This window comes from Bubalus kerabau, chromosome 7 (genome assembly GCF_029407905.1).
Source record: "Bubalus kerabau isolate K-KA32 ecotype Philippines breed swamp buffalo chromosome 7, PCC_UOA_SB_1v2, whole genome shotgun sequence".
NCBI lineage: Eukaryota > Metazoa > Chordata > Mammalia > Artiodactyla > Bovidae > Bubalus > Bubalus kerabau.
In genome coordinates, this window is record NC_073630.1 from 22,187,687 (window position 1) to 22,331,865 (window position 144,179).

At 37.8% G+C, this 144,179-nt stretch overlaps 1 long non-coding RNA gene across 1 annotated transcript; it reads right to left on the bottom strand.

The window, feature by feature from the left end:
• Positions 1 to 639: 639 nt before the first annotated feature.
• Positions 640 to 72,010, bottom strand: LOC129657164 (uncharacterized). The gene is made up of 3 exons (XR_008716568.1): positions 71,791 to 72,010; positions 7,709 to 7,846; positions 640 to 1,601 (listed from the first exon to the last, which is right to left on the bottom strand). It is a non-coding gene; the product is annotated as an uncharacterized LOC129657164 (long non-coding RNA).
• Between the last annotated feature and the right edge of the window lie 72,169 nt (positions 72,011 to 144,179).

Sequence of the window (144,179 nt, forward strand, 5' to 3'; positions counted from 1 at the left end):
TTGTTTATTGGTCTCCTGTTCCCACAATTGCCCCTTTGTATTCTCTTTTCAACCAGCAGCTGAATGATACTGTTAGAATTTAAGCCAAACCATAACAATGACTATCCAACTCTCTGAGAGTAAAGCCTAGCTGGTTTATAGTATCCTAAAAGCTTCCCTTGTGGCCCAGCTGGTAAAGAATCTGCCCACAATGTGGGAGACCTGGGTTTGATCCCTGGGTGGGGAAGATCCCCTGGAGAAGGGAAAGGCTACCCACCCTAGTATTCTGGCCTGGAGAATTCCATGGACTGTATAGTCCATGTAGTCGCAAAGAGTCAGACACGACTTAGTGACTAAACCACCACCATTATGAGTTTTGGTTAAAAATAATTATTTTCATCAGTAAAGATTTTCCTGACCACCTTACTTAAAGCTGAAGTTTCCTCCTTTACTCTCAGGATTCCCCAGTTCCTTTCATTATTTCTACCACAGCAGCAATTATCTCCTACGGAATACACATTTTATTTATTTGTTTATTATATGTTTCTTTTATCAGGGATGTTTGTTTTTTATGGATGTTTCCACAGTGACTATAAAAGTGGCCCTTAATAGTCACTTAGATGATAAGAAGAACATCTTCAAATAGTGTAAACTGTACCACTTATAAGAGGGCTTCCTTGCTGGCTCAGTGGTAAAGAATCCACCTGCCAAGGCAGGAGATGTGTTTAATCCCTGAGTCAGGAAGATCCCTGGAGGAAGGGAATGGCAACCCACTCCAGTATTATTGCCTGGAGAATTCCATGCCTGGCGGGTTACAGTACATGGGGCCTCAAAGAGTTGGACACGATTGAATGATTAAACAACAACAACTACTTATAAGATCAGCTTTGCTCTGGTTCACTATCAATATTTGGGAAACAGATATGAGGAACCTTAGGACTCATAAATAAAAAGAGGGAAAAAGAATTCTGAAGAAACTGTGACTATCCAAAGAAGTGAAGTACCCTTGCTTCATTGGTTTTGTGGCTCCATGGGACAGTCCATTGACTCATTTCTCTCCCAGGCCCAGCAGATGTCATTCTAGAATATTTAGAAGCAAATACTTAAGAAAGAGGAAACAATTTTAAAGACTGGTTTATGAGCAATTAGCCAACAGCATTTCCTAAATTCATTAAGGGTCTGACAACACTGTCCATATTTCCAAATCACAATGATATTTCCTGTAAAACACACATCTAGCATTAAAAAGCATTAATAATAATGCTACCAATTTCATTCATATTTTCAACTTTGATTTAAAATAACAGGTTTACTTGCCTCCAGACTAACTTCTCTAAACCTACTCTGGCTTTAGTTAGGCCCTGGATTAATGAGGCCGTTCTAATTTTTCAAACATGGACTAGGATTAGAATTCTCGTAGTATGACCAAAGAAATGGCTTGGGCAAAAGAGATGAAGTAGAACTTTCCTTCTTGCGATTCTGAAGTGAGGAGATGCATGGCACTGAAGACCTTCAGCTCTGGTTGTGTGGCGTCTTAAACTGACCCCGATGGATCTGTGACAATGCACACTGGTGTCCACCGTTTGCTTCCAACCGTCATGGATGCTTTCAGGCTTGCTTCCCTGGGGTGGTGGAAGGAATAATGAGGTAGAAGTGAAAAACAAAACTTCTAGGTAATAAATAGCCTCGGTGAACAATAACATGGATGAATCTACCCAAGACTGTCTCTCAGAGGCTGAAATGAGTCACTTCACATTTAAAGATACTGCAACAACAAATTCAGATGCACAGAGGACTCATTTTCCTAACAATGCTGTCAGGTCCTATGTTTCACTGGAGAAGTCGAATCACAAAAATTAGAAAGCACCTCCTGGTCGGTACCCTAAAGAGGCATACGAAATTGCCCGTTCTATTATTTTCAGAGGAAAAACATCTTACTGCACTGAGCCAAGCAGATGGTGGAAAAGGATACCTTAAGGAATCCAAACCATTAAGGTAGGAGCAGCTTGGAAACCAGACCGAATCCCTGTGACATCAAGAGTTCCTCAGACCTGGAAGACTCCACGAGACATGGCATTTTTTACTCTCCCTGAGAAATCTGATGTTTATAAGGACAGTCTCAGTCTTGGTCTTTTCTGTTAAAAATGAATCAATGACTCAAAATCAAATAGTTTTTTTTAACTAGAAGAATTCTTTACACCCCCTGTCCATCTTTATGGCCAATGACAAAATATATAAGAACTGAAAGTACCAATTATTAATACCTTAAAATTGTTTCTCCTCACAAGAATTATTTTTTGGTTTGGGCTGTGTAGCATGAGCATTGGTCCACTCACATTTTCCTTAGCTGCTTACATGGCCATGTGCATATAATATCCCCCTTTTTTTAAAACTAAACTTATTGCTGCTTTTCATTTCATCCCCTCTGTGCTTCATCAGCCTTTCTGGGTACCATGCAGTGGAGTTCAGAGATCAGCATAAAAAAAATACCTCGGTTAAGAACATCTGAAGAGTTTTGCAAGGCTGTGTAAATATACAGAAACAAACTCACCTATATCAAAAGCGTGAAGAACTCCTGAACAGTAATTCAAGGTCAGTGATTTGCTTTTATCCCTTTCCAGCACTTTGCATAGCTGGCAGCTCTCCATTCTTTGGGGAGTACAGGGAAGACAGAGTCCACAAGACTTCACAGTCTCAGCCAGAATTTCCATAATCACATCAACAGATGGAATAATAATCACCACCAAAGTCACTGCACAATCTTTCTAATGCAAGGAAACTTCCTCCTGCTTCATTTCAAAACCATTTCCACTGGCAATTTAGACACTCGGTATTCTTATTTTCTGGAAATGTTGCCAAGTTAATGTGATTCTAAAATAACTGATGAGTCCAAGCCCTGCATTTGAATTCAATGCTCTGGAGGGAGCCACTGAATGCGTGTAGGGAGCTTGAGCAAAGGCAAGGCTCTCTTCAGTGCTACCTGGAACCCTGTGATGTTCTTGGCCCCTAGAAGCGATGAAGGCAAGGCCAGTCACACTCAACACTATCTCTAGGCCACCTGGGCCCTGTCTCCACAGCTGCAGTTTCAATCAGTTTCAAACTGTGCTTGATGGTGTCCTTCCCCAGCCTCTAGGTAGTACGTTCTCTCTATGGTCTTGATTATCCCAAAGGGAAAAGCCAGTTACATGGACTACATTGTCAAGTATATCATACCAATAAAATTAGATTCACACTTTCTAGAATCTGGTCTGCTATTGTCCTTAATGTTTACTGCTAGACAACAGCTCTGAATCTTCCCAAGAAGTGCCATATGAACAGCCTGACAAATTTAAGTTAATCATTAAAGAAACCTGAAAAGTATGTCTATTGTGTACATTTTAAAATTAGTTGAAATTTAAGGTTTTATTGATACATGCACTGTCTGAGAGCATTTAGAAACAGACATTGGTTTCTCAAAATAATTATTCTAATTATTCATCTATGAGAGAATCTTTTATTAATATAATGTCCAGGTCACATGCATGGACAATCTGAATAATCATGAAAGTATAATACTAATATGAATCTCTCTTCCACTCTTTTTTTTAAATTTTATTTTATTTAACTTTACAATATTGTATTGGTTTTGCCATATATCAAAATGAATCTACCACAGGTATACATGCGTTCCCCATCCTGAACCCTCCTCCCTCCTTCCTCCCCATACCATCCCTCTGGGTCGTCCCAGTGCACCAGCCCCAAGCATCCAGTATCGTGCATCGAACCTGGACTGGCGACTCTTAAGACTTCGTAAAGTGTCACAGGAATTACTACATATGTTTATATTACATAATCTCCTAAAAGGATAATGAAAACAGGGGAGAAAGGATCTATTATTTAAGCAGAAAATTTTGTTGAGATCTACTGATATATGTCAAGCATTATAAAAGACTTTAAGAAGAATACAAAGAATCTTTTTTTCTCTTTGTACATTCTACCTCCTTGAAGTTTATGTCATTTTAGATAGGATCAGCTGTAGTCTAATTGGAAGTCTCTGAAATCTATGTTTATAATAGCAACCTCTCTTCTAAGCTTTACACCAACATTAACAACTATACTAGTTGGCATCTGTTTTTTATAGGGAAGGGGGGTGGTTTAAAGTTGCTAGAAAAAATGCATGATGCCCAGTTAAATTTGTTCCAAACTTACGGGACAAATTCATACTTTAAAAAAAAAAAAAAAGGCTAATTGTTTATCTGAAGTTCAAAGTGAGCTAGGCTTCCTGAACTATAATTTGCTAATTCTGGCAACCCTGGGGTGGAAGCTGGGATCAGTTTTTATTCTTTCATGTTTTGATCTTTGCATTTTCCCATCTCCTATAACTTGGAGCAATAATCAAGCCCTAAGCATTTCCTTGTCTCAAGGATTTTTGCAGGATATACTTTCCTTGTTGAAACTCTATGAAAAGATTATCCATGATGTGTAAAGAGAAGAGGCGAGAGAAAGAAGATGGAGAAGGCAGAAGAGTGACTTGAGGGAGACATTTCCCTTAGATGACAGAGATCAGAGATGGCAGGTCTTGCATTTATAAGGAGCCAGCACAGTGTTCGCGAGCACTTGTCTTAAAAGGATGATAAGGTAAGACGTTGAAGAGGATGATGTAGAAGAAAGGTGTGTCTAGAGGGTAGCACACATGATTGCAAAGTTCCTGGCCCCACTATCCAGTCACATGGGTCAGCAGTGAGTGGCCTAGAAGCAGTGAAAATATTACACCTGCAGGTTCTATGTGCACAAAATGATGGGTGCTTTGATGACAACAAGTGTCAGCTGCTGACACTTGTTTTTTTTTTTTTTTTATGCTTTGGCATCAAATAATATCAAGAATTTTCACACCAGGGGATTATAAGTAAATTTCCTCCTACACACCAGAACTATGGGCACTTAGAGTCTAATGCAATTTGATTTAAAGGGAATAATGAAAATCAGGTATTCCATATTACATTTATGGTATCAAGTTCAGACATTTTTGTGGTAGACACCGATGGCTACTCACCCCAAATCATTTATTTTCCCAAATGTATCCTTGTTGGCAGATTGCCTTCTGCTCTAAGAGCTGAACATACTAGAAATTGCTATCCCAGCTTCCTTATAAACGATGAGTATATGACCCAGTTCAGGCCACTAGGACCTAGAGAGCTTCTTCTCTGATTAAAACAAAACAAATAAGTCATGCAAAAAAACAAAAATAAAAACAAAAACCTATCATAAGGGAAGGGAAAGACGCTCATAGGTACGATGATATCATTGAGTCATTTGTTAGTCAACTCTGTAATGGCCGTGTTTCAGACCCTTTTTGTTTTATGAGACAATAATATTTTTAGACATGTTTAGATGGTTTTTCCATTATTTGCATCTAAAAGAACTCCCAAAGGATACACCACTACTGTTATAGATTGGGTAAATGCAGTTTAGGTGCATAAAGCTTATTAGGGACCAAAAACTAAACAGGAAAGATTAAGCAGCAGAAACAGGCAGAGGAAAAAGTTGAACTGGCAAGGAGCTCCGAAGAAAGTATTACCAGTCACAAGATCGTGCCCAGGTCACAAAGGCCAGAGCTTTACATTCCTGCATCTCTTGGAAACTGGGTGCAAGCTACTCCAGGAGGGATGTAACCTCAAGCAAGGGAGTTCTGTGAAGCTAAGGCAAATCTGATAGTGAAGACAGGTGGATGCTGACTTCCAACCAGGTGCCCTGCTGCTAACCATCAAGCCTTTCCTTGAAGGGTGATCTGGATATCTTCATTTCCTCAACAGCTATATGCACACATCTATATATACGTGTGGCTTCCCTGGTGGCTCAGAGGATAAAGCATCTGCCTGCAATGCAGGAGACCCGGGTTTGATCCCTGGGTTGGGAAGATCCCTGTAGAAGGAAATGCCAAACCACTCCAGTATTCTTGCCTGGAGAATCCCATGGACAGAGGAGGCTGGTGGGCTATAGTCCACGGGGTTGCAAAGAGTCGGACACAACTGAGCGACTTCACACTCACACACACATATATATATGAACACAGAAGTACATACATACATGTATATGTGTATGTGTGTAGATATATATATGTATATGTATATATAAAAACTGTTAAATCAATCTGTATTCTAACACCTCAAATTCAATGTCATCAAAATTAAAGATGACTCTACTCCCATGTCAATAAGCTAGGGCTGACATCTCAAATTGTCTTTAATATATCTTAACTCCCCTCCTCCATCCAGTTAATGCATAAGCCTAATAAGTGGTGTCTTGCTTTGCGCTGTCCCCCCACCATTCTCATTAATGTTAGTGAAATTCAAGTCTCACTGTGCTTCAACTAAGGCTAAAGTCATTTTTTTTTTCTCCAAACCCTTACAGTTCTCCAAAATAATACTACCGACTTGTTTTTCCTAAAGCCAAGTTCTGATCATCTTGTTGCTCCTCATAAAAGCTTTGACAGCTCTCCTTTAACTATCAAATTTTTTAAATTTCTTGTTTTCCATTCCAGTCTTTTTAGGGTCCTCCCTTTAACTTATCATTTAAGAAAAAAACAGTGAGTTGACTAGTGATCCCAACATGATGCATTCTATTTCTAACATTTCTGCCTTTCTTTTATTGATGCCATTTTAGAAATCTTTTCTTTAACCTGCAGTTATGCCTTCTCGAATTTTATCAGAGGGCAACCTGACTCATCAGATCCACTGGGCAGTTTACCACACCGAGACTTACCAGCTGAATGTCAGTCCTAATCTTGGTATATGAAATATTCTGCCTTTTATTATGTTTGTGGGGCTTACAAACAAGCAAATAAGTATCTGCTTAAGGCACCAGAAAAATCAGGACACAGCATATTGAGTTTGCACAGCCCCATGATCTACACATCTGTTCTGCATTTAGGCCAAAAGAGTCCTAGCACCAGCATACACTACTCCTATACCACTATAAATCTGGAGCTCAGCTTAGCAACTTCTTCCTGACACAGGCTTCAAATATATACCATGTGCTTCTCACTTCATGTCTTGAGTTTTCCTGTTATAGACATGAGATGCTGTGGAAACTACTCTTTGCCCACACGCAGATCTCATGGGGCAGACTTGAAGCAATGGAAGAAGACAGGCAAAGCTGTAGACTCAGCACAGACCTGACAAGTTGCACTTCCCTCGCCAAGGCTGATTCAACTCCTGCTTCCGTTGAATGTTCAACCTGCGGGCAGTGTATATCAACATTAGGCCCTCAACAAGGCTTCGTTCCTCAGGGAGGCTGGTTAGCCGCTTGGCGGCAGGTCAACTATCTCCACTTCGGGAGGAGCAGCAGAGCATTCCTACTGAATGTTGACTTCCAGTCCCCATCTGCAGTGTGCCTCACTGCACCATCGTTCAAGTGCTAACAGAATGCCTACTCTGTGAAAACAGTATCCTACACGCCATCTTTGACCAATGTACTAATTCTAAAGTGAAGGACATACAAACATGGGCTCCTGACTATAACATCAACTTACTTATTGGGCTTCCCGGGTGTCTCAGACTGTAAATAATCTCTCTGCAATGCAGGAGACCTGGGTTTGATCCCTGGGTTGGGAAGATCCCCTGAAGGAGGAAATGGCTTCCACTCCAGTATTTTGGCCTGGAGAATTCCATGGACAGAGGAGCTTGGCAGGCTACAGTCCATGGGGTCACAAAGAGTGGGACAAAACTGAGCAATTAATGCTTTCACTTACCTATCATGAACCCCATAATCCAGCAATAGCCAGCCCGATCAAAGGTGGAAAGGTCTTCTGAGGGCTCAGCTGAGGTCCAAGTTGAGGCCAGCACTCTGTGGGGCTGGGGGAGGTTTTCTTTGGGTGCACAATCCTGTACTAAAGGGAGGAGGACAAGGAAACACAATATAGGTTACACTAAATTCAAGATTGCAGGTATCATCTGGCTTCTTTTTAAACAAAGAAAAGAGTTACTTTCCTGGGGGTAGGGTGTGGGGAGGGTAACCAAGCCTGACTTGATTGCTACACAGCAAAGACTGGGAGGAATATTTTGAATGCAGGGAATTAACCATGGTGTCTTTTGGGACTCCTATGTCAAATGTAATTGAGGAAATGTAACAACCACACCCTTATAAGGGCAACTATAGGCTCAAACCTCTTGGGAATGAAGATCTGGATCATCCTACTGGGTTAGCAGTGCAGGTGAGCGAGAGTTAGCTGAGAGCGAGAGAAATCTCACATGGGAGATCGTGAAGGGAGGCGAGGAGTACCACTTCTAGACTGGAACCAATTGTAGCAGTGGTTCTGGAGCCTGCCTTGCCAATCCCTTTTAAGGTTTTCTGGAAAGTTAAAATGTTTGACCACCCTGATGAATCAGACTTGTACTTCTATATGAGGAAGAAATGAGAGGAGTATCTTAGATGAGACAAGGATGTTGTTAGACATGAATGGATCTGAAAAGGAGTTCCTTGTTTATATGACACCCCAGATTCATGTGCTGGCTTTGCCCTAGGGTCAGAGTAGGCCTCAGTAACAGCTTACACGATTCCAGTGTAAGCTGCCAGATTACTTCTGGCCCACTAGCACCTCCACAGACCTATACCCTGTCTTACAGACAGCTCCTAATTACACCTATTTGCTCACATCCAGGGTTGAATGGTTCCTGGCTCCCTCCATGTTTCCCTAATACTACTGTGGCATGAGATGGCTCAGCACCCACTTGGCATCCATACATATGCACACATATGCAAACAGAAGTTGCGTATGCAACCCAGAAGTTTGGGAAGTAGATGCTTCATGGGGAAATATGTATCAGTGGAAGTTGGGACTCAACAGATAGATTTTTCTCCCTTCCTCCTCGACCATCATGGACTATTTGCAATTGCAGTGACTATATATGGTCTCTAAGAAAACATTCTGAATGACAGTGCAATCAGATCACCAGGAAACTGTGGTCTAGTAGGCAATGATGTCTTATATTTGTTCTTCTGCCTCAACTTCTGCACTCCCCAAAAGAGCATGAGTGCAGAAGTGTTTGCTTTTGTCTATAATTTCAAGGGAAGCTGGGCTAGTACACAGGTATATAAAAACAATAAGAATTTTCATTTTAATGATTTCATAGTTGACATATATATACTATATATATAATTATATATGCTGCTACTGCTAAGTCACTTCAGTCGTGTCCGACTCTGTGCGACCCCATAGACAGCAGCCCATCAGGCTCCGCCGTCCCTGGGAGTCTCCAGGCAAGAACACTGGAGTGGGTTGCCATTTCCTTCTCAAACGCATGAGAGTGAAAAGTGAAAATGAAATCGCTCAGTCGTGTCTGACTCTTCGCAACCCCATGAACTGCAGCCTATCAGGCTCCTCCATCCATGGGATTTTCCAGGCAAGAGTACAGGAGTGGGTTGCCATTCCTTTCTCTGACATAATTATATATAAATATATTACATTTATATATAAATTAAAAAGACAATTTAAGAAACTAAGGAGAGAATTATATTATATATATAATGTTTATATATAAATATAACATAATTATATATAAATATGCTATATATATTAACTTATTTTATTTATATATATATATAAAATTCTCTCCTTAGTTTCTTAAATTATCTTTTTAATTTTTGGCCATACTGCCCAGCATGTGGGATGTTAATTCCTAGACCAAGGATAGAACCAATGCCCCCTGCAGTAGGAGCATGGAGACTTAACCACTGGACAGCCATGGGAGTTCCTATATATGGTTTTTAATTGGTGGTGTCATCATAGAAAAAGTGAAATTTATTTGGATTTCCTTCAGTTACTTTGTGCCTTTGTATTTTATTTTGGATAAGATTGGGCCTTATAACTTTTTCATAACTAATGATATGTAATGGTCTTAATCAGACTTCATTATTTCAATTTACTTGGCATCTTCTTAACTAGGCTAATTTGTGAGAAAAGATGTGTATCTTGTTGTCATCTTCTTTGTATCCCTCACTGAGGCTACCTTAATACTGTTAAAATTATAGGTACTTAAAATATATGTCTAAACTCCCCTTCCTCTGGGACGCTCTGAGATAATGAGTCATGGAGCAAAGGAGGAACAAAGAATAAATGAATAAATCTTAGGTAAACATGAGCCTGGGAAACAAAGGCTAGTGCTTATGACCAAATTCCGAGGAACAGGTGCTCACTGGAGCAATCAAAGAAAGTATAGTACTATTCAAAAAAAAAAAAAGTAATCAAAAACAGATAACTAGGGAAATAGAGAATTTGGAAGACGAGACTTAAATATTAAGCAGGTGCAAAAGAAACTAGGGGTGAGGAGTGTTTACTGCCAAAGAGAAGAGGAAGGGACTAATCGCATTTTTAAAATGTACTTCTTGTTTGGCAGTGCCCACTCTTAGTTGCAACATGCAGGATCTAGTTCCCCCATCAGGGAGCAAACCAGTGTCGCCTGCATTGGGAGCTCAAAGCCTTAGGTGTTGAGCCACCAGGAAAGCTCCCTAACCATGTTTTTAAAGAATGGAAGATCCAATTTTCTTTTCTCTGAGAACTTATACTCCCATTGGGAAAAACAAGAAATAAACATGAGAAGTAGTTGAGCGAGGCGGAAGACCAATGAAGTGCACAAATAACTGATTATGTAGAAGCGCTTCTGGATTTCAGAGATGGTAAAACTTAATGACTGTTAAGTGCTGAAAGGAATTTGCACTGAATGATAATTATGCTTCACCTTAGGGAAATAAATACATCTTGGTAGACCCAGATATTCTACTCAGATGAACTTATCTAACAGAAATACATAATTATGTTCATCAAAAACATGTACAAAAATGCTTTTAGAAGGACTACATATAATCACCCTGGAAAAACCATAAATACCATCTCTAGTAGAATGAAAGAATGAAAATTAATTGTGGTATATTCATTCAATGGAATACTGTAAAGCAACTAAATAAACAACAACTATAAGCAATCCAATTACTATGAAGTTCAAAACCAGGCAAAAGTAATCTAGAGTGTCAGTAGTCAGGAAAATGGTTATCCCTGGGGATGGAAGATACTAGTAGGGGATATGAAGAGCACTTTTAGAGGCAGATAATGTTTTTATCAGATAAAGGGGCTATATTCACTTTGTGAAAATGTATCAAGATGTATATTTATCATTTTACTGGCATATCTTATAGATTCAGATTTTCTAATCTATAAAAATCCATATATCACCAACTGTATAAAGATCTTGATCAATTTTGGCATCCCAACAGCTTTCTTATGCCCACCTCAAATTTCCCCCATTAGGTTATCACCAATCTGACTTCTGTCATCATATATGAGTTCAACCTGTTTCTGATTTTCATACAGTAAATAATAAACTACATATTCTTCTGTATCTTGATTCTTTTTCTCCATACCATGTTTGTGAGATTTAATATTATTGTTGTTCACTGCCATTCTCTTGTTGCTAGATATTTTAATTATTATATGCAATTTTAATTATGACAAATAAAGCAGATATATGTATGTGTGTATATATATATTCCTTTTGTGGATATTAAGAACTTTTTTCTTAGCTATATATAAGAAAGTAAACTTTCTGGGTTAAATGGTATATGTATGTACAGGTTAACTATGTATTTGAAACAGTTTTTTTTTAATGGTTGTACCAACTATAGTACTATCACCAGTAATATATATGAGTTCCAGCTGACCACACACTTGCCACTCTGCATGTGATCAGTCTATGTAGTTTTAGCCTTTGGGGTGATTATAAAGATATCACCTTGTGGATTTAATTTGCATTTCCATGATGAATAATCATGTTGAACAATTTTTCATATGCTTATTTGACCAATTAGATACCATACTTTGTGAACTTTTTCCAAGTCTTGTCTATTTTTTAATTTTAGTTGTGTTTTCTTATTTATGTTTTTTTAAAATTTCTAGATGTGACTCCATTGTCAAATAATTCATTGCAGATGTCTTCTGCTCCTGGTCTGCAACTTTGTCTTTTAATCTCTTTAAGGTACCTTTTAAAGACAGAATTTTTGATTTTAATAATGCCAATTTTACCCATAAACAGCTAATACTTTTGTAATCTGTCTAAAACATCTCTCTCAACTCCACGGTCAGGAAGACAGACTCTTCTTCTTTCTTTCGGAGGGTGTTTTCTTCTTTCTTATTGAAGTCTATCATTTATCCCAAATATATATTTTTCCCATACAGTAGAGACAGGGGAACAGAGAACTTCATAGGTCATATTGTTTGGTATCTTTCATTGAAAGTGAAAGTAAAAGTCACTCAGTCGTGTCTGACCCTTTGCGACCCCCATGGACTATAGAGTCCATGGAATTCTCCAGATCAGAATACTGGAGTGGGTAGCCATTCCCTTCTCCAGGGGATCTTCCCAACCCAGAGATCGAACCCAAATCTCCCTCATTGCAGGCAGATTCTTTACCAGCTGAGCCACCATTAGTTTTCAGAAATTTTGACCAAGAAAATTTTCAAACGCTGACTGTCTCATATTCTCTTTCATATCATACATTGGATATTTACTATATTCCATATATTTTTTATACTTTCTGTACAATCTATCATTTATTTCATCTCTGTGGATCAATCTGGATACTATTGGTCTATTTTCTGGTTTACTAATCCTCCTTTCTGCTATGTTTAGTCTGATATTAAATGAATCTGCAATTCAGTATTTAATATTAGGTACAGAATTCCCATTTGTCAATTTTTTTAATGCATTCGAGGTCTCTGCTGAAATTCTACATACTACTCTAAATTTTGAATATATTAACCATAATTATTTTAAATTCCCTGTCTGATAAAGCTAACATCTGTACAGCCCTGTAGTTCATTTATATTGTCTGTTGCTTTTCTCATGATTTTTGCTTACTGTGTTCTTGTGTATTTTTAACACGTTTCATAACATGTTATTTCAAGCCAGAGGATTAAAAATTAAAGAATGTCACAGTGTTGTTGTCTTAATCTAAAAGGGTTAACATTTTCTTTTTCTTTTGGATTTATTTAGATATACTTTTGCTTTGTTTTGGTAGGCAGGCAGAATACCAGCATGTCATCTTAATATCTCTGCTCTTCTTCTTTCTGGATTGTAGCTCCTCAAATCCTGCTTGCTTGTGCTCCATTGCCTTCAGATTGTCACCTTTTATAGTCTAGCCTGCTCTTAGCCATAGATAGATCGTAAATCCAGCACTAGTTATTCTCTTAATTCTAGAGCTAGAAACTCTGTTAACAGATGTTTGGTATTTTCAGGATAAGAAAGGAAACAGTGAAGAGCCTTCTGGAGCAGAATCATAGTCTGAGCATAAGCCCAATGTTAGAATGGGTGCATTTTTTGATGAAGATGTTATCAATTGAAATAGAAAGTTTGTGTTAGGTGGCTGTAAGGAAACAAAAATGCCTGAATGGAACTAGATAATCAAGAATTTATTTCAGAGCTGGTAGGGGGCTATTAAATCTTTTTAAGCAAAGGTGCAAAAGAATGAGTTGGGAAAGTTTAGTCTATCAAAAGAGTCTATTGCCTCTTACAAAAGTAAAAACATCTTGATTTTATGTAAAGGAGATGTCAGAACAGTATAAACCTATATAATCAAAGTGATCTGACTTCTTGAAGAATAAACTTCTAAAGATACTGTTTAAACCACTTTCATGTAGCATGTAGTGTATTTTGATTATCCATTTATCCATCGATGCACACTTGGATTGCTTCCATCTTTGAGCTATTGTGAGTAATGCTACTGTGAACATGAATGTACATATATGTTTGAGTCTCAGTTCAATTTATTTTGTAAAATAATTTTTGATAAGTGACAAGTAGGTTATATCCCCCCCTCAAATTAAACTCACATTGCAATCACTGACATATCTAGGTTTTATTTTCATTTCACTACACTCGCTGATGTTCATCCTTACCATGGCATCCTTATAAAAAATCTAAATGCTGACCATAATAATGTAATATTACTATATGTAGTTACAATGCTACATTTTCTTTCCCTTTTAAACTACTTCATTTTTCTCCTATAGCAATTCTGCTTTGAGTTTTAAATTTTTATTTTATGTACCATTTTTCTATGACTCATGCCTGAAAAATTCCATGGACAGAGGAGCCTTGTGGGCTACAATCCACAGGGTCGCTAAGAGTTGGCCATGACTGAGCAACTGAGCATACTTCCTTTGAAAAAACAACTAATCACTGGCTAAGTGATTAAGAGCATATAGTGTGACTGGAATTTCAGAAACATTCCTGCACTATCATAAAGAATATCCTAGGAAAATGACAATGGATCAGAGAGAGGATGGTCAGGTCTGGGAGACCAGTCTGCTCTGAAAGGGGAGCACAGGTAATCAGTTGCGTTATGGACAGTCAGAAAGTCATTTTCAGGGAACACTGGATTTAGGCAAAGCTCTAAAGATTTAAACCGAGCAAGACATCAGAGAGGTCTTCAGCAGAATGTCATCTACACAAAAGGACATTTGGGCGGGTCCAATAGCACTTGGCCCAAGGAAAATGCTTTGGTCTCTAGAAACACTGGAGAATAAGGCAAGAAACTAGCCCCGTGGAATGGGTACTGGAAAGGAACCCATCAAGAAATTGGGAATGAGAGACCAGAGAGTGATGATTTGTTGTCTGTTTCCCTGTTGTATCATAAGTAAGTCACATGAGTGTAGGAAACAAAGTCTGAGCCAGACAATAGCAAAGCTAATGAAACTTAAATCTTTTTTACTTCCTTTCCTTAAAGCAGTATTGCTTGAAGATTGCAGAAGTAGTCTGTATCTCTAAGGGGCGTTAAAGTGACTTTGCAGTGAATGTTAAAAGACTTCAGAGACAACAATTCAAGCACATATGTTCCATTCCATGATGTTTGTCCAATCAGGTTTTTAAAGCTGTAGAATCCTAAGCTGAGATAGAATTTTTCATGCTCTCTCTTTGAGTTTGGGTCTCTGTGTAGTTGAAAAAAACTCTTAACTCCTATGTGACAAGAACATGCCCCTACTACTTTGTATATGTATTAAGAATATGTTAAGATTTAAGTAACAGCTGTAGTGACATTTTTGTAATATCTATATATTTATTCTCTCTATATTTTTTCTGTATAAAAAGAAAAAACTATGTAATTTATTATTTAACTCATCTATTTTAAAGGCTATGAACAGGTAGGATATTTAGAATTAGAAGCAGGAATTTAGGAGCAAAAAGTGGGAAAGTAAAGAACAGATTCAAGAAGTGGGAATGGATTGAAAACCTAATACGGGATCATTTAGATTTTAAAAATTATTTCATCATAAAAACAAGATTCTCTAAGGCATAAGATCCAGTATTGCTTTTAAATGAGAGAAAAACACAAGACTTGACACAAGTTACCAGGAAATTCTCAGTTGCCATAGGACATGCAATACAAAGGATACACTTAAAAACCAAGAAATTAGAAATGGCAATGCATGTTGACAAAAGAAGACAATTTTAGGTAGTTTAAAAACAATAGCAACCTCTGAGAGTTTGAATTTAGAATTGTGGTTTTATAAGGAATTCACTAGATTCTGTGGTAAAATTATGCTACTGAAGAAATACTTGGAAAACTTGAATGTTTTGCTTCAGTATTTTCTAAAGTTACATCTTATAATTGTCTAAGAAAAATGGGACTCACTTCTATAAGAATAAGCACTCTCTCAGGATCATGAAGTAAAATTTCTTCAGACTGGTAGAAGGCAATAAAGAAACTAGCTGAAGATAGATGGAGAGAAAACATCATAGATATTTGAACAATCTTAGAAGCTGCCTGGCAAAGCTGCTCTTACCTGGGAAAGACTATATTTTAAGCTTTCTACATATTCATATTGCAACTTTTTCCATCTCCTGTAAATTTCAGGGAAGATGTAAGAGAATTAAAAAGCAAAAAGTAATTCTGAAGAGGCCAATTAGCACCTTTACTTTTCTGCTTATATTAGAAATAATTAAGAGGAAATAAAAAGTTATACTGAGAACAATTCCAAGGCCTTTGATATCAAGTTCACAGAAAAGACAAGTTGAAACTTGAGGCAACAAGTTGAATCTTAATGTCCTAGGTAAAATCTTGACCTTAAGGAAAATTTCAGGTTGACTTCATGATACTCTGTTTGAGACTATAATTAAATTTAAAAAAGAAGGAACACAGGTGAAAATTGACATGAAAGATAATCTTGTGCACCCAAACCTCCACTCAAATTCTGTTTCGACATCAAATATAATGTTTCAGTGAACAAAGACTTTCATATATTTATACTGTTTAAGGGGCTTCCCTGGTGGCTCAGTGGTAACAAATCTGCCTGCAAGGCAGGAGCCACAGGAGACGTGGGTTTGATCCCTGGGTCAGGAAGAGCCCCTGGAGGAGGGCATGGCAACCCATTCAAGTATTCTTGCCTGGAGAATCCCATGGACTAAGGAGCCTGGTGGGCTACAGTCCATAGGGACACAAAGAGTTGGACACAACTGAAATGACTGAGTACACAAGCATACATAATACTTAAACTGAGGGGAAAGGCTGATTATTAATGCAATTAACCTCATTCCTAGCAAATCCTAACTATTTAGACTGTAAGGTCACCTTTTATAAAACAGGCCGAATCCCTTAGCTACATGGAGGATAATTAAAAGGCATTAAAACTAAAATTTTAGTTTACTAAATTTCAGGGATAAATGTCTGGAAAAAACAGAATAGCAATAGCATTTGGAAGAGCAATCTTGAATTATCAAATGTGTACAGTATAGAACCTATGATATACAGAAAACTTCTCACTGATTTGCTGGTAATTCTGCAGAGACACCACAGATTGGGAATTGTTCAGCTCTAATTCTTTCTAGCTACCTGTGGGAAACTGGGCGAGTTATTTAAGCATGTAGTCCTCTAATTCCTCATCAATAAAATGGGCTTAATCATACCCACTTGCACAATTTTGTTAGAATTTAATGAAATCACCTTGTAAATACTTACACAGTGAGAGCATAGAAAGTGTTCAGTAAATGGCAATTATTGTCTTACCACCAAGAATCTCATCATGCATCTGCACAAAAGCTTTTTAACAATAATGACACTAATATTTATATAGACTTCACCATTTCAGAAGGAATCTGGTATCTGTTACCTGATGGATTCCCAGATTCAACTCAGCACAGGCAGGATTTCACTGCAACATTTCCACCCCGTGGAGGCAGTCCTCTATCCAGAAACAAGGCTTCTCTAGAATAGTCCATCTCCCTCAAGAAAGATAAAATTCTCATTTTTAATTTGCTCTATCAGTTCAGTCAGTTCAGTTCAGTTGCTCAGTCGTGCCCAACTCTTTGCAACCCCATGAATCGCAGCACGCCAGGCCTCCCTGTCCGTCACCAACTCCCGGAGTTCACTCAGACTCACGTCCATCGAGTCAGTGATGCCATCCAGCCATCTCATCCTCTGTCATCCCATTTTCCTCCTGCCCCCAATCCCTCCCAGCATCAGAGTCTTTTCCAATGAGTCAACTCTTCACATGAGGTGGCCAAAGTACTGGAGCTTCAGCTTTAGCATCATTCCCTCCAAAGAACAACCAGGGCTGATCTCCTTCAGAATGGACTGGTTGGATCTCCTTGCAGTCCAAGGGACTCTCAGGAGTCTTCTCAAACACCACAGTTCAAAAACATCAATTCTTCGGCACTCAGCTTTCTTCACAGTCCAACTCTCACATCCATACATGACCACAGGAAAAAACCATAGCTTTGACTAGATGGACCTTGTTGGCAAAGTAATGTCTCTGCTTTTCAGTATGCTATCTAGATTAGTCATAACTTTTCTCCCAAGGAGTAAGCATCTTTTAATTTCATGGTTGCAGTCACCATCTGCAGTGATTTTAGAGCCCCAAAAAATAAAGTATGACACTGTTTCCACTGTTTCCCCATCTATTTCCCATGAAGTGATGGGACCAGATGCCATAACCCACCCATAAGAAGACTGGATTTTCACTGGTTCAAATGCTGTTCATATATTTTCATACAAGTCATATAGTATTAAAACTAAAATGTGCAAGAACACTTGCTTACAAATACTTCATAGTTATTTATGTTTTCCTGTCAACTTAGGAGTGATTTTTATATGTAACTCTTGATACATGCCCTCAACCTCATTACACAAGGTGAGATGACCCCCACCACACATACACACAATCAACTTTAATGCATTTTGTTTCTTCTTCCTAATCTAATTTCTTCCTTTCCTCAAACTTTTCCAACGTGCCTTCTGAAATTCTCATTTTGAGAGAATTGAGAATTCTCATTTCAGAAGGATTCAGAATACTGTATCCTTTTCATAAAGTATTCTCTGTGGTGCTGCCATATACAATTATGTTAAATTCTACTGAAAATTATTTTTGAAGGCTATCAGTTGGCTGTAGTATTACCACATCCTCATTATTTCTATACAGTTATTTGGTAGTTCTGTCTCTACTTTCATTTTTTATGTTGGAATTTGGCTAATAGTTTTGCTTTTCAGCCCGAACTCTATCAGCATCTGTAGTGCTCACTATGTCCTTTTTCATCCTTAAGGTTTGACATTCACAATTTGGTCATAATTACAGTTTTCATTTTCTTAGCAGTAATTCTACCATTCAGTCAATAGTTTGTAGATCATGACTTTGCTTTTCCAGAGTCATGATCTTTGCTTTTCCAAAGATAGTACCACTCTATAGCATCTGTCTTTTATGTTACATAGAACTTAGAATGTCAACTCCCTAATAGAGATAACACAATTGCCTCAACTTTGATTAGGACAGACCACTGGTATATCAAATTATGGCAGGGGTGAGCATGGTCAGAGTCATGTAGTGAACCTGAAGAGAGTGACTCTGGAAGAAAGACAACTCAAATGCTATCTGCTACAGGGTCACTTCTCTGCTTGAAACTTTTTTACATTTTTCTGTCTGTGGTCTTCAAGAAAAATCAAAATTTCTTAGAATAAAATCTAAGACACTTTGTGATCTCTACAGCCTTGTCACTTTCTCCACTACCTGCCTTTCCTTCTCTGCAACACTAGTTTCTTTTGGACAACTGAACACAATGAGGTTTCTCTTGCTTTGTGGTCTTTCCCTTGTTGATTCTTACTTGGAAGGGACTTTTGATCTCCCTTCTTTGGATTGCAAGTTTCTTCCCTTCCTTCCAATCATAATTCAGGCAGGGTCTTTTGAAAAGTGAAAGTGAAAGTTGCTCAGTCTGTCTGACTCTTTGTGACCCCATGGACTATAGTCCATGGAATTCTCCAGGCCAGCATACTGGAGTGGATAGTCTTTCCCTTTTCCAGGGGATCTTACCAACCCAGGATTGAACCCAGGTCTCCCACGTTGCAGACAGATTCTTTATCATCTGAGCCACAAGGGAAGCCCAAGAATACTGGAGTGGGTAGCCTATCCCTTCTCCAGTGGATCTTCCTGACCCAGGAATTGAACCAGGGTCTCCTCCATTCACAGGTGAATTCTTTACCAATTGAGCTATCAGGGAACCTTGGTGGGGGATCTTTTGAAAGTTTTTAATAAATACCTCTTCCCCTACCTCCTCTCTGGCAGAAGTAACCTGCCCCTGGTACCCTCAGCACTTTATGCAACCTTATATCATATCCCACAATATTATAGCTTCTGATTTCTTTTCTCTCTTGTACTGTATCTTTCTTTCTACTCAAAGAGGTGGGGCTTTTGTTTTTGTAGTTCTCTCTGTAGCATCTGTATCTAGCAAAGTACCCAGTATCTATTATATGCTCAGTAAATGTTTGTTGAAAGGAAGGGAATGGAATGAGTCATGACAGGCTCATCATCAATCAATGGAAATTGCTACTATCTGGTATAATTTTATATGAATTGGAATTAGGAAACTATAATATTAGCATAACAGACAGCTATGTAAATGTGATCCTTCTTAAACTGTTCACAGAGTATATAATAAAAACAACTGCTTTATTTCCTAGCCAAATTCTACTCTGAACTGCCCTTCGAGATTCATGACTTAAATAGCCCAACAGCATAGCTCAGGGAGGAAGAGCCAATAAATCAAATATCTTCTCACTTAATTATTGTCTTTGAAAATGTAAAGATGCCTGTTAGATACCAAAACATACTTAACAAACAGTTGCATTTGTGAATTTTTTAAGAATGTATTCTGTGATTACTAAGGATTGGACCAAGAGTATAAAAAATTACTTCAAACATTATATTAGTATATAACAAAATAAACATGCATGAGCTTTACCTAAGAACTTTTTAGAGAACAAAACTAGGAGTTCCAATATCATGTTCTAAACAAACTTTTAAAAAATTAACATTGACAGATATAAATATATAACAATAGTTTTTAAACCTATCAATGCAGAAGAATTCTTAGAGTTTTGAGAAAAAAAAGGAGTTTTGCAGCAATACCTTTCTCAACTCACTGAATCATCATCCTGTTTACTACCAACCTAAATCCCTGAGCTCCTATTGGGAACCTGGCATGTTTTTCTCTTCCAATCTATTCCAGTTGCATGATATTTCAAGCACTCATTGTTCCTATTTGGAATACAGTTCATGCTCTGTCTCTACGGCTGTGTCATTCTCAGTACTGTCTAGACTGTGACTAGTCTCGCCATGGTCCTTTGAGAACCATCAAAACCATCAATTCAATACCCAGGTTTTAGTTCACTAACATTAAGCTTGTATCAACATCACTCAGAGGGTGACTGATTGCAGCTTTTGATCATTTTATTTCAAGTGGACTTCTCAATTGCTGTTTCGGTCACCTCATTCATCTTCTAAACTAACTGGCACAGTCCATCTGCTATTATTGCTACTATCTTACTTATGTTTTTCTGGTTTTTTTTTTTTTCCTTTAATGTCATGCAAAATGTCATAACCTGAGGGATGTCTGCCAAAGAAAGGACTTAAGAAGCATTAAGAGAATCGCATAATTGCCCAGTGAGATTTGACTTGGCATGTTATGGATGTAGCCATGGGTGCCAACACACAATAACCCATTTATTCTCCAATGCTGACTCACCTGTGAGAAGCCTGCATCATGGGGAGCTGCCCCCATAGGAGTCCTGAGCATTTGCATAACCACACCCTCCTCCAACTGATTGATACCAATACTGACAGTAACCTGGAAAAGGTAAAGCAGATGTTCTACCCAAAGGCAAATAAGGGGGGAGGAGGTGCAGAGCAAGAAGGAAAGAAAATTTCCTCAATTCGGATGTCATGCTAGCCAGGCACCTTGGGTTCTGCTTTGTTATGCTGTCATTTTCACAACCACCAAAACTGGGCAGTGTTTCTGCACTTTCTTCAGTGCTAACAGGTGAGCAAGATTAGTTAAAGGTTCAGCTGTCTTTCAGACTCAGTATGTAGGTAAATAGATAGACAGATAGATAACAAAAACATAAATGAAATGACAGATTTATGTAGCTATATCCATCCCCATTCTTTGAATGGAAAATACTCAAGATAATATACTAAATATTTTCATATTTTTGTGTGTATTTACAAGTAATAATGGCAATTGTTTCACATAAAAATGTTAAGAAGAAGCTACAGTTTTCAGGATTAAAACTCTATTAAAAGATAAAATCTGGTAAGCAGAATTCTATGTTTTTACTGGAGGTATCATTTCACAGATATTGTAGATGGCGAGTTGTGAGTGCTACCGGGATAAGCATAGGAAGTACCTTGGCAATCCCAGGAGAGATGATTCCTGAGGAGAGATTTGGGGTAGGATTCAAGGTAGACGTGGCTTTCTCAGTTGAAACTTGATGGATGGATAACATCTAAATGGAAGAGAATGCCACCTTTCCCCCTTTGTTAGCTATAAGCATTGATGATTCCTTCCAAAGTTCTCCATACTATGTACTTTCTGAGATTATCCTGACTAAATGTGAACAAATATTGAGTACTATTTCCAGCAGAACGTGGAATGTGGCATTGATCTTGTTGCCTTGGGCAAGATTGCTTGGAGTGAGTTATGAGTTCCTGTAAAATTATTAAGCTTTCTGGAGAAGACTTCTCTCAACTCTGTAACCTGATCCTATAACAAGACTTTTGTCTTGATCTCCTATTTTGTAATTCATCTCCACAGACAAATTTTGAATACCTTCCTGAATCCGAATTACCTTGTCTGGGAATCAGATGCTTTATATAATTTTTGTTGCGTTTTTCAACCAGAAGCTGTGCCCCTTTCCTTGAACTCACACTTGTTGGAAGAATTTTACTCCAAATAGATTAGCGACTGTCATAATGCCTAGCTCTGAGCATCACCACTGTAAAGACACTTGTCTATCTTGCAGTAGACAAATAGCTGCTTACAGATGTCCAAATTCTAACCACTGGAATCTTTGAATTTTTTTTTACATAGCAAGGGGGAATTAATGTTGAACATGTAATTAAAGTTTCTAATTATCTAGCCTTGAGATGAGGAGATTATCCCGGATTATCCAGGGAGACTCAGTGTAGTCATGAAGGTCCTTATAAGTGAAAGGAGGAAGACAGTTGGTGTCAGAGTGATGAAACATGAAAAGACTTGACTATTCATTGCTGGTTTTGAAGACAGAATGAAGTCACAAGCCCAGGAATGCAAGTGGCCTCTAAAAGCTGGGGGAGGCAAGGAAATAAATTTCAGCCTAGAGTCTCAGAGGAATGCAGCTGCACTGTCACCTTGACTTTGGCCCAATGAAGACCATTTCAGAATTTTGACCTCAACAGCTAGAAGACAGTATATTTCCATTGTTTTAATTCATCATACATGTTGTTGATTTGCCACAATAGCAACTGGAAAAAAATATACTTCCCTTCCACAGAACAGATCTTAGAATATCAAAGGTGGCTTGCATTGAGTACGAGTTATCATGTCCTTTTGGTTTCCTCAAATTGAGGGAAAATACAGTTTGTGGGTAATACCACAGGCTTTGGAATTCAACAAAGGGCAAAATGCTGTTTCATTAATTACTGGCTGTATGGCTGCTAATAAATGATTTGATTTCTCTGTGCTCATTTTCATTAAGTGTTTAATGAGGATAATACTCTTCTCATCAGGTTGGTTTGAGGACTGATTGAAATAAAGTATGTAAAGTACCTTACTTAGTGCATGGCAAATGTTATGAATTATTCAGTATAACTCCATGCCTTTGGTTCCAAAAGTAAGCTCTCCTGTCAGGTTAGTGTAGCGATATTAAGTTAATATGAGTAGAAAACTAGTTTGAAGCGATGTCAGGAAGTATCTTTCCTCATACACTGCTAAGGACTTGTGATTTAATTTGGTAAGCAAGGAGTGTCATTTAAATTTAAAATGCTTCTTGTCTCAGAAAGAGTACAACCTCTTGATATAAAGAAAACATGAAAAGTCATATTGAAGTCAAAATAAAGACTAAGAGTCAATATTTCAAAGCTGAAATCTGGGAAGAAGACCATCCAAAAGTGATAAAGCAGATGGATATAAACTGGAAGGCACAATCGCTGGGAGACTTGTTATTCTTTCTGATAACATTTGGTTTACTGAAAAGTAGCTTTTCCTACCCCTATCTGTCCCTAGTGTTTAGAAACATGTCAACAACCCAGCAACAATCTTGTAGATGTTGCTTTCTGACCATCTCTTCTTTTGTGTTGCATTCTATTTCCTTACTAATACTTCCTGCCTCTTTGGGGGAAAAAAACCCACTTGTCAAGAAGTAAATGAAGGGTAAACTAGCGGTGCTCCCTTTTAACATGGGAGGTATAAGTCTCCCAATTAAATCACCATAGGTAGTGACAGAAAGAGGATTCACTTTTAGAAGAGCAAATATCATGTACAAAAATGAATCGCAGGTTTTCATGTCTTCACTATTTTAAAGTGTCAGGGAGCTAAGCACTGTGGATAAGAAAAAAAAATTCTAGGCAAATAGAATCACAATTAGAAGAAAATTTGATACTATAATAAGTTTAACTGTCCTGCAAAATGTATATTGAAGCCCTAAACCCCATTACCTCAGAATGTGACCTTATTTGCAACAACCTTAATAGAGTTGTTGTAGATATAATTAGTTAAGTTAATACAAGGTCATATTGAGATAGAGTGGACACCAAATCTAATATGACTTATGTCCTGTTAAGAGGAAAAGAGACATGTACAGCAAAATTAGGTGAAGGAAGCAGTCAGACAAAGAGGTTAATCCAGACTAGGTTCCGTGCATCCTACAGGCAAATTTGGAAGGTAAATGATATGTGTCCCAGCTTATGGCAAAGGGGCTGGCTTTTTGTATACCCAAACAAGATCCTACGCTTTTCTGGGTGAGCCAAAGGTGATCTGAGGAGAAGGGGGCAGCGGTTAGCTATCAGCAGCCAATACTCATAGCACTTGGGAAATCGGTACAAGGTCTAGTAAAGGGAACCTGGGAAGGACACCAAAGGAATCTACTACAATGAATACAAGGATAGAGATTGGAAATTTAACCTAACAATCATTGGCAGTCTTTAGGAAACTACTAGGAAAATTGGGAAGGAAGTAAAAAGCAAAGACAAAGCAATAAAAAGAATCATTTTTATTATTAAAACCTACACAGAACACAGTTTTAAATGGCTAACTAATAGCCAGGACATGGAAGCAACCTAGATGTCCATCAGCAGATGAATGGATAAGAAAGCTATGGTACATATACACAATGGAGTATTATTCAGCCATTAAAAAGAATACATTTGAATCAGTTCTAAGGAGGTGGATGAAACTGGAGCCTATTATACAGAGTGAAGTAAGCCAGAAAGAAAAACACCAATACAGTATACTAACGCATATATATGGAATTTAGAAAGATGGTAACAATAACCCTGTGTACGAGACAGCAAAAGAGACACTGATGTATAGAACAGTCTTATGGACTCTGTGAGAGAGGAAGAGGGTGAGAAGATTTGGGAGAATGGCATTGAAACATGTAAAATATCATGTATGAAACGAGTTGCCAGTCCAGGTTCAATGCACGATACTGGATGCTTGGGGCTGGTGCACTGGGACGACCCAGGGGGATGGAATGGGGAGGTAGGAAGGAGGAGGGTTCAGGATGGGGAACACATGTATACCTGTGGCAGATTCATTTTGATATTTGGCAAAACTAATACAATTATGTAAAGTTTAAAAATAAAATAAAATTAAAAAAAAAATTCCAAACAAACCATTTCAAAATGAAATCCAACTAAAATATTCTAGTTAAATTTTAAATATATAAGACAAATATAATCCACAACTCCTTAGGAAAAGACAAAAGATTCTATTTCCCCACAAATGAATAGAAATCAGACTAATCTTAGAATTCTAAAAATTATCCCTTATCAGAAGACAATTGGAACAACATCTATAGTATCAGAGATTTTTTTTGAAAGAGTGCTCTTATCTAATTAAACAGTTATCTTTTATACACTGTGATATAACAATATCTAACACATTCAAGAGCTTAGAAAATATAACATGTAAATCACATGTATTACTTAGATGTTTTGGGTTGCAAGTAATGTCAACAACTATAGTGAAAAATGCACAGTGGCTTGGAAATTATAATAATAAAGTACCCAGAAGTATGGTAGATCTTAGACTGGATAATTCAGTGCCTCAGTAACATCCAGGACTGAAATCCTTTCCATTTTTTTCTCTGACCATCTTATTTTATTTTCAGTCTAACTTTCATCTTAATAACAGGACTGGTGTACCAGGTAAAAAAGACAAGAGATTATTGCTCCCTATGTAGCTATTATGGGCACAGAATCATTTCCCAGAGTATGCTTACTCACATTTTGTTGACCAGAATTAGGTCATGTTCCACTTTGTACTCTCATCATAAATCGATTATGTGTGAAGGGAACATGATTGCCATTATTTGCTTAAACCAAGAAGGATGGATGTCTATAAAATCATGTCTTAAAAAATAAAAGATAGAGAGGCATAGAAAGGATGCAACTAGGCAACCACCAATATCTGATGGATTATTTTTTTTTAAAGGAAATGTTTTCAGTGTTCCTTTAACTGAACAAGAGATGAATCATTTAAAAATCTCAAAAACTGTAAAGGTGTCAGAAAAACTGAAAGTTCCTTTCCTATTCACTCCGAACCTAAACTAGGTTATTCAGTTTGGTGATACCCTGACAAAAAAATGCTTATTTAGTTGTTGCTGTTTTTTTAGCCTATAATATGCCTGACATTATATTAGGTGCTGGAAACAAAGCAATAAGCAGCAACAAGCTTACTGTTTTGATAGATAATTCAACCTGTTAATGAAGGAGAGATCCTTGTTCTAGGTTATGGGGATGGCTGAATGCAAGGCACTGATGCTGATGAGATGAGATCATCAGCAGCAAATTTTGTAGTAACAGAATCATGCAATGCCCTCTTATTCTTGTGGAAGAATGTAATTGTCTAGTTAGAATAATTCCATGGGCTGTCAGGGAACTGAAGCTCAGCGTCAGGGAAAAGCAGGCACTGTGCTTGGTTGCTGTGAAAAACAAGGCTGTTGGCTGGGGGCAGGGGGTCTTCTGTGCAGGAGCACCATGGAAATGTGAACTTGAGGTTGGGCATCAGAGGCCCTCCCGCTTTCAGGTGGAAGGCAGTTCACAATATTAATGTAGGTCTTATACCTCATTTACTCTCATGTATAAGATTTTCCTGTGCTATAGGTGTCAGACTACAATTGTATGCAGTTATGTCTAGATACCATGTTCTAGTTAAAAACTGGTTTTTTATTTATTTTTCTTGAGATGTTTTGTTTCTCAAATCTGTTGATTAGTGTTGCCCATCACATCTAGAAACTTCTCAGCTGTTATTTTGTTAAGTAGTACTTCTGTCTCTTTCTTTCTCACCTCTCCCAATGGGATTCCAATTCTAGCTAAATTAGGTTTTACTTTTTCAACAATCTATGTCTTCTACTATATCTTTTTGTTTTGTTTGCTTTTTTGTTTGTTTTTTTTTTTTTTTTGGATTCATCACTTTTGCCTCCCTTAATTGCACTCTGAGTCATTTGTCTTAGACTTCCTTGCAATTCACTAATTCCTTCTTCAACTGTGTTTTCCTTCCACAGTTTCCTTAAAACTGTGTTTTAATTACCATGAAAGTCATCCATTGATCTTTTTTATTCAAGTGTAGTTGATTTATAATGCTGTGTTAATTTCTGCTATACAGCGAAGTGATTCAGTTCTATATATATATATATATATATATATATATATACATTAGTTTTTATATTCTTTCTCATTATGATTTATCACAACATATTGAATACAGATGACCATTTTATCTACTACTGTGGACAGGAATCCCTTAGAAGAAATGGAGTAGCCTTCATAGTCAACAAAAGAATCCAAAATGCAGTACTTGGACGCAATCTCAAAAACAACAGAATGATCTCTGTTCATTTCCAAGTGCAACCATTCAATATCATGGTAATCAAAGTCTATGCCCCAACCAGTAACGCTGAAGACGCTGAAGTTGAACGGTTCTGTGAAGACCTACAAGACCTTTTAGAACTAACACCCAAAAAATATGATCTTTTCATTATAGGGGACTGGAATGCAAAAATAGGAAGTCAAGAAACACCTTGAGTAACAGGCAAATTTGGCTTTGGAGTACAGAATGAAGCAGGGCAAAGGCTAATAGCGTTTTGCCAAGAGAATGCACTGGTCATAGCAAATACCCTCTTCCAACAACACAGAGAAGACTCTATTCACGGACATCACCAGATGGCCAACACTGAAATCAGATTGATTGTATTATTTGCAGCAAAAGATGGAGAAGCTCTATACAGTCAGCAAAAACAACAATGGGAGCTGACTGTGGCTCAGATCATGAACTCCTTATTGCCAAATTCAGACTTAATTTGAAGACAGTGGGGAAAATCACTAGACCATTCAGGTATGACCTAAATCAAATCCCTTATGATTATACAGTGGAAGTGAGAAATAGATTTAAGGGACTGGATCTGATAGACAGAGTGCCTGATGAACTATGGACAGAGGTTTGTGACGTGTTCAGGAGACAGGGAACAAGACCATCCCCATGGAAAAGAAATGCAAAAAAGCAAAATGGCTGTATGAGGAGGCATTACAAATAGCTGTGAAAAGAAGAGAAGTGAGAAGCAAAGGAGAAAAGGAAAGATATACCCATTTGAATGCAGAGTTCCAAAGAATAGCAAGGAGAGATAAGAAAGCCTTCCTCAGTGATCAGTGCGAAAAATAGAGAATAATAGAATAGGAAAGACTGGAGATCTCTTCAAGAAAATTAGAGATACCAAGGGAACATTTCATGCAAAGATGGGCTCGATAAAGGACAGAAATGGTATGGACCTAATAGAAGCAGAAGATATTAAGAAGAGGTGGAAAGAATACACAGAACTGTACCAAAAAGATCTTCATGACCCAGATAATCACAACGGTGTGATCACTCACCTAGAGCCAGACATCGTGGAATGTGGAGCCAAGTGGGCCTGAGGAAGCATCACTATGAACAAAGCTAGTGGAGGTGATTGAATTCCAGTTGAGATATTTCAAATCCTGAAAGATGATGCTGTTAAAGTGCTTCACTCAATATGCCAGCAAATTTGGAAAACAGCAGTGGCCACAGGACTGGAAAAGGTCAGTTTTAATCCAATCCCAAAGAAAGGCAATGCCAAAGAATGCTCAAACTAACCACAAAATTGCACTCATCTCACATGCTAGTAAAGTAATGCTCAAAATTCTCCAAGCCAGGCTTCAGCAATACATGCACTGTGAGCTTCCAGATGTTCAAGCTGGTTTTAGAAAAGGCAGAGGAATCAGAGATCAAATTGCCAACATCTGCTGGATCATAGAAAAAGCAAGAGAGTTCCAGAAAAACATCTATTTCTGCTTTATTGACTATGCTAAAGCCTTGACTGTGTGGATCACAATAAACTGTGGAAAATTCTGAAAGAGATGGGAATACCAGACCACCTGACTTGCCTTTGAGAAATCTGTATGCAGATCAGGAAGCAGCAGTTAGAACTGGACATGGAACAACAGACTGGTTCCAAATTGAGAAAGGAGTACGTCGAAGCGGTTTATTGTCACCCTGCTTATTTAACTTATATGCAGAGTACATCATGAGAAATGCTGGGCTGGATGAAGCACAAGCTGGAATCAAGATTGCCGGGAGAAATATCAATAACCTCAGATATGCAGATGACACCACCCTTATGGCAGAAAGTGAAGAGGAACTCAAAAGCCTCTTGATGAAAGTGAAAGAGGAGAGTGAAAAAGTTGGCTTAAAGCTTAACATTCAAAAAACTAATATCATGGCATCTGGTCTCATCACTTCATGGCAATTAGGTGAGGAAATAGTGGAAACAGTGGCTGACTTTATTTTTGGGGGCTCCAAAATCAGTGCAGATGGTGACTGTAGCCATGAAATTAAAAGACGCTTACTCCTTGGAAGGAAAGTTATGACCAACCTAGATAGCATATTCAAAAGCAGAGACATTACTTTGCCAACAAAGGTCCGTCTAGTCAATGCTATGGTTTTTCCTGTGGTCATGTATGGATGTGACAGTTGGACTGTGAAGAAGGCTGAGTGCCGAAGAATTGATGCTTTTGAACTGTGGTGTTGGAGAAGACTCTTGAGAGTCCCTTGGACTGCAAGGAGATCCAACCAGTCCATCCTAAAGTTAATCAGTCCTGAGTGTTTATTGGAAGGAGTGATGTTGAAGCTGAAGCTCCAATATTTTGGCCACCTGATGCAAAGAGCTGACTCATTTGAAAAGACCCTGATGCTGGGGAAGATTGAAGGCAGGAGGAGAAGGGGACGACAGAGGACGAGATGGCTGGATGGCATCACCGACTCAATGGACTTGAATTTGGGTAAACTCCGAGAGCTGGTGATGGACAGGGAGGCCTGGCATGCTACAGTCCACGGGGTCACGAAGAGTCGGACACGACTGAGAGACTGAACGGAACTGAACTGATGAATACAGTTCCCTGTGCTATACAGTAGGGCCTTGTTGTTTAAGTATTCTGTATGTAATATGTAGTTTGCATCTACTAACCTCAGGTATCATCTTTTCAATTCTACAAGTTTTAGTCAATTCTTTTTTCAAACTCACTATGCCACCTTTTATATTTTGTATACGCTGCAGACATTTTCAAGCTCTTTTTTTAAAAAATAAGAAGCATAAATGTTTTGTATTCTGTGTCAGGTAATTTTAATAGCTGAAGTGCTTGTTAACTTATTGTTATTGCCTGGTTTCTTTGGTTCTCACTCACAGCCGATGTCATGTTTCCCCATGTGTTTTATTATCCTTGACAGCAAATTATTTGGGATATTATTTGGAGGAATAATTTGAGGCTGAGGATGATTATATATTCTTCTAGAGAGGATCTTTGTGGCCTTTGCTAGGCCTTTAGGAGGGTACCAACTCAGAACCAACTTTATGTCTGAATTTCATGTTTACAGTCACCAAATGACCCTAGTAACATGGAACACGGGCTAGTTCATTTCAGGTTCACTGTTACTAAGAGGAATAGCCCTACTGGATCTCATCTCAAAGTGGGTGTACAGGGGCAGTTTCAAAATCCTTATCTTAGTGAACCCTGGGCTTTTTACTCTTCTTATTTATTCTCCTAGAACCCTACCAAGCTGCTAAAACTGTAGTTCAGTTTCACAGTTGCTATTTCTAATGTGATAAGTAACCTTCAGAGCAAAACAGATTTGAGTTCTAGGCTTTCCTCTCCAGTTTCTTGCCTTCTCCTAGGTTTTGGCTGAGTAAATTTTCTAGACTTTAGATGGTCAGTCATAACTGTTAGATTAGTTGTAGATACTGTTAGATTTTGTTTGTTTGTACTCAGGGATTTTTTGTTGTTGTTTGCTTTTGCTTTCATTTTGACATTTCCTCTAGCTGGTGTTTTAGCTGTTCCCAGTAGAACTGGGCCCTCTAGTTGTGTCTTGGCTATTTCTCCAGGCATGCATTTTTGGGGCTGCCTCAATGGCTCAGTGGGTAAGTAATCTACCTGCAATACTGGAGACACAGGAGATATGGTTTCAATCCTTGGGTTGGGAAGATATCCTGGAGGAGGAAATGGCAACTCATTCAAGTATTCTTGCCTAAAAAAAAAACAAAAAACACAGACAGAGGAGCCTGTTGGGCTACAGACCCAAAGGTAACAAAGAGTCAGACATGACTGAGCGACTAAGCACCATCCAACATACTCTATAAACAGTATTCACTGGATTCCTAAATTGAAGGATTTGACTGTAATTATTCAGTTCACCATTAGCAAGATGAAATCTCTTTAACACCATAGTTGACAAAGATTTCTCCTATATTTGAAAAAAATTAAATAATTACTAGTTTTACTGTGGTTCAGCCCTTCTCCATGAAGTCCTTTATTTATATACTTAGCATATGGCTTAGGAGATCTATGGACTTCCTTGGTGGCTCAGAGGGTAAACTGTCTGCCTACGGCGCGGGAGACCTGGGTCAATCCCTGGGTCAGGAGGATCCTCTGGAGAAGGAAATGGAAACCCACTCCAGTACTCTTGCCTGGAAAATCCTGTGGACGGAGGAGCGTAGTAGGCTACAGTCCATGGGGTCACAAAGAGTCAGACACGACTGAGCAATTTCACTTTAGGAGATTAAAACAAAAAGGTTCCTTTTTTCTTAAGAATAAAATTTGAGGGGAAAAGTCTTTTATGGCCAATTATATGGCTAAGAAACTCAATATTGATTTTCGGAACCTTTGAAAAATCATACTACACTTTCCAAGTATTTTTTGACCACGTGTTTTGCTATTTAATTGGTGTGGCTAAAATATATCCAGTGGTAGATAATATTTGTCAATAAACCACTACTTGCTTTGTTCTTATCTAGGAACGGTGACTATGTCTATTTAACGCTAGTTAAATCTGTATGATGATCTCAACTATAAAGAAAAAAAAAAGAGTAAAGATTGCTAGGGATACATCAATATCTTACTGGTATTTATCATTTTTCTTTGCAGAGTAGAATTCTTGGTGGATATTCTTCTTTCCTTCTTTGTGGACTTTCAATATTTTTCTAACTTTCCTAACAGGTTGCATTGCTTCTATAAACAATTTTAATATGTAAGCATTGCAAACATTGCGAACAACTCTGTCACCATGATCACCATTATGTAAGCAGAAAATAAAAATCTGGAGAAAAAACTGACAAACATTACTAGTATTTAACTCTGCATGTAAGAATAGTAGTGCATTTAAATATATATATATATATATATATGTTTCCTGATATTGTCTGAAAAGCATTTATTGCTATTTTAGTGGAAAAGAATAACTAACAAAACATAAAGATTTCTGAGTACAATAATTATTCCAACTGTGCTTTAGGAATTTTCTTTTAATTTAAAAGGGCACAGGAAAGAGCTGTCTTGGAGAATTTTTTAAAAAGCTGTGATGATGTTTTAGTTGAGAGATACTGATTAACAAAAACACTAAATGATTGTTTCATTTAAAAGTAAGTTCAGATATAAGAGCCACAGCAAAAATAGCTTAAGCAACACATTACTTAAATCATAAGTAATTAGATTTAAGGAAGAAGAGGCATCAGAATTCTCACTTGGTTTGAGGATAGGATAGCCGTTCTAAAATGTAAGGGATTTGGAAGCTGAAGCGGATTGGGAAGGGTTGTGCTGAACCACACTCTGAATACCTTGCATGCTTTCAATTACCATTTCTAGGTGTGATGAATCTGTTTACTGGACTTCTTTTGCACACAAACGTATTAGTTTTCTATGGGCGCCATTACAAAATACCACAGTCTGGGTGGTTTAAACAACAGAAATTTATTTTCTCATATTCCGGGGGCTAAGAAATCCAAGATCAATGGTTTGGTTCCTCCTGAGGCCTTTCTCCTGGGCTTGCACATGGCCACCTTCTTGCTAGCAAATGTTCTCACACTGTTTTCCCTCTGTGCACAAGCATTCCTGGTATTTTGGGGATTCAGATTTCCTCTTCTAATAAGGATACTAGTCATATTGGAACCCACTCACCCTCATGGCCTCATTTTAATTTAGTTAGCTATTTAAAGGCCCTATCTCTAAATACAGTGACATTCTGAGGTACTGTTCGGGCTTTAACATATGAATTTGGGAAGGATGTAATTCGACCTATAAAAAAGATAAATTACATTCATGCAAAAAGTTATGAATAAATATTGGTATTCCCAGCAGTATTTTGGATATATTTTAGTAAGTTTAATATATTCAAAGAATAAAATGTAAGAGAAATTTTAAGAATAGCTTATTGGAAATTCTCATGAGTTAAACCAAGTTGCAAGAATAGAAAATGGAAAATGATAACTAACCTACAAAATCAACCTTTTGTAACATACATAGACACAGTTATACATAAAACATAAGGGAAAATAATGGCTATATCCAATTGGTGAAATTTCATGCATTTTCAAGTATTCTATACTGAGACCTGTCACTTACATAATAAGGAGAAAAGTGTTTAATTTTTAAAGGGAGAGACAAACTGATTTTTATGAGTATTAGTCTTCGGTTGCAATCAATAGAGAAAGTTCAGTTCAGTTCAGTTCAGTCGCTCAGTCGTGTCCAACTCTTTGCGACCCCATGAATCGCAGCATGCCAGGCCTCACTGTCCATCACCAACTCCCAGAGTTCACTCAGACTCACGTCCATTGAGTCTATAATTTAGGCAAAAAGAAAGTTTACAAGAAGGTTATTCTGGTGCTTAGTATACAGATTGTTTCTATCTTTGTTACTCTTTTTTAAGAAATATAATCTAAAATTTTTGATATTTCCTATTTAACCAAAATCAGATGTCATTGTCAGGGAGTGGACTAGGGTGTCAGGACACACAAATTTTAATAGCTTATTGTTCACTTTTACTTAAAAGTTATTAACACTACCATCAAGGTAGGTTTATAAATGGCCTAAAACTTCTGGACAAATTGACTACTCTTTTCAAGTTTACAAGTATTCTCTCACAACCACTTTTAAAAATCCATAGTAGTATGGAGAACAGTGTGGAGATTCCTTAAAAAACTGGAAATAGAACTGCCTTATGATCCAGCAATCCCACTGCTGGGCATACACACTGAGGAAACCAGAAGGGAAGGAGACACGAGTACCCCAATGTTCATCGCAGCACTGTTTATAATAGCCAGGAAATGGAAGCAACCTAGATGTCCATCAGCAGATGAATGGATAAGCAAGCTGTGGTACATATACACAATGGAGTATTACTCAGCCATTAAAAAGAATACATTTGAATCAGTTCTAATGAGGTGGATGAAACTGGAGCCTATTATACAGAGTGAAGTAAGCCAGAAAGAAAAACACCAATACAGTATACTAATGCATATATATGGAATTTAGAAAGATGGTAACAATAACCCTGTGTACGAGACAGCAAAAGAGACACTGATGTATAGAACAGTCTTATGGACTCTGTGAGAGAGGGAGAGGGTGGGAAGATTTGGGAGAATGGCATTGAAACATGTAAAATATCATGTATGAAACGAGTTGCCAGTCCAGGTTCGATGCACGATACTGGATGCTTGGGGCTGGTGCACTGGGACGACCCAGAGGGGTGGAATGGGAGGGAGGACGGAGGAGGGTTCAGGATGGGGAACACATGTATACCTGTGGGGGATTCATTCTGATATTTGGCAAAACTAATACAATTATGTAAAGTTTAAAAATAAAATAAAATTTAAAAAAATAAAAAAATAAAAATCCATAGTAGTGATCTGTTTCTTACATTGTACTTGTCAAAATTATTTAATCCCCCAATGTGGTGCTTTAGAAAAATCCCCTGGCAGTCTAAATAAATCATATCTACTGGCTTTTCCTTTATTTTCTTAAAAATATCCTCCCAAGCATCTGAGATATCAGTTATGATTCATACCTATAATACTATGAAAGCAATATTATTCTCAATGCATATAAAAACCTAATGTTACTTTCAGCTCTTCCCCTAAGTATTAAAGTTGTTTCAGTGATTTAGAATGCCATAACATCACAGTTTAAATGGGCTATAAACTGAAATTTAGGAGGAAAACTTAAGTTTCTCAGGTCTGTTTATCCTGTGAGGTGATTATGGAAACTCACCAAAAGAGCAAACACTTGTAAAAAGTGCACTGTTAAAAGGTCATGAATAGGAGAAATGTCAAAGATAACCAAGTCCAGATGTCCAAAGATCAACTAACTGATGTCAGCATACAGGAATCATGCAGATAACAGTCAGAGAGAGACAGTTAATACAAAATACCAGCAAAACAGGAGGCTTTCCAGGCGGCACTAGTGGTAAAGAATCCACCTGCCAAAACAGGAGACACAAGAGACGTGGGTTCAACCCCTGGGTTGGGAAGATCCCCTGGAGTAGGAAATGGAACCCCACTCCAGTATCCTTGCCTGAAAAATTCCATGGGCAGAGGAGCCTGGTGGGCTACAGTCCGTGAGGCCGCAAATAGTCAGACACAACTGAGCCACTGAGCATATGACATGAAAGAAATGACAGAACTTTTTGATACTTTCTTTATTGCATTTCAAACCATGTGTTTTACTCAGGTTTTCTTCTCATTTCTAGGCACCAGGATAATCATGTGTGTGATTATATCCTAATGATTTGATTTTTTGAATCTACTTCCAAACACATTGTGAAAAGAGTCCTAATTGAACAATAAGAAACCCTGACTGATGGATGTCTCTATTCTGTTGAAAATTCATGCTAGATTTGTGTAGTTTCCCACAAAAAAAGTAGAAAATAGCTTATTGAAAAGAACATTACTTTTAGTATTAAAATGAATATTTTATTATTCTCCTTTGAATTTTTGATCTGTGCTCCCTAAATAGGCTTAGCATTCTACATCCCATACTCCCTTAACTCAGAGTTGTAGGTCTGGCCAGCATTTATCACAGGCAACACACTCTTAAAATAGTTAGGAAAGGGAAATCGCTGTCCCATGCCAGTGTCTAAAGGTCAGCCATTTCTCATTTTAAATCAAAGCCTTTTTCACTGATGCCTATGAAAGGCCTATAAATTCCCAAGGAAAAGTTTGCCCCTGGTATGATTTCTGTGATTATCCAGGAGGAGTAAGGATGAAATGCTCTACGTGATCTCATGGGATCCCACAGCTTCAATCATCACCTCTGTGGGGATGATTCCCAGATTTGTGTCTCCAAACCTGTGTCCCCTTCCAGCCTTCAAGCCCATGGTTTCAGCCGCACACTGGACATCTCCACCTGGGAGTCCTGCTGAGCTGCCACACGCGATGCATTCTACACATTGGATTTTCTCATTCACACATGCCCCCTTATAAGAGTCCCAGTCTCTCTTAATGATGTAATTATCTTCCCTGATGCTCAGAACTGAGGACTCAAAGCCAGTTTTTTAAAATTTATTCAATTTATGGTTTTCTCCCGTATTAAATTACCTGCCTATATTGATGACACTTTCTTTTTTTTTTATTTATTTTTATTGGAGAATAATTACTTTACAACATCGTGATAGTTTTTGCCATATATTAACATGAATCAGCTACAGGTATTATTTCTAATTTCCATTTCTATTTTCTCTGACACCATCTTAGTAAATTCTAAATCATTTTTGAATGGGTTGAATTCTAAATGCATAATAAAGAGTATCATTAAGTTGAGGTTGAATTCTATGTAAACAATGCATGCTGTCTTTAATTTAGGCACTACTGTGTTTATAAATTCTAACCTTTATTCTTTAAATTTCTGTTTCGCCTTCCCAGTCCCTCATTCATTAGCTCATTTGTTCAAAATTATCTTTGAATGTTCTAGTCATTGAAAACAGAGTATAAGGTACTTGTTTTCACAGAGTGAAAAAGTAAAGGAATAAATTATTTTAGGTATTCTTAAGCACTGTGAAAAATGTTATAATGCAGTTTGATAGAGAATGACAAAGCAGTGCCACATTAGATAAAATGATTAGGAAAATCCCTTCTGAATGATCAGAAGTAGCCAGTCATGTGAAAATCTGAGGAACAAGCATTTTCAGAACAAAGTAACACAAGCAAAAAAGGTTAGTATGTTTAATAAGCGGAAGACTAACGGGGTAGACATTTTCTGAAACCAGAGCACGTATATATGATAAATACTTAGAAAGTCATGAGAACAACTCTCGTAGGGTATTTGAATCATAAAAAGTAGGATAGGAGGATCAATCAGTTTTTTTTTTTAATTTATTTTTTAACATGAATGTGATTTTATCCAAAAAGAAGACACTAACTGCTGAGTGAAGACTGATTTCAGGGACTTCTGAGTCCAGATGGCAGACAGAGTTCACACTGAAACTCCCCTCTCCCTGCTCCCTTCGAATTAAATTGATCAAAAAAAGAAACATAGTTCTTTCTAAATTTTATTTCTGAACCAAAAGGAAATGCTTGATGGTAAGTAAAGTGTGCAGGCATGAAAAATAACCTGATACAGATATTTGTCACTAGACTAGCAATGCCTATGCTGGGACAGAACCCTCTGCTCTGGACCATAGGTCTATAAAAATCATCTTAACCCCTTGCCATGACAAATAAGAATCTAGGCAATATACTTCCTTCATATCTATCAGGCTTGCTTGCCACACACCCTCTGAACATCATGCATTGTACACAGATCAGAGTATTCAGATTTTCACACATATCCTGTCTTTTTTACTGTTGACGTCTTTGTAACTGCTTTTCTTTTGATCTATGATACCTATCACATCTCTTATTCCAAAAACATAAATATATTTTCCCTTATTTATACATGGAATTTTTACAACTGCTATACTTGTAGTTAAAGCATGACTAAAAGTGGCTTAATAAAGGGAACAATATTACTTCTTGCCTCATATAGTGAAATCTCAGCCACGGCCCTCCATGGTGATTGCGTGTGTCAACAGCATAATCCTTCCTCTTACATTCTTCAAACAAGAAACCAAAACCCACTGGCAGGTACTTAGCAAAACACTAAGGAGCCTGGCAGGCTACATACAGTTCATGGAGTGGCAAAGAGTAGGACATGACTGAGCAACTTAGCACACAAGGTAGAATTATTATTTGGGGGCATTAATTATAAAGATGACACCAACTGAAGATATTAAAAAAAAAAAAACCCATAAAGCAAAGTGCTTAAGAAGTATGAGTTTAACTGTCTTGTAAAGGACTGTGATTAGTTTATAAGATAAAGTGTGGCTAGGACAGTGTCCAGAAATTTTATACACATATGAACTTTGATCATACCAGAAATCTGACTTTTAGATGCCTGATTTGATTTTATGTTTGTTATTGTTGTGGTAACTCCAGAAAGAATGAAGGGATGGAGCCAAAGCAAAAACAATACCCAGCTGTGGATGTGACTGGTCATAGAAGCAAGGTCCAATGATGTAAAGAGTAATATTGCATAGGAACCGGGAAAGTCAGGTCCATGTATCAAGGCAAATTGGAAGTGGTCAAACAAGAGATGGCAAGAGTGAATGTCGACATTTTAGGAATCAGCGAACTAAAATGGACTGGAATGGGTGAATTTAACCCAGATGACCATTATATCTACTACTTTGGCAGGAATCCCTCAGAAGAAATGGAGTAGCCATCATGGTCAACAAAAGAGTCCGAAATGCAGTACTTGGATGTAATCTCAAAAACAACAGAATGATCTCTGTTCATTCCCAAGGCAAACCATTCAATATCACAATAATTCAAGTCTATGCCTCAACCAGTAATGCTGAAGAAGCTGCAGTTGAATGGTTCTATGAAGACCTACAAGACCTTTTAGAACTAACACCCAAAAAAGATGTCCTTTTCATTATAGGGGACTGGAATGCAAAAGTAGGAAGTCAAGAAACACCTGGAGTAACAGGCAAATTTGGCCTTGGAATACAGAATGAAGCAGGGCAAAGACTAATAGAGTTTTGCCAAGAAAATGCACTGGTCATAACAAACACCCTCTTTCAACAACACAAGAGAAGACTCTACACATGGACATCACCAGATGGTCAACACCGAAATCAGATTGATTATGTTCTTTGCAGCCAAAGATGGAGAAGCTCTATACAGTCAGCAAAAACAAGACCAGGAGCTGACTGTGGCTCAGATCATGAACTCCTTATTGCCAAATTCAGACTTAAATTGAAGAAAGTAGGGAAAATCACTAGACCATTCAGGTATGACCTAAATCAAATCCCTTATGATTATACAGTGGAAGTGAGAAATAGATTTAAGGGTCTAGATCTGATAGAGTACCTGATGAACTATGGAATGAGGTTCATGAAATTGTACAGGAGACAGGGATCAAGACGATCCCCATGGAAAAGAAATGCAAAAAAGCAAAATGGCTGTCTGGGGAGGCCTTACAAATAGCTGTGAAAGGAAGAGAAGGAATAAGCAAAGAAGAAAAGGAAAGATATAAGCATCTGAATGCAGAGTTCCAAAGAATAGCAAGAAGAGATAAGAAAGCCTTCCTCAGTGATCAATGCAAAGAAATAGAGGAAAACAACAGAATGGGAAAGACTAGAGATCTCTTCAAGAAAATTAGAGATACCAACACTTCATGCAAAGATGGGCTCGATAAAGGACAGAAATGGTATGGACCTCACAGAAGCAGAAGATATTAAGAAGAGATGGCAAGAATACACAGAAGAACTGTGCAAAAAAGATCTTCACGACCCAGATAATCACGATGGTGTGACCACTGACCTAGAGCCAGATATCCTGGAATGTGAAGTCAAGTCGGCCTTAGAAAGCATCACTATGAACAAAGCTAGTGGAGGTGATGGAATTCCAGTTGAGCTATTTCAAACCCTGAAAGATGATGCTGTGAAAGTGCTGCACTCAATATGCCAGCAAATTTGGAAAACTCAGCAGTGGCCACAGGACTGGAAAAGGTCAGTTTTCATTCCAATCCCAAAGAAAGGCAATGCCAAAGAATGCTCAAACTACCACACAATTGCACTCATCTCACATGCTAGTAAAGGAATGCTCGAAATTCTCCAAGCCAGGCTTCAGGAATACGTGAACTGTGAACTTCCTGAGATCAAATTGTCAACATCCACTGGATCATGGAAAAAGCAAGAGAGTTCCAGAAAAACATCTATTTCTGTTTTATTGACTATGCCAAAGCCTTTGACTGTGTGGATCACAATAAACTGTGGAAAATTCTGAAAGAGATAGGAATACCAGACCACCTGATCTGCCTCTTGAGAAACCTGTATGCAGGTCAGGAAGCAACAGTTAGAACTGGACATGGAACAACAGACTGGTTCCAAACAGGAAAAGGAGTACGTCAAGGCTGTATATTGCCACCCTGCTTATTTAACTTATATGCAGAGTACATCATGAGAAACGCTGGACTGGAAGAAACACAAGCTGGAATCAAGATTGCTGGGAGAAATATCAATAACTTCAGATATGCATATGACACCACCCTTATGGCAGAAAGTGAAGAGGAACTCAAAAGCCTCTTGATGAAAGTGGAAGTGGAGAGTGAAAAAGTTGGCTTAAAGCTCAACATTCAGAAAACGAAGATCATGGCATCCGGTCCCATCACTTCAGGGCAAATAGATGGGGAAACAGTGTCAGACTTTATTTTTTTGGGGCTCCAAAATCACTGCAGATGGTGACTGCAGCCATGAAATTAAAAGACGCTTACTCCTTGGAAGAAAAGTTATGACCAACCTAGATAGCATATTCAAAAGCAGAGACATTACTTTGCTAACAAAGGTCCGTGTAGTCAAGGCTGTTTTTTCTTTGGTCATGTATGGATGTGAGAGTTGGACTGTGAAGAAGGCTGAGCGCCGAAGAATTGATGCTTTTGAACTGTGGTGTTGGAGAAGACTCTTGACAGTCCCTTGGACTGCAAGGAGATCCAACCAGTCCATTCTGAAGGAGATCAGCCCTGGGATTCCTTTGGAAGGAATGATGGTAAAGCTGAAACTCCAGTGCTTTGGCCACCTCATGGGAAGAGTTGACTCATTGGAAAAGACTCTGATGCTGGGAGGGATTGGGGGCAGGAGGAGAAGGGGACGACAGAGGATGAGATGGCTGGATGGCATCACTGACTCGATGGACATGAATCTGAGTGAACTCCGGGAGTTGGTGATGGACAGGGAGGCCTGGCGTGCTGAGATTCATGGGGTTGCAAAGAGTGGGACATGACTGAGGGACTGAATTAACTGAACTGAACCTATTGTTGTGGTGGTGATGATGGGGTGTATGTGGTGAGGGGTCATGTGTTTTCCATTAGTTCTCTTTTATTTCACATTTTGTATTTAAGTCTTTATTAAATCTCAAGCCAATGGGGCAGTGCAGGCAGTATCTGAGTAAGGAAAGTCTCAATAAATAGCAGAAGTAAATTTTTTCTTTAAAAAGATAATATCTGTGGGCAGTTGTTAACTGTCACGTTCTGATTTTTCTAATGAAAATTATCCTTCCAGCTTTAATAACCATATGTGTATGTATGTTTGAATATACATATATTAGTAGAAAAAGTTGGGCAATCCTTTATAACCCAAATATATACTTTTTAAAATTTATTAAACATATACATTTGTATTAATTAGGTGGTCTCCAGACTTTGCTCATGGCTCAGACAGTAAAGCATCTGCCTACAATGCAGGAGACCCAGATTCAATCCCTGGGTTGGTTAAATCTCTGGAGAAGGAAATGGCAACCCACTCCAGTATTCTTTTCTGGAAAATCCCATGGATGGAGGAGCCTGTAGGCTACAGTCCATGGGGTCACAAAGAGTCAGATAGGACTGAGTGACTTCACTTTATACCAGAGACAATGAATCAATAGAATGCAGAGGGTGGGGAGGGAGAAATTAAGAAGGAGTGGGATTAAGGAATTGACTTGTGACTAAGGAGGCTGAGAAGCCCCAAGATTTGTGGATGGCAAACTGGAGACCCCAGAGAGCTGATGGTGTAAGTTCCAGTCTAGAAGCAGGAAACCACTAATGTCCAGCTCAAGCAGTCAGACTTTGGGTGCTCTTCTTACTCCCAGGAAGGTCAATCTTTTCTTCTATTCAGGCCTTCAATTGATTGGACAGGGTAACGCACATTAGGGAGAGCAACCTACCTTGGTCAGTAGTGATTCAAAGTTGTTGTTGTTCAGTCACCTAGTCATGTCCGACTCCTTGCGATGCCATGGACTGCAGCACGCCAGGCCTCCCTGTCCCTCACCATCTCCCAGAGTTTGCCCAAGTTCATGCCCATTGCAACATGACCATCCAGCCGTCTCGTCCTCTGACACTCTCTTCTCCTTCTGCCTTCAATTTTTCCTGGCATTCGAAGCTAACATCATCAGCCACACAGACACACCCATAATAACATCTCACCAAATATCTGGGCACCTGGTGCCCAGTCACATGGACACAAAAATTAACCATCACACTTTATTGAACAAAAATATCTGGTTCATTAAGAAATAAATATTTCAAATAATTAGATCACAGATATTAAAAGCCATCTCAGTATTTTCTTCTTAATTGATCCATTTTTACTCAACTGAAATTTTGGACAAGTATTTTCTTGGAGGCCATTGCTTCAAGGAGCTTTGTTTATGGTTGTTAAAATTGTATCTTTCTTCAAGTAATCCTTTATATTTCTAATCAAATGTAACTCTTCTCAGTTCTGTCCTCCTGTACCATTTATATACACCTCTGCTAGCAATCAATTCAGTCTGTCCCTTGGTAGATATAGAAAGATGTCTGTGTATTGCCTATTTCTCTGAGTTCCTTGGCTATTAGCATCACAGTCATTAATTTTAAATCCCTGTTGAACATAGTGGACTGTCTTGTTCCTGGTAAAATGCTCAAAAAAGTGTTTTTTGAGCTAAATTGCTTAAATAAAAAGACTTAATTTCCTATTTAGAAATGAAAGGATTTACCAAAATGAGTAGGGAATCATATTTAAAAAGCATCTAGTTAAAATTTTGGACACATACTTTTCACATTAAAGGCTCAAGGCCAATGCTACATTTCAATTTCACACCATAGAGCAATTTCCTGATGAATATTCTAAATGGCAATTCTCTGAGAACTTGAGCAAAGTCATTCCCTCTCTCCTCATACAATTTAACTTAACCCAAAATGACCCACATTTGAAACCTGAGTCAACCTGTGGGTAGAGAGCCCCGTAGAGTAGGGAAACTTTATGGCTAGTTTCAATTGCGTTCTTGGTTCAGGGGGCATAATGGCTTCATTTAATTCCTCAGAATAAACTACTCATTCCTCCTTGAGTATTTTCTTACAGAAAACAGTTGAATCTGTAAAATAAATGATTAGCCAATAGTGGCCTGAAAATAGTACTGATAAACATCTTAAATGATGTAAAAGTAAGGTCACTAAAATAGAACAGGACTTCCTGGTGTTTCATGGTTGAGACTCTGTGCTTCCAATGCAGAGGGCATAGGTTTGATCCCTGGCCAGGGAACTAAGATCCCATCTGCCACTCAGCATGGTCAAATAAATAGTAAACAAATAAAATAAATATGTGATGATGGATACTAAAATGCTGATGGAATAAGAAGTGATAACAGGAATAAAGAATTTCAATCAAGTGAATTATTAAATTTTTATGCTATGAAATTTTTGGAAAGCTTTTCCTCCTCTGTATTCCCAAAGCTATCACCAGCCTTCAAAATTTGGTTGGCAGGCAAGATCCTAAAGTTACCAAACCCAGATACCTGTATTTTGGGGCTGCAAATGGGCCAGATATGAAGTTGCACTTATTGGCACAACCCTAAAGAGAAGGGAATGTTCCATGGGACTTCAAAGCAACCAGATTTAGAATCAATGCTGAAGATTTTAGAGATGGATTGGTTTGCCTTGTAGAGCAGAGAAAGACTGGCACCCTGGGGCGGGGGAAGGGGGGCTTGCAGTAGAAGGCTTTGTCCATCTGGAAAGAGGGTAGTGGGTTGTTGTTGCCAACTCCTCATTGCATATCTGGGTTTAGACATCTCTAACTCAAATTAAATAAAAATGTATGTTCAGTTCAGTTCAGTTGCTCAGTTGTGTCCGACTCTTTGCGACCCCATGGGCTGCAGCACACCAGGCCTCCCTGTCCATCACCAGCACCCATAGTTTACCCAAACTCGTGTCCATTGAGTTGGTGATGCCATCCAACCATCTCATCCTCTGTCGTCCCCTTCTCCTCCCACCTTCAATCTTTCCCAGCATTAGGGTCTTTTCAAATGAGTCTGTTCTTCGCATCAGGTAGCCAAAGTATTGCAGTTTCAGCTTCAGCATCTGTCCTTCCAATGAATATTCAGGACTGATTTCCTTTAGGATGGACTGGTTGGATCTCCCTGCTGTCCAGTGGACTCTCAAGAGTCTTCTCCAACACCACAGTTCAAAAACATCAATTCTTTGGTGCTCAGCTTTCTTTATAGTCCAACTCTCACATCCATACATGACTACTGGAAAAAACCAAAGCTTCGACCTGATGGACCTTTGTTGGCAAAGTAAAGTCTCTGCTTTTTAATACGTTTTTAATATGTTACACTAAGGCAAAATGTTTCATACTTTAGAGTCATGCATAAAGAAAACTTAAAGAAGGATAGATCTGTCCTCTATCCAGGTCTATCCTGGAGAGATCAGTGTTGAGAAAGGCAATGTGAACTCAGGTCAACAACCCAGCATGCATAACGATTCTCTTGAGTGTAAGTGCTCCATCATGCCTTGTGACCCTATGGACTCTAGCCCACCAGGCTTCTCGGTCCATGCAATTTCCCAGGCAAGAATACTGGAGTGTGTTGCCATTACCTACTCCAGGGGATCTTCCTGACCCAGGGATAGAACTTGTGTCTCTGGCATATCCTGCATTGGCAGGTGGATTCTTTACCACTGAGCCACCTGGGAAGCCCAAGGATAATCTAGCTGTGCCATAATAATCGAAAGTAGTCAGAGGCAGGGTTGCCTGAAAAATTACCCTGCTTACTGTTTAGAGAGGAGAAGGCAATGGCAACCCACTCCGGTACTCTTGCCTGGAGAATCCCATGGACGCAGGAGCCTGGTAGGATGCAGTCCATGGGGTCACTAAGAGTCAGACTTGACTGACTTTAATGCATTGGAGAAGGAAATGGCAACCCACTCCAGTGTTTTTGCCTGGAGACTCCCAGGGATGGCGGAGCCTGGGGGCCTACCGTCTATGGGGTCGCAAAGAGTAGGACACGACTGAAGCGACTTAGCAGCAGCAGCAACTGTTTAGAGAGAAACCTTACCTCTAGGAAGCAGCTAAGATATTGTAGTACTAAAATACCATGAACACACTGGCCTATTTCTTTCATTAACTGCCATATACTCAGAATCCAGCACAATGTTCTGTCTAGACGAGGCACCCAAAATGTTTGTTTCAAGTTCGAACGGGTAGACTGACCCAGTGAATATCTACCAGCATATTCACAGCCTTAGCCCCTTATGTTGTTTAAATAAGTTGAATTTCTAATCTTTCAATTTTACTCTTTAATATTCAACTATTAAGATAAATAACATAAATATTAACAGTGTAAAATGAAAGGTAGAGAAGGGAAACTTAGGATATCCTGTTAAATTCAGTATCATCTGACTCCATCTTTGAAAATTCCTCTGGATTTCAGTTTCCTCAGGTATAACATAAATGGCTTAGAGAAAATGATTCTTCAGAACTTTCAGTATAAATTTCCAAAGTAACTGTTTTGTTTGTGTTTTTGTTTTACAGGTATTGATTTCTTTTTCCTTCTCTGTAATTTTTAAAATTCTTTCTCTGTTCCTCTGAATTCCCTTTTCTCCTTCTCTTTCCTTTTATCTCCCCTGGACCCCCACCCCCACTCACTCCTGCTTCACTCTCTCTGTCTCTCTCTCTCTCTATCCCAGCTCCAGCCCCTCCTCTTTTCCACCTCTTTTAGATAGACAGACGATAGATCAATTGATCTCATCATTTTTGAAGGCAGATATCAAATGTAATTATACTAACTATTGCTGTCTGGATGGGGTCACAAGAATATGAGATCTTTACTTTCTGACTTAAGTAGCTGAATAATGTCAGAAGTTCTTCCAGATCAGAAGAGTCTATATCCTTAACGGATCAAGTGATTCCTAGAAATATCTTGCAAATTGTATGTCATGACCTTGAGGCTTAAGAGCGTTATGTACATGTCTGATGTAATTCTCATTAATGATGATTATCTTTTCCTGAACAGGGGGAAAAAAGAGAGTCTCATTTAATGAAAATGTTTATCCAAGAACTTTTTCCCCAGTAGCCAAATAACTAAAACATATTTAAGTATTAAATCAAATTTATATGGCATTTTGTAAAGCATATAACATAGCTTTGGCTATGCAGGAAAGAAAGCAGGTTTTTAGAAATTTATGGTGTGGTGTCTGGAGACAGGTTTTTACAAGAAGCCCATTTCTTTTCAGGGAGCTAGTTATGGGCAGTGCCTTGAGGCTTCAGCAAAGGCTTTGTCTCCGGAAGCTTCACCACCTGGCATGGAGCTTTTGCTGGGTGTGTTTTTTCATTATTTATTACAGTCATAAGAAAAGTCTAGTATGAATATACTGCAGAAACTATAATCATGAGTGTATTATTCTAAAGCAATTTTATGACATTTCAATTCAAAAACATATTTTAAAAAAATAAAACAAAATACACAAAACCAGGTTGACCACAGAAAAAATTATTTTCTCCATTCCAAGTTTTTAATGCAAAAAAATCAAATGCTCCTGATCTTCATTCTCACTCTTCCAAGGAAATAACTGAATATTTTCTTGCATTTATATAGAACTTGCTATGTGTGTACATATCTTTCTTGCACTTATTATGCATTGTGAAAAATTAGACCTATCACATTAAAATCTGTCATAAAAATCTATTGAGTTGTTATGCCATAACTTATGTAACAAGTATCTTGATGATGGACTAAAATGTTTTCCCCATTTAAAAAAATGCAAATATTAAAATGTGGGTGTTTATATATTAACACAACATACAAATGTTACATTAAATCTCTTTGCAATCATATCTTTGCCTGTTTGAATGAGTAGAGCTACTAGAAAAAGTTCAGAGAGATGAAACTGCTGGGTCCAAGAGTATACCCACATAAATTTTGATAGATGATGCCAAATTGTTATCCAAAGGGAACATGCCTACATTTCCCTGTCCACTCAAGTACTGGGTGATACTGCAGAAATCTTTTCCTCTCTAAATGGTGAAAAATTATATCACATTGTTCTAATTTCCATCTTATTATGAATGAGGCACAATATCTTTTCAAGTGATTGTTGGTATTTCTTCCTATGGATTCAAAATGTGAACACATTTTTAATTTGCAGCCTCAGTAAGTCCTCTTAGCTTCTGCCAAGTTTCCCTAGAGGCAACAAAGCATTCTTAAAACAAATAATGTGCTCCCTCACCGCTTCTCACCAAACAGTCCAAAATCATAACAATAGAGCCTCGTTCAGAAAACGTTATAGAAGAGAGAGAGAGAAAGATAAGAGAAGGCTAGAGAGAGACCAGTAGAGAAGTGTGAACTTCTGAGTGATGTCATTTTGAATTTCGTACCTGACACAGTGGACGTGAGTTTGAGCAAATTCTGGGAGATAGTGAAGGACAGGGAAGCCTGGCAGGCCGCAGTCCACAGGGTCACACAGTCCGACACGACTTAACGACTGCACAATAACCTGATACAAAGAGGTATGCCCTGGTCCATTAGTAGGAGAGAAAAACTGTGGCCATTCCAGGAATCTGCTGTGGCTCTCAGCAGCTCTCTTCACTCGGGCAGTGGCAGTGGGAAAGAGTTGAGAAACTACAGTAGCATCATGGCTCTGTCCTGGGTTTGCAACCAAAGGTAAATTTATTTCCCAATGTCCTCTTTTAACAGCATTCCTGTAAATAAGTAAAGAAATACAAGCAGCTATAAATCTCTTACTTATGTGTCCACCCCTACAGAGATTACATCCCTGGGAAAATGACTTCAATCACCAGACTCTCCCACCTCGCCTGTATAAACTGAGCGCAACATGACAGGCAAGCAATAGGTTCTAGTAAAACTTACCCTCATTTCCAAGCATGAGTAACTCCGATGTGACTACTTTTGCTTACAACACATTTGATGACATCTTATCACTCTGCAGTCCTCACCTTATTTACGTGTCAGGACTATGGAGTGATAAAATTGAGGAATCATACACAAAAATCCAGTCTCCTTACTTCATCACCACCCTTTAGAAAGGACCTTTCCATTCATCTTTCTCCATTTCTAAAAATAAGTAAACAGTAACTAAGAACAAGCCTGGCCTTTATTATGTATTATGATTTATCAATCATTTTCATGATCACCTCATCCTATGCATGGTTTGCTGACTTGTGCTGAAAATAAAAATAATTGACAGAGGTGGGGCCCATACCCAGAAGAGCAGCGATGAGAACAGGAGCTGGGTGTGGGGTGAGCGGGGAATAGAGAATCCTTAAAATGATAAAAATCAGTAGTTGATCTTTTTTTTTTTTTTTTTTTTTGATCTTTTTAAAAATAGAGAAGGGCTCAGATTTCCTGCTGCTGCTGTAGAAGGATTATTTTTAGATTTGTATAAGGAAATAAGTTCTAAAAGAGGTACCACTGCCAGTGCCATGGCTCTTGAGGCAAAGGCAAGGTGGTGTCTTTGGATCTGAAGAGCAGCTTGTGTGTAACAAAAAAGCTGGTCCTCCTTCAGTGTTCCCTGTGGCCTAGGTATGTGCATATTTTCTTTGATATTAATGGGACTTAGAAGCCCATAGAGACCGTAGGCTTATGAATGTGTAAGAAGGACTTCAAGTTGATAGATCTGTACATTTGGAAATAATTTTACTATATTCTTCTTTATTCTTTCGCTGTTTTAAAAAAAATAAAACAATATGTATATTTAATGGAGTACAACCTGCTGGGTATGCAAAAAACTACACAAATCACACCTAGACTCTAAAACAAGACAGATTTTTGCCAAATTTTGGAGTCAGTGTTAGAAGAGGTGTGTTTTTATTGATTGCTAGTAGTCAATTACCCAGGAGCCAGGGGAATAAGTCAGAGGTATTTTAATAATTTTATTTATTCAGAGGAAACCAAATAACAGGTTCCCATTGAATAAATATGATTCTGTTTACTCAATGACAAATATAAATTGAAAAATAAGCTTGTTTTCTAGAAACTCCAGAATTACACAATCCATCTTAGAAAACAGAATTCTTTCTTACAATAGAGTTTGGGATTCTTTTTTCCCTAAGTACTGTGGAATCTACTCGTTGATATGTTTGAGTAGTAAGTTTCCTTTGGGCCCTATTTTAGTCATTTCCTACAGTACATGAACAGGATACGGTAGGAGTGGCTGCTTCCCATTTATCTAATCTATCTCTAACCTCGAAAACTAAAGGTTAAATTCAACTCCATTCTTGCCCATGGGCTGACAGAGGGGAATCATTCAGCCACAGCAATCACCTACTTAATTTTCTTTACAGTGCCTTATCCTCTCCTGATAGCAATGGTAAGCAGCCGGAGGAATACAATCTTTGTCTCCCATTCAAATATCTGAAAGCTTTCTAGCATGAACAAAGAGAAAAAGTAATAAAATGTGCATCACTACAAACAGTTTCCAAGAAATATCATGCACATATGAATTTTTGTATCATAATAGTTACCTCCTTTTCTATGGTGAAATTGCGATTGCTAAATGTTTAATAATAGTGTAATAATTATAATCTCCTTTCCTTCATGTATGAAGATGATGTTATTGATCTTGCAATTTTGAGCCTGTAACTCAGATTACTGTCTAGTTATAAGAAAAATTTGGAATTTTCTATTGGGAAAAAAGTAGAAAAAAATAATACATGACTTACGGACCGTGTGAGAGGGAACTCTGTAATTTTACATTGATCATCTGTGTTCCGTATTTTTGTTGTTGCTTAGTCGCTTAGTCATCTCTGACTCTTTTGCGACCCCATGGACTATAGCCCACCAGGCTCCTCTGTCCATGGAATTCTCCAGGCAAGAATACTGGAGTGGGCTGCCATTTCCTTCTCCAGGGGATCTTCCCAACACAGGGATCAAACTCACATCTCCTGCATTGGCAGGCGGATCCTTTACCAGTGAGCCACTGGGGAAGCCTGTTCTGCACAGGGACAAGACATAAAAAGAATAATAAAATGAGGACTGTTTACAAGATTGAAACACTTGAGAAAGCATTGCTGCGTTTTACGTTGGTCTGTGGGTGAGTAAACTTTTTACTCTTTATAAATGAGAAAAAGTAGTTTTTAACTTTCCTCACCAGTTACACGGTATCATCTCATCCCAGAAGAGCTGCCTCTTGAGAAAAATTAGTGATTAACCTGGGATTCTGGGAGTTTGCTTTGCTTGCTGGTAGAGATCATCTAGCTTTATATATTTGTTCAAGATAGAAATGTGAAAAATAAAAAAATTAGGAACACAGGGCTAGAAATTTGATGACAGTTAAAAATATTATTTGTAAATCCATCAGTTTATAAACTTTGCAAAAACTTCTCTCCCATTTTCTACTTGCTTAAAAAGTATTGTATTCCGTATTCTCTCAGGTTTGAATTCTAGAAGTAAACTTTAAAATATTATTTAAGGACTAACTAATGCCATAGTATAACTTTGAAAGCTTTGTAACAAATTGATATGATGATAAAAAGCACCCCCACTCCCAAACTGAAATGTGATTCATGGCCTCAGAAACTATGAGTTTGGGATGTAATCTGATCCTTCTCTATCCTCTACTGTGGGAGGAATTAGAATGGCTTTGTGTCTGAAGGCTTACTGGAGGCAAGGGAAATGCAGATCAGGTTATATTCATAAACTTTTTAGAGCTCATTGAATGATGACCCAAATAGAAATACCATTAAACTTGCATTTAGAATTAAAATTCAAAAGGATGTGGATGATAATTATAAGCAAACATAAAATGAAAAACTTGCAAAAATAAGGCATTTACTAATGAAATACCATAAGGTTAGATGTAATTCACATTTTAAAAAGGACTGGCCATAAATGGCATCTTCTGAAATTCAGTTGCCTAAGCTAGGTCTCCACCTCCCGAAAAAAATGCTTCACTATAGGATACTCCTAGCAATTAGTGGTTATGGATAGAAAGAAGCCAAGGCCAGTTCTGACTTTCTCTTCCTGTGATGCCAAATCTCCCAGGAGAGTCAGCTTTCTACAGACAGAAAAGAATCCTTGGATAAGACATTTTGATAGTCTTTAGTGGCTAACTCTTCATGCAGAAAATCTCACCAACATTCTGTTAGCAAGTTGATGATCTCTGATTCTATATGCTCTATTTTCTTTTATAATTACATATATTTTCTCAACTGAACACTAGAAGTATTTAGTAAGAATCATTTATAAGTTGTTATTATCTTTTAATTAATCATCTAATAATTACTTTTACAGTGATGTGGCACTCAACTCACCATCTTCTGATCTTAATTTGGCTTCACAAGCAGTCATTCCAACCAGAAAGAATGCACAACTTGGTCATGTATGTGTGGCTCTCGTATTTCTCCATGATTTTCCAGCAGGTTTGTCAACAAAAAGGATTGGTCACTGAGGTTGGGGAATGTAACTGAGCCTGTAGCTAGAATAAAGGCAGCCCATTTTCAGAGGGATCAGTCCTGAAGGAAAGAGACCACTTTAGCCATTACAGAGATCGGAAGTATTTTTCCTTCATTCTTATTTCTAAATCCAAACTAGCAGGCCTAACCAATCAAACTGGTGGCTATAACTGCAGACAAAGCATTAAGAAGAATTAAACGTCTCTCTCATGATGTATTACAGAATTTCAGACTGTGAGAGAATTGCAATCAAGTAAGGCATTGTAGATAGTAAAGCACCACACTTTAGCAGCACTTCAGTTGCTTGTCCTCCTGTCAAAACTATGAAACACAACCTTTCCTTGGAAAAGGAAGTGATGCCAACTTTTCCTTGTCATCTTCTAGTCTTGCGTCTTGTGATTGGTTCCCTGATATGCTTGTGGCTTACTACCCTTTTCCATGTAAATACGTTAGACTGTCTTGTAAGAGGGCCATACTGTACCGGCACACGATTCCCATTCTTAAGGTTCAGTTCAGTTCAGTTCAGTTGCTCAGTCGTGTCCGACTCTTTGCGACCCCATGAATCGCAGCATGCCAGGCCTCCCTGTCCTTAAGGTTAAGATTATTGATGTCTCTACTGGTTTAGAATAGCACCAGTTTGACCCTTTAGCTAAGTGGTCTATGGGAATTGGTTCTCAATTATTCTTTACTAATCAAAATTCAAAAGCACACAAGAGTTCCAGGAACAAAAATAGGCAAACTTAATCACCTATCAAAAGTTTACTTTGCATCTAGCATAGGAAGACAACCCAATCTTGAAAGAAAATCAGAGTGCTTACCTTCTAATCTTGTTACTTCCCACCATCTAGGTAAGTGACTTAGGGAAAGGCATCCTGTATATACTTTAAGCTTGTAGAGTTCTAAAAGCCAGACATGAAATCCTGTTCTTGGGTAATATGACGAGTCAAGATTTCATTAAATATATATTTTGTGTGTAGAAGAGTCTAGTATGTATTTTAAAATATTTCTAAGTTCTGGCACAATTTTATAATTCTTAGTTTCCCTTTCACTTTATAAATTTGCCTCTTGCTGCTAAGTCACTTCAGTCGTGTCTGACTCTGTGCGACCCCATAGACGGCAGCCCACCAGGCTCCGCCGTCCCTGGGATTCTCCAGGCAAGAACACTGGAGTGGGTTGCCATCTCCTTCTCCAATGCATGAAAGTGAAAAGTCAAAGTGAAGACGCTCAGTCATATCCGACTTTTAGCGACCCCATGGACTGCAGGCTACCAGGCTCCTCTGTCCATGAGATTTTCCAGGTAAAAGTACTGGAGTGGGGTGCCATTGCCTTCTCCGAATTTGCCTCTTATTTAGTCACAATTAGAAAACTTTTAAGGTACGGGATTCGACTCACCCGTCCATTTACCAGTCCAGTAAGAGATTCGACTTCTGTCACGGATGCAAATATACACTTCTACTATTACTCAAAAATATTTTAGAACTCAAAGGGAAAATACTGACAATAACCTCTTTTGCCCACACAAACAGTAGTCATTAAGGAAACACAATATTTTTAGGCAAGGAACAATTTTGTCGAGCAGTTAGTTCCCAAGGTGAAAAGTTCCCACTTTAAAGTCCCACACGGAAATAAGGTCTGGGGACACAACAAAGATGGTTGAATTCAGTGTGAGTCAGTCCTGCGTTTTGCAACCTTAAAAAAGAAGATAGTGTTACTAATTAGTGCTTTGAACTATAACTTCAAATGGACTGTGAGTTTCTACTTACATTGCTGAACTTTCTGAAAGTAATAGTTATTTGCTAAAGAAATGTTAAAATGGCAGAAAGGCTGTGGTTAGTCACATTTTCATCCATTAAACAATTTTATTCTAATTTTTTGTGTGTATGTGCATGCATAAAAATTTGTGATACTTTCCTTTTCCTTTGGAATTGGCTAAAATACAGAAATGCCAGTCAGCTTTCCATCTCTGGTCTGTGAATGGAAATTCTGAGGACAGAAAAATTTATCTCACCCACCTCATGAAACCTACAAGAATCATGAAATAGCTTTTGGGGAAGTCTTGATTATTTTTCTCTCCTTTCCTCTGCACTTCCTTCTCTTGAGAGTAAGATGTTTGGGGCATGGTTGAAACAAGTGGCTAGAAAGGGGATAAAGGGAGCTTGGGTGGGATCCAGACAAAGCCAAGGACATTAGAGCCATGTTAGTTATATTGCTTTTGAGCAGAGCAGAGAAATTCAGAGGCAAGTTCTAATTCACTCCTGGTTCCAAGTGAATTCAATCTGAATGCTGTGTTTGCAGAATTAATTGTCTGATCTTAATCCCAAATAAGTTAGAGATGCCAGTGTGAATGTGCCCACAGCAACCTTAGCTGTGCCTTCTCATGCATAAGGGTTATTCTGGTACATGCGGCCTCTCATTACATGGTTATGTAAGACAACATCTGAGCAACTCTGGAAATGCTCAATTAAAACAGCAACCATTTTGAATCTGCCTTTAACAGTCCACTTTCCTTTATTTGAAAGGATAAGAAAGTTGTAGGACAAGAAAGTTGTTTTTAAATTTAGAAAAGTTTTCAACACACATAATGAGGTTTATAGACTTGCTTTCAGTTATTTTCCCCAATAATCAAAATTATATTTTTTGTTAAATTCACATTGTTAAATGACTTGAATTCAGGAAATATTCAAGAATTGTCATTAAAATCAAGAGAATGCTCAGTTTCTATACAGCAGTAAAGACTGAATCTGGATTATAAAGTATTAGAAAAGGCATTGCTTTTCATTACAAAAGGATTGTGATGTCATAGTTTCAACCGAATAACTTCTTTCTGACCCAGAAGAAGGGTAGCCTAAATTCAATGAAAATATTCATTTCTTAGGCATCTCTATTAATCCACAGTTGTGCCAGCTTTACTGTGGTGTAAGTGGTGCGCCATTTAGACTAAATTAAATCATAGTGTGAATCCCAACTATATTCCTTGATGACTGTTTTCAAACTTGATTTACTCAGCTATAAAATGGGATGATGACACTCACCTCTGTATTTTGAAGTAATATAACGAAAGCATTGAACACAGGCTTGCACAGAATACTCAGTTTATATTATTGTCTCCCATCCTTTCTTTATATGTATCAAAGTGTTACTATGCATATGTGGGATCACTTGCAGGCAGAGTTTTTACCACATAACTACATAAAATAGTTTGAGGAAATGACCATGGTATAGAGAGGAAAATACAGGCTTTGGAATCATAGAGTTTTGATTTAATTTCTCAGCTTTACTATGCCTTTCTTAGATTTGTCATCTACATATCTCAAGTTTTGCACTGATGAAATGGGGATAGAAATATCTACTAGGTAAGACTGTTGGTGATTAAATGTGCAAAGTTCCCAGCATAGTGCCTGTCACTAGCGGACCACTAATGAATGACCATGGACTTCATTTACTGGCCTAATTTTGGTTGAAAGGGAGCAATATCAGTAATATCAAAAGTTACACTGGAGTCAGTCATAAGTGGAGTGTAAGAAATAAAAGTGATAAGAGTAGAAAAAATTTTTATAAAAGGATATAAATATAACTTTTGACAGTAAGTGATTGTCATTCACAAAATACTTTGTCCTAGCTTAATACAATCCTGTATTAATTGGAATATAAAATTATTACATTGCTTTAATTATTTCTTACCTAAGGGAAATTTTTTTTTCTTCTCAGACTGAGTGTAACTACGGCAATATTTCCTAGGGAAAATGAAAGTCTGACATAATTATAGAAGGGTTATTTTTGTCATCACTTAGATGAGACTCAAACTTTGACAAGCAGTTTGTAATCATTTATTATGAAGCCATATCATACCTTCCTTTTCATCACACCACTTAGCATGTGTTACCTATACCTTAAATCAGAACTAAAATTCTTTAAATTCCTTTCTCTACTGAATTTGTATGGTGAATCAGTTTGCCTATTATATACACAAAAATGAATCAACTAATCCATTATCTCCATTAATTTTGTACACTTAAAAGGCCTACCAAATGCTTGGAAGGAAATGAAAATTCATTTATTTTCATCTACCTTCAAGCAACACAAACTGTTGGAGTCATCTACCTATGTATGGGACTTCTCCAGTGGCTCAGTGGTAAAAACTCTGCCTGCAATGCAGGAGACACAGTTCACTCACTGGGTTGGGACGATCCCCTGGAGGAGAAAATGGCAACCCGTTCCAGTATTCTTGCCTTGAAAATCAAATGGGTAGAGGAGTATGAAGGGTTGTAGTCCATGGGGTAGCAAAGAGTCAGACATGACTGAGACTGAGCACACACACACACACACACACCTACGTATACTTTCTTTGTTCTGTATTTTGTAGTCATGGTGTTTGCAAATGTCCATGATGGAAAGCCAGTTAAAAAGCAATAAAGAATTACAGTGTTTTTTTTTTCTTGCCCATCCCGATCAGATTCTACAAGGGTTTCCAAGAAAGCAGCTTACGTTCACTCAGAATGTGTATATCCATCTGCTTCACATCCTTGTGCCAGAGCCTCTCATAAGAATATTCCCTACAGCCAACACAAGGTGGCCAGTCTTAATATTAGGAAAAATGTAGTAACATAGGGAACAGAGTTAGAACTAAATTCCCATGCCACACTGAGCCATTAAGCTATGGCTTTATTCAGAGCTCAGTGGCTAGAGGGGAGAAGGCAGCTCAGATATTTTAATAAGATCAAGGTCATTAGTAAGTCATTCTTAAACCTGTGTAGGATAGAAAAACTTAAATCACCAGCACAATTAATTTACTCTATTTATTCAACAAACATTTATTGGGTTTATCTATAAGCAACTGAACAACAAAATAGGCCAGGTTCCAAAATTAACAACTGATATAAAAGACAAAAATTCTCACCTTTATATGTAACTTAGATTCTGGAAGCAGTAGGCGGATACATAAAGAAGTAAACTAAAAATACTGTCTGTTGGTAATAGTAGGGAAAACAAATCACCAAAGTGCAATGGGTTGCTAGAGTTGAGAAGTGCTGTAATTTTATATAGTGGTCAAACACAGCCTCCTCACTGAGGAGGTACAGTTTGAACAAAGGCCTAGGTAGTGGGCAGCAGAGCAGAGCTATGTGGATATCCAGGGAGAGAGTGTTCCCACAGAAAGGGCAGATACTGGAGGTACTGAATGGGAGCAGACCTTGCGTTCAGAGCCTAGCAAAGAAGGCAGGGTTGTAGGAGCCAACTGACTGTGGGCAGAGGCGGAATGAGATGGAAATCTACTGTCAGAACTTATGGGCCCCTGTAAGGATTTGGCTTTCACTTGGAATGAGAAGAAGAGCCACTAGAAGATGTTTGGCAGGAGAGTATAATAATTTGAGTTGCATTTAAAAATAATTCATCTGTTTTCTACGTGTAGAAATGACTGAACAGAAGAGTGGGCAGAAGACTACTGCAAGCAGTCGAGGAGAGATGATGATGTCTAGGATCAGGGTTGATGTAGGAAGAGTGGTGAGACGGTTGGGAGATATTTGGAAAAAAAAAGCTCCAAACATACATTTTTGCAGTATCTCATATCAGCAATATTAAGGACCTTCTCAATCCAAGGAAGCAGAGTTTCCTGGAAAATCTTTATTGCCTAATTAACTCAGGAAAAATACTTTCAAGTCGTGTCCTGCGCCTCTGTCACTTCACCATCCTTAGACTACTGGAATCCCAGGACTCAGCAACACTTCTGGGTGAATGGGTGGACCATAAACAGTAATCTCTCCTTCCATATTCTTTTAGGAATGTTGTACTTGGCACAATAGATTTCCAGTAGCTAAAGCCTCATTTCCTTTGGTCAACATACCATCTGGTGGTTAACAAAGACTTTCCTGATTAACCTTAAGATATAGAGCAAGCTGGTTGGGTAGGAGCAACATCCAGCTCTGGAAATGCAATGGAAGTATTGAGTCTGCACTCAGTGTAGAAAGCTGGCATGATCCCCTCCTCCCAAACATCCACCGTTTTAAAAAAAAGGACAGAAATTAAACAGTGATCATACGGAATTCTGAGACTTAGAATTCCCTGGAAGTCAGAACCATGGAGCTTTCTATTTTAGTTCTTCTGTAAAAATTAATTGCTTGATAGCAGTAAAAGTTAGGACTTAACACCAAAGAATAAGTCTTTATGTACCTTCAAGAATACAGTTATATAACTGCTGTCGTAATTCATGTCCCACATAAATTCTGAAGTTTCAATAATATTGCATAATATTCATATATTAATAGTTCTATCCCTATCTTGATCTCAAATCCCATAAAAGGAAGTATTATATCTTGACATGCCTCCACTCAGTTAGATACTCCATAAATATTTTTTGAACTGATGTATACTTTATACTTTTCCATTTTCCTAGAAAGATATATTTGAAGGTCAAATATGATAAAGCATATTTGTGAACATCCTGAAACAGCAAAACACCATCTTCAGGATGACATCAGAGTATAAGAATCTCCATTTCCAAACAAAGTCCATGGCTACAGGATGCTGGCAGCTGTTGAAGGGGCAGCCTCACTCCACACTGAAAAGTCTGACACAAGTGATGGAAAGACAGCAAAAGCATCATCTGTGTGTCAGTCATATTATATGCATTAACTCATGTAACATCACAGTTTATTTCAAACAATATCCACCACCATTTGTGAATTTTTACTATGTGCAATCAAATTTTAAGTGTTTTACAAGTATAAAATATTTCACCAATTTTATAAATGAGAAACAAGGGCTTATAAGTTAAGTATGTGACCGTAAGCAAAGATTTCTACCCATGCAGAAAGCTTTCACTCTTAACCAGCACACAGTGAATCTGCATTATGACTGGAACATAACTACACATGTATGTCAGTGGTGTGAAGATGGATGTATACACATCTTTTCATTATTTCATGAATAGTTTTGCTCTAAATTTGTTCGTATCTCTTAATATAGCACACCCAGAATACCAAATTGTTCTGCTCTTTAACATCACACTCTTCTTTTTGGTACTTTTGGATATGTCAAGGGAAAGGTCCAGGCTTTGGAGAAAGGTTATTTTACTTACTACATGGCCACAAGGAGCATCCAAATACATCATGGAATTTCTAAAATGCTATGAAGAATGCCTTTAGGCAAATTAATAAGACTGGAGGTTTCTACCCCTCAGTGTTTCACTCAGGTACTGCAATTTGCGAACTCTCAGCCAAAGGTTTTTAATGTGACTACATTTTTCATTAATTATACAAGATGATTTACCAGTATTCATAATAATAGACTTATATGTATATATTATAGTGTATAATTGTGTGTGTGTAATATAATTATCTGTGGTTTTTTCCTTTCTTTCTCTTTTTATTAAATAGAATTCTCAGTCATGGGTCAATTCCTTTTAGGTATGGGATTTTAACCAAAGACATAAAATGAACTTACAGACAAAATGTAAGGGCATATTGCATTGTTCCAGAGTAAGTATATGCATATAGTTACATCAGTAAAGCTAAGATGAAAAAACAATTGCTATTGAAAAAAGCTTTGTCTGTGTATACCTATAAAATCCTCGTGGATTAAATGCCCACAGTTCAAATGAGTCAACATTTTCTGGTTTGATATGATAAATTTGAGAGCAAAATAAACATAGTCCTGTTGGGGTTCCCACCACTAGCTACAAAAGCTGAACCAATTATCAGTTAGATGTTAAATTTCTATCTGTTAAAACATATTAAAATTTTATTCTTCAGACTCATTTGTAACAATGCATTCCTGAGAAAGCGAGTATTTCAGAACACAAAAACAACCTCAACTTATATAAACAAACGTGTGTAACTTCCTTGGGAAAGGTTTGTTGTTTAATTTGTTTTTGAAGGAAGTAATTGATTTTTCTTGGCAGATTTGATAAAAATAGCGAGGCCTTGATTGTCTAATCTGAGGTCATGTTCTCCTCAGGAATCATCAGTGCCTAACTCAGATTTAAGTGAATTCAAGCTTTCCTGGGACTCTCTCTTGATATATGACTATAACATGCTACCACACAGCTTCTCTGACATCAAGTTACTAACATAAACAGATTGTAAGTAAAATATATATATATATTTTACTTATATATATATATATATAAAGTAAACATATATATTGTTTAGTTGCTAAGTTGTGTCCAACTCTTTTGCAACCCCATGGACTGTAGCCTGCCAGGCTCCTCTGTCCATGGGATTTTCCAGGCAAGAATACTGGAGTGGGTTACCATTTCCTCCTTCAGGGGATCTTCATACACATATATAAAAATATGCTGGGTCTATATCCAAAGTAATTAAAGCAGAATCTCAGATATTTATGTACCCACGTTCATATAAACATTATTCACATCAGCCAAAAAATAGAAGCAACCCAAGGCCCATCAATGGATGAATGGATAATCAAAATACAGTGTATATACATACAATGGAATGTTATTAAGTCTTAAGAAGGAAGGAAATTCTAATATATGCTATCATGTGGATGAAGCTGGAGCTCATGCACTAAATGAAATCAGTTCGTCACACACAAAAATGCTTTATGATTCCACTTATATGAGATACCTCAAATCGTCCTAGAGATAGAAAGTACAATGGTTTTGTCAGGGGCTGGAGGGCAGAGGGATAGGAGGTTTGTTGTTTAACGAGTATAGAATTTCAGTTTTGCAAGATCAAAAAGTTTTGGAGATTGATTACTGAACACCATGATTATACATAACACTGCTACGCTATATACTTCAAAATGGTTAAGATAGTAAAGTTGATGCCGTATGTATTTTACCACAACTTTTTAAAAAGTCAATTGTGAAATTACTTGAATAAGGAGCATTAATGTCAGAGCATTATCTTATTTTTTTTTAAAGAAAGAAGTTTTAATTTAAAAGATAGGCATAAATTGTATTTAATCAAGAGTATTTGCACCATGAGTAAAGAAAAGTTACAGTAAACTTATGTGATAGTACTTCAAGTAGCAAGTCTAGTTCAGGGGAAGGAAGTTTTATTCGACTTTGTGCAGGTTACACCGTATCTTGAGTATTACATCTAGTTCTAAATACCACATTTAAAGAGGCAGATCTTCAAATCAAAGGCATTTAAAGGAATTCAAATGCAATGGTGACTCATTGGTCACAGAAGGAGTTTAAGTTCCCTGATGGCTCAGTGATAAAGAATCCATCTGCCAAAGCAGGAGACACAAGAGATGCAGGGTTCTAGCCCTGAGTCAGGAAGATCCCCTGGAGAAGGAAATGGCAACCTATTCCAGTATTCTTGTCTGGGAAATCCCAAGGACAGAGGATCCTGGCGGGCTACAGGCCATGGAGTCGCAAAAGTCAGACACGACTTAGCAACTAAATAACAAAAAGAAAAGAAATGATAAAAATGTAAACCACATGAAACTTTTAAGATTTAAATTATGTTTGTATCCTTGATTACATCTTGAATAACTAATCCTGAAATGTAAAAAACAAAAAACAAATGCAATGGTGAGAAATCTGGAAACTATGTCATATGGTGGACAGCAGAGTGAAGCATTTCAGGTTTTGGGCTCTGTTACAGGAGACAACTGGGCTTAAAAACCAGGCTCTGTCACTGACTAATCTGTGACTCAGAGCAAGCTCTTTAGCTTCTATAACTGTTACTTGAGTCCTCTCCTACAAAATTATGATCCCCCAAATATTAAGTATTCTGAGATATCCAAAAGGAAAAAACACATATCGTAATTTACAAAGTGCTTAATATTGGCTAATATTACTATGATTTTTATACTCTACTAGTAAACGGCCTTTTCAAGGACAATGACATGGTAAAGTACAATAAATAATTTTAAAGTGTTTTTAGGACTGTCCTGTGAAAGAGTTCTATCAATTTTTGAACCAGAACACATAACTAGAAGAGTTTAATAGAAAGCTAAAGAAAAAAAAAGCTAAAGAAGATCAAATCAGTCAATCAGCTAGGGAGATCAAACGAGTCAATTCTAAAGGAAATCAATCCTGAATATTCATTGGAAGGACTGATGCTGAAGCTCCAATACCTTGGCTACCTGTTGTGAAGAGCTGACTCATTGGAAAACACCCTGATGCTGGGAAAGATTGAAGGCAGAAGGAGAAGGGGACAAAAGAGGACGAGATGGTCAGATGGCTCACTGAATCAATGGACATGAGTCTGAGCAAGCTCCAGGAGTTGGTGAGGGACAGAGAAGCCTGGCATGCTGCTGTCTGTGGGGGTGGCAGGGTTGGACACAACTTATTGATTGAAAGATGACAATGAAAGAAAAGAAATTTATCTTACATTGAAGAAGGTTATTACATTCAGTGTATGAAAATTAAATAAGTTGCCCTAAGAAGTAGTAGGGCTTCCCTGGTGGCTCAGAGGTTAAAGCGTCTGCCCGCAATGTGGCGGACCTGGGTTCGATCCCTGGGTCGGGAAGATCCCCTGGAGAAGGAAATGGCAACTCATGCCAGTATTCTTGCCTGGGGAATCCCATGGACAGAGGCCCCAAGAAGTAGTAGGGGCTTCCTTGGTAGTTCAGCAGTAAAGAATCTGCCTTCAATGCAGGAGATGCAGGTTCGATTCCTGGGTCAGGAAGATCCCCTAGAGGAGGGAACGGCAACCCACTTCAGTATGCTTGCCTGGACAGAGGACCCTGGAGGGCTGCAGTCCCTGCAGTCCACGGGGTCACAAAAAAGTTGGACACGACTTAGTGACTAAACAACAACAACAAAGAGCAGTGAGCTTCCTAACATTGCTCTTCTTCATTGAGCAAATGGAAGTTAGGGATATGTTAAGACGAATTTCTACTATGATTAGAGTGTTGTGCTAGACAATATTCCTTCTAATATTCTATGCTTCTCTAATACATATATTTTTTACCAGTATTGACTTCAGTTTTCCTCACAAAGCAACTGCTTAGTTCTGAAGGACTGGCCCAGACAGAGGTTCTAGTTCCCATATAGCATAGGTAAGTGGAAAAAAAGATCAAAACTACCCATAAGATGATTCAGAAATCACCATTTTGCATGTTTGCATCCACAGGAGCGCTGATCGTGGTACTGATGCTGACTGAGAGACTGTCTTTGGGTGACAGTGACAGATGCTTTACTTTGTCCTTTTGAAATGTTGTTAATGCTTGAACACACAGTTAGACCTGATTTATAGGCACGTTGAGATAAAAGCTGCGGTAGAAAAAGAACTCCAGGATGTAAGGGAGTTACCTTCACAGTTACTGAAGAACAGAGGCAGAAGAGTGAGGAGTGTGAGGGAAGAAGAGGCTTTTTAAAATGATTTCACAGAATGAAAAGATGTTTCTCTGTTGGAGGAGAAACGAAAGAATTGGTTTAAAGGTGGAATCTTAACAGAAAAAGAAGACCGTCATGGTCAGAGTCACTGAAGCCAACTAACAGTAAAGCAGAGTGTGGACCTAATGGCACTAAAAAGACTTCAGAATTAAGGTCATGGGACAGACTCAACCACTATATTGTGTACAGGAGAGACCACACATGGGTATTTTATTTGATTTGGAATATGCTATTTTAAGACAGACACCAAGATGTAGGTTGGAAGATGCAAAACAGGAGATTGTTTGAAACCATGTCATAAAATTAATGATCAAAGAAATTGAAGAAGATGTAGCTTTCATGAGAGAATATAGGTTTCATAAGATACCTGAAAGATTCTTGTATAAAATACTGTTTTTACAACATCAGCTGAAGAGAGTCAGAAATAAATGCTAGCCCACCATGGAATCAACCAACTCATAAAATAGATTTCCCGCTGATGCAGGTACCTTGGGGGACTCTGGATGATGGAATTTGAAATAGATGGCATACACCTAATCCTAATTTTATATTTTAAAATGATAGCTTTTCTCATGGCAGAGAGGTGGATTAATTCAAGACAGTAGGTTCCACACCTTTCTTAAAGTTTTCAGATTTTTTTAGGGTAAGAGGGAGGGAGTATCAGTGGTAAATCCATGAATTTCAGAACAGTGAGAAGAAAGGTGAAGACCGAGGGAGCAGATAGGAAGAAGTCATCAGTATCAAAATAAGAGTACAGTAAAAATAGCCTTCCTGGAAGAAAGGAGGCAGAAGTCAATTTAGGAAGTTAGTTAACACTCCATTCAACAATTACTTACGAAGGGGCTACAGCATGGTCTGGGGCTCTATTTAGGGCTATCATAATGAACAAAAATGCTGAAGATACTCTGATTTACTGGTTTGGGGCTTCAGATCCAGAGAAAAGATCTGGTGTTTAATACCTTAGAAGAATTCATTGAAGGAGATTTCAAACAATTTACTCAGAAACAGCACTTCACATGATATTATCTTTAGTGGAAGAAACAAAATGATTTTAGGACAGAATTATATAGGGAGAACATAATACTGTATGTAGGAATTTTAGAAGTTTGTATTAAGTTGAATAGGATAGAAATCATTTGATGTATAGAAAATCACAATAAAATATAAGATAATTACATAAAAGTGAGAGCTACATATCATAGTCTTCAGAGATGGTATACTTTGGTCAGTACAAAATTAATATATAATTTTAAATTAAAATAGTTATTACTATATATATTACTATATATTTTTATTGAATAAAGCATCCACAAAGTCCTTTTGTCACAAAAATTTTTCAATGTTTTTCTGAATATTTAAAATTTGTCAAAATATTTTGATTATTAGCTATCTCAGAGGCTTTGCAAATAACAATTTTTCAAATTTTCAAATTTCACACTGCTCATATTAGTCTTAACTCTAACCAAGAGGACATAATTTCTCTCCCACGAAAATATTTTTTAACTCTTTTTACTTCACATAGCTGCAAAATCTGCATATAATTAGCATGAGCATATTTTTATTAGTTTTGATTCACCCAATAAATTATTTTCTAATGGCAGTTTAAAAAGGGTTGGCATGTGTCTGACTTCTGTTGATTCTTTCTTTGTCCACACGCTGGCACTGAGGTTGCCAACAAAACTAGAGACGGATCATATGTTAATTATTGCAATATCACTGGTAGACATCACTTGCCAAATTGATCATCATCAATGTTATGTGTAAAATTTTTATTGAAGTACAACATACAAACAAAATATGCATAAATCTTAAGTGAAGAGCTTGACAGTTTTATGTAAACCAAACTCACTCGGTTAATACCAGCTCTCTGAAATACCCTCTCTCTCCCACTTTCATGCTGAAATCTGTCATAGGTGTAACTAAGATCCTGAACACTAACACCAAAGATTGGCTTTGCCTATTTCTGAACCTTATATAAATAGAATAATAAATATGTGCTCTTTTGCAACTGACCTTTTCCACTCAAATTATAAGACTCATCCATTTACAGTATGTTGTTTCAATTCATTTAGTCTTATTATAGCCTAACACTCCATGGTATGAGTATACCAATATTTACCCACTCTACTCTGAATGGACATTGGTTTGCTTCCAGTAGGGCTACTAAGAATAAGGTTTTGGGGAGTTCCCAGGTGGCCTAGTGGTTAGGATTCCATGCTTTCAGAGCCACAGCTCAGGCTCAATCCCTGGCTGGGGAACTGAGATACCGTAAGCCATGTGGCACAACCAAAAAGAAAAATAATACTTCTAGCAAGCATTCATATAAATGTCTTTGGACGAACACATGGGTGCATTTCTATCAGATATGTGTACACAGAAGTGGAATTGCTGGGGGATAGGCGTGTGTATACTTAACTTCAGTGAATACTGCCAATAAGTTTTCCAAAGCAGTTGTACCAATGTTTGCCTTCTCACCAGCAGTATATGTTTGCACAGTATTCTTGCCAACATGTGGGACTCTCATGTACTCCAAAAAATTTCTGGAGACAAATGAAAATGTAAACACAATGATCCAAAACCTATGAAATGCAGCAAAAGCCATTCTAACAGAGAAGTTTATAGCAATACAATCTTACCACAAGAAACAAGTATCTCAAATAAACAACCTAACCTTACATGGGAAGCAACTAGAGAAAGAAGAGCAAAACCCAAAATTAGTAGAAGGAAAGAAATAACAAAGATCAGAGCAGAAATAAATGAAATAGAGACTACAAAAAAAAAAAAAAAAATAGAAAAGATCAATGAAACCAAAGCTGGTTCTTTGAAAGGATAAATAAAATTGATAAATTTTTAGCCAGATACATCAAGAAAAAAAGGGAGAGAGCTCATATCAATAAAATCAGAAAAAAAGTTACAATCACAAAGGATCATAAGAGACCAGTACAAGCAACTACATACCAATAAAATGCACAACCTACAAGAAATTGACCAATTCCATTTTAGCCTTTCTGATCAAGATGTTGCAGTATCATAATGAATTAGTTTGAATTTTCCTGATGACTAATAAGATTGATCATCATTTTTCTTATTTGCTAGCCACTTGGTTATTCTTTTTGATGAAGGTCCTACTCAGACATTTGTTCACTGTCCTATTAACTTGTCTATATTTTCCCAACTTTGTGAATTTTCTCTTCACTGACTTACTGGTGTCTGTTGGTCAAAAGAAAAGCTTAATTCTAGTGTAGTTCAATTTAGCAACATTTCCTTATGGATGGCACTTTCTAAATTTTCTTCATTGACCTCTACAAGGTGTCTTTACCAATAATGTTGTTTAATTGCTCCCAAATTCTTGGTCAGAACATCTAATGCCTAAGAACCAAACAGGATTTGGATATGTCTTATACTGAGCCATTGCAACTGGACCTCCATTACATATATGAAAATAATTGCTGAGCATAATAATTAAAGAATCATTTATGAAATCATGGAATGCTCAAACCTTAGGAGAAAAATCTCCTTTCAACACTGCTGGCTTACATTTAGTATAAGAAAAAAAATAATGTATTGCTAGACTATCTTGAGTTTCATATTTTTATAAAGCTAAAAAATTGGAGAGTAGAAAATCTCACTGCAAGTCTATTAAATGTTATAATATCCAAAAAGATCCTGCTCATTTTTGTGGAGTAAGGAACTTAGTCAAACATCATTAACATCCAGATATAACTTAAAACTCATAAATGCTTTACTTTTGCCAAGAACAATATTGTTGTTGCTGTTCAGTTGCCCAGCCATGTCCAGCTCTTTGCAACCCCATGGACTGCAGCCTGCCAGGCCTCTCTGTCCCTTACCATCTTCTGAAGTTTGCCCAAGTTCATGTCCATTGTATATCGGTGATGACATCCAGCCATCTCACCCTCTGATGCCCTCTTCTCCTTCTGCCCTCAATCTTTCCCAGAATCAGGGACTTTCCCAATGAGTCAGCTCTCTGCATCAGATGACCAAAATATTGGAGCTTCAGCTTCAGTATCAGTCCTTACAATGAGTATTCAGGGTTGACTTCCCTTAAAATTGAATGGTTTGATCTCCTTGCTGTCCAAGGCACTCTCAGAAGTCTTCTCCAGCACCCTAGTTTGAAGGCATCAATTTTTTGGCACTCCACCTTCTTTAAAGCCCTGCTCTCACAACCATACGTGACCACTGGGTAGACCATAGCCTTGATTATATGGACCTTTGTCAGCACAGTAATGCCTATGTTTTTCAACCCACTGTACAGGTTTGTCATAGTTTTCCTGCCAAGAAGCAAATGTCTTTTGATTTCATGGCTGCAATCACCATCTGCAGTGATTATAGAGCCCAAGAAGAGGAAATCTGTCACTACTTCCACCTTTTACCCCTCTATTTGCCATGAAGTAATGGGGCTGATGCCATGATCTTAGTTTTTGGAATGTTGAATTTTAAGCCGGCTTTTTCACTCTTCTCCTTCACCCTCATCAAGAGGCTCTTCAGTTCCTCTTCAATTTCTACCATTAGAGTTCCATGAAAATAAACTGATACACTAATTTTTCAAGTTTCTATTTCTCTGCCCTTTCTCAAATGAAGATTTTAGCCCCAAAGAACTAATGTCTTCTGCCAGAATACACAATGGGTTGAAAAAAAGTTATCCTACTTGGTATTAAATAAATATTAGTATTTATGAAAATATACTAAATTACTATAGACTCAGATTAGTTCAGTTCAGTCGCTCAGTTGTGTCTGACTCTTTGCGACCCCATGGATGGAAGCACACCAGGCCCCCCTGCCCATCACCAACTCCCACAATTTATCTAAACTCATGTCCATTGAGTCGGTGATGCCATCCAACAATCTCATTCCTATCGTCCCCTTCTCCTCCTGCCTTCAATCATTCCCAACATCAGGGTCTTTTCAAATGAGTCAACTCTTTGCATCAGGTGGCCAAAGTATTGCAGCTTCAGCTTCAACATCAGTCCCTCCAATGAACACTCAGGACTGATCTCTTTTAGGATGGACTGGTTGGATCTCCTTGCAGTCCAAGGGACTCTCAAGAGTCTTCTCCAACACCACAGTTCAAAAGCATCATTTCTTCAGTGTTCAGCTTTCTTTATAGTCCAACTTTCATACCCATACATGACTACTGGAAAAACCATAGCCTTGACTAGACGGACCTTTGTTGGCAAAGTAATGTCTCTGCTTTTGAATATGCTATCTAGGTTGGTCATAACTTTTGTTCCAAGGAGTAAGCATCTTTTAATTTCATGGCTGCAATCACCATCTACAGTGATTTTGGAGCCCCACAAAATAAAGTCTGCCACTGTTTCCCATCTATTTGCCATGAATTGATGGGACCAGACGCCATGATCTTAGTTTATTGAATGTTGAGCTTTAAGCCAACTTTTATAAGCAAACTCTAATACTATAGACTAGTATTAGTATTAATAACATTGATACATTTATTTATCTAAATTAGTTTTTTTAATTCTGCAGTAAACTAGATAAGAAACATTAAAAAAAATTGTTTTTTATTCATTCAGTTCAGTTGCTCAGTCGTGTCCAACTCTTTGTGACCCCATGAATCGCAGCAAGCCAGGCCTCCCTGTCCATCACCATTTCCCAGAGTTCACTCAAACTCAAGTCCATCGAGTCGGTGATGCCATCCAGCCATCTCATCCTCTGTCGTCCCCTTCTCCTCCTGCCCCCAATCCCTCCCAGCATCAGAGTCTTTTCCAATGAGTCAACTCTTCGCATGAGGTGGCCAAAGTATTGGAGTTTCAGCTTCAGCATCATTTCTTCCAAAGAAATCCCAGGCCTGATTTCCTTTAAAATGGACTGGTTGGACCTCCTTGCAGTCCAAGGGACTCTCAAGAGTCTTCTCCAACACCACAGTTCAAAAGCATCAATTCTTCAGTGCTCAGCTTTCTTCACAGTCCAAGTCTCACATCCATACCACTAGAAAAACCATAGCCTTGACGAGATGGACCTTTATTAGCAAAGTAATGTCTCTGCTTTTGAATATGCTATCTAGGTTGGTCATAACTTTCCTGCCAAGGAGTAAGCGTCTTTTAATTTCATGGCTGCAGTCACCATCTGCAGTGATTTTGGAGCCCCAAAAAATAAAGTCTGACACTGTTTCCACTGTTTCCCCATCTATTTCCCATGAAGTGATGGGACCGGATGCCATGATCTTGGTTTTCTGAATGTTGAGCTTTAAGCCAACTTTTTCACTCTCCTCTTTCACTTTCATCAAGAGGCTTTTGAGTTCCTCTTCACTTTCTGCCATAAGGGTGGTGTCATCTGCATATCTGAGGTTATTGATATTTCTCCTGGCAATCTTGATTTCAGCTTGTGCTTCTTCCAGTCCAGCGTTTCTCATGATGTACTCTGCATATAAGTTAAATAGGCAGGGTGACAATATACAGCCTTGACGTACTCCTTTTCCTATTTGGAACCAGTCTGTTGTTCCATGTCCAGTTCTAACTGTTTCTTCCTGACCTGCATACAGGTTTCTCAAGAGGCAGGTCAGGTGGTCTGGTATTCCCATCTCTTTCAGAATTTTCCACAGTTTATTGTGATCCACATAGTCAAAGGCTTTGGCATAGTCAATAAAGCAGAAATAGATGTTTTTCTGGAACTCTCTTGCTTTTCAATGATCAAGCGGATGTTGGCAATTTGATCTCTGGTTCCTCTGCCTTACATGCACAATTAAATGATAAAAAACTTTTTCAGATCTGATGTTTATCTGGAAGCCACAAAGTTGGCAAACTGTCCTTTGGGGAACTAAAAATAAATTATATCAGTTTTAAGCCTTATAGAATTAATCTTTCTTCTTTGTCTAAATGCCAGTATTCTATATTGCTATTTATTTTATTCCAGAGAAATCATTTATGCCCCCTCAATTTATGTTATAAATAACAATTAAATATTTCAATTAATATTACTCGTAATGTTTCTCTGACTTCGCTCACTCTTGAAAACTGCCTAAGTCCACTTATAGAACAACAATAAAATTACACCTGAATTACAGATTTGAGGGTACAAAAAATTAGAAACTAGTAGACACTGTTGGGTAGCACAGAGAAGAACTTATGCTCTAAAGCTGACCTCCACAAGGTATATGAAACCTCTCAGGAACCACACAGGACCATCAATATAGGATGAATGCTTAAAATTTAAAGAGAATGGAAATTAAAGAAAATCAGCCCAGCTTGTTGAACAATGGATCACTGTCTAAAGAATAGGAAATCAGGGTAGAGACAAAATCCCAGGCTCCTAGTACTAGTGTTCTTCCAGACTCACTAAAAGTAAATTTTAAGAGCTTATCTATGTGGGCAAAGTCATACTTAATACAATAGTACAAAAGAAAAGAATATTACAAACACAAGTTATACTACTTTTCCACCGGAAGAAGCAACTTACTTTATTAAGAGTGTGTTTATAACAACATTTCCTGTTAGTTCACAATTATTTCTTTATTAATACTATTTTATGCAAGGCTCTGAAACTGATACACAGTTAGGCAAGACATATCTCTTTCTCCAATTAGTTTAAAAAAGTAAGGAAGAAGAGGAAGAAAGAAGAAATCACTTTATTAGTTAATAAATAACCACCTATAAAAAGTGGCTGAAAAGAAGATGCCAATAAAGTGTCACAATGATTCAAAATAGCAAAAACTTATAAATGAACAGTAAGATCTAGATTTTCTAAAAGATAGGGCTCTTCCATATGCCCTTGGATGATAAGATCAGGCAAGAGAATAGAAAACTCTTTTAGAAAGGATTATTAGAGGACATGAAATAAGAAATTAAAGGAGGTTTAAAGAACTGATCTTTTTTTTTAATCCCAACCACAGAAAAGATTAATTCAGTGAAACCTGGAATGACAGCTGGCTCCCTCACATCTGCTCTCCCTCCTCCAATGCTTCTACACCACAGCTAAAGTCATCTTGAAAGACCCAACTCTGAGAGCTCACTCTGGCTAAAAGTCCTTCCTGACTACACTGGCCTTTAGGGTGAAGTCCAAACATCTTGAACAAGTGCACAAGCCTCCAGGTCCTGGGCCACCTTTGTCAGCCCACATTGCAGCCATGGAGATCCTCTTTTAATTTCTTAAAATCATAATGCGTTCAGGTTCTTTCTAATGCTGTCCCGTCTGTCAGAAATATTTTTTTATTTTTTTCTTCCTTTTGAGCACTTGTTCAAAAGCCATTTTTCTCAGACTCTAAACTCCTTGAAAGCATAGTCACATATTTACCCTATGTACAACATTTACCAGTTCCAGATGAGTATTATTTTTTTCACCCAGTACATGTAATTATGCCTATGAAAGGTCTTTTGGAAAGCATCATTTATGGGATTTGAAACCCCTAACATAACCATTTCACAATTTCTCCTTGTTTCAGGAAGAGATGGAATTAAAGGACTGTTAACAACTCTTCTCAAACAAGGTGCAGCAAGATATCTGGATTTGGGGGCCCCTTCCAAAAGATAGGGTGGGAGCTAAATAAGAAAGCCTATGTAATATTACATAAACCTCTTTTTCAAACCCCTTAATTGAAGAATTATGATTGTTTTGGATAGAGAGAAAACAGAACCAGATGAGGTAAGAAAGTTGTGAATAAGATTACCAGGAAAATGGTGCCAAGAAGTTGGGATGGGGGCAGATGGGGTCAGAACAGTCCACAGAAGTAACTGCTCAGTTGGACTCACACACTTCTCCACCATTGCCAGGTAGGGAAACCAGTTTGGGGAGTCAAGCTAGTCCTACAATTAAAGCATGTCACATTGAGCTGGAGAGAGATATGAAGTTGCAAATAACAATCATATTGGCACCATTTGAATTGGAAAAAAAAATCATAACTTTTTGACCATCGCTGCCTTAAAGATTATATAATTTTTGACCGAGTATAATAACAGAGAATCAAAGTAATCTTACCCAGAGAGGAGACGTGGCCTTAATTTGGGTAAGCTCTGGAATATTAAGTGCTTCAGAGCCTGGTAGGCTGCAGTCCATGGGGTCACTAAGAGTCGGACACGACTAAGCGACTTCACTTTCACTTTTCACTTTCATGCATTGGAGAAGGAAATGGCAACCCACTCTAGTGTTCTTGCTTGGAGAATCCCAGGGACGGGATGCCGGGTTGGCTGCCATCTATGGGGTCGCACAGAGTCGGACACGACTGAAGCGACGCAGCAGCAGCAGCAGTTCAGTTCCGTTTAGTCGCTCAGTTGTGTCCGACTCTTTGCGACCCCATGAATCGCAGCACGCCAGGCCTCCCTGTCCATCACCAACTCCCGGAATTCACTCAGACTTACATCCATTGAGTCAGTGATGCCATCCAGCCATCTCATCCTCTGTCATCCCCTTCTCCTCCTGCTCCCAATCCCTCCCAGCATCAGAGTCTTTTCCAATGAGTCAACTCTTCGCATGAGGTGGTCAAAGTACTGGAGTTTCAGCTTTAGCATCATTCCTTCCAAAGAAATACCAGGGTTGATCTTCAGAATGGACTGGTTGTATCTCCTTGCAGTCCAAGGGACTCTCGAGAGTCTTCTCCAACACCACAGTTCAAAAGCATCAATTCTTCGGCGCTCAGCCTTCTTCACAGCCAACTCTCACATCCATACATGACCACAGGAAAAACCATAGCCTTGACTAGATGGCCCTTTGTTGGCAAAGTCATGTCTCTGTTTTTGAATATGCTATCTAGGTTGGTCATAACTTTCCTTCCAAGGAGTAAGCGTCTTTCAATTTCATGGCTGCAGTCACCATCTGCAGTGATTTTGGAGCCCACAAAAATAAAGTCTGACACTGTTTCCACTGTTTCCCCATCTATTTCCCATGAAGTGATGGGACCGGATGCCATGATCTTCGTTTTCTTAATGTTGAGCTTTAAGCCAACTTTTTCACTCTCCACTTTCACTTTCATCAAGAGGCTTTTGAGTTCCTCTTCACTTTCTGCCATAAGGGTGGTGTCATCTGCATATCTGAGGTTATTGATATTTCTCCTGACAATCTTGATTCCAGCTTGTGCTTCTTCCAGTCCAGCGTTTCTCATGATGTCCTCTGCATATAAGTTAAATAAGCAGGGTGACTATATACAGCCTTGATGTACTCCTTTTCCTATTTGGAACCAGTCTGTTGTTCCATGTCCAGTTCTAACTGTTGCTTCCTGACCTGCATACAGATTTCTCAAGAGGCAGGCCAGGTGGTCTGGTAGTCTCATTTCTTTCAGAATTTTCCACAGTTTATTGTGATCCACACAGTCAAAGTCTTTGGCATAGTCAATAAAGCAGAAATAGATGTTTTTCTGGAACTCTCTTGCTTTTTCCATGATCCAGCGGATGTTGGCAATTTGATCTCTGGTTCCTCTGTCTTTTCTAAAACCAGCTTGAACATCAGGAAGTTCACGGTTCATGTATTGCTGAAGCCTGGCTTGGAGAATTTTGAGCATTACTTTAATAGCATGTGAGATGAGTGCAATTGTGCGGTAGTTTGAGCATTCTTTGGCATTGCCTTTCTTTGAGATTGGAATGAAAACTGACCTTTTCCAGTCCTGTGGCTACTGCTGAGTTTTCCAAATGTGCTGGCATATTAGTGCAGCACTTTCACAGCATCATCTTTCAGGATTTGATATATCTCAACTGGAATTCCTTCACATCCACTAGCTTTGTTCGTAGTGATGCTTTCTAAGGCCCACTTGACTTCACATTCCAGATGTCTGGCTCTAGGTGAGTTATCACACCATCGTGATTATCTGGGTCATGAAGATCATTTTTGTACAGTTCTTCTGTGTATTCTTGCCACCTCTTCTTGATATCTTCTGCTTCTGTTAGGTCCATTTCATTTCTGTCCTTTATCGAGCCCATCTTTGCATGAAGTGTCCCCTTGGTATCTCTAATTTTCTTGAAGAGATCTCTAGTCTTTCCCATTCTGTTGTTTTCCTCTATTTCTTTGCATTGATCACTGAGGAAGGCTTTCTTATCTCTTCTTGCTATTCTTTGGAAGTCTGCATTCAGATGTTTATATCTTTCCTTATATCTTATCTTAGCCTACAGTAATCCTTTCATAAATATTTGTTGAGTTAATAAATAGATGAGTCAATGGAAGTGATGTCAGCCTAATCAAGTTTTTAAAAAATGGTTTACACATAGTAATTGCTAAATCCATAAATACATTGACTCACTCAGGAATAAGCCCTATATAAATACATTGTTGTCATATAAGTATTGGGCAATTTCAATGTTTTCAAGCATTCCTGGGGGCTTTCCAGGTGGCACTAGTGGTAAAGAACCTGCCTGCCCATACAGGAGGCATAAGAGATGTGGGTTCAATCCCTTGGTCAGGAAGATCCCCTGGAGAAAGACATGCAACCCACTCTAGTATTTCTTGCCTGGAGAATTCCATGGACAGAGGAGCCTGGTGGGCTACAGTCCATGGGGTCACAGTCATATAGGACTGAAGCAACTTGGCACACACGTTAAATTTTTTCAACCAGACAAATCCTTAATTCATGCATGATCCATACCATTTCTCAGTATTATGGCCTCAGTTTATTTTTAGTTTATAGCACAAAAAGAATTGGACTTTGCTTGGAAATTTTTTTTTTTCCTGAGCTATGTCTTGGTTTTGTATGAGATAGGGACAGATGTGAAGGAGAAGTGATCGATTCCAGAAAGTGCAGGATATTTCTAAGAACAAGTAAGTTACAGAGGTCTTGTTTAATACTGCTTGAACTCATCTACATATGAGAAAAGAGAGACATGATATGAAATTAGGTAGTTTACTTTAGAGGAACAAGACATTTATTTACTCATTATTTTTCCTTGTTTTGAAATAAGCCTTGAATTTCACTATAAAGAAGAAAAAGAATAAATAGGTGATATGTTGCCCCATTACATAAACAGAGAGCTACTATTATGTTTATTAGTATTCAGTTACATCTATAGGATATCAGAGACTCTTCTTTTATTAAAATTCAGAGTAATAAAAGCAACTGACATTCAGTGAATTATTATGTAGCAGCAATGGTCTAAGGTCTATTTAGATTAATTTGCTTAATTCTCACCCTGACTCTGAGTGGTAGATACTTATATTATCAACCTCTTAAAGATGAAGAACACAAAGACACAGAACATTTAAATAAGCTGCTCAAGGTTATCCAAGGTAATGGTAGTGTTGGAACTTGATCCTGGATCTGCCCTAGTATAGATGTTAGTAATTCTGTTATACACAATAAAAATTCCTCGGACTCTGTGGGAGAGGGAGAGGGTGGGAAGATTTGGGAGAATGGCATTGAAACATGTAAAATATCATGTATGAAACGAGTTGCCAGTCCAGGTTCGATGCACGATACTGGATGCTTGGGGCTGGTGCACTGGGACGACCCAGAGGGATGGTATGGGGAGGGAGGAGGGAGGAAGGTTCAGGATGGGGAACACATGTATACCTATGGCAGATTCATTTTGATATTTGGCAAAACTAATACAATTATGTAAAATTTAAAAATAAAATAAAATTTAAATTTAAAAAAAATTAAAAAAGAAAAAAAAAGAACAAAACCTCTAAAAAAAAAAATTTCCTCTTTGAGGAACAAATCTGTATCTAAAGTTTATTAATTACCTCCAATATTTTCTTCACTAGTCCATTTAGAAAATAAACTTGGACAATCTTTAAAAAAAATAAAAATATAGAATGTACTCTCTAGAGCATGTGGACTGAGATACAAGCAGGACAGAATTAGAATTTTTCTCATTCCTACAGGTCATTTCTAAACTGAGAAAGCATCTATTCGCTATTTTAGTGAATCATCTGAGATCAGGATTTCAAATGATCGGGCTCAACCATACAAAATTGTTTGTGTTACAGGTCAAAATTGATCAACTATTGATAGTTTTACCTATTTGCCAACAGTTTTACCTATTAACTTTCAGTTTTTTTCTGAGGTACTTCAAGCCAGAGTGTTTACAGTAAACAATGAAAATTAAAAAGTCTATTTACAAATCCAGAATTATTCAGGACCCAGGAAAGGGGTGGTGTGGGGGAACAGAAGACACAATGACCATATTCAAAAAACCTAGAATAAGGTGCTACATGAAATGACCAGGGTCAAAGTCACACACAGTCATTACATCGTCTTGGAATTGTAGCTAGGGAAAGCTACAGAAATTTAAGTCAATGCCTAGATGGATGTGAGCTTTGATAAAAGGGACTGACAGAAAAGGCTATGAAGCTCTTCAAGGCAGAAGGAGCAGCATGATAAAGAGGAGATGATTGCGAACCATCATGAAGTGTGAAGTGAGTCCAGACTACCTGGGTCTTGATTTCATGGAAATCCACGAAGAGTTTAGGCTAGGTAGAGAGGAAAGAAGAGCAGAAAGTGGGAGCAAAAACTGGACTTGATTCTGCCAGGAGTGACATTAGGCTTTTCCATGAGAATCTTGCAGGTAAAATGACATGAACCAGGAGGATTAAACTGGTTAACAGGCACAGTATAAGAGACCAGGGCAGAGCAACTAATGAGACATTTAGCTAAAGGATCCAGGGCCAAGTGTGAGGGCTAGGGTCAGAGTAGTAAAAATGAGAACAATATTTTGAATTCAACACATTAGAGAAATAGTTTGAAGGAAGACATAATACGATTTGATTTTTTATTTGAACTGTGGAGTAGAAAAATAAGACATTGAACTTAAGTGATTAAGAAAAATGGGAATTTATTGTTTTAAAGATAAGTAAAATGGGAAAGAGTAAAAGGCTAGAGAGATGACTTATTCTAATAAATATATAAAGTAATGCATGCTTATTATTGACTGCTAACTGTCTCAAGCATTGATTGATAAGGAATGTCAGAATGTAAACACATACACACATATGTAGGTGCATTATACTTTCTGAATCTTTAAAACAACACTGCATGACAAATATCAATATTTCAATTTTATAAGGAAATGGCCTTCCCTGGTGGCTCAGTTGGTAAAGAATTTGCGTGCAAGGCAGGAGACCTGGGTTCAGTCCCTGGGTTGGGAAGATCCTCTGGAGAAGGAAATGGAATCCCATTCCAGTATTCTTGCCTAGGAAATCCCATGGACAGAGGAACCTGGAGGGCCACAGTCCATATGGTCACAAAAGAGCTGGACACTATTTAGCGAATAAACCATCAAACCACCAAGTGAGGAAATGGAGACTCACAGAAATAAAATACTTTTTTCCAAAAGTTGCACAGCACTATTATGACTATTAAGAACAAAGCCAATACTCTCATGTTTCACTCAAGTGGAATTTGAAATGGCAGCTGAACCATCAAGCAACTGAATCTTAAATATAGCACATAACAGAAGACTAGAGCTTGAATAAGAAGTCAAGACAGAATCATTAGATTTGGAAGTCATCAGGATTAGCTGAGCTTTGAAAGTAGGGTTTAGGAGTATGGGAGGAAGACAAAAGAAATAAAACTAAAATCCTGGAAGTTACTTAGAATAATGAATAGAAATTACAGAAGACAGATCAAAAAAGGTAAGAGAACCAGAGAGTTAGAGTGTTGTAGAGAATGGTATCGGAGAAGGCAATGGCACCCCACTCCAGTACTCTTGCCTGGAAAATCCCAGGGACGGAGGAGCCTGGTGGGCTGCAGTCCATGGGGTCGCTAAGAGTCGGACACGACTGAGGAACTTCACTTTCACTTTTAACTTTCATGCATTGGAGAAGGAAATGGCAACCCACTCCAGTGTTCTTGCCTGGAGAATCCCAGGGATGGGGGAGCCTGGTGGGCTGCTGTCTATGGGGTTGTGCAGAGTCGGACACCACTGAAGCGACTTAGCAGCAGCAGCAAAGAATGATATCATGTGGCTCAGTTACTTATCAACAAGTATGCACTGAAAATTTATAAACCCTAATAAATGGCAGCTTCTGTGATTATGGCAGGGGAAAAACCTCTGCCTTCATGGAGTGAGGAGGGGTAGAAGACAGATATTCATCTAACAATCATACCCATAGTGGTAAATTTTTTTTTAAATACAAGATACCTACACATTTTATGGTAAAGGTTTCGGCTAGAATGGAAGGGTTCACAGAAAGCTTCCTTGAGAAAGGGGCAAATAACCTGACATCTTAAAGGTCCAAAGGAAATTAAACACTTGGAAATAGTTCTAGAAGAACGTACTGCTGACATAGAGAAAGAATATGCTCAAAAGGTGAGTGTCCAGAAGGAATAGAGACTGGGAGGAATAAACAACAGAGGGCTAGAGTCCAGAAGGGCTTAGAGTTTTAGGAGCAACCCACTTTTTCTGGATCAAAAACTTCTGGAGCCTAAATTGTCCTATCCTGGGCTTTTCAGAACCTCAGTTGTTCAGATATATGGTAATTAAAGGCAGCTTCTGTCTGTACCTGACCAGAAAAGGATTTTTGCACTGCTTGCTACGCATTGGCTTTACCCACAGTTTCATTTGATGTTACAGAAGCTATATCACCAAAACTTCTATTATTTTTAAAACTTATACATTGCTAATAATATTTATACTAATTAGACTGTCACCTTGGAATTAAATTACAATGTCAATAGAGAATCTTGGCCTACCATGGCTGACAAAATGTACCTCAAAGGGGCCCTAAAATGAAAAAAAAAAGGGTGAATATCAGAAAATGTTGAGATAAATTTTTTTGACAATAATCCTTGACGCTTGCACTCTGATTCTTTTTCTCTTATCTGTAGTTCTAAAATGGAGTCAACAGCAGCAAAATACAAGTCTTTGTCCCACAAAGAAATAAAAGCCCATGGTCCTCTCCACCTTTATGTGGTCATAAAATAGGAAGAAGAGCAAGGTGGTGACATTGCTCAAAAGAGTGCTGCGTGCCTGTGTTAGTGAGCTGCGCAATTGCCCCTGGTTCCCTGCATGGTCATAAACACCACACTTCAAGGAGCCACATTTGCAATAAGCAAATGTATTTGGGGGAGCAGATATCCATATGGTTAATACATTCTGTATCCTTTGTTAAGAAGTGTCTTGGTCTCCTAGCAACACTGTAGGGAAATCCATCAGGGGTATGAAATTAGACAGCCATGTAGGCGGAATACCTGTAGAGTGTTCAGTTTTATGAAACGCTTTCACTAAAAATTATATATATTATGCAAAACAGTACAGTAATGTAAGGTTAAGATAAAAATTATTAAACTCCCCCACAAGCAATTCAAGGTTCCAGTAGCCAAGGGTCTACAGTGTACAGGAAAAAAAAAAAGAAAGAAAGACATTATGTGGGATGCCAGATGGGTTAATCATTCTTGACTGGGGAAATTTTTTCTCCCCAAAAAGAGATCACAGAGCATCTTGATACAGGCTCTTCTCTTGTATAAACCTTCTCCCAACTTTGGAAGTAAAGGGAACTGAAACATTTTATGCCATAAATAAACAAACAGTGAGTAACTAAATTAGAATTTCAAAATTCAAGGAACAAAGATGCACAACCCTGTACTTTATAGGTAGTGATTGCAGCTGTAAGTCATATCCCAGCCTGGGCAGGCCCACTCCCAGCTGTCTTACATCTCACGGTGTTTGAGGACCTAGCTGCATGCAGATTTCTGGGTCACAACCCCACAAATCAAAGTCCAGGGGGGCTGATTCCTGGAGGATCTGCCTATGGCCAATCTGCCCAAGATGACTGTGAGAAACACAGCTGCATTTTATAGAAAGTATTCTTAATGGTGTTTGCCTATTCCTCACTCCACACCATTACTTTTCACTGGAGGATGAGGAAATTTGCTCTTGCAAAGGACCTATAATGTTTTTCTTCTCCTCAGTTCAGTTCAGTAGCTCAATCATGTCTGACTCTTTGCAACCCCATGGATCGCAGCACGCCAGGCCTCCCTGACCATCACCAACTCCCAGAGTTCACCCAAACTCATGCACATTGAGTCGGTGATGCCATCCAGCCATCTCATCCTCTGTTGTCCCCTTCTTCTCCTGCCCCCAATCCCTCCCAGCATCAGAGTCTTTTCCAATGAACCAACTCTTCGCATGAAGTGGCCAAAGTATTGGAGTTTCAGCCTCAGCATCAGTCCTTCCAGTGAACACCCAGGACTGGTCTCCTTTAGGATGGACTGGTTGGATCTCCTTGCAGTCCAAGGGACTCTCAAGAGTCTTTTCCAACACCACAGTTCAAAAGCATCAATTCTTTGGTGCTCAGGTTTCTTCACAGTCCAACTCTCACATCCATACATGACCACTGGGAAAACCATAGCCTTGACTAGACGGACCTTTGTTGGCAAAGTAATGTCTGCTTTTAAATATGCTATCCAGGTTGGTCATAACTGTCCTTCCAAGGAGCAAGCGTCTTTTAATTTCATGGCTGCAATCACCATCTGCAGTGATTTTGGAGCCCAGAAAAATAAAGTCTGACACTGTTTCCACTGTTTCCCTATTTATTTCCCATGAAGTGATGGGACCAAATACTATGATCTTAGTGTTCTGAAATGTTGAGCTTTAAGCCAACTTTTTCACTCTCCTCTTTCACTTTCATCAAGAGGCTTTTGAGTTCCTCTTCACTTTCTGCCATAAGGGTGGTGTCATCTGCATATCTGAGGTTATTGATATTTCTCCCGGCAGTCTTGCTTCCAGCTTGTGCTTCTTCCAGCCCAGAGTTTCTCATGATGTACTCTGCATATAAGTTAAATAAGCAGGGTGACAATATACAGCCTTGACGTACTCCTTTTCCTATTTGGAACCAGTCTGTTGTTCCATGTTCAGTTCTAACTGTTGCTTCCTGACTTGCATATAGGTTTCTTAAGAGACCAGGTCAGGTGGTCTGGTATTCCCATCTCTTTCAGAATTTTCCACAGTTTATTGTGCTCAGTGTCATACAAAACAAAAACCCTTCTAAACAACAAAATGAGATTTTTCTTCTCAGTTGATTAATTGCATGTGTAGTTCTACTCATCTTCCTTTCCTACAACCTTCCAACTAATTTCATCAAATATTTATTGTCTACTGTGCTTCCACAACAAAACTACAAGCTGGAAATATTATAGAGCTGATTAAATATGCATTCTTGGCTTCTGTTTTAGGTACTGTATGGAGTACTGGAGATATGACGAGTAAACTAGATTGTTTCTGTCTGTATGGAACTTGTATAGAGACAAACAAGCAGCATGCCTTAAAGAGAGGTGCTATCAAAGATCATTTGCTTAAAAAGTTAAACACATTACAGCTTCTGGAAGAATTTCGATTCTGGAGTTTAAATACAGTCTCTATATAAAAATCATTTGGCATTATCCATATTTATTTTCAAAAGCCATCAAAGACACAAAACACAGAAGGGTTAAAGATCAAAAAAAGAATGGTTAAATTGTGTTGATGCTATCAGAAAAACATGAAATATCATGGGACAGAGTAGGTAATGATTTATTTCTCCTCCTCTATGCTTGAGTTTCTCTGTACCACACACTTTATTTCAAATTCTGGATCAAGGATGAAGAGTTGGAGGTAGAAAAACATGATGTTTTCATGGAACTATAGATCTCACTTTTATATCTACTTTGATTAGAACTAGTTTCCTAATAAAAGTACCTGCCTCACTAAGCAAAAAAGCTAAAATCTGATTATGTTTTTAAAATCAGGATTCTAAGCTTTTCCTTCTTGGATACAAAGAGAAAAAGATTTGAGTAGAAGCTATTTAAGAAGCTTGATGCAAACTCAAATACAGTCTAGAACTATACGACAATTCTCCTTCAAATTTCACCATCAAGATTGCCAGGTGCTAAGGGTTTCAGAGTTAGATTGTGTATTTGACATCTGTTGTTTCTGCTGCCCTAATCTGAGTGCACTTGGGTTACCTTTCATTTCACTAGAGAAGCCAAATGGGAGAAAGTGTTTCCTCTCCGTATTTGGCAGACAAATCTTGGGCAGGTGAGTCCCAAGACAGAGACATCAAGGTGCAAGACCAGACAGAGATTCTTGGAAGCAACTGTGATGGACTGAAGACTCCAACAACATGCAGAATGATGTGTGGTTAACAGTGCAGAGTGATGGCCACTGACACAGCATCCTAAGCTGAGTCCCCATGAAAGGATTTTACCTTTGCTTGGACTTCTTTGGTTACTACTCAAAGATCTTTCTCCAAACTTCTCATTACTTTTGTGATCTGAAACTTTCTAACAAATTATTTTTCTGCTTAAATTAATCTGAGTCAGTTTCTGTTTTCATTCACTAAGAACTTTGACTCATGTGAGTAGGAAGCTGGGGTCACAAATTACGGAGAAATGCTACATCCGATATAAGAGAAAAAAGTATCAGCTCTGAAGAGAAGATGAGGGGGGATGAGGTTCCTAACTTGGATCCAGCACATATGAGTGAACTAGGATCACTACAGGGAGAGAAAGTGAAATAGGAAAGCTAGAGGTGACACTTTAATAGATACATAGACAGATTATGTCATCTAGGAGACACCACTGCAACTAGCGGGGAGCTATTTTCAGAACATACTTGCTCCAGGCCTAGAAGGACTTCTACTACACTCATTCATTTATTCTTTTACTCAGTCTGTCATTAATGAAGACCAGTACTTTGGCCACCTCATGCGAAGCGTTGACTCATTGGAAAAGACTCTGATGCTGGAAGGGATTGGGGGCAGGAGGAGAAGGGGACAACAGAGGATGAGATGGCTGGATGGCATCGTTGACTCGATGGACATGAGTCTCAGTGAACTCTGGGAGTTGGTGAGGGACAGGGAGGCCTGGCGTGCTGTGATTCATGGGGTCGCAAAGAGTTGGACATGACTGAGCGACTGATCTGATCTGATCTGAATATGAGACAGCAGTATTGGTAAGAAAGAGATAGTATTCATCTCCCATAAAAATTACACATGGGCAAGACAGATAGATATTTAACAAATAATTATAAATACAGTTGATCCTCAGTATTTGGATTCTATATTGATGAATTTATCTTCTTGCAAAAATGCATTTGTAGCCCCTAAATTAATACCCACGCTGCTTTAGCAGTCATAGGTAGATATGTTTAGAGGTGTGAGAAATTAAAGTTGCATAATACATGTGTTCCAACTGAAGCTGAACAAAGAGACATTCTGCCTTTTTCATTTTCTCTCACTGAGAGGACTGGGGGGTAGACACAACAGGGGACCGTGGGATGCAAGGAGTTCTGACTCTAGAACCTGTTGACTGGTTTGAATCCCAACATGGCGGGTTAGGGTGATTTCTTTAAGCCAGTCACTCAACACTTCTGAAACTTGTTTTCTCTCTTGTAAAATAAAGAAAATAGATATGCAAGGATGAGTTGTTTTTAGGATTTAAGATTATAATCTATGTGAGATACAGAAACATAAATGTATAGATACAGATATTTATGGATATATTTCCCAGGGAGCAATGTTTCAGTATTTGGTAATTAAGTATTCGGAGTATAATTATAGCAAATAAATGAGAATTGACCATAATGAATTTAATTTAAATGACAAATACAGGGTGTTAGGGTGGGACTACATAGTTAACACCTAATTCAATCAGAGAATCAAGAAATGTCACCATTAAGAAGCTAGTACTTGAAGCATGAGCAATATTATGGCACTGAAATTTTGGAAAAGAAGCTCTAGAAGTACAGAGAGATGTGGTGGTCTGGCTAAACCAGAGCACAGTCGGAAGAAAGAAGAGAGGGAGAAAAAATGAGGCTGGCAGGCAACAGGAAGTTAGTTCTTCATTTCCAGTGTGGGCCACTTTAAGAGAAATTCGGGATTTATCCTGAGGGCATGGGAAGGAATTGATGAATTTTCTGTGGAACTAAGGCTTGGCCAGGTTTTCCTGACTCTTATTATCCTTGTCCTCCTCGATCGTTTTAAACACATAAAATAGGTAGGAATTAGGAGAATTGAGATTCCTTGAGAATTTAATTCTGAAATTGGTAACAAAAGCACATCTCAGATGATCTAAGTCCCTTCCAGAAAGGAAATTAAAGGAATTACTGACTGACTCTAGAATCAAATTGTAAATAAGATTACTCTCTCCTGGAAAATCCCATGGATGGAGGAGCCTGGTGGGCTGCCGTCTATGGGGTCGCACAGAGTCGGACACGACTGAAGCGATTTAGCAGCAGCAGCAGCAACAACTTACTTGTAAAATAAAAGAGCAAATAAATTAAGAAACTATTCATTTCAGTGTCTTAAAAGGTTACTTTTAAGCTAAAGAGAGTAGTTGTCTTTTCAAATTTAGAATGTAACAAAATTTTGTTAAAAAAAAAAAAAACACTTCTGAGTATGTTTCCTAAGCTATTCATCTTTGCTGTAATCCAAGATCTATTCTATAGCTTGAAAACCATAACTGTTTTCCCTAATTTAAAAACATTTTATTAAGGTAAAATATATTCAATAAAATTCACCCATTTTAAGTGCACAGTTGTTGAAATCCACAGCAATCAAGACTGAGAACATTTTTCATCATCTTAGAAGAGTCCTCTGGTAGAAAGTTTCAATCCATTCTTTCTTCCTACCTTGGGGCCAAGTCAACACTGATCTGCTTTCTAAAATAATAGGCTTGTTTGTTTGGAATTTCACATAAAGGAGATCACACAGTATGTGGTCTTTTGTACCTGTAAAATTTTAGATCTCATCGGTCATTGAAGTTTTATGCAAAAATTTTCAGTCTTTTTTTTCTCTGTGCACTTTATTTTGGATAGTCGTCATTGGTGTCTTCAAGTTTTACTGATTTTTTTCTTCAATTTCAAATGATTTTTAATACCATACTGTAGTGTATTTTAAATTTCAGATACTATAGTTTTTAATCTCTAAAATTTTTTTGGATTTTTATACCTTGTAACTTTGTACATATTATTTTCATGTCTTTTTATATCTATGAATATAATTGCATGCTTTATACCAGTTCTTTTAAGATCTTTGACAATTCTATTATTTCTGCCATTTGTGTTTCTATTATATTGATTTTTTTTCCTGGCATTTTCTTGCTTGTTTGCATGGCTGGTTATTTTTACATGGGCTCCAGACATTGTGAACTTTACATTATTGAGTGCTCGATTTTTCCCCCTTTAAAAAGTATTGGATTATCTCATAGTATGTGTTACATTGTCTGAGAATCAGATCATTTTGAGACTTACTTTATGAGCTTTGTCCTATTGAGTCCAGAATAGCCTTTTCTCATGGGGATAATTTAGCCTTCTTACTAAAATATCGCCCTTTTGAGGGCTGTATCTGGTGCCCTGTGTACTATGAGGTCTCTCTGCTATGGCTGCGGGAAACACAAACTGCTTCTAGTGTCAGCTCAAAACACTGTTCTATTTACTGCTTTCCCTATGTTTTTCCCTGGGTCCTGGAGAGTTTTATCTGACACAGGTAAATATAAAAGTTCCATGGGATCCCTTTACAGATGCTGGGAAGTCTCTCTGCAGGCAGCTTCCTTTTCTTTGATACTCTGCCCCACAAATGCTATTCACCTTGGTTTCCCTGAACTCTGATCTCTGTCTCTTTAATTCAGTGAGACCACTAGTCTCTATGTAAAATCTCCCTCCTTGCTCCTGGACCAGGACACTGCCTCCAGGAAGTAAGCTTGTGAAACCATAGGATTCATCTAGTTTGTTTCTCCTTTCTGGATCTCAATCTGTACAGCCTGCTATCCAGCCTTCAAAAACTCATGTTTCATAAACTTTATTGATTATTCTAGTTGTTTATAGCAAAAAAGAAGGCAATTCTCATAATAAGTAGTCCTTTTCAAGCAAGAAAATAAGAAGAAATATTAAATTATACTATCTTTTGTGTTTACCAACCTAATTACCTTTACTGGTTCTCTTTAGTTTTTTTTTTTTAATAGATTAAAATTACTGTCTGGTGTCACTAGCTTTCTTTCTGAAGCATTTTCTGTAATATTTCTTAAGGCAAATTTGCAACAAACTCTCAGTTTTTATCTGAGAGTGTCCATTCTGTCTTCTGTTTTGAGGGATAATTTTGCTAAATAAAAGATTCTTGGTTGACAGATTTTACTTTCAGCTCTTTGAGTACGTCATCCTACAGCTGCCTGGACTTCACTGTTTCCAATGAGAAGTCAGCCAGTAATCTTACTGGGCTTTCCTTATATGTGATGAGTCATTTTTCTTTTACAGTTTACAAGATTTTCTCTACTTCTGGCTTTCAACATTTTTACTGTAATGTATCTGACTATGGATCTCATTGAATTTATTCTATTTGGAAATCATTGAGCTTCTTATATGTATAGATTCATGTTTATCATCAAACTTAGTAATTTTTTGCCATTACTATTTTTTTTCATTGTGCTTCTCCCTCCTCTCCTTTTGGTACTTCAATTACATATATGTTGGTGCACTTAAAAGCATTCCTAATGTCTCTAAAATTATGTTCATTTTTCTTCATCCTATTTTTTCTCTATTTTTCGTATCATGTAATCTCTTGATCTTCCTTCAAGATCACTGAATCTTCCTTCTGTCAGTTCAAATGTATTGTTGAAGCCTTCTACTATTAATAGTAACCATATTCATCAACTCCAGAAATTCCACTTTGTTCTTTTTCATAACTCCTGTGTCTTCACTGGTATTTTCTATTTGATGAAACATCATCATATCTTCCTTCAATTCTTTAGGCATGGTTTCTTTTGGTTCTTTGAACATAATAATCATGGCTGTTTTAAAGCCTGTCATTTTCTATTGCTTTATTTTTTTCTTGTTTATGGGTCATACTTTTCTAGGGTTGTTTTGCATATCTCAAAATATTTTTGTTGAAAATTATACATTTTAGAAAACATATTGTAACAAGTATAGGTACTGATTCCTCCAAACCTGGGTGTTCTTCCTCTTTGCTTGATGGTTTATGTGTTTAATGACTTGGCTCAACTAATTCTGACAAGTTTATTTTGTTTGCAGTATGCAGTGTGTGTTGTCCTGGCTCAGATTTTTCCCCTTACATTAATCTTCTAGTCTGACTACATAGGAATAACCCCTTGGTTGGCTTAAATCACTTATTGATCAAAGGTTATGCTTCAGTCTTCTTAATCAGTTTTATTTTTACCCTTTACTACTGAGTACACATGTGGCTTGGGCTGCTATCATGGTTCAGAGATTTTACAGGTTCTGCCCTATATTTAGCCAAGGACTATAAGATTAGTTGGGCTTCCCTTGTGGCTCAGCTGATAAAGAATCCACCTGCAATGTGGGAGACCTGGGTTCAATCCTTGTGTTGGGAAGATCCCCCGGAGAACGTAAAGGCTACCCACTCCAGTATTCTGGCCTGGAGAATCCCATGGACTGTATAGTCCATGGGGTCACAAGGAGTCAGACATGACTGAGTGATTTTCACTTTACTTTCATAAGATTAGAGGCTCTTCCTCTGATCCCCTCTGAGATGGTACAACCTTGGGCATGCATAGTCTTCAGACTGCCAGGAAGGAAAGTAATTTTATTTTTAAACCTGGCTTTCTAGGTGTTGCCCCTAGGTTAGAGCAGCTAAGGGTTTGATTAGTGTTTAGTCAGAGGTTCTCTTTAAGCCCCTTTTCCTAGTAAGGCTTCTACCCTGTGTTAATGGATGGGTCTTTGTGTAGCACTGGGAATGACCTCAAGCCTCCCCAGCACTCTGCTCAGTTCCTGAGCGAGTGTGGCCTAGTGTATGAGTATACCGTCCCCTAGCTCAGGTGTGACTGTGATCACAGGAGGACTCCTTTTAAGCTATCTCTTTTCCTGATTCTTCTTTTAAATTTCTGGCTGTTCTGCCATTTTGCTTGTATCATGGAGTTAGCAGCTTTCTCTTGCTCTCTGCCAAGATCTCTGTTGCTTTCAACAATGTCATTAGGCAGGAGTTCTCTATTCTCTGTTTCAATATAGTCAATCTCCTCAAGCAGAACTTTGGAGCGTTTGATCTTTATGCCCTGCCTTTCTCACCAGGAAAGGCATCTATACACCACTGCACCAAACCTGTGGGCAGGGGGCATACTTTTCCCAGAGTAATACCCCCTGGACACTGGGGAAGTGGTAGCCCTTGGTCTTCTCAGTTGGTCCCTCCTATAATGGAATCTTCAGTCCATGAGTAAAATGGGATAGGAGTGTCCCAAGTGCCAGTGTTCATGGGTTGCCAAATAAGAAATAGACAGTTCCTTCTAAGAGTACGAGAGAGGTGGGGGAAGAGAGACTCAGACCTCTCAGCTGCATCTACCAGGAATACAGCTCCTGACATGAGACTGAGGGGAAAGAGGATGAGAAATGCTGGCAGTATGTTCGTTCTCAAGTGAAAAACTAGCAGTTGAGGGAGAAGGAGTCCCAGTCTTTCTTCTTGGTGGCACATGACCAATGTACAACTCTCGTAACACAAAGCACTGGGGATAACAGGATGGGCAAGGGAGCAGGTTAGGACTCAAATGCCACAGACCCTCACTGTTCATAACAACATCGAATAGATCTTCCTGAATGAAAATTTCTCTACTTGCTGTATGCCCTTACGACAATGTATGGAGAATTTAAATGATTGCTTTTAAAAAATATATTCAACAGTTACTCATCTGGAGTTTCATTAATCCCTTTAACTCTGCTATTCCAAAAGTCTTATTTAGATATACTTCTTTATTTCCCAGAATTTGATCATTTTTCACCTGAAAAATTTTAAACTTTTCCCATTTAATTTTCTTGTCTTCCCAGAGCCTCAATCTTGCCAATTGTTCAGTTAAAACAGTTTTCATTTTGAAAATAAAATAAGACTAAACTAAATAAATAATTTCCTTTTTTTCTTGCAATTCCTCCATGTCACTGCTGCTGCAGAAGATTAAAGTAACTTTTCCTTTCTATTTCTTCTCCATCCCTTCATTCATACCTTCTTTACTTCCAACATTTTCACAATTCTCTCCAAAATTTTATTTGTAGCTATTTTCCCTTTCCTATCAAAGACACACTAGCCCTACCATGTCATTTTTTTTAAGTGAAAACTAATTTCTCCCTCTGCAATAAGATTAAAGATGTTAATTTATGTAAAGTATTTAGAAGAGTAACTGGCATATGGTAAGTAGACAAAATATATAAAATAATTTTTATTTTTAGTGAAAGGCTAAAGCAGAGTCCTAGAAGTTGGAACTAGAATTGGCTTTAACTTTCAGCTATTTCCAAACTCTGCATTTTATGGATGGGACATCTATAAAGAAATAAATGATTTACCCAAGACTTCAGATCAAATACCTACATAGATATTATCTCATTTTTTGCTTACAATGACCCTGGGAAGTAGGTTGATTGGGTAACATTATCTGAGGCACACAGAAGTTAATGACTTGCCTAAGCTACCATTAAGTAAGGACAAGACCAAAACGAGAGCCAGATCTCCTGATGAGCATTTGCACAGGCTCACCTAACATGTTTTTTGCCATCTGCATCACCAGGAAGCTCTTCCCTGGTGGCTCAGATGGTAAAGAATCTGCCTGCAATGTGGGAGACCTGGGTTTGATCCCTGGGTCAGGAAGATCCCCTGGAGAAGGAAATGGCAACCTTTTCCAATATTCTTGCCTTGAGAATCCCATAAACAGAGGAAGCTGGCAGCCTACAGTCCATGGAGTTGCAAAGAGTCAGACAGGACTGAGCGACTAACATTTTCACTTTCACCTAACATGTTACTAAGTTCATTTTGGATATTAAAAAATGCAATTTAATAGTCCTCTAGAATTTACTAAGGGTTTTCACATAATGTATCCCATTTGCTCTAACAAGTGATGGCACAGGTATTGCAACATGAACAAAGGAATGTGATAGTCCTCACAGAGATTAGAAGTCAGGGTGCACAGCTAGTAAGATGTAAAGCCGAGAGCCCAGGTCTTCTCCCCCCAAGGTCAGAGTCTTACCTCTCCACCAGGCTGCCTTAGCACAGCTCTCAGGATATTCATCTTATCTTCCTAACACAGAGAACCCTCCTACTTTACATTAATAGCTCCATTCAGTCAGGTGTCTTCATAAAATAAATTATGCACTTTTGTTCTGCAGCTAAGATTTTTAAATTTCAGGAAGCAATTTCATGATATTACTTCAATCTTTTTTTTTTTCCATTCATTTCTGAATTACCCAGGTGGGTCATTTAAAACTTGAGACCTTTACAGTTCTTCCATCTATTTGTCCTCTGGGTTCACACCGCAGTTTTTGCTAGCAAGATCCTACTCTTTTGTCTTGCTTTCTTTTAGTAAAGAGTATATTACACTCAGACATGTTCACAAACTTTGAGCACTGGCCCACTCGCTCATTTACCAATCTTATGCCAAACTCCTCAAACGTCAAAAGACATGACAGTTTTTAAATAATAAAATAGTTGCATCTCTTTGAAACATCATAAATCATATAAGTTTTCAGAAATTTTCCTTAAAGTTATAAAAGTAGAAAAAGGCAAATAATATCTTCTCATAGATTAAAATATATTAATATTAATATTTTTCCAAAATAAACAGTCTTCAACCTCAATTAGGGTAATTAACTCCTGCTTCTGTATGCAGTGAAAACTAATTTTTCTCACATTAGGTCTTACTATGTTTGGATGCATTTTCTACAAATAAAAATAGCTTACTTACAGTATCTTCCTATATGATAATTAAAATTTTATTAACTATTTAAAACAGGAAAATAGTTTTTTTTCCTATGTTCAATTTCAAAAAGATTATATATTTCTTCTAAAATATTATTAAAATGCAGAAAATAAAGAAGAGATGAATAATCATCTGAAATATCACATTGATAACCACAATTAAAATTTTAAAAACATGTTTTCAGATATGAAATAATTTTTAATGTTCTTTTGTAACTTTTTTTTCATTCACCAGTGCCCATGCTAATGTTTCTATGTCAATACATATAGACACATGGAATCTTTTCTCTGGGTTTTTAAATTTGGGGGAGTAGGGTACTTGGTTTATTTTTTACAACAAATGTAGAATTTTAATAATGTATCTCCGTATAAGGCACTCTTATCATTGGTAATTACAAGGTCTAGTCTTAGTTTATATTATCTTTACCTTCTTTCTCAATCCTTGGTCCCTTCCACCCCTCTTACACATATACTACCTATAATAAATGTGACATACACCTTTGAATATCTGTGTATCCTTTGTAGACATATATATATATATATATATATAAAAATAGATGAACACATGTTAGTATATTAAACTAGCAAATAACAATATACACAAAGTACACTAACACAGCTGAATGCAGCAAGCCACATAGGAATAGATTATTATTCATCATCCCCTTTCACATGCTTTTCTTTTAGACCCATTTTGGCCACAGGCACCATCTTGAAAGTGCTATCTGCATGATTCTGCCTCATCATTGTACAAAGAAAGCAAACACAAGACCTAGAGTACAAGGAATCTTTCTCTGGAACCTCTACATTCTGTTCAAAACCTGAAACTGCTTCTCCATTTGCAATCTGTGACCATGTGTCTCTGTTCTTCTCCCTTTCAATTGTTTTCTATCTTTCATCACACCTCTTTCCACAAGATAACATTCTTCTTATTTCAAAGCAATGATATATATTTTATAGTAGCATTTTTAATGCATTAGAAATTTAACATGTCTTTTAAAGATGATATTGGTATTTTTATTATCATTATTATTGCCAATGATGAAGTTCTCTTATAAAATTGTAAAGCTCTGGAGTGGACTATCTCAATCTTACTTTTCCCATGAGCCTTGTTACTGTTAATACATGAATCTGGAGAAATGTTATTTATTTCAAGAGCACATATATTTCCCTAGGGATGGGTCTCTACCTATTGCCTTAAGCACACATGTCCCTTGAGGATCTGTGGTATTCATAGGAGTGAAATTGCTGGGTAATTGGTTATATGAGTATATAATTTAACTACACACTGACAGATTTCTCTTCAGAATCACTGTACCAGTTCATATTTCCACCAATGTCTTCCCTATATCATGGTTTTAACAACTACATGACATTTCATATTATGGAAGGAAGCACTATAATTCACCTCACCGTTCTTTTACTTTTGAATCTTTTTGTTATTTCTACTTTTGGATATATTATATTAAAACTCATAGATACATATCCTTCTATAGAAAGATTTGTGCCATGTTTTGACCATTTTTTAAAGACAATTTCTTAAAAATGTGGAAATAGTACAAGATAAAATAACAAGCATATAATGCTTTGGAGGCATATTGGCTAATTGCTTTCAAGAAAGCTTGTACCAATTATAGTCCCTTTCAGAAATCCCTCATATGTTTGTTCGTTTACAAAATATTTATTAAGTGCTAGTATTTTTCAGGTACTATTTGGGGCCCTGGCCATTAGACACAGAATGATTCTCCATTCCTTAGGGAAGGAGGAATTGTGGGAGAAGAAGGAAGCTAAGAGAGAAAATGATCTGTTAGGAACTAGCTTCAGGCTGTCCCCATAGGAAGTTCTGTTAGATAAATTACAGCATAGAAACAGTCCTACTTGAAGCAGGAGGTTAGGCCATACGTAATCTGTGTCTCCTGAGGTGGAGGATGGGGAGTGGGCTGAGCAGAGAAGCTCTCCTTTTGGTCAAATCCAACTCTCCATCAAAGGGGCAGCTGTGCTTTGTCAGCTGCCACCACTCACACCGGCAAGGGTGGCAGGGAGTCAGGGGTGGGATCAGCTACCTGTGACAGGGATCCGAGGGAGGTACAACCTGTCTGTGGGTAAGAACTGGACAAAGGCTAAAGCCTCAATTATCTTTTTAAGTTAAGGACTCTTGAGGCCCTCCCTTTCAATATGAAGGAGGATGAAGAGACTCAGTTTTCATTTCTTCATCTCATTTACCTTCTAACAAATAACTTCACAATGGTAGGGTCTACCCAAGTCATCCCCATAGCTGTTTGTCGGTGCTACAACCCACAGTGAAGATCTGAAACAACCAGGAGAAAATTTAGAAGCCTCCTTCTCTTTCTTTCAGTGTAGATAATATTCATCTCATCTTAGGTAAAAAGTAATGTGTAGCTTGCCTACTTCTTCAGGCCAAAATTTAATCTTATTTCCACCAGATGTGCTCAATAAATGAAGACAGGAAATAACATCTCTCCATTTCCAGGTAAGAGAAGATGAGTGAGACTGTTGGGTGCACATGAGGCAGAAACCATCATTACAACCAGAGTGACCAATCATTTGGGTTTGCCGAGGACTGAAGGGTTTCCCCGGAAAGGACACAGAAATTTCAGCATTAAAACTGGAATCATCCCAGGCAAATCAAAACATGTGGTCATCCTAAGTCCAAATAACAAATTCAAATTTTACCAGTATCTGTGGTTAAAAATTGCAATTTTCCACTTTCTTCTTCAACAGAGTTTATAATATCCTTTGAGTTCACTGTACCTGTGTAGTTTATGAAGTCAAAAGAAATTGATCCAAAATTTCATGTTTCTCACATGAATTACTAAAGATTTACTCTTAAGCAAGAATCTCTTTTTAAAAAATCTTTTTCAGAGCTACAAATATTGCCAAATGTTAGAAGAAATCAAAGGCAAAAAGAAGCTTAAGAGGTATGCTGCTGCTGCTGCTAAATCGCTTCAGTCGTGTTGGACTTTGTGCGACCCCATAGTCGGCAGCCCACCAGGCTCCCCCGTCCCTGGGATTCTCCAGGCAAGAACCCTGGAGTTGGTTGCCATTTCCTTCTCCAGTGCATGAAAGTGAAAAGTGAAAGTGAAGTCTCTCAGTCGTGTCTGACTCTTTGCGACCCCATGGACTGCAGCCCATCAGGCTCCTCCATCCATGGGATTTTCCAGGCAAGAGTACTGGAGTGGGGTGCCATCACCTTCTCCGTTAAGAGGTATCAGATCAGTCGCTCAATCATGTCCGACTCCCTGCGACCCCATGAATCGCAGCACGCCAGGCCTCCCTGTCCATCACCAACTCCCGGAGTTCACTGGGACTCACATCCATCGAGTCAGTGATGCCATCCAGCCATCTCATCCTCTGTCGTCCCCTTCTCCTCCTGCCCCCAATCCCTCCCAGCATCAGAGTCTTTTCCAATGAGTCAACTCTTCACCTGAGGTGGCCAAAGTACTGGAGTTTCAGCTTTAGCATCATTCCTTCCAAAGAAATCCCAGGGCTGGTCTCCTTCAGAATGGACTATATAACTTAAAATTTAGAGGTTTCATTCTAAATGAATGACAGCAAGTCAAAGAGCTTGCTTTAGTTTCTAGGTTTTTACAAATCCACATTCTCAGACTACAAGGGGGTTTTATAAAGGCATCCCAACTCAAATGTCAATGTTCAGTCATTTCATCTGTCAGTCTCCTTCACCACGCGGATGCGCAGGGAAATTGTGGATAGACAAAAAGCTGGAAAAAGATAGCAAGGAGAAGAGAAACTAGAGAAGAGAGATGAACCAAGCAAGCTGAGGTGGGCTGGAAGAAATATTTTTAGGAAGAAAAATACCAAAGGGTGAATTCCAAGTTCACTTTTCTCTCAGTAAAGTTTTCTATCACCACCTCCAATGAAGTCTTTTCTACATGTAAATGTTGTGTAGCTTACATCTTATAGGAACTAAGAAACAGGGTTTTGTTTCAGTCCAAGGTTGACAGAGTCTGATAGAAGGACAACTGGGAGAGCATAAAACACTGTTCTCACAACTGCAATACTTCACTGGACACAAGGCTCTGAGCCAGAGATCACCAGACTCAACTGAGCAACTGAACTGAACTGAGCTGAAAGGTTTCCCAGGTGGCGGCAGTGGTAAAGAACCTGCTTGTCAATTCAGGAGACATAAAAGATGTGGGTTTGATCCCTGGGTTTGGAAGGTTCCCTGGAGGAGGGCATGGCAACCCACTCCAGTATTCTTGCCAGGAGAATCCCATGGACAGAGGATTCTGGCAGGCTACAGTCCATGGGGTCGCAAAGAGTCGGACATGACTGAAGCAACTTAGCTATCAAATGAAGGTTCGGAACACTCTTACTTGGATGTTAAGGGGAAAGATGATTATATTAGCTGGCATCTGGACAACACTTGTAGACTTTATGGCTCCCTAACACCCAGGCGAAATTCATCCTAAGTGCCTTATCGGTTAAGTCCAAGCTTAACCACATCTGCAGGCACCAATTTTTGCTACCACCAGGATATCAGACAAGACAGCCTCTGCGTGCATGATCTTTGTCACTATGCTGCACCATGGTAACCTATTTCTGATAAGATACTATCTCATTATGTATCAGTCACACCTTCCCATGATTTGATACCTACATCTATATTTTATAGAAACTGAGAAGACAAAATACATTTAATAAGGAAAAAGTTATGCTACAAAATCTGCTATTAAGTAGAACCTCTTTTTGTTGATGGGCTTAGCCACATTGCACAAATTGAGTGATTGCTCTGAGAAAATATACAGTATGTAAACCTACCAGGAATGTCAATTTGTTCTTCTCTGATGGATCAAGGACAGAATGCTGGCCATTCATTTTGGGGAGTCACAAAAATAAAAGATGGGGAAGATTAGTGGACATGGGAACCTTATCAGGAAATGCAGGTTGTTACCAACAGTAAAGGAAATGACTGTTATACTTGCAAATGAGGATCTCTATCATATGTTTCACTGGGTCACTGGAAAAACTTCCTAGGAGCTTTTCAACAAAGCATATCTGTGCCTATGCATCCCTCTGGGAATATTTGTAAGATTGAAAAGCTGAAATCAGCTTCGCCATTAATATCAATCTCGACTGTCTTCCAAGACCAAAGTTGATTTATTTTTCTAGGAAGATACACTAGAAAGTAACTGATAGTTTTAATTAGGTCACCTACTCCAGTCTCTGGGAACAGCTCATTGCAATATGCTTATTTGTTTTGCATCTTATGTTACTAGAATATTGCAAAAAAAAAAAATAATGCTTCCACAATCTTCTAAGGAGAACTCCTATAAATGTATATAAGGAAAGTGAAGTTGTTCAGTCTTGTCCGACTCTTTGCAACCCCATGGACTGTAGCCTGCCAGGCTCCTACATCCATGGGATTTTCCAAGCCAGAATACTGGAGTGGGTTGTCATTTCCTTCTCCAGGGGATCTTCCTGACCCAGGGATCGAACCTGGATCTCCCGCATTACAGGCAGACTCTTTACCATCTGAGCCGCCAGAAAATCCCTAAATGCATATAGGGAAAGCTTCTCTAATTAACTTTTTTACTAATTGTGATAAAAATATTTTTTTCTTGTTCTTTGTTCAACTCATCTCCATCTAAGTCAGTAGCTTCACTACTATCCGTCTTCAGAATTTAACCTTGAAGTCTTAGCTCAATAGGGCGCTTTTTTCCTAAATACCATGAAATTAAAAAAAAAAAAAAAAGATATTTAATGACTACTTCTTAAAATGAAAAAAAAAAAAAAAGCAAAGAACCGTAATCTGATTCTTTTACGAATTGCAGAGCTCTGGCCTCCTTCCTCACTGCAGATTAGATAATGGGGAAAACACAGAGGTAGTTCTATCCCAGGCAAAATAATCAAGTCACATTTGCCCATTTTCCAGTCTGATGTTCCTCTAACTCTAATGGACTGCGTGGTTCTTTATTCCTTAAATCTACTAGGAATGAAGAGCATGCCTGTGCTCTTCCCAAGTGAAACTGTGCCCCTCAACTTTACTCTAATTCCATCTGCTTTTCACAGAGGAAAAGGAAAGCAAAGGTCTCCTCTATGAGCAGGAGCTACTGCTGCTATGAGAATTTTCCACTTTTTAAGCAGTCATTCAAAGGAAAAAGAAAATCAGCTTTTTCCTATTTCTGTCCTCCACATTCCCCTAATTTCCAAGGAGAGTTCTCTACTTGATGGGTTCTTTGGGCTTCTGTGATGCTATAGAAGAGAGAGGGAGTCACAGAGGTAGTGAGTAGGAAAAGCAGAAGAATTAGTCCAAGGTGGTTAGGTAATTTATAGGATAAAATGAAGGCTTCCCAGGTGGCACAGTGGTGAAGAATCCACCTGAAATGCAGGAGATGCCAGAGACATGGGTTCAATCCCTGGAAGATCCCTGGAGGAGGATATGGCAACCTACTCCAGTATTCTTGCCTGGAAAATTCCACAGACAGAGGAGCTTGGTGCACCACAGTCCATGGGGTTCTAAGAGCTAGACACAACTGAGCACATACACACATGCTGAGTGAAGACTAGGAAAATGAGGAGAGAAAAGCCACTGGGGTGGAAGCAGATAAGAAAATACTTGAGAAGTTAAGAGTCCTAAAGAAAGAGGTGTTGAAGCAGCTGCAGAATATGCTGGGAGTAGCTAAACAATCAGAGAAGGCAATGGCACCCCACTCCAGTACTCTTGCCTGGAAAATCCCATGGATGGAGGAGTCTGGTAGGCGGCAGTCCATGGGGTCGCACAGAGTCGGACACGACTGAGCGACTTCACTTTCACTTTTCACTTTCATGCATTGGAGAAGGAAATGGCAACCCACTCCAGTGTTCTTGCCTGGAGAATCTCAGGGACGGGGAAGCCTGGTGGGCTGCTGTCTATGCGGTCGCACAGAGTCGGACACGACTGAAGTGACTTAGCAGCAGCAGCAGCTAACAAGTATGCTGCAACCTGTGTGTTTAGATACCCTGCGTGACTTACATGAAAGACTAGTAAAAAGTTTGAAATTTTTTTTAATTTACTTTGATTGTCATGACTGCACTTCTGTAATAATAGCTGTGCTCCTAGACTGGATCCTATAGCTCTAGTCTAACAAGGATTATGCTTCTTTGATACGTAAGTTTACTTGTCAGTGAATAATATTAATCCTACTCTGCCCACTATGGTAGCCACCAGTCACATGTGGCTATCAAGTGCTTGAGGCATAGCTAGTCTGGATTGAGATGTACTGTAACCGTGAAATACATACAGAATATTGAAGACCTAGTTTAGAAAAAAACAAAAAACAAAAAAACAGAGGAAGGAAAGGAGGGAGGAAGGAGAAAGATAGGAAGAAAGAAGGAAAAAAATCATATTAATAATCTATATATGAGTTACATGTTAAAACAGTAATATGTTAGCTGTATTAAGTAAAACATATTATTGATATTAATTTACCTGGTTCCTTTTGCATTTTTTAACACGACTATGAGAAAATTTTCAATTGCATATGTGCTCACATTTTTGGCTTACATTTTACTGGTAGCAGTATACTAATTTATAAAAGAAACTGAGTGAGCATCCTCTGTGAGCAGGACACCATGTGAGATGTTTCTGTGGGTTAGGAAGCAGTTAAGTTCACAAGCTACGGAATTCACATTTCAGGGTTTACTCCTGGCACCATCAGCCACGAGGGATTCATGTGACCCATGTGATCTTAGATAAAGCATTCAACATCTTTATTTACATATTTATTTGCTTGTTTGTTTTGCCTGCACCACACAGCATGCGGGGTATGGGATCTTAGCAGTACTCCCTCCCTCTCCCCTTCCCATCCCCACCCACCCCCAGGAATTGAACATTGACCTGAAAAATGGAACTGATAATTGTACCTTCATCACAAGGTAACTGATACAGATAAAACACTTATAAGAACATTGTAACATGCCTGGCACATAATAAGAAATTGATCAATCTCAGCTTTTATTACTATTAGGGAGGGAAGGGTACCAAAATGTCTTGAATGCTCTTTAGGTTTTATGTCTTTCTTAAAGCTCCATGAGGACAGGGAATATTTCTATTTTGTTCTCTTCTTTTCTTTGCAACTAATAACACAATAGGTAGCAGGAACATATCTAACTAAATACTGAGTGAATGAGTCAGGGATGAAGAATGAACTAATGGACATTATTATTACTCTCATTTTACAGAAGAGGAAATGGAAACTTATGGAAATTCAGAGGTTAAAAAGTTAGAGAAGCATCAAAATCCAAAAATGACAGTGCCAACATTTCAATCCAAATTTACATGAACATTCATAGACTGAACTCCAGGTGCATCCTATCTAGAGAAATAAAATGCATTTCAAATGAAAACAAATAATATTAATATTACTAGCCCACAGATGATGCCATTTAAATAACCTGCTTGATGATTACTAGAAAAGTTGGGCCTGGAAAGACTTCATATCCAGGAGGGGTGTTGCAGAAAAGGTTTTAAAGGGCTGAGATAGAAGCTGGACCTCTACAGGTTTATCAAATTTGATTTAGTGGGTGCTTGGTCTGGGAAAAGGGATCCCTTGGCAAATGGAACAGACTGAGCACAATTGAAGTGGAAATCTTAAGGCAAGTTTTTGGGCTGTGAAATGGATCTTTTTTTTTTCCTGGAGAAGATAACTTGTGTAAATTTATTAATAAGATTTAAGCAGAAATAAGCTTGTGTTTAGATCTTAGGCTATGAATAAAGGCCAAGTTTAGAAGTTAAAAAGGTATTAAGTAAATAATAGGATATTACTTTCTGTTTCCCTCTTTAGTTCTGTCAAGATAAGATAGTATCAGTGTGCAGGACACAACAGGAGGAGAGGGATGTTGGAGGTGGGGAAATACTTAAGGATACTATTGCAACATCCTGTCATGAGATAGTAAAGATAAGAATTAGAGATTTGAAATAGGAATGGGAAGAAACGGAGCAATTTCAGAAACTCTGAAGAGAGTGTTCTAATTCCAAAGACCTAATCTGGATGACCCTAAAGTCTGGGTCACATATTTTACTTTGCTAAAATATGTGACCCAATTAAAGGGCAATATTCATTTTCCTTTTCTTTTAATATTCATTCTTTATTTCTCTTAATTTGCACATAGCTGACATTTGGCTTGTTCCGAGGTCTAGCCATTCTACTCAGAAATGCTTACTAAACTGAATCCCTCCTTTTGTTCCTATGTTTTACTACATAGGAACTTGTTATTTATATTCCTTTTTTTTTTCCTTGTTGGAGTTATTTTAAAGAGCTCCTATGTTGGATTAAAATATTTGTTTATAATTTTTTTCTTTCTGTCTTCAGTCTTGGCTTCCTATGGGTAAAATGTAACACGTCTTATCCTCCAGCCCAGAAATGTCTACTCTTAAGTCTAACATCTACTCTGTGTTCTAAAAATGACTAGCTCATAGTAATGACTAGTTCACAATTTATTGAGGGATTTTAATAAAAAGAATTTGCCTTTTAGGGCTTTATTCTGTGAAGCCTATATGCTTTTATCTGATTCTACAATTAATCTTGTAGAATTTAATATTGTAAATTGTCCATATTTGAGTGTCTTCCTCATTGGTTTGCAACATCTTTGAGAGTAACAACCTCTTGACTATTGAAAAAAGATTAATTTTTTGACTTTAAGTTACTGAAGTTCAGAAAGTCGGGGTGGAATTTTAACAGAGAAAACAAGGCTGCCTCTGTGCTGGATCTATTCCCTTTAGGGCTACTTTTGTACTCTGTTGTCTGTGCTCAGTCATATTGGCTCCGCACCACTGTAAAAGAATGTTGCCTGGAGCCTGAAATGTACATGACAGCCCATTCTCAAGGCTCTGCCTCCCAGACTCTACCTTGAAAACTGTAAAACTTTTCCATTCATACGGAAGTAAAAAGTTGCAGAACAGAAAATAACAATTGTCTTGTTGGAGGTTTATAGGAACATTATGACCAGACCTATATGGACAGCTGCAAAAATAAAGGATTCTGACACCAAGAAGTTTACAACAACCAATCACCCTCCCTCCCCTTCTAGTACAAAAGAAAGGTGAATTTAACTCAGGTAAAAAGATTCTTTGGGATGCTAGTCTACCATCTTCTTGGCTTACTGGTTTTCTGAATAAAGCCACTATTCCTTGCCCCAACACTTTCTTTCAATCTGTTGGTTCATCATGCATCAAGCAAGTATGTGCTTGGACTCAGTAACAGAAGGAAGAGGCTTCAAGAAGATGCTGGACTTCCCGTGATAATGGTTTGTGAAATTTAAGTATTTAATTAGATAAGTGTTAGATGTATGCCTCTATATGCACTCTAAAAAGGTGGACTATGTTATTCCTGTGGTAGTAGGAAATCAAACATACCTCTGGTCAGTTCTTACTGACCAAAAGAATGTTGTTTCTGATTTATTGCGCATTTTAGAACTAAAATATATTCATTCTTGGGACAAGGGAACACAGATTAACAACTGTTTTGTTTTTTCACCCCAATCTTAGTTTGAATAACTACAATTCAACACAAAGAAACATCTCATACAGATACCATATTGATTAGATTAGATATGTATCTGTCAAAGTAAATCTGTGCATTAACATGAAACAGCAAGAGTGTTACATATGTGTTTTTTAACCAATGTTTACACTTAAAATAACACTAGATGAAGTACTTGTGTCATTCTAATCTAGCAGCCACATGAAAAATAATGACTTGGAATCTATAAGACAACCGTTTTTCACTAACATCACAATACCTGATTAGAAAGGCTATGGAGGATTATTTCTAAATTCTTGAGTAACAGAATTGCCTAATGAAAAATTTACTTGTAGAATTTGCAGAAAACATTTATAGAACAGTCTAGAAAGAATGGTATGACAATAAGGAGATTCACAATTATAATAAGCAAAGTATTACCTACTGCCGGAGACCAAAGGAAACATGACTGGCAGGAAGGAGGAGGGTCCCATGGAGATTGTTCAAGGGAAGAATGGAGCAACTAGAGTCAGAATGGATACAGAGAAATAAATGTAGAAGACTTGCTAGTTGACAAAAGCAAGATGACTTTTTGATAAAAAAAAAAAATGAGTAAACTGAGAAATGGGAGATTGGGTTAAAAAGTGGTGAGGTGAGGTCAAATAATTTTCTTCTTTGTCTTCAAGTGAAGTCGCTCTGGCATGTCCGACTCTTTGCAACCCCATGGACTGTTGCCTACCAGGCTCCTCTGTCTTTGGGATTTTCCAGGCAATAGTGCTGGAGTGGGTTGCCATTTCCTTCTCCAGTGGATCTTCCCGACCCAGGGATCGAACCTGGGTCACCCGCGTTGTAGACAGACGCTTTACCGCTTGAGCCACCAGGGAAGCCTCGCTTTGTCTCGAGAGCTCTTCAATTCTTTGGCTTTAGGTTTAAATCAATCATAAACTTTAGCATAGTTCAGGCAACAACTGAAGCAATGCTTGGAAGACCAAGATGCTGTGCTCTGGAGTTTCAAAAAGCTTTAATCCAACCATACATTTTATTTTCAGGCTTTTCAGTTTTCACAGCACCATATTATTGATGCGTATTTTTTAACTGTTGTTGTTCCTATCAATCCTTGTCAATTCTGAAGAACTTCTCCATTTCCAGAGGCTTTGCTGTGGTAAAAAAGCAACTGACAAACACCTACGACATTGCACCCTGTGGGCACTCCATAAACACTTGTTTCCTGCCTGGCTGAATATGTCTTCAGGAACAGAGGCAATAAACCCAACTGCCTCAGAAATAACAGATGGTGGTATCTGGTAAGTGTTTCCCCTGAGGCCTTGTTAAACACATAACTGATGTCAGGAGACAACTGCATCTTACGCCCTTTTCAAAACAAGTAATACTTCATACGTGCATATGTGTGAAAGAACGAACTAAAGTCACATTGATTCCTAATCACCTGAGACTTCTATGAGGCTTAGGAAAAACCAGCCATAATGAGGGAAACAGTTAATAGTTGCAAAACTGGTCAAGCCAAGGAGATGATATGTTGTGAGGTAATAACAGATCTGGATGGATTTTGAATCAATGTGTTAATCACTTTGTCGTTAGGAATGAAGGGAAGAAACTGAGAAAAGTTGGGGGGAGGACAAGAGCAAGTATATATCAAAAATGTATCATTCATAATCCATAATTCATGTTATCACCCTAAAGTTTAAAACCTTAAATCATGATACTTCCTTGCTTCAGTTCAGTTCAGTTCAGTCGCTCAGTTGTGTCCGACTCTTTGCGACCCCATGAATTGCAGCACTCCAGGCCTCCCTGTCCTGTCCATCGAGTTGGTGATGCCATCCAGCCATCTCATCCTCTGTCGTCCCCTTCTCCTCCTGCCCCCAATCCCTCCCAGCATCAGGGTCTTTTCCAGTGAGTCAACTCTTCGCATGAGATGGCCAAAGTATTGGAGTTTCAGCTTTAGCATCAGTCCTTCCAATGAACACCCAGGACTGATCTCCTTTAGAATGGACTGGCTGGATCTCCTTGCAGTCCAAGGGACTCTCAAGAGTCTTCTCCAACACCACAGTTCAAAAGCATCAATTCTTCAGCAATCAGCTTTCTTCACAGTCCAACTCTCACACCCATCCTTGCTTAAAGCCCTAAAATTCACTAGAAAAAATGTGTGACACGAATATTCAGTTCTGGGGTGAGAGACGCTTTCTAAATCATGAAAGAACAATAGATTTCACTATAGAAATCTTTAAAATTTTCTACATAAAAATAAAGGCCAAATAAAAAGTGAGGAATATATATATATATATATATATATTCCTATATTCAGTATTAAACTGTTAATATCAATATATTAAGTACCCTAGAAATAATATGGAAAATCACCATAAACACCAACACAGAAATATGATAGTTCTCAAAATAGAAAATGCATACAACTGCCTTTTTTTTTTTAAAGAAAATTCAGAAATATTTCTAATCAGAACACAAAACAATTTTATCTATTGAGTTAGCACAGATTTTTTAAAAAATAAGAGTTTGGAATATGTCATAGTTCCTAATATGAAAAAGAAGATGAGCAGATTTCTTTAGAATTGGAATAATAATGTTATAAAAATTCAGTTCCCTACCTTTACCTCTCAGTATGTCATATGAATTCCTCCAAATTCTTCCTACCCCATGCCCATTGTTCCTAATTTTTGCACAGCTGTCTCCTTTTCAAGTTACAGACAAATTGGAATTTGCAGTTCTCCAAACGTGCCATGTTATTTCACACATTTGGGGCCCCCAGCCTGGAATGTGCTCTACCTTTGTTCACCTGGCAAATTCCTATTCACTTTCTAAGACCCACGCTCAACCTTAAATTTTCCCAACAACATCCCCATCACCCTCTTCTCCCCACCATCTCAATAAAGAAACTCTCTCTTCTGCATCTTGACTACATTTCTATTGTTCCATATTTTCTACCATATTTTACTAATTTAGTTACCTACATATCTTCTCTATTCATTTTGGATTGCTTGAAGAACAGATGCGATGTTTTAATCATCTCTGTATCTCACGTTTCTGCAAATGAGCTTGATAAAAGAAATTAAGCATTTGCTTACATGAGGTGAATTAAAACTTGTAAGCCTCTGTTGGGTGTTTCAGTGTCACACTGGCATATATGCAGCAAAGGCATAACCATAAGCTAGATCATTGCACGTGCACGCATGTACTCATGGACACACACACACACACACACACAGCTTCTCTATGGGTGCCTAGTTCAGAGCTTTTGTTAAACTGGAGGTTTTTATACATGCAGTTCCTACAAAAGTATTTTAAAATGTAAAAACTGCATTATTTAATTACTGAGTATTTACAAAACTATACCCTCAATGCCAAAGAAAACAAATGGCTTCATTTCTTTCACTCTGAAACTACCATCAAGGAAGAATATTATGAACAGACTTAATGGCTAACTAAATAGAGCTGTGAACCATGAACATCCAGATGTTCAAGCTAGATTTAGAAAAGGCAGAGGAACGAGAGATCAAATTGCCAACATCCGTTGGATCATTGAAAAAGCGAGAGTTCCAAAAAAACATCTACTTCTGCTTTATTGACTATGCAAAGCCTTTGACTGTGTGGATCACAACAAACTATGAAAAATTCTTAAAGAGATGGGAATACCAGAACACTTTACCTGCCTCCTGAGAAGAAATCTATATTCAGGTCAAGAAGCAACAGTTAGAACTGGACATGGAACAACAGACTGGTTCCAAATTGGGAAAGGAATACGTCAAGGCTATATATTGTCACCCTGTTTATTTAACTTATATGCAGAGTACATCATGAGAAATGCTGGACTGGATAAAGCACAAGCTGGAATCAAGATTGCTGGGAGAAATATCAATAACCTCAGGTAGGCAGATGACACCACCCTTATGGCAGAAAGTGAATAAGAACTAGAGAGCCTCTTGATGAAAGTGAAAGAGGAGAGTGAAAAAATTGGCTTAAAACTCAAGAGTCAGAAAACTAAGATCATGGCATCTGATCCCATCACTTCATGGCAAATAGATAGGGAAACAATGGAAATAGTGACTGACTTTATTTTGGGGGGCTCTAAAATCACTGCAGATGGGACTGCAGCCATGAAATTAAAAGATGCTTACTCCTTGGAAGAAAAGTTATGACCAACCTAGACAGCATATTAAAAAGCAGAGACATCACTTTGCCAACAAAGGTCCATCTAATCAAAACCATGGTTTTTCCAGTATTCATGTATGGATGTGAGAGTTGGACCATAAAGAAAGCTAAGCATCAAGGAATTGATGTTCTTGAACTGTGGTGTTGGAGAAGACTCTAGAGAGTCCCTTGGACTACAAGGAGATCTAATCAGTCCATCCTAAAGGAAATATGTCCTGAATATTCATTGGAAGGACTAATGTTGAAGCCAGAACTTTGGCTACCTGATGCGAAGAACTGACTCATTGGAAAAAACCATGACACTGGGAAAAATTGAAGGCGGGAGGAGAAGGGGATGACACAGGATAAGATGGTTGGATGTCCTCATCGACTCAATGGACACGAGTTTGAGTAGGCTCTGGGAGTTGGTGACGGACAGGGAAGCCTGGCATGCTGCAGTCCATGGGGTGGCAGAGTCGGACACGACCGAGCAACTGTACTTAACTGAAATAGAGCTGTAATAAAGACTCTTTTGGACTCTGTGGGAGAGGGAGAGGGTGGGATGATTTGGGAGAATGGCATTGAAATATGTATAATATCATATATGAAACGAGTCGCCAGTCCAGGTTCAATGCACGATACTGGATGCTTGGGGCTGGTGCACTGGGACGACCCAGAGGGATGGTATGGGGAGGGAGGAGGGGGGAGGGTTCAGGATGGGGAACACATGTATACCTGTGGCAGATTCATTTCGATATATGGCAAAACAATACAATATTGTAAAGTTAAAAAATAAAATAAAAAAGACTCAATACTTACTGTCCCAGTTTGCTTCCCTAGGCCCCATGACTTGCTGAAATATCAGGGAAGCATGACTAGTTACTTTCACTCTCATATTTTTACTTACCCCAGAAAACAATTTTTTTGCTGCCATAAAACAAAAATAATCTTTACCAAAAGTAATTTTTGATCATAGATTTTATTTCATGTAGATCACCAAGGGATTTTTACCAGTCTTAATAGTGTTAGATTTTCAGACAGATTATTCCATTATAACTTAGATGATATGCATTCTTACGTGTGATTAAAAAGTAGACATGGTACATCAATATCTTATCAGGATTCTTGTTGGATGAGTCTATATTAATTCATATTCCATTAGTGAAATATGGTCCTGCATTTATCATGGTTTTTAACATTTGAAACATTTTAGAAGGAAAACCCTTCTTTAGGTATACTTTTGCTTTTATTGTACCCATAAAAAGGAAATCAATTAATTGGAATTTTGTTGATGACTCAAGGATCATCAGTATGAACATATATTATTTCGTGGTTTAAACCCTAAAGTCAATCCTTAGGCATAAACCTATCCAGAGGCATTTTAGGATTTGCCCCTACACTAAGGAATTCCAGATTATTCTGCTTTTAGGCCTTTGCTTGTTTTCAGCTGAAACATTTTTTGAAAGTGAAAAGTGTTATTTGTTCAGTGGTGTCCAACTCTTTGCAACCCTGTGGGTTGTAGCCCTGGCAAGAATTCTGTAGTGGTTAACTGTTCTCTTCTCCGGGATCTTTCCAGCTTAGGGATCGAACCCAGGTCTCCCACATTGCAGGCAGATTCTTTACCATCTGAGTCACCAGGAAAGCCCCAAGAATATTGAGGTGGGTAGCCATTTCCTTCTCCAGATCTTGCCAACCCAGGGATCCAATCCTGGTCCCCTGAATTGCAGGTAGGTTCTTTACCCTCTGAATCACCAGGGATATTTTTTGGCTGTTTCTAAATCAATCTCTAGGTGGCTCAGTGCTAAAGAATACACTTGACAATGCAGAAGATGCGAGTTCAATCCTGTACAATATTATGAATCTCCATCCATAGTTCTTCAGACACTCTGTCTACCAGATCTAATTAGTAGTTCTAATTAGTACACATTTCTTGATGGTGTCATGTATGTAGCTCTCTGATTCATTGCATCTTATATTTGGTGGTTTTTATACATACAAAAGCTATAAATTTGTGAATATTAATTTTAACATCTTTTAATTTACTGAATTTTTTGATTATCTTGGATTTGCAGTTATTTTTGTCTTCAGATAGTAGTATTTTTATCTCCTCCACCTTTCTAACGTCTATAGTTCTTTTTCTTGTCTAAGTGTATTGACTTAATAAGGCTAGTTCAATATTAATAGTACTATGAAATTAGTTACAGTAATTAGTATAGCTAATGTCCTTGTGTTTTCCTAACTTTGTTAGAAATTCCTCAATTAAATGTCATGGCAGTACTCTACAAAGATAATCATAGAATTATAGTTATAACTTATAGAATACATTAATATATTTCATTAATGAATTTCTTAATATTGAAACATCCTTATTTCTCTAGAATGAACTCCTCTTGTTCCAGTGTGTGAGTTCCTTAATTCTATTTTCTAATATTTTATTTTGAATTGTTTATACTGATACACATAAGAAGGATTTGTCTGTAGTTTTATACTATGTTTTCCTAGTTTTGCTTGTCAATATTTCATCTACTTCATTAAAAAATGTATCAGAAATTTTTCTATATTTTCTATGCCTTGGAAAAAAGTCAATATAATTGGGATTGACTGTTTTATTATTATTTAATTCCAATAATATTAGAATTAAAGGTTGTTAGAATTCTTCAATTAAACTGTCTGAATGTGTTGCTTTTGAAAGACTACCTCTTTGGCACTGTATTTATATATGGAAGTGCTTCCCTGATGGCTCAGATGGTAAGGAATCTTCCTGCAATGCAAGAGACCTGGGTTTGATACCTGGGTCAGAAAGATATCCTGGAGAAGGGAAAGGCTATCCACTCTAGCATTCTTACCTGGAGAATTCCATGGATAGAGGAGCCTGGGACCCCAGTCCATGGGGTCCCAAAGAGTCAGACAGTACTGAGCTGCTAACACTTTTCTTTTACTTCTTTATATATGGAAATATTTTTACTGTTTCTTTCTCTTTAAAACCAGTTTGTAAATTATGTCTTCTTAGAAAATTATCCCTTTTATCTAAATTCACTTTATAGCTTTTTATACTCAGTTTATTTCATTAAATTATGAAGTTATTATTACTTGTTATTTCTTATTCTATATAAGAAATTGTCATTGTTATTTGTTATTTTGAGATTAGTCTAATTTATTTGCTATTTAAATTTTTAAGGAATTAACTCATTTATGTATTGTTTTTAAAGTTTTTAATTCATTACACTTCTTTTTATATTAATTCCTTCTTTCTGTTTTCATTCTTTCACTTTTATTTTCTAAATTTTGATGTTAAATACTTAGAAAAATTTTATTTTTACTCATAAAAATGTTCAGCTTTAAACTTCACTGTGAGTAGGGCTTTCACTGTATATTATAGTTCCTGTTTTTACCTTGTATTTTCTTTCAGATCAAAAGTTGTTAAAACAGACATTTCACGTGTCCAAGAAAAGATGTGTCCTTACTTTTTCTGACTTTGTAACTGACTTCTTGCTTTATTCTCTGGTGCTCAAAAAATTTTGTCTATAATACTTGTATCTTTTGGAATTTATTGAGGTTTTATTTTTTGAGGCCCCAAATACTTATATTTGTGAATTTACCATAGATACGTGAAAGCAAATGTTCTCTGTTATTAAGGGACTGAGTTTGATAGATGTTCATCAGCTTTATCTTCTTGCTTATGCCACTTAGGCTTTTTGAATCTTCTTTTATATAGAAGTATTTGTTTTGCATGTACTGTAGGTTTATAAAAGTGATAATATAAACTTAAATTAGGCAAAGCATTTTTAATAATCAATCAGAAAAATTATACTGGTGAAACTGTCAAAATATAAATATTCTCTTACTATTAGTTATAAATTCAAAGAGAAATAAAAAGTTATAAAATGAATATATGTTTAGTATTTAATACATAACACTGTTTAACTTACTATACAGTGCAAGCATTTTGTGTATGCTTGGGCATACTGGTATATTCCTTTCTAAGTTTGGATCAGCATCCAAGACTTAATCCTTTATACATTTCCAATGGTGTAAAATACCTCTGAGAGTTCTTTTAATGTGAAGTTTTTTGCTGACATCACTTCCTCTAGGACATATCCTCTGGCTATGCATCTATAATCTCTTAGGCAGCAACAGTGGCAACATTCCCATGGGGAGCTATTTCTTCTAGGATCCATTTATATCAATTCAGATTTCACTTTGAGAGTTACAACTTTTCACTTCTTTGCTGCACTTTTATATCTGATGAACAAGCCTCTGTTCATATTATGTATTTTTGTAAAATAACATGTAGGTTTATCATTGAAAGACAAATTGTGCTTAGTCACTCAGTCATGTCCAACTCTTTGCGACTCCATGGACTTTAGCCAGGCTCCTTTCACCATGGAATTCTCCAGGCAAGAATACTGGAGTAGGTAGCCAGTCCCTTCTCCAGGGGATCTTCCTGGCCCCAGTATTGAACCCAGGACTCCTTCATTGCAAGTGCATTCTCTATCATCTGAGCCATCGGGGAAGAAAAAACACATATATACACTTTACTGCCTGTTAGTGAACTGCATAACAGATGCTCATTGACCAGTCACCAACATACTTTGAAAGAAATGACATAATCCCTGATCAAAAAGTGAATCTGTTATTTACATAGCAATTTATAGAATGAAGGGCTGGTAAAAGAGTTTGTATTTTATGCAATTACACACAGCTAAAATAGCATGGTAATAGAAATTTGAAATATGTTGTTGGGGAACTGATGTTCTGAACCATCCATGGATGATGGTTAGAGATGATACCTGAATTTTAGCCACTTAATATTATTCTGGACTCAGAAAAGTAAATGAAAGTTTCCTATCAATTTTGTGCTTTCTATTTTTCTATAATCTCTTGAAATGTTTGCTTTATTAAAGGTACTACTATGCTATCAGTTGAGAAATACACTAAAACTGTTACCTTTGTCTAAAATCATACTTCAGACATTCCTGTTTCAGCTAGTGCTTTTTGACTTGAATTCTACCTTGATGGACATTAAGACTGTGATTTTTCTGTTCTCTTTTTGTTTGCATTTATTATAATAGATACCTTTGCTTATTATTTTATTTTATCCTTTATGAATCTGATGTTTTAAGTGGCATTCTTGTATAAAATGCAGAATTCAATTTTATTTTGTGGCCTATACTGAAAACAAATTTTTCCAGTTTTATTGAAATATAGTTGACATATCATATTGTGTAAGTTTAAAATGTATAATATAATGATTTTATATATGTATATATTGTGAAATAATTACTATAATAAGGTTAGTTAACATCCATCACTTTATATTGTTACAATTTTTTGTCCTTGTGATAAGAACTTATATACTTTCTTGGCAAGTTTCAAAAATACAGTCCAGTATTATTAACTATAGCTAACATTATATGCTCCCAAACTATTTTTCTCATAACTGGAAGTTTGTACTGTGGCCACTCTCACCCAATTCCCCCATCCTACTCCCTGCCTTTGGCAACCACCAATGCATTCTCTGGGCTTCCCTGGTAGCTCAACTGGTAAATATTCCACCTGCAATGTGGGAGACTTGGGTTGGGAAGATCCCCTGGAGGAGGGCAGGGCAACCCACTCCAGTATTCTTGTCTGGAGAATCCCCATGGACAGAGGAGCCTGGTGGGCTACAGTCCATTGGGTTGCAAAGAGTCGGACATGACTGAGAGACTCGGCACACAATGCATTCTCTGTTTCAATGAGTCTGTTTTTTTATAGATTTCACATATGAGTGAGATCACACTCTACTTGTGTTTCTTGGTCAGACTCATTTCATTGAGCATAATGCCCTCTCAAAGTCTGTCCATGTTATTGCAAATAGCAGGATATCCTTCATTTTCATGGCTGAATAGTATTCAATTGTGTGCATATATACCACCTTTTCTTTATTGATTCACCTGTCAATGCACACTAATGTTGTTTTCATGGCCTGGCTATTATAAATAATGTTGCAATAAAAATGGGGGTGCAGATATCTCTTTGGGACATTGATTTTTTTTTCCTTCAGATATATACCCAGAAGCAAAATTGCTGGATCGTATAGTAGTTCTATTTCTAATTTTTTGAGGAATCTCCATAGTGCTTTGCTTAGTGGCTGTACCAGTTTACATTCCAACCAATAATACACCAAGGTTCCCCTTTCTCCTTATCCTCACCAGCAGTCATTATCTCATGTCTCTTTGATAACAGCTATTCTACCAGGTGTGAGATAATAGCTTACTGTGGTTTTGATTTGCTTTTTCCTAATAATCAGTGATATTGAATACCTTTTCACACAGCTGTTGGCCACTGGAATATCTTCTTTGGAAAAATGTCTATTTTTCAGGTGCTTTATCCATTTTTGATTATTTGGTTTTTGCTATTGAGTTGTATGAGTTATATATTTTGGATATTAACTCCTTATCAGATGTATGGTTTGCAAAACATTTTCCCCACTTTTTAGGTTGCTTTTTCATTTTGTTTAAAATTTATTTTGCTGTTGCAGAAGCTTTTTAGTTTGATATTGTTTCATGTGTTTACTTTTGCTTTTGGTGTCAAATCCAAAACAAGCCTCGGCATGACCCATGTCAAAGAGATAGATTTTCCCTATGTTTGCTTCTAGGAGTTCTGAAAATATTTTTATAGATAAGTAATTCTATTTATTTTTATAGATGAACTAGGTATGTCTGTATTTTCTTAACTATCAAGAGCAATGTTTTCTTCTATACATTTTCTATTTCTTTAATGCTCTTCATCCTGTTAGTGTTTAAATTTTACATATTAGTGTGATAGTTTCTCACATCAACTATGACAGTAGTTTAATCAAAGTCAAATATTTTAATGCAAGTATCACATTTATGATTTTGATTAATGTTGAAATTAAAATCTATGATTCAGGTCACAATTCTAGTTACAGATCTAAGGAAAGATATTTCAAAACTGACTTAACCTATAATTAAATCTTCTCTTTGATTCTACATTGAATGGTTGTGTTATCTGTTTCATCTTTTAAGAGAGGTCAGCTACCTCTGCCATAAGAGCCTCATTTTTGTGATATATGTGCTTCAAATTATAAATTTGGACATTGTTTTAAACTATAAATTTGGACATGGGGTATTCTTGCTCAAAATATGTATCATCCAATACTAAGAGAAATATAAACAGAAAGCCTACTATACAAATTTTATTAAAAACAAGTTGATATTTGAATTCTATATTTTCTAATACCTCTTTTCTTTTCTCTCTACTTCTGAAAACACTAATCTCCTCTTCTGACCTCACTATTCCCAATCATTATGCTGTTCTCAGGTTTCCCACAATACCCCACCATGATGATCCATTTGACTTTTTATTAAAACTTACTATTCCCTTATTCCAATCTGAATCCTCCCACTTAAGTAAATTGGGTGTTTGGGAATCAACATCTTCTAGCAAATGATGCATTTTCTTTTTCTAACAAAATTTATCAGATTGGATTAACCTAAAGAACTCATTTCCTTGAAATGTATTATTTTCTTTAGAGATTATTTATTCACTTTTTAAAATAATGTATGCACAGGTGCTTCAGGAAATACTGAACACTACAAAAAAAGCAAGAAAAAGATGACAGAAATTTCACACAGGTATGTTAGGAGAGATATAAAAATAACAGGATTTTTGGCATCCCTGATTGTTTTATTCCAATCAAATGGATTTTAGAATAAATTGAAACTCTATCAGTAGTTTCATTCATCCAGAAATGTCTATTAGGGCTCCACTTTATGTTATGTATTGTGATAAATATGGACAGCATAATGGCATATGATACAATCCCTATTAGGCACAGAACCCAGCAGATGCTTTTCATAAAGGTTTGTAAGTTTTAGAGGGAAGAGGGCACCGTGCATTATTATGAAACTGCATGGATGGGGCAGTGAAGTCAGGAAACAGTAATTGCAAAACTTCAGAACTGTGAGAAAACAGAAGTGTGTAAATAATGAACACACACTCATAGTGTGGAATGGAAATGGAAATTTCAAGAGAGCTGAGGTTGGAAAAGTGAAAGAAAGTATAACTTGTATGTCCTGCCAATAAATTCAATTTTCATCTTTAAGACTGTGCAGAGTTACTGATGGATAAAGCCTTTGACTGTGTGGATCACAATAAACTGTGGAAAATTCTGAAAGAGATAGGAATACCAGACCACCTGACCTGCCTCTTGAGAAACCTGTATGCAGGTCAGGAAGCAACAGTTAGAACTGGACTTGGAACAACAGACTGGTTCCAAATAGGAAAAGGAGTATGTCAAGGCTGTATATTGTCACCCTGCTTATTTAACTTATATGCAGGGTACATCATGAGAAACGCTGGGCTGGAAGAACTGCACAAGCTGGAATATTGCTGGGAGAAATATCAATAACCTCAGATATGCAGATGACACCACCCTTATGGCAGAAAGTGAAGAAGAACTCAAAAGCCTCTTGATGAAAGTGAAAGTGGAGAGTGAAAAAATTGGCTTAAAACTCAACATTCAGAAAACGAAGATCATGGCATCTGGTCCCATAACTTCATGGCAAATAGATGGGGAAACAGTGGCTGAGTTTATTTTTGGGGGCTCCAAAATCACTGCAGATGATGATTGCAGCCATGAAATTAAAAGACGCTTACTCCTTGGAAGGAAAGTTACAACCAACCTAGACAGCATATTAAAAAGCAGAGACATTACTTTGTCAACAGAGGTCTGTCTAGTAAAGGCTATGATTTTTCCTGTGGTCATGTATGGATGTGAGAGTTGGACTATAAAGAGAGCTGAGCACTGAAGAATTGATGCTTTTGAACTGTGGTGTTGGAGAAGACTCTTGAGAGTCCCTCGGACTGCAAGGAGATCCAACCAGTCCATCCTAAACGAGATCAGTCCTGGGTGTACATTGGAGGGACTGATGCTGAAGCTGAAACTCCAGTACTTTGACCACCTGATGTGAAGAGCTGACTCACTGGAAAAGACCCTGATGCTGGGAAAGATTGAGGGCAGGAGGAGAAGGAGACGACAGAGGATGAGATGGTTGGATGGCATCACTGACTCAATGGACATGGGTTTGGGTGGACTCTGGGAGTTGGTGATGGACAGGGAGGCCTGACGTTCACGGGGTCTCAAAGAGTCAGACATGACTGAGCAACTGAACTGAACTGAACTGACAAGCAAGTCAGTGACATGGTTTTCTACAAAGAAACCAAAAGAGGGAAGAAAAATTGAGGAATGACACTTAACTTTATTCTACTTCAGGTTTGTTATTACACAAACTTAAAGATTGTTACTGGAGAAGGCAATGGCAACCCACTCCAGTACTTTTGCCTGGAAAATCCCATGGACGGAGGCGCCATGGGATTTCTCTTCTCTTCTTTTCACAGCTATTTGTAAGGCCTCCCCAGACAGCCATTTTGCTTTTTTGCATTTCTTTTCCATGGGGATGGTCTTGATCCCTGTCTCCTGTACAATGTCACGAACCTCATTCCATAGTTCATCAGGCACTCTATCTATCAGATCTAGGCCCTTAAATCTATTTCTCACTTCCACTGTATAATCATATGGGATTTAATTTAGGTCATACCTGAATGGTCTAGTGGTTCTCCTACTTTCTTCAATTTAAGTCTGAATTTGGTAATAAGGAGTTCATGATCTGAGCCACAGTCAGCTCCCGGTCTTGTTTTTGTTGACTGTATAGAGCTTCTCCATCTTTGGTTGCAAAGAACATAATCAATCTGATTTCGGTGTTGACCATCTGGTGATGTCCATGTGTAGAGTCTTCTCTTGTGTTGTTGAAAGAGGATGTTTGCTATGACCAGTGCATTTTCTTCACAGAACTCTATTAGTCTTTGCCTTGCTTCCTTCCATATTCCAAGGCCAAATTTGCCTGTTACTCCAGGTGTTTCTTGACTTCCTACTTTTGCATTCCAGTCCCCTATAATGAAAAGGACATCTTTTGGGGGTGTTAGTTCTAAAAGGTCTTGTAGGTCTTCATAGAACCGTTCAACTGCAGCTTCTTCAGCATTACTGGTTGGGGCATAGACTTGGATTATCGTGATATTGAATGGTTTCACTTGGAAACGAACAGAGATCATTCTGTCATTTTTGAGATTGCATCCAAGTACTGCATTACGGACTCTTTTGTTGACCATGATGGCTACTCCATTTCTTCTGAGGGATTCCTGCCCGCAGTAGTAGATACAATTGTCATCTGAGTTAAATTCACCCATTCCAGTCCATTTCAGTTCGCTGATTCCTAAAATGTCGACATTCACTCTTGCCATCTCTTGTTTGACCACTTCCAATTTGCCTTGATTCATGGACCTGACATTCCAGGTTCCGATGCAATATTGCTCTTTACAGCATCGGACCTTGCTTCTATCAGCAGTCACATCCACAGCTGGGTATTGTTTTTGCTTTGGCTCCATCCCTTCATTCTTTCTGGAGTTATTTCTCCACTGATCTCCAGTAGCATATTGGGCCCCTACGGACCTGGGGAGTTTCTCTTTCAGTATCCTATCATTTTGCCTTTTCATACTGTTCATGGGGTTCTCAAGGCAAGAATACTGAAGTGGTTTGCCATTCCCTTCTCCAGTGGACCACATTCTGTCAGATCTCTCCACCATGACCCACCCATCTTGGGTTGCCCCCAAAATATCAATAACCTCAGACATGCAGATGACACCATCTTTATGGCAGAAAGCAAAGAAGAACTGAAGAACCTCTTGATGAAAGTGAAAGAGGAGAGTGAAAAGCTGGATTAAAACTCAAAATTCACAAAACTAAGATCTTGGCATCCAGTCCCATCACTTAATGGCAAATAGATGGGGAAACAGTGACAGACTTTATTTTCTTGGGCTTCAAAATCACTGCAGATGGTGACTGCAGCCATGAAATTAAAAAACGCTTGCTCCTTGGAAGAAAAGCTAGGGCCAACCTAGACAGCATATTAAAAAGCAGAGGCCTTACTTTGCCAAAAAATTTCATCTAGTCAAAGCCATGTTTTTTCCAGTAGTCATGTATGGATGTGACACTTGGACTATGAAGAAAGCTGAGCAGTGAAGAATTGATGCTTTTGAACTGTGGTGTTGGATTAAGACAAGATTTTGAGAGTCCCTGAACTGAAAGATCAAACCAGTCAATCCTAAAGAAAATCAGTCCTGAATATTAATTGGAAGGACTGATGCTGAAGCTGAAGCTGGCCAACACTTTGGCCTCTGATGTGAAGAACTGACTCATTGGAAAAGACCCTGATGCTGGAAAAGATTGAAGGCAGGAGGGGACAGGGACGACAGAGGATGAGATGGTTGGATGGCATTACTGACTCGATGGGCATGAGTCTGAGCAATCTCTGGGAGTTGGTGACGGACAGGGAAGCCTGGCGTGCTGCAGCCTATGGGGTTGCAAAGAGTTGGACACAACTAAGCGACTGAACTGAACTGAAAATGCAGTTTATAAGCATTTTTGTTGCCTCCACAATAATTGTCTTTTATTTGCTATCTACTGGCACCTTGAGTATGTGTAGTCTGTGAGAGTAGTTGGCAACTACTCAGTCTTTTATGTCAGATTTGTTTTTGACACACCAACCTTGATTTGTAGGAATAGAAACAAAACAAACAGAAGTGAAAGTCAGTGGATCCAGCAATGCTTTTCTCTTTCAAACACTGTGACTTTATCAAGTCCCTTGGCCTTTATGGATTTTAGTTATATTAATTCCTTAATATGCAAAACAAGGGGATCAATATAGATCAGTTCCAATCTTGTAACCTGGAACTTTAGGACTCCCAGGGATGCCCTAAGTGTCTCTTAAAAAGATATGACCATGAAAGTAGATCTGTTTTTACCTTTCACTGCAAACTGAGCAGCTATTCCTTTATCTGTTGTATAAATTAGATTTGGGTTCCAAAAGCATCGCAGTTGGTGACTGCAACAATGAAATTAAAAGATGCTTGCTCCTTGGAAGGAAAGCTATGACAATCTTAGCATATTAAAAAGCAGAGACATCACTTTACCGACAAAGGTCTGTGTAGTCAAAGCTATGATTTTTCCAGTAGTCATAAACAGATGTGAGAGATGGACCATAAAGAAGGCTGAGTGCCAAAGAACTGATGCTTTCAAACTGTGGTGCTGGAAAAGACACTTGAGGGTCACTTGGATTGCAAGGAGAGATCATACCAGTCAATCCTAAAGGAATTCAACCTTGATTATTCATTGGAAGACTGTTGCTGAAGCTGAAGCTCCAATACTTTGGCCACCTGATGCAAAGAACAGACTCACTGGAAAACACCCTGATGCTGGGAAAGGTTAAAGGTGAAGTAGAAGGGGGCGGCAGAGGAAAAGATGATTAGATGGCATCACCAACTCAATGGACATGAATTTGAGCAAAGTCTGCTGGACAGTGGAGAATAGAGGAGCCTGGCATACTGTAGTCCATGAGGTCACAAGAGTCGGACATGACTTAGTGACTGAACAACAACAATATAAATTAGGTATCTGTGTATGAGTTCATTTAAAGAACAGGTCAATCAACTAAAAAGAATTTGAAAAGAAATATCTATATAACTCCCTAAGGTCCATTTCAGTTGTCACATTTTATCCTATCTCTTCTTGTTTTTTTATTTCCCAGACATACTTCACAGTTCCTGTGTGTTGACAGCCTATATTAAAATGCTGCATCAGAGATACAGCAAATGATACAGTAAATGTCTCTTAAGAAAAGAATGGACAAACACACTAATTGGTTTGTTAACTCCATCTCTAATACTGATAGATAGATAACCATTAAGTTCCAGTCACTCCTCAAGACAACAGAGACAGAAAGTTGCAAACTCAGGCAATTACTTACATTCTTGGAATCATCAGTCAGCTAAATCAATGCATTAAGCATCAACTGTTGGGTTGGACACCTAATCTATTGCATTATTTTTTTTAAATCCTAACTATGTCAAGACCTACAGGAGCCTGTTTTTTTCTTGAAGACTTTACAGACTATTAAGAGGAAAACATGTCAATAGATTATTGCAGTAAATTTGGCAAAACTAATACAGTTATGTAAAGTTTAAAAATAAAATAAAATTAAAAAAATAAAAATAAATAAAAAAAATTTAAAAAAGAATATATATATATATATATATTCTTCAATAAAAGAATATAAAACTGAAAAAAAAACTGGTAAGTAATATTATAAAATTATCATAAAAGTGCTATCAGCATCCAGAAAAAAAGGAATTTCTGACTCTGGCTAAAGTAGTAAAAATTCATAAATAAATGTATAAACTGAGTTATGAAGAATGAAAGAGACTGTGCTGCATGGAGCAAATCGCTATACCATGATGGCAGCAGGAGCACATATGCAGAAGGCATGGAGGGAAGAAAACCTGGGGAGTGCAAGGTAACTCAGGAGTTCTGCATGGCTGCACCGCTCAGTACGTTAGTGGCTGACCATCAAGAATAAAGGGCTGCAGAGTTATTTTCCTTCAGATTAGAGATGTTCTTTTATATTATTATAAAACTTTACAGCTTCATAATTTAGGGAATGGAGACTCAACAAAGACTTTTAAGGGGCAATTTGGCAGGATAGATTTGTCTTCTAAAAAAAAGATAACATGGATGTGGAATATGAAAGGTGGGCTGGAATAAGGAGGATGCAACGAGAAGAACAAGAAAAGAGGCTGCTGCAGTAGGTCAGAGAGAAGGTGAAGAAGGCCTGAGAGATGAGAAGAGCAACCAGACTGGAGAAAATACCTCGGGATGAATTAAAAGGATCTGGTGACTGGAAATAATGAACTAATAGAATTCTAGCATAGGAAAACATGAAAGCTATTCTCTGTTCTATTCCATTAAAGATGAAAAAGCATTCCTCATAAACTCTGTTTTTCACAAAACATGACTAGCAACTGCTATCTCTCTCAGATAAATATATAGCCAGTCCATTTGTGAAGACTAATGGATAACTTAATTAAGGCCTGACAAGATTCTCCAGGATAAGAGATAAAGGGCAATTCCTATTTAACAGTCCCCCGTAGATGGATGACATAGGCATTATTAATAATTATTTAAGGCATTCCCCATCCTAATGAAGAATTAACACAGGAGCTCACCTTATCACTTGGAACACCTTGCCACATAGTCCAATCTAGAGTCTATTTTGCTTAGTCAAAAAGCCTGACAGTTAGCCATGGCAGGCTATTAATCTTTGTGCTGACTTCAAGTACAATATCAGGGTTGTAATTTGGCTTAGGGTTTGTCACAACGGATTGTTTTCTGAGATAGCAGATGGCTGGGAAACCATCTGCCATGATAGACTAAACTGACTAGAATTTCAATTGTCTGTTCCAGGAGCGATGATGAGAAAGGCGCACGCAGGAAATAAACTCCTGATTTAACCGAAAATGACAACGAATTCGTGGTCAGAACATTGACAGGTTACAAGGAGGAAGGGAAAATGAGAGGCAAGTGGGAAGTTCCTAATTAACTCCAATCTACTTCAAGTAAATTTCCCTAACTCAATGTTATTGCACAGATGAGGAAAGTCGATTTATGCAATTCAAGGCTTGATTTTATAATTTTGCTCTTGAAGAAGGAGATAATCAAACAACAGAAGGAGTATAATAACTAGAGACCTGGATTATGGTGATTCAGAGTGAGGTATCAGGTAATTGAATCTAGACAGTTTATTCAGAGCAGGATGCAAATAAGTAATTTGGACATCTTAAATGAGCTCTGCCAAGTTAAAAGCCTCATGAAAATTTTGTAAATATGCCATGTGCTTTAATGCAATCTGAGAGTAGAAGGTAGTTTACAGTGATTTTGGACTTCTATTTGGCCATTATTATTATTATGGCTTTTAAAATGTTTCCCGTGACATCCTTCCTGTGTAAATGAATATGTCCCAGGGACACTCTAGTAAATGAGATGAATTAATGTAAAATCCTAAATAATTCATGTGCTTGGAAGCCACTGAGACATTGCTCATATTTTTATAGAAACCAAACCACCTTGTGATGCATTAAAAAAGTATCTGCATATGAAAATATCTCAAATATTAAGTATAAAGCTGTGCTTAATCCAAAAAAAAAGAAGGAAACATATTAAAAGACCATAATAAAAACCACTTTATACTAGTAGAGATAACTAACAGGATTTTGATTTGATGTTTTGTTTTGTTTCATTTTTTGGAGCTCATTTCACTATCTTTGCCATCATTTCTATGGTTCTGAATTAAACTGGAGTGACATTAACAGAGCAGGAGAGCAAGTGAGATATGGAAGGGAGACTGGAACTAAAACGGCAACACTGAGGAGCAGAAGGCAGTCTGAGATGAACAGAGGCTGAGATATTTATGTTCCTGCCCTGTCAAGGTCTGGTTTTAGGCTTGTTATATAAAATTCTCAAGGTCACTGTTTTCTTATCTATAAAATACAATAATAGTATCAGTCTTAAAGCTTATAGTGAAGTGAAAGTCTCTCAGTCACGTCCGACTCTTTGAGACCCCATGGATTATACAGTCCATGAAACTCTCCAGAATATTGGAGTAGGTACCCTTTCCCTTCTCCAGGGGATCTTCCCAACCCAGAGATAAAACCCAGGTCTCCCGCATTGTAGGTGGATTCTTTACCAGCTGAGTCACAGGGAAGCCCTTAGCTTATAGGGCTATTATAAAAATTAAATGAGATAATATTAATATGCAGATTGAAGGGCATGATACAGAGAAGGCACACAAAATTTTGAACCTACCTGACCATTCTGCTGCAGGAAAGGACCTCATACTGCCAGCCTTTTCTAAAAAGGAATTTGTAGATGTCCCTTCAATAATAACTGGGAGACATAAACTGGGATTGTGAGCGAATTTGGAAGACCATCTTCTTGGTCTTAAAGTTTAACCCTATCACTTAACAGTAGTTAAGTTCATAGTTATTTAGACTCAATTTCCTCATCTATATAATATGGATAATGTTAGTATTTACTTTATTGAAGGTTTGCTAGAATTAAATGAAATAATCTGCATTAAGTACTTAGTACAGGTCTAAGCACATGGCAATGACTCAAAATGTTACCTCTGAGTATTCCATTGATTAGCTCCACATAACAAGAGCCATGAGGACAAGCACAATGATTTTCCTCTCCAGCATAGCACTGTGCTATGAAAATGCAATAAACAGAATTTTCAGCATAAATGTTGCTTAATTATGGTTTGTTTGAAGGAAGTCTTGCCCTTTAAGCAAATAATTCTGAGTCATTTGTGTTCCTATTTCAGGAAAAAAAGCTAAAAGATATTAGCAGCTCCACTTCTAATACTTGAAAACATTGGAGATTAAACGTGATCAAGAACTCAAAGATAATCAACTCTTGAAATAAGGAAACTTATTTCAGGATGGGGGGCACGGGTGTACCTGTGGCGGATTCATTTCAATGTTTGGTGGAGCTAATACAATATTGTAAAGTTTAAAAAAAAATAAAATTAAAAAAAAAAAAGAAATCAGGAAACTGTACTAGGTGAGTTTATCTGTGCAGATTCTCTCCTATGGGTACAATTCCAGTCCTTGCTGTGTGGGATGACTGAAATTCAAATACAGACCATACTCTTAGTGGCTTGATTAGTCAGAGAACAGAATCTAGAACTGCCAAAGTAGCTAGAAATATACTGAAATGCCAAAGTAGCTAGAAATGTACTGAAATATACAAGGGAGACATCAAGGAACCTGACCGAAGGTTGAGGGAAATGAACTGAGGCTTCAACCATCACTATAACACGGATTACAATATTCAGAGATTGGCTGCAGCCAAAGTTAACTGCTTGCTAAAATTAACTTAAAGAAAAAATGGTTTAAATGAATGAAAAGACAGGAAATCTAAGCTGATAAATAAAAACGATTTAAAATGAATAAATTGAAATTCTAGAACTAAAGAGTACAATATCTCAAATGAAAACATCAGTTAACTTGAAGACATATAAAAAGAATTAATCAATCTAAAAATCAGAGAAAAGAAATGAAGAACAAAACCTCACTGACTGTGACAAAACAAGCTGATAAACACTAGTAATTGAAGTTGTTTAAGGAGTAAAAAGGAGATAAAAGAGCAGAAAAAAAAATCTAAAAAAATAAAAGGAAAAGTGTGCCCAATCTCATAATAAAATCTATCTAAAAATTTTAGAACACCCTAAGCAAATGAAAAATAAAATGGGAATTATTCATGTGATGATTAATTCTGTGTCAACCTCACTGCATCATAGGGTGCCCAGATTAAACACTGCTTGTGGGTATGTCTGTGAGGGTGTTTTTAGATGAGATTAGCATTTGTATTGGCAAACTTGGAAAGTCAACTGCCCTCCTCAGAGTGCTGGGCATCATCTAACTCATTGAGGGCCTGAACAGAACAAAAAGCAGAGGAACAAGGAACTCAGATGATTTCACTGTGAATTCTATAGTACATTTCAAAAACAATGCCAATCTTACTAGAATTAGAAATAGAAAAGAACACTTCAAGAAATAGAAAAGAATACTTCCAATTTCTTTAAGCAGGCCAGGAAATACTAACACAAAATTGACAAAGACATTACCAAGACCTAAAATGAATGACCAATATCATTTATCATAGTTGCAAAAATTGTAAACAAGGTATTAGCAAGTTTAATTCAGCAATATATAAAAAGGTGTATATATATATATATCATGACCAAATGATTTCTATATCAGGAAAGTAGAGATTAAACATTCAAATCAATCAAGCTATATAGTAATTTCTATATATTAACTGAATTTAAAAAAGCAAAACATAGTAAACTCACATAGATGTAGAAAGATACAGAAGCATTTGCCAAAATTCAACACCCACCCATTTTAAAAACTCTTACTTAACTATGAATAAGAGGCAACTTCTTTAATCCAAGAAACAACATTTACAAAAAACAAACAAATGTCCTATATACCACATGGTCAAAAACTAAAAACTTCTCCTTTAAGATTAGGAAAAAGAAGATATCTGCTTTCAGTGCTTCAATTAAAAATTTTACTAATGGATATAGCCACAGTGGCAAAGTAATTAAAAGGCATGAAAACTGAAAAAGAAGTAAAGCTTGTTTATTTTTTAATTGCACTTGAAATCTTAAAGAATCCACAAAACAATGACTAGAACTAAAAAGTGAATTTAGCAAGGTCACAAAATACAAAATTGAGACAAAATTCAATTACATTTCTACATTCTAACAGAAACAATGGGAAAGAGAAAATTTTTTTGATTTGTATATTTTGTTATAATGAATAAAACTCCCCACATTTCAGCAAAAACTAAAATGAGAAGGAGAAAAACAATAAAATATTGCAAGTTCACTACATTAAAAACTACAAAGTAATGCTAAGAGAAACACTTTGGCCACCTAATGCAAAGGCCTGACTCATTGGAAAAGACCCAGGTGTTGGGAAAGATGGAAGGCACAAGAAGAAGGGGGAGGCAGAGGATGAGATGGTTAGATAGCATCACTGACTCAATGGACTTGAACTTGAGCAAACTCTAGGAGACAGTGAAGGACAGGGAAGCCTGGCATGCTTCAGTCCATGGGGTTGCAAACAGTTGGACATAACAACTGAACAACAACAACAACAAAATAAATAAACAGGATCAATACTGTTGTCAGTTTTCCTGAATAGCAGCAGCTTTCAAACTTTTTTGTTTCAGAACTCTAAAATAGCCTTACAATTATTGAGGATATCGAAGAACTTTATTTTTTGTAAGTTACGTCTGTACCAAAACTGAGAAACGTTAAAATTCTAATAATTATTTTTAAAATAGCAATCCATTACATCATATTAGCATGTCTATAAAAATAAATACATTCTCCAAAACAAACAAAAAATAATTATAAGAGTGACACTATTTTACATCCCTTGCAAATCTATCTGGCTTAATAAAAGCAGTTTCTGGTATATCTAAGATAGCAGCTTTTACATTTAGGTGCATGTGATGTTATTTTATTGAAATATATGAAAAAATGCTGGTCATACACAAATATGTCATTGGATAAAGGAGGAATATTTAAATGTCTTTTTCAGACAGCTGTGGTTATTCTTCTTTGGTACCATACAAAACTTGCCTAGGAAATTGAAGAAACTATCACAGTACATTCTAACAATGGCTACGGTTAAGGGAAATGCCTGGCCCTACAAAAGTGCATAGAGAGAGCCACTAATTAGGATGTGGATATCAGAGAAGACTTTCTGCAAGAAATGATGGCTAAGCTGAGGGTTAAAGAAATGTGAGTTAATGAGGGTTAAAGAAAATGTGTTCTGGGAAGGGGAAGTAGTCAAGAAAGGGCATGATAAGTTCACTGAATCAGAAAGACTCATAATGACTTTAGTTTAGTGGTTACACTGAATGCTGAGAGGGGACAGAGGAATGTTAGAAGGAAGCCCAAAGATGAAATTGAAGAGGTAATCAAGATCTTGAATATGAAGGCTGTTTCTAAGTCAGGCTAATAACTTTGGACTTCTCTATGGAGAGTGAGAATTTACCGAGGGATTTAAGCATAAGAATGACAGCTCATGAAAGCTAATAGTTTAACGAGAGGTAGACCGGTCAGCTGCATGAGATACAGTTCAGTTCAGTTCAGTCGCTCAGTCGTGTCCGAATCTTTGCAACCCCATAGACTGCAGGACGCCAGGCTTCCCTGTCCATCACCAACTCCCAGAGTTTACTCAAACTCATGTCTGTCCAGTCGGTGATTCCATCCAACCATCTCATCCTCTGTCTTCCCCTTCTCCTCCTGCCCTCAACCTTTCCCAGCATCAGGGTCTTTTCCAATGAGTCAGCTCTTTGCATCAGGTGACCAAAGTATTGGACTTTCAGCTTCAGCATCAGACCTTCCGATGAATATTCAGGACTGATTTCCTTTAGGATGGACTGGTTGGATCTCCTTGCAGTCCAAGGGACTCTCTAGAGTTTTCTCCAACACCACAGTTCAAAAGCATCAATTCTTCTGTGCTCAGCTTTCTTTATAGTCCAACTCTCACATCCATGCATGACTACTGGAAAAACCAAAGATTTGACAAGACGGAACTTTGTTGGCAAAGTAATGTCTCTGCTTTTTAATATGCTGTCTAGGTTGGTCATAACTTTCCTTCCAAGGAGTAAGAGTCTTTTAATTTCATGGCTGCAGTCACCATCTGAGTGATTTTGGAGCCCCCAAAAATAAATTCAGCCACTGTTTCTACTGTTTCCCCATCTATTTGCCATGAAGTGATGGAACCAGATGCCATGTTCTTAGTTTTCTGAATGTTGAGTTTTAAACCAACTTTTTCACTCTCCTCTTTCACTTTCATCAAGAGGCTCTTTAGTTCTTCTTCGCTTTCTGCCATAAGGGTGGTATCATCTGCATATCTGAGGTTATGCATATCTGAGGCATATCTGAGTAGTAGAGAGGACCAATAATAAAGTCTTGAATGCATACACTGATTTTTGGCTACATCAATATTACTTGTGACCTAATAGAAAAAAAAATGGAAGATGATGAAGGTACATTACAGTGAGCTAAGGAATGAATGGGAAGTGAAGATGATGAGAGCAGGCTCAGCTTTTAATAAGTTTATTGGGGAGCAAAATGGGCAGTAATTAGAGGTGAAAAAGCAGGAATAGACTGAGGGTCAGAGGCCTGTATACTGACAAATGTCAAAGTTATGGATCTCGAAAAGAACACAAGATGTACCTTGCTTGCATGGTATGTCAGACCTGCTCTGATAAAGGTAAAGGTTGATTGCAATTTCTGCATTATTTTCGAAATCATTTCCTTTACAATGTTTTAAACAGTTCTGAAATAGGTCGTGATAATTTCCTCTTTTTGTTTAGCTATCATTTACCTCTCAGAACATGAAAAAAATAGATCATGGTTCAAATACAAAATAAATCATTTTTAAAACCCAAATCAATGATGTCTGAAGTAATGAGCTTATATTTTATGCCAAAATTGGGGAGTATTATTAACTATCAATTTATTTGAAGGATGAGGTCTAATCCTCATGCATGACATATATCACCTATTTGTTTAAGTATTCAGCTAATGGGTCTTGGGCTTCTTATATCTGTGGATTTGTAATACATAAACTCAGCTGGTTACAAGTTCCATAGTAATGGATTTTAGTATCGTTTAAGTGGATAAAAAACACTTGGAACCAGTTTATCAAACAGGATTAAGAGGTCTTTAGAAACATTACCCTGCCTGGAACTGACGTAAAATTTGATCCATAATCTGTTTCACAATTTGGGGCTGCTGAAAAGACTTTTTGTCACTGACAAATCTTCCTGCTAAAACAGTTAGGTGAGGAATTTAAGCTTACTGGCTGAATGATTCTTGATAATCATATATAGTTGATGAAGTCCACTTGGGTTTATCTGTGGGTAACTCAGGGTCTTGAGGTTGAGAATAGTTTATAATAGTCATTTTTCTTCTGTATTTCTCTAGTGTGAACAGATGTGTGTGTGTGTGTGTGTGTGTGTGTGTGTGTTAGTCACTCAGTCATGTTCGGCTCTTTGGGACCCCATGGACTATAGTCTGCCAGGTTCCTGTGTCCATGGAATTCTCCAGGCAACTAGGCTGCCATTCCCTTCTCCAGGGGATCATCCTGACCCAGGGATCAAACCTGGGTCTCCTGCATTGCAGGCAGATTCTTTACCACTGAGCCACAGTGTGAACAGATAGATTTATTTTATTTCAGAAATGTTGAAGCTATAATAACTGAAGGGATTGACATAGAAACAAGATAGGACCATCAGTACATCAGGGGTGAGCAAAATATTTCAAAACATGTAAGTACTGGTGAAAACAGCCCAAGGCTCATAAAAATTCTTTTTTGTTTTGATCCAGGTGTTTGTGTTAGTATATGATTAGATATTTTAAAAGGGGAACAATTGAATTGCATTCCAGTGTTAGACAATAGAGGATTACTTTGATTTGTATATGATTTTCTTTGCCAATGTGAATAGTAGCACAAGTACAATGTCAGTCTAGAGTAAACCAAAGCAGTGATGGCTTATTTGTATAACACATTCTTCATTGGGGTCGTTTGTTCTTAGCAACAAATGAATGTATGAGCTGATACTGAATCTACCTTAAAAAGTGAATATTAGCATATAAAAAAACCAGCAGGAACTATATGCTTTTTCAAGATTTGATGAATGGGATCATGGTATTCTTGGGTCAATGGTAGTAACACATTGTACTGGTAGGTATTTAGTACGGGTGCTGTTTACACTTGTAATTATATATTTCAGACTATTTGTTTTTAAAAGTTTGATTTGCTGATGAAACTCATCACTCACTGCCATGAGATGGCCCCCACTTACCAATGGCCAGAAACGGGAGAAAAAATCATCATATAATTACAATACTAACTATAGAATACTTAATATTAGTTCAATATCTAAAATGCTCAAGTAACAATGATGGAAATATCTGTCTTCTGAAAAGATTTACTTTCCCTGAAAAGATTTACTTCCCAGGTTTCCATGTTGGAGGAGATAACCATTATATTCTAATCTCTATTTCTTTCATGTAAGGTAATTCTTGTGTAAAATAGTACAAAAGACCTTAAGTCCCTTTTGCAGATGTGTATCTTCCTGGCTCATACCCTTACCCAAACTCTGGAAACTTCAATTTAGTGGTCAATGTATGTCTCCCCATATGTAAGCACTCTCAGTTCAGTGCAGTTCAGTTGCTCAGTCGTGTCCTACTCTTTGCGACCCCATGGACTGCAGCATGCCAGGCTTCACTGTCCATCACAAACTCCCAGAGTTTACTCAAACTCATGTTCATCAAGTCAGTGATGCCATCCAACCATCTCATCCTCTGTCATCCCCTTGTCCTCCCACCTTCAACCTTTCCCAGCATCAGGGTCTTTTCCAATGAGTCAGCTCTTTGCATCAGGTGGCCAAAGTATTGGAGTTTCAGCTTCAACATCAGTCCTTCCAATGAACGCCCAAGACTGATCTCCTTTAGGATGGACTGGTTGGATCTCCTTGAAGTCCAAGGGACTCTCAAGAGTCTTCTCCAACACCACACTTCAAAAGCATCAATTCTTCGGCGCTCAGCTTTCTTCACAGTCCAACTCTCACATCCATACATGACCACTGGAAAAACCATAGCCTTGACTAGACAGATCTTTGTTCACAAAGTAATGTCTCTGCTTTTTAATATGCTGTCTAGGTTGGTCATAACTTTCCTTCCAAGGAGTAAGCGTCTTTTAATTTCATGGCTGCAGTCACCATCTGCAGTGATTTTGGAGCCCCCCAAAATAAAGTCTGACACTGTTTCCACTGTTTCCCCATCTATTTCCCATGAAGTGATGGGACCAGATGCCATGTTCTTAGTTTTCTGAATGTTGAGCTTTAAGACAACTTTTTCACTCTCCTCTTTCACCTTCATCAAGAGGCTTTTTAGTTCCTCTTCAGTTTCTGCCGTAAGTGTGGTGTCATCTGCATATCTGAGGTTATTGATATTTCTTCCAGCAATCTTGATTCCAGCTTGTGCTTCATCCAGTGCAGCGTTTCTCATGATATACTCTGAATATAAATTAAATAAGCAGGGTGACAATATACAGCCTTGACACACTCCTTTCCCAATTTGGAACCAGTCTGTTGTTCCATGTCCAGTTCTAAGTGTTGCTTCCTGACCTGCATGCAGATTTCTCAAGAGGCAGGTCATGTGGTTTGTTATTTCCATTTCTAATAATTTTCTACAGTTTGTCGTGATCCACATAGTGAATAGAGTGTAAGCACTCTATTCCAACTGCAATCAGGAATACTGTAATCTCAATATGACCAGACCCAAATGCACAACCTCACAGAAACTTTGGAGCATAACTCAGTATTTCTCTTCATTCTTCAAAATAAAGTAGTTTCCCAAATGTATTAATAAGAATAAGAAATTTTACTTTTGGACTTCCCTGGTGTCCAGTGGTTAAAAATTGGCCTACCAATGCAGGGAAAAGGGATTTAATCCCTATTCCAGGAAGATTCAAAATGCCATGGGGCAAATAAGCAAATGCACCACAGCTACTGAATCCCACCTGCCTAGAGCCCAGGCTCCACAACAAGAGAAGCCACCACTATGAGAAATCCACACACCAACCCTAGAGAAAGCCTGTGCACAGCAACGAAGACATAGCACAGCCAAAAGTAAATATATCAAAGTTTTTTAGAAGAAATTTTACATTTTGTTTGAAAAGCAAGTTAGTTATTTTACATCACATGCTATATAAAATCACCCAATAAATCCCACCTAGACATCTTTAGTCCTCTTTCATCTTTATCTTTACTTCATTATTATTCCATCATCCATGCATCACTATGTCTTCTCTGCTTTTTGTTCCTTGATCCCCTCCTTCTAGCTTCTACTTCCCTTCACCCATCATCTAAAACTGCATTGATCTATAGGATAACCACTAACTATGCACGGCCATTTAAATTTGTTTTATTAAATTAAGAATTCAGTTTCTTAGGTACACTAGCCACATTTTAAGTGCTCAGTAGCCTTGTGTGGCCAGTGGCTACCATATTGGAAAGCACAGATAAAGAACATTCCCTTTATTGCAAAAATTTTTATTGGCCAGTGCGAATCTAAAGCAATTAAACTCAGATCCAAGCTCAATACTTCATTTTTCAAAAAAGAAAAAAAAATAGAAGAAGAAAGTGGAGAGGAGCATGAGGAAGGAAAAAGAAGAATCCATGTTGCTCACTTACCCTTCTCTTGGTAGGAAGCAGTTCAAGAGTTCCTCGATCTATCAGGAACTTGATAGCAATTTATTCCCAAATCTACTTTCTTCTCTTCTAGAAGAGAAAAGAGACACATAAAGAGGGTAGGGAGGAAACGTATACAAGCTGCCTCTTCAATGAAACTAGGGGAGACAATATTTGAAAACTCCAAATTGTATTTGTGAGCAAAAGCAAATAAAATCAGCAAAATCTGCAAGGAAAACTATAGCAGCATGACAGGTAAAAAAGAGAGGATAAAGGTGGCTTCACTGGGCCAGATCTCGAAATGAACAGCAAACATTAACTTCTGGAGAGGAAAGCCCCTCTCAAATAGGAACTACTGCAGTAAGGCGGATTTCCAATGGGGCACAATTACTGTGGCCGCTGTGACATAAGGTGATGAAAGTCCCCAGGGGTTCTGGCAGTGGCAGATCTAAAAAAGCACCATCTTCCCAAGAGAAGAGGACACTTTGGAAGAAAGGGCCTGTGCTCTTGGTAGCAGTGTTCAGTGAAGGGTTCATGGTCTCAGGCTAGGTCTGAAAGGCAGATGCATGGCTACACAGGGGAATCATGTTTAATCAAATATTCCAACTCTTTAGCCCCACTGTCTTGGATACCTACACCTCAATTAAAGTGTCCTGATAACATCTTTTTGAAAAATTCAATTCATTCAAATCTGAGTAAAAACAACAGTAACAAAATAAACCAGCATCCTGCTTCAGGTTGAATTGTGCCTCCCAAAAAGATAAGTTGAAATGCTAACCGCTACTACCTCCAAATATGACCTTTCTGCAGATGTAATTAAGACGTTAAGATGAAGTTATATTGGAGTGAGATGCACTCAATGCAATATGACTTGTGTGCTTATAAGAAGAGACACAGAGACACCAAAAGAGAATGCCCTGTGATGGGAGGCAGTGATTGAAGTATTGCAGCTGTAAATCAAGAGATATTAAAGATTCCCAGCAAACCACTAAAAGCTAAGGATTCTTATCTACAGTTTCCAGAGGGAACATGGCCAATCTGATATTTTGATTTTGGACTTCTAGTCTCCAGAAGTATGAGACAATAAACTACTGTTGTTTTAAGCTGTCTACTTTGTGGTACTTTTTTATGGCAGCCCTAGGAAATTAATACAAGCTTCTCAGAGATGCTATAAAAACAGGGAATGCTTTATTCTGAAAGAAAATTCCCTAGTAAAAAATGTTGCCTCAAAAAAATAAAATCACAACACAACCTTTCGATTAAAGAAGTATTTATAGCCATGAAGGAAATACAAGGGTTCAGGAAGATAGGCCTGGAGAAGAAAAGCTGGATGTCTAGACATATGGTGATAAAGTGAAAAACTGATAAAATTTGGGGGAAATGGAAGAAAAAGAATTATTTTGGAAACAAAACTACAAGATCACAAGATATAGTAAAACCAAAGAAAGCAAAATAAGAGATGCATGTGAGAAAATGAAATGAAATTAAAATGAACAGAAATAAAGATATGAAAAGGACTAAAGAGAATATGATACATAAAAGATAGAAAAAAATACATATAATATTCACAGAATTGTAACCCCAAAGAAAACCAAAACAATGGAAGAGAATGGATATTTTAAAATAATTCAAGAAAACTTTCTTAAATAAAGAAATTGTGAAAGTGAAATGTGAAAGTCACTAAGTCATGTCTGACTCTTTGTGACCCAATGGACTATAACAGTCCATGGAATTCTCCAGCCCAGAATACTGGAGTGGGTAACCATTCCCTTCTCCAGGGGATCTTCCCAACCCAGGTATCCCACATGGCAGGTGGATTCTCTACCAGCTGAGCCACAAGGGAAGCCCAAGAATACTGGAGTGGATCTCCAGTAGATCTTCCCGACCCAGGAATTGAACCAGGGTGTCCTGCATTGCAGGCAAATTCTCTACCAAGTGAGCTATCAGGGAAGCCCTTAAAGAACTTGTATCTTCTACCTCCTAAAGAAGAAGAAATCACCAGAAAAGGGAAACACTATAACATAGAATTGTCAATACTGAAACAGAATTTTTTAAAAAAATTACTAAGAAAAGGTTAAAGATAAAGAATCTTTGGGCAGCAGGGAAAAGGTAATTTTAAGTGACAGAAAATACTTTCCTTGGCAATTTTCTACCCAAAGATAGTGAAGAAACACTTGCAGGGAAAGAAACTGTGAGCCAAGCTTTTTATACCTAGTCAGACTGTCCCTTAAGTATAAAGCTATAGAAAAACATTATTTTTTTCAAACATATCTGCACAAACTCATAGAACATCATTCATACAAGCCTCTCTTAAGAATACAATTACTAGAAAAGACCCAACTCACTAAAACATGATACAAAAATAGCAGAAAAACGGCAGGTGGTAACATTTTAATATACTTAAGATGTATTTAAGATAAAAACAGTTAAAGGATATAAAATAAAAAGATATGTGGTATAATTTGAAAAAGTATAAGTAGCATTTTAAAAGGGAGAAAATGGTTTAAATAGACCAAGCTCACCATTGCTTTTCTTAGAAAAGCTAAATATTAAATTATTTACAATTGGCAAATCACATAAATTTGAAGACTTTGCCTCTGACTGTCTATCCAGATAAACTCTACTGTTCTGTGGAATGATGGAGTGACTTTCAGGTTGTTATGCAGGTCTTGATCTGTAGATAACTACTAAACAAAATAAGTAATAAAATGGGGACAGTTTATGTGTCAGAAATGGTACAATATGTCATTTATTGAATCTACACCTCTCTGGTCCTGCAATAACTGGCTTCCTAATCTTAGTTCTTCCCCTATGCTCTCTTTTTTTCCTTTTCTATCTCTTCCCCTCTCCCCCTCCTCTTCCCTCCCTCCTTCTTTCTCTGTCTTTTCTACATAAACCACTGCAAATTGACACTGCGTATATCAGCCTGAGGTCAGAATATTTCAAGTAAAACTACTTATACTGTGGTCGTATAACTGATCATCTAGGAAGACAATGCAATCTAAGTGATCACAGCAAAAATTGGCAAATAGAAAGGGAATGTATTAGAATAGCTCACAGAATCTGAACAAAAGTAAAGAACCAGACTACAGAAGGATAAAAGTCAGCTCAGGGGAGCCTAAGATGCAGGAACTGATGAAAAGCCTTTTCAGATGCTACTCTTGAGGAGAATGAGCTCTAACTTTTTGAAGCTTTTTTTTCACTTTGAACAGTTTAATTTATACTGCAAACTTAATGCTTTAGTTGCAAATTAAATTTTAAACTTTTCATTTTCTATTGGAGTATAGCTGATTAATAATGTTATGATAGTTTCAGGTACATAGCAAAACTTGACTCAGCCATAGACATGTATCTATTCTCCCCTAAATTCCTCTCCCATCCAGGCTGCCACATAACTTCAAGCAGAGTTCCCTGTGCTATAAACGAGATTTGTATCGGTTATCCATTTTTTAGCATATAGCAGTGTGTACATGTCAATCCCAATCTCCCTAAGCATTCTTGATGCTCTGCTTAAAAGTAAAATCCAAAGAAACTACATGGATTGCACGTTTTAACATTTTATTGTATCCAATAGAAAAATATAGCAGGCCCACAGGGAAGAAAATTAACCAGAAAAAAAGTAGAATGAATTGAATTTAGAGCGACAAAAGCAGTGAATGTCCACTAGAAAAGTCATGATCTTTGTGCCTACGCTGGTAGGTTAGAAGAAGGGGTTCAAAACAAATCATTCAAATCTCAGAGATGTTAGAAAAGCTAAGAAGCAGAGAAGAACTGAAGAATACTCAAGAGTCAGAAGCAATTTATAGGAACTCTTTCTGCTCATCCCTTCCTCCTGTTCACACCTCTTTTCCCAAACTCCTTCATCCCAAGGAACTTATTCTGTACTCTTGCTTGTTTGTATTTTTCTCCCTCTGGCATGGCTCCTGCCAAAGACATAAAACTGTTCTAGTTGTATCCACCTCTCTGGAATTCTGAGACAACCTTTCCTCCAAGAGAATGTGTGTGAAGTTTCTTATCTTCTCCATAGCACTAACTGAATTAGTAGTAGATGCCTATCAAAACCATTTCAATACCCCTCTATCAAATCTGTGCCCACTTGATGGCTGCTTTGGAACTTTCAGCTCAAAGAGCTGGTTTAAGATTATGAAAATGTATTTGATCTCCTTAAGTCAGGTCTGCTCTGAAGAACCACTGGGTGATTGGGAAGATATTGCCTAACCCAGAAACAGTTTGTCCAAGGCCAATAAGTTGGCAGCAGTTTTTCGTGAGTTTTGCAATTCTGTACAAAGTTTTATTTTCTGATTTGATATTGTAAAGATTCCATCTGCAGTTTGGGGCAGTTTGGAATGCACTGGAAAAAACTTAGGGAATAATCATATCTTTCTTAGGTGGGTTTCTATTTTTGTTATGGTGCCATCTGGAATTAAAAACAAAAACAACAAAAAAAGCATGAGAGTCCCTACATGAGCCATCTGCTAGTGAAGGCCTTTGGCTATTTCTTTCCATATCTATTGCCAAGGGAGGTCCCCAAGACATTATAATTCCATGTTTAGGATTCCAAATCCCAGCCTTTTAAACAGGAGCAAAACAGCAGCAGTGGAAACACAATAACAGATCCTTGTCATTTTTGTACACTTGAATATTTTTATGTTCATAAGAAGTTCGTTTTGAGATAAACATGAAGATGAAAGAGCAGAGTGGCATTTTAATCACTCTGAAGCAGGAAAAAAGATAACTATATTTTGGCATGGAAACTTTCTACTTTTAGTAAGAGAAGAGTGAGAGCAGGCAGAGAACACCGTCAGCTCCACCAGGTTCAACTCATTCTTGAAACCAAACAAAAATAGCCTCTCACAGTTCCCATTGTTCTGCAGCTGTTGGCTTTAAAGCCTTGCTGTCTCCTTCCTTGTGACTAATCATCGTGGTTGCCTGGTTTCCTTTCTTGATTTCCAACCAGAAGTTGTGATGTGTCACAGGAAAAGAGGGCAACCCCCCAGCATTTCTTTCCAGGCCTTGTGAACACATCGTCCTGAAGCACTTGTCATTTTCTTCAGATCCTTGAATTTCTTGATCTGCCTGGACTCAGGCTGTGTTTGTGAGCAGTTGTGTTTTAGCCATTTGATAAGGGAGCACATAAGTGGCTTCCTGTTTTAAAGAACTCAAAAGTTATGAATCTGGAATGTGTGCACCAGTCTTAGGCCTAAGGTATTTTCCTCTTGGAGAATCTGATTCTACTTCTTGCTCCTTTATTGAAAAGAGTCTCAGATTACTGAAAATATAGTCTGCTTCTGAGTTTAGCAATTACTGAGTCACATCATGTGTATTAACAGAATTCTTTTTATTAAAAGTTGAATGTTAAACTTCTAGCAACTTAAATCTTCAGAACATCGACATGAACTACAAAGTGAGTTGCAGAAACTCCATGTACTAAAGCCCAAACACTCCTCCCATAGAAAAATTTTTAAATTGAGAACACTGCCTGGTATATAGTAAACACTACATAAATGTTTGTGTTTATCATCAGAATTTATCAATTATTTTACATATAAATCTAGTAAACTTAGTTATGTTTATCAGGAAATAAGAAAAAGATTATCAAAAAGTATTTTTTAATGATGGCAAATGGTAATAACAAAATAAGAATGTTGTGAAAATTTATATCTGGCATCCATCTATAATAATGAGACAGATAATTTAAAAATACAGCTGCAGTAACTGACCCATTTAAACTGTGAAAGGCTCTGAAATACATTAGAGTATTTTTAGAGACACTACCCCAGTGATTCCAGCAACCCCCTTAAGTCATCAAGGGAAATACAATTAGGTTTTTCTCTGTTCTAAGAATGCAATGCAAAGTAATATAAATATAAATAAATAACCAATAAAGTTCAAAAGAGGCATGCTGAAGCACTAAATGGGATTTTCATCAACTACCTTGGAAAATTTACTCAAATAGGGTGGCTCATTCATCAACAATTTTATTTTATTTTATTTTTTAAGTAACTCTAATCTCTTTGTGTGTGTGTGTGTTGTTTTGTTTTATTTTTTTCCAGATGTTCAAGCTGGTTTTATTTTTTATTTTTTACTTTACAATATTATATTGGTTTTGCCATACATTGACATGAATCTGCCACGGGTGTACATGTGTTCCCCATCCTGAACCCCCCTCCCACCTCCCTCCCCATCCCATCCCTCTGGGTCATCGCAGTGCACCAGCCCCAAGCACCCTGTGTCATGCATCAAACCTGGACTGGTGATTCATTTCACATATGATAATATACATGTTTCAATGCTATTCTCCCAAATCATCCCACCCTTGCCCTCTCCACAGAGTCCAAAAGACTGTTTTATACATCTGTGTCTCTTTTGCTGTCTTGCATACAGGGTTATCGTTACTGTATATCGTATACTGTATTGGTGTTTTTCTTTCTGGCTTACTTCACTTGTATAATAGGCTCCAGTTTCATCCACCTCATTAGAACTGATTCCAATGTATTGTTTTTAATGGCTGAGTAATACTCCATTGTGTATATGTACCACAGCTTTCTTATCCATTTGTCTGCTGATTAGAACAAATAATTTCACAATTTGTATGGAAATACAAAAAAAAAAAAACTCGAATAGCCAAAGCAATCTTGAGAAAGAAGAATGGAACTGGAGGAATCAACCTGCCTGACTTCAGGCTCTACTACAAAGCTACAGTCATCAAGACAGTATGGTACTGGCACAAAGACAGAAATATAGATCAATGGAACAAAATAGAAAGCCCAGAGATAAATCCACGCACCTATGGACACCTTATCTTTGACAAAGGAGGCGAGAATATACAATGGAGAAAAGACAATCTCTTTAACAAGTGGTGCTGGGAAAACTGGTCAACCACTTTTAAAAGAATGAAACTAGAACACTTTCTAACACCATACACAAAAATAAACTCAAAATGGATTAAAGATCTAAACGTAAGACCAGAAACTGTAAAACTCATAGAGGAAAACATAAGCAAAACACTAACCAGTATAAATCACAGCAGGATCCTCTATGATCCACCTCCCAGAATATTGGAAATAAAAGCAAAAATAAACAAATGGGACCTAATTAAAATTAAAAGCTTCTGCACAACAAAGGAAACTATAAGCAAGGTGAAAAGACAGCCTTCAGAATGAGAGAAAATAATAGCAAACGAAGCAACTGACAAAGAATTAATCTCAAAAATATACAAGCAACTCCTGCAGCTCAATTCATCAACAATTTTAGTTCTCAAGGTGGCCTTGCTAATTACTCTGATGCTGTATAATTTGAAGAAAGTCCATCACACAGACCAATGCCATCTGTGGGCATGGCTTAAAGACTGAGGTGAACTCCACAGTCCTCTTCCCAGGCTGAACCATGACTGGCTCCCTTTAGAAAAGATCTGTACAATGGTTAGGAAGCCTCTGGCTTGCCTTTCAGAAGAATGCAGGCTTTTTGCTCAGAATGAGTCATCAAGATCTATTTGCAACCGCCTAATTGGTGTGTATACTGGCATTGGTTCCCCAGACTCGGCCGAGGCAGCCCCAGGCAAACTCATGATTCACAGTACCCTTCAGTTATGTCTCCTGCCCAATTGTGCTTGCTACAGGCTCTCTTCAGGTCACCACACATTTTTTCCTCCTTCATCATCAGCAAAACCACTCACTGCCACACTGCACCTCACACATCCAGTTTGTTTATTTACATGCCTTTGTTCCCAAAGTGGTCTCTCCCTTTTTACTCTTCCCAGACAGTTACCAGGACATATGCTCCTAGCTCAGTAGCTCTCAACTTGGGCCAGTTTTCTCTAAAAGCAATTTATAATTGTCATAACTTGGAGAGCGGTACCACCAGCAGGTGGCAGGTTGGCCAGAGTGCTGCTAAACATCCTATAACCACATGCCAGTCCTCCACCACAAAAGAGCTCCCAATCCAAAAAGCCAACAGGGTCAAGATTGGGAGACCCTGCAATCTCACAGATCTTTGAGTCTGAGTTCAAATCTTACCTCCTCTGAAAATTTGCCTATCCTGTACTCCTCACTGGATGAATGGGTAAACTCTCCCTACTCTTTTTCCTTTTAGTCCTTGATTCAATGTTCTTTCTTTGGGGTCCCATACTGTAGCAAAATTGCCTTTGTATAAATCCTTTTCACCAGCTGACCAGAAGCTCCTGCTGAGCAGGAGGTGGGGGTGGAGGGGAGTGAGGGGGAAGGAGTGTCTTTTTTGTCCAATTATGACCAGCACTCAAACCAATATCAGGTTTATTATATTTTTTTTCAGTGTTTGAATAATTGAGTGAAAGGGAATAATTTTACTTTAATTTTTATGCCTTTGTTTTCGTGCTAATTATTTGGCTGCATTAGAGACATCTTGCTGATCCTCTTGAGAATCTTTAAATATAGAGTAAGCAGTCCACATCTTCTTACATTTCATTATGTCTCTGTTCTCGAGTGTCTCAGCATCTTTGATGATAATCAAACAGTACATTGTAACAGTACATCGATTGCTAACAGTGGATCCCATCTTTTACTGCTAATAATCTGCATTGGAAGTATTTTCTATTTAAGAGGAAAATCACTGAAGTCACACTGCTTGTGTTTTAGTCTCTAAGTTGGGTCCAACTCTTCTGAGACCTCATGGACTGTAACCCACCAGGCCACTCTATCCATGGGATTCTCCAGACAAAAATACTGGAGTAGGTTGCTATTTCCTTCTCCAGAAGTCACACTGTCTGTGTTCAAATCTGGGATCTGACACCTACCACCTATGTGACCTTGAACAAACTGCTTAAAATCTCTCAGCCTCAATTTTCGGTCTGATAAACTGTGGTGATTATAGCACAAAGCTCATAGATTTGTTATGATGATTAGCATTTGTTAAATTCTTAGGACAGCACCTGGCATCTAACAAAAGCTATGCAAGTGGTTGTTTAAAATGTAGGACAATCTGGTATCAACCCCTGCTGCTTTTCATGAATGCATCAAGCAGGTAAATCCATCTCATTCTAACATGTTACTGTGATCTGATACATTCCTCAGTAACATGCTAGAATGAGATGTATTACCTGGTTTCATACATTCCTAAAGAAAAATGGATGGAACCATGCTGAAAGATAAGAAAATTCACAATTTGCCCATTATATGTCCTGGTCAGACCAAAACAACCCTTCAGAACTCATCAAGCTCTTCTGTGGGCAGGTGAAGGAAGGTCTTACCATCTCGACACAGATACAAAACCACGGATCATCTATGGTTGCCACTGCTGTTGCTTTCTAATTTTTCTGCTTCAAACAGTGGCATTTTAGTCATTCTGCCCATAGCAACTAATGTCCTTTCAATTAGCATTAAAAATTCATTCTTTTGGTTTATCCTTCCTGAATCAAGCTAATTAACTGTCAGTGGAGAGCCCTTTAAATTATAATCTGAATATGTTACATTTTCTAATTTATAATGCCTCATCTAGGCAAATTGAAAATTCAAAAAGGAATGAATTAATTAACGTTAATTAAAGAGTACAGCATGGAACAAAGATGCCAGGTCAATCTTTGGAGTGTTCATAGAAAGGCATTGTTGAGACTAAGTTGACGCTTTGCAGCATACAACTTCAGAGAAAAGACTTTGCTATGTTAACTCTGTAAAGAATGCGAAAAGGAAGCATAGATCAGACTAGAAGTAGCACTAAAGACAGACAGCATATACCTGTACATTATATATATTATATATATAATATTACATAATCTCTGTAATAAGAAACCAAACAACCTCTGATAATTTTTACCTTTTTCCAAAAATTTCCTTTTATATCTTTAATCAACAAATATTTTCCAAATGCCTCTGACATACAAGGTTTCATTAGACACTGGGGGAATGCAAAGATAGGAGGGTCATCATCCACAGAATTTACAGAGGAACACAATCCAATTTCTGTGCTCATGAAGACATTCTCTATCTGCACCATGCAATACAGTTGTTACGTGTACATATTCAGCACTGGAGATGTGGCTTGTGTGGTTGAGGAATTAAATCTTTAATTTAGTTTAATTTTAGTTTTGATATAGAACACCACATGTGGCTACCATATTGAATATTTCAGGTCTAGAAGGTGAGAGATATTGCATCCTGCTTATTTTTGTTACTTAAAGATTTCCAGTTTGTTACTCAACCTTTCTCTCATGCCACGCCATTGAACTCTTATATATCTCTCTCTCTCTCTCAGGCATATGCTTGTCTGCACACACACACACCTCTTTGTTTTCTATTTATCAACATAAACTCATTTTCTTCAGGGTTGTAATGATTATCTTGGAGAGACAAAGCATATCAGAGTTTCTAGAATGAAGAAGAGAAAACAGCTGCATAATAAACATTATAATTTTATAAGAAAATGGAAAATACTTACATCCAAACTGTAGGAAAGTATATTGTAGGGGGAGGATGGGGGATACAAATGATTCTCAACAGAAACCAGTTCTTGTTCCCAAGGGGGAGTATCAGAAGAGAGGCACTATGAGATTTTTATGTTGAACTAATTGGTATTTGGGTTTATACACTTTAAGAGGTACTACCTTAACTTTCAAACAGTTAAAACACATTGTCCTTAGAGTGCTAGGGGCTCTTTTTACCCTTTAAGCTAGCATGCACATAACCATTATCTCAAGGGACTTCAGAAACTCATTGAGTTTTCTGGGGACCAGTTGCTGGGTGGTCCCATGGTTCTCCACAGAGTTCACAGAGTTGCCAACATAATTACTATTCGTGTATAGTGGGCAATATAATTTGGATTTTATTGATACCTTAATACTCTTAAATGAAAACAAAGGTGCTAGGAATATAGTTATGAAAAACTGGTTTTATTCATAGTTTAACAAACCACTGTGAGTAAACAAAATACATTCAGAGTACAATAACAGTGGGACAAATATTTAAACGTTTTCTTTTTCCCAAATTCAAATCTATAATTCAATAGGAATTTGATGAGTAAGAGCCAATTCCATGAAGGTTGGTAAACTTAATTCATTTTTCAAGTCATTTTATACTCATCAAAAACGGATTTCAGATTTGATTATCTTTTTTGAGTCATTAAATGATGCCCCTTTTTTCACCCCTTTTTGTGCTTGACTTGAATAATACCAATATTGCCACCTATAGGTCAAAATGATTTTTTTTCTTTTTTGGTGAGTTTTTTTTTTTTTTTTTTTTTGGTTTGTTTCTCAAGACCAAGATGAGGAAAAACTAAAACCCTTAGAGACTGGATCATTCTGGACAGTTGAGTCTGACAACTTAGGATCCAGGTCTTACCCACTTTTTTCCTTTTTTTTAAAAAAAAAAAAAGTGAGGACAGAAAACTAATTTCTCAGCTACTGCACTGAAAATAATTAACATTTTTTAATGACTAAGAAGGGTAATCATTGGTATGAATTATTCTTGTTTATTTGGCTCTAAGTAAATTTATCTCAGACTACTGCATCCTTTGCATATTTCACTCAATAGAATATTGTCTGGACCACCCATTCACTTCTCACTGCCATCAGTATATATTCCCCTTTGGCAATTTCCACTCTTTCAGATGTTGATCCCAGTTTCAGTAACTAGAAACCAAACAACAACCCTAGTTAGTGTTGTTAGCAAAATAAGGGTAATTTGGGTGTGAGTTTGTGACTAAAGAATTCTTATTTTTTGTATTATGTATGTTGTGGCCTTGACTTTTTTCTCCTCAGATCAATTTTCATAACTTGCTTCTTGATACACAGCTATATTCCTAACAGGTGAGACTACTGAAGAAGAGTTCAGATAGGTGACTCATTAATTCTAATTATTTCTAGACATTATGTCTAAGATTGCTCCCATTAATTATCTTCATTTTTATTTTCATATGTGATAATTCTTTATACTTGAAATAAAGTGTCAATTTTTAATAAAATATCTTTATGATGTTAAATGTATTTGAAAATCTGTTATCTTCCCTAAGACTTCCAATACCAGTTTCAGTATGCCATGTAACAGTTACTAAAAATGTTATATTTTTCTCCAAATTAGCAAAATGTATTATTCTGAGCAAGAATTAATGAACTTTAATCAACCATGTAGTACATAGAACATTATTTTTTAGTTTTTAATGCACTGCCCTCATAGATAAGTCATATTTGGAAGGCTTTTAAAAACTAAATAACTCCCAAACTTTTAACTTAGAAGTACCATATTGAGGTGATTTGGGTAAAGCCTTGGACAATATTTCAACATTTCAGAGACATTCGAAGTAGACATTGTACTCTATCTTCTACTACTGTGGACTTTAACATTCATCAAAAGCATTCTAATTTATAACCTTTCTGGGGAAAACAGTTCCCGATAGACATCCATGATCTATTTTGGAAAAATTGCTTATTATATTTCTATATCAAATATTTTATTTTTATTATATTTAAAGAAAATTTCAGATATGCAACTCATAAATAAAAATTAAATTGGAAGAACTGCTGAGAAAGTATACTATCCAGTCTATCATGAAAAGACTGCTATACAGTGTTTCTCCAGAAACCCTGTGAAGAAGAAAATTCCAGAGTATTTGGGAATACTCACTGAATTTGGGAAGCACCTCATAACAGGCTTCCCTCATAGCTCAGTTGGTAAAGAATCCACCTGCAATGCAGGAGACCCCGGTTCGATTCCTGAGTCAGGAAGATGGGCTGGAGAAGGCATAGACTACCTACTACAGTATTCTTGGGCTTCCCTTGTGGCTCATCTGGTAAAGAATCTGCCTGCAATGCAGGAGACCTGGGTTCAATCCCTGGGTTGGGAAGATCCCCTGGAGAAGGAAAAGGCTACCCACTCCAGTATTCTGGCCTGGAGAATGCCATGCCAAAGCCTTTGACTGTGTGGATCACAATAAACTGTGGAAAATTCTGAAAGAGATGGGAATACCAGACCACCTGATCTGCCTCTTGAGAAATCTGTATGCAGGTCAGGAAGCAACAGTTAGAACTGGACATGGAACAACAGACTGGTTCCAAATAGGAAAAGGAGTTTGTCAAGGCTGTATATTGTCACCCTGCTTATTTAACTTATATGCAGAGTACATCATGAGAAACGCTGGACTGGAAGAAGCACAAGCTGGAATCAAGATTGCCTGGAGAAATATCAATAACCTCAGATATGCAGATGACACCAGCCTTATGGCAGAAAGTGAAGAGGAACTCAAAAGCCTCTTGATGAAAGTGAAAGTGGAGAGTGAAAAAGTTGGCTTAAAGCTCAACATTCAGAAAACGAAGATCATGGCATCCGGTCCCATCACTTCATGGGAAATAGATGGGGAAACAGTGTCAGACTTTATTTTTCTGGGCTCCAAAATCACTGCAGATGGTGACTGCAGCCATGAAATTAAAAGAGGCTTACTCCTTGGAAGGAAAGTTATGACCAACCTAGATAGCATATTCAACAGCAGAGACATTACTTTGCCAACAAAGGTCCGTCTAGTCAAGGCTATGCTTTTTCCTGTGGTCATGTATGGATGTGAGAGTTGGACTGTGAAGAAGGCTGAGCACTGAAGAATTGATGCTTTTGAACTGTGGTGTTGGAGAAGACTCTAGTCCCTTGGACTGCAAGGCGATCCAACCAGTCCATTCTGAAGGAGATCAGCCCTGGGATTTCTTTGGAAGGGATGATGCTAAAGCTGAAACTCCAGTACTTTGGCCACCTCATGCGAAGAGTTGACTCATTGGAAAAGACTCTGATGCTGGGAGGGATTGCGGGCAAGAGGAGAAGGGGATGACAGAGGATGAGATGGCTGGATGGCATCACTGACTCGATGGACATGAGTCTGAGTGAACTCCGGGAGTTGGTGATGGACAGGGAGGCCTGGCGTGGTGCGATTCATGGGGTCGCAGAGAGCTGGACACGACTGAGTGACTGATCTGATCTGATATAGTCCAAGGCGTTGCGAAGAGTCAGACATGACTGAGTGACTTTCCCTTCATATTATAACCCCTTCTTAGATATTAAAAATTCACTTTATGGTATTAAATACTAACAATCACATAGTGTATATGCCAGTTTCTGACCCAAATTTCCCAAATTTACTGAACCTTGGAATCCACTGTATCTGATTACATATTCTGGTCAGCACTGGGCTACTCACAAATATTTGCTTCTCACCTTTTTCAAGGCCATGGTAGATTTCAACTTCTTTACTTCTTCTAAAACCTGAAATCATAGAATCATCTGTATCTGTCCAGGTAAGTGCTGCAATCATCGCCAATGTCATTTCTGCCCATAGCTTTAAGGGCCACAGTAGAATCTGCCACATCCCCTTTCCCTGCAAGCATGTGTCACAGTGGAATCTGGGTCAGCCTGTGTCAAGGAATGACTATACGTCCCCTG